The 144179-nt window shown below is 40.8% G+C and overlaps 4 protein-coding genes across 11 annotated transcripts; 2 read left to right on the forward strand and 2 right to left on the reverse strand.

The window, feature by feature from the left end:
- Positions 1 to 19066: 19066 nt before the first annotated feature.
- Positions 19067 to 23518, forward strand: FAM237A (family with sequence similarity 237 member A). Its single transcript, XM_013062275.2, has 2 exons — positions 19067 to 19475; positions 23379 to 23518. Exons 1-2 carry the CDS (start codon positions 19067 to 19069, stop codon positions 23516 to 23518), a joined length of 549 nt encoding a protein of 182 aa, XP_012917729.1.
- A 3240-nt stretch (positions 23519 to 26758) lies between these two features.
- Positions 26759 to 73589, reverse strand: DYTN (dystrotelin). 2 transcript variants are annotated; one of them, XM_004764234.3, is made up of 12 exons: positions 73571 to 73589; positions 69741 to 69815; positions 66918 to 67119; positions 64355 to 64440; positions 63741 to 63841; positions 59209 to 59280; positions 58823 to 58986; positions 54533 to 54644; positions 52929 to 53077; positions 36682 to 36841; positions 33680 to 34199; positions 26759 to 27455 (listed from the first exon to the last, which is right to left on the reverse strand). In XM_004764234.3, the coding sequence occupies exons 1-12, from the start codon at positions 73587 to 73589 to the stop codon at positions 27352 to 27354; spliced, it is 1764 nt and encodes a 587-aa protein (XP_004764291.2). In that variant the 3' UTR covers positions 26759 to 27351. The 2 variants fall into 2 exon arrangements, 1 of the variants encoding a protein (XP_004764291.2); XR_006606388.1 differs by lacking the exons at positions 26759 to 27455; positions 33680 to 34199; positions 52929 to 53077; ... (6 more) ...; positions 69741 to 69815; positions 73571 to 73589 and adding an exon at positions 38785 to 38891 and having other exon boundaries at positions 36709 to 36841.
- Positions 73590 to 81947: 8358 nt separating this feature from the next.
- On the reverse strand, positions 81948 to 108315 carry MDH1B (malate dehydrogenase 1B). 6 transcript variants are annotated; one of them, XM_013062327.2, is made up of 11 exons: positions 108174 to 108315; positions 103808 to 103920; positions 100744 to 100878; positions 100060 to 100202; positions 97586 to 98082; positions 94245 to 94386; positions 92730 to 92893; positions 89614 to 89753; positions 89257 to 89308; positions 83465 to 83530; positions 81948 to 82658 (listed from the first exon to the last, which is right to left on the reverse strand). In XM_013062327.2, exons 1-11 carry the CDS (start codon positions 108193 to 108195, stop codon positions 82618 to 82620), a joined length of 1515 nt encoding a protein of 504 aa, XP_012917781.1. In that variant the 5' UTR covers positions 108196 to 108315; the 3' UTR covers positions 81948 to 82617. The 6 variants fall into 6 exon arrangements, with proteins under 6 accessions (XP_012917781.1, XP_004764295.1, XP_044934586.1 ...); XM_004764238.3 differs by having other exon boundaries at positions 83465 to 83533; XM_045078651.1 differs by lacking the exon at positions 103808 to 103920 and having other exon boundaries at positions 83465 to 83533; positions 108174 to 108279.
- Positions 108316 to 108408: 93 nt separating this feature from the next.
- On the forward strand, positions 108409 to 127130 carry FASTKD2 (FAST kinase domains 2). 2 transcript variants are annotated; one of them, XM_004764236.3, is made up of 13 exons: positions 108414 to 108551; positions 108793 to 108910; positions 109736 to 110556; positions 113672 to 113775; positions 114518 to 114626; positions 115154 to 115277; positions 115550 to 115689; positions 117224 to 117396; positions 121278 to 121441; positions 122423 to 122626; positions 123025 to 123106; positions 124504 to 124618; positions 126858 to 127130. In XM_004764236.3, the coding sequence occupies exons 3-13, from the start codon at positions 109834 to 109836 to the stop codon at positions 126975 to 126977; spliced, it is 2058 nt and encodes a 685-aa protein (XP_004764293.1). In that variant the 5' UTR covers positions 108414 to 108551; positions 108793 to 108910; positions 109736 to 109833; the 3' UTR covers positions 126978 to 127130. The 2 variants fall into 2 exon arrangements, with proteins under 2 accessions (XP_004764292.1, XP_004764293.1); XM_004764235.3 differs by lacking the exon at positions 108793 to 108910 and having other exon boundaries at positions 108409 to 108551.
- The last annotated feature ends 17049 nt before the right edge of the window (positions 127131 to 144179 follow it).

Here is a 144179-nt window from a genome sequence, read left to right on the forward strand (position 1 = left end):
TAATCAGCAAGCTATAGCTCCATCTATATTTTGTTAATTTCTTGAATCTTTCATTTTCTCTCGCTGCTACAGAATCAGCCCACAAAGATAGGCAGCAAGTGGGTCTCTCTGAGGATCTGTGTTTTCATTCTCCTGCTCGTGTGCATGTGTGCATTCGTGTGTGTGTGTGTGTGTGTGTGTGTGTGTGTGTGTGCACGCTTGCATGCTCACTACTACCATGTTTTGTATCCCGTGGGCTCCAGAAAAGGATGAGACAGTCAGATCATTAGGACAAGGTAGTCCTTTCTAATCTCTTGGGCTTAGCCTGTTTCTTCTGCTAAGAAGACTTCTCCTTCCTCCCACAGCCCAATCAAATTCCTATGCACCCCCAAGCATCACCTCAAGTGTCACCTTCTTAATGAAGTCTTTCCTCTTCCTTCCACTGCTTTCAAGGTATGCATGGACATGCACACCTACTGGTGGAGCTGGAATGAAACTTCTAGGCACTCTAAGCTTCAGAGCCCATGGTCTAATCACATTTTATTGTCCCTCTTTTATTCCCATTTTATGGTTAAAAAACCCCTCTATGTTGAAGAGGTTGAACACCTTCGTTAAAGATCACCATTCTATAGTAAATGACAAGGCCAGACTCAGGACACAGGCAGTCCAGTTCTGGATCTTTCCCTGAACCCAAGAAAGCATGGAATAAAGCACTTGTAACACAAGAAAAGGAGGAGGAGGGTGTTAACAGGAGATCCTCAGAGAGAATCACTTGCTGCCTACCTCTGTGGGCTGAGCCAACCAGCAGAGCTGCTGGAACAACTAACTACTCCACTACTCACTCCCACCCCTGGGAGAGAGGGAGTATCCCAGTTCAGAGAACCTGTTTGGTAAAATCTTCTCTTCTCTAAATGTAAATATTAACCTCTTGTTAGAACTAGAGAGAGAGAAGATAGCAGCAGGACTGAGAACGTATTCCTATGGCACTCCACCTAAGAGGGAATATGTAAACCAGCTTGAAGTATGTGTGGGGCATTGAGTGAGAGAAAAAAAATGGGATTCTTTGTTACTTCTGACAAGTGTAACAGCTTTCTGTTACAAAACTGGTGAGTGAAAGATTATAGGAATGCCATGCTCAATCCGATATGAAAAAGAACTCCATTGAGTCCATGAATACTATGAACATCTCCCAGTGAAAGACCTTTGGTTAAAATTATGGTGGATCAGGAATTCCAATGCTCAGATGTTGCTCTGCAGTATATCACAGTTTATAGAGGAGTTGAGAACTAGGGAAAGAATGACTATTTGTGATGACTATGGAAGATCAGCAGAGGAAAATGCTCCTTCCTGCTACAGAGGTGAAGAAAGGAGATCCACACACTTCTCGGGGTAGAGTAGCATTTGAACTGGTTTTGAACAATTGGTGCACTATGGACACATGGAAATGAGGAAGAGAAGTGTCATTGCTTGAACTAGATAGGATGTACAAGTTCAGCTAAAATAACAAAGACTAAAAATACCAGTGGCTTAAGCAAGATGGGAATTTTTTTTTTTTCCCTTCCATGAGCAGTCCGGAGATGGTATGTTAACTCCAAACCCAGTGCATCCTCCCGCGTGCCATCCTTAGTACATAGCTTGTGTCCCATGAAACACGTGCCCTGTGCCACCCGTCCCCCACCTTCCAGGAAGCAGGAAGGAAGATGGAGACATGGACAGAGTACCCGTTCCGGATACCAATCTGGCAGTTGCACAGATCACTTTTTTTCACAGGCACTGGTTAGAACTTAGTCACAGCCCTTTGCAAAGGAGACTGGAGAATGTAATGGGTGGGGCATATTATCCCTAAAGAAACAGGTTGGTGAGTCATGAGAGTGGATGGCAGCCCCTCAGTTGTGTGTGTGTGATGTGTTGCTCACATCCACTTTGAGGAGTAAAGGGAGTAGAAAGGATTTGTTCCTCTAACTGCTGGGAATGCCACCAGAAGATGGGTATCAGCTGTTGGCTGTTTTGGGGTTTGCCTCAACAGAAGAAAACTGCCTTTGCTGAGGTGGGCCATGTCCAGTGGTAGATTAGTGAGGGCTTATCAAGGCCCAGACCTCTAGCCCTAACTCAGGACATCTCTCAGGGCCTGACCACCTCCCAAACCTCCTCCTCCAAGGCCTGCGAGGAAACTCATCTGCCCAACCCTACTTCCTTCCCTCCCTAGTAAACCACTTGTCCCTATTCTTTGCCTCAGAGTCTGCGTCCCAGGAGACTCCATCTGGAACATTCGCCAAGCAGCTTGGTTTTATCAGAGAATAGAGTATACAGAAAGGAAGGAAGTGAGGAATGACCTGTAGCCTTGGGTAAAGCTGTCAATTACAAACTGTGCTGTGTGGGCTCAATTCTTAGGCAACTGCAGGAAGCAGTTTTCTGAGGACCAGAGTAGTGGAAGCAGTCCGGCAGTCTATAAGACGGAGTGTGGGACAGAGAGCCAGGAGGTAGTATCCAAACCAGTTAGGACACCAGGCCCCTACCACAGGTCTAGGATCAGAAGGAATTGAAATAGGGCTCTGGCAAGGCAAAAAAGAATGAAAGGGACAGATTCACACAGGTAGGATCAACAAAAGTGAGCAGCTTGTTGTGGGAAGCAAGAGAGAAGGAAGCGTAAAAAATGAAGGCCAGGTTTGATACCTAGTAGTTGGGAGGATGGGGACAGCCTGAGGAAATCCTGATTTAGGAGGCAAAGAGGTATTCCATTTTGGATCTGTTGAATTTGAGGTGCTTGAAAGAAATCAGGTGAAGATGTCCAGCATGTTATTTGAAACAAAGATATAGAATACCTTGGAGGGTTTAGGATGGAAATATTTACTTCAGAACCATCTATAGATGTAATAATTTAAGCCATGAAGTTCAAGATTCTTGAAGAGGTACCACGGAGAGGGAAAGGGAAAGGGAAAGAGCAGGAGAGAAGAAGACCTGATGAAACTGGGCTGAAATATGGAGTAAATGTAGCAGAGGGAGAAGATTGCTTCTGTGAGTTTGGCACCATGTGCTCGAAGATAATACTGGCAGAGGAACTGAATTCTGTTGGTCCCAAGTCAGAACTTAGCAAGAAAACGTGAATCCAGTCTTCCTGCTGTGGCCATGATCCCAACCCCCAAGAAATCAATAGTGGCTTTCCATAAAGGGCAACATCAACTTCCCCAAATTCTGGGAGCTTCACTAGGATATATTTGAATATATTTAAATTCTTCACTAGGATGTATTTGTTTATTTATTTATTTTTTTTTTAATTTGTCAGGGAGAGAGGGAGAGAGAGCGAGCACGCACAGGCAGACAGAGAGGCAGGCAGAGGCAGAGGGAAAAGCAGGCTCCCTGCCGAGCAAGGAGCCCGATATAGGACTCGATCCCAGGACACTGGGATCATGACCTGAGCCGAAGGTAGCCACTAACCAACTGAGCCACTGAGGCATCCCATTCACTGGGATATATTTAAACTGGGATATCCAAACCTGAAGAAACTTTTGACAATATCTCTGTATAACAAGAGAATGGGTTTAAAAAAAAAAATCCTTTCATTTCCATTACTATAACCGTAATTATACTTTCTTGAGTCCAAAACTGAAATTATAAACATTTGGCATTCCAGGAACAAGAGATGAGCATGACACTCCCCTACTTATTAGAAGCCAGATATTGATTTATCAGCAGAGTAGCTGTTTATTAATAACACCATGGTGACTCTTCACAGGAAAGTATTACTTCTGGGCCACAATGATTTAAGAGCAAGTGGTACAAGATGGAACACAGCAAGGTGGCAATTGTTCTTGACTCCTCAAATTACATTCTCAGTACCACACAGAGGAGAGGTAAGATATTTAGACATTTCATCAGACATTTTGAGAAATGTGATTTGGACAAAGGAAATAAAAGAAGCCAATCTAAGTAGGGAATCATGGTTACAGATCATCAAAATGGCTCTATGTTTCATTGAGTTCTCAGAAAGTTGTACAACCCCTCCTTTCCTGGTGATGTATTGCCCAGAGCCACATTTCATTAGCAATGGTTAGAAATGAAGAAATAAATTTTTCTTTATTAATGTTAAAAAAAAACTCTGAGAAGGCCTTGTACGCAAATATTTATATGAGACCAAACACTCCGATGGATGGAGGAGAATGTGGTCAATTCAGTCCATTTTGGCTTTGTTCTCAGGACATAGATACCGAGTAGGTAGCTGTCCATATAAAATAAAAAGCCTTTCACTTTTTACAGATGAATGAATTACAGATGAATGTCCCTGGAAGAAGTCCTTTGACTATCAAAGTTTGTACAATTTCCAGTTAGTTACCCGGAAAGGCAAACAATTCATATATCCACATTTCACATATCACTTATATTAGTGGACTATTACAAATATTTTATAACATAGATCATCTCTTTGTTTGGCTGACTTTCCCTTTGTTGGGCTATAACATAGATCGTCTCTTTGTTTGGAAAACCTTATTTTGAAGGTTTAGTTAAATAGCTCTGAAATTAGTTTGGTTGGAACACTTTGTGTATATTTACTTTTATTATAGTAAAAGAGAAAGATAAATTTTGAATTCCTTGTACAAAAAGTGATCGATATCTAAAACTGAGTTCCTTGCACAAAATGTGATTGATAGCTAAAAATAACATTGACATCTTGCTTTTGAAACAAGTAATTTTTTCCCATCATAGAAAAACTAAAGCCTGGAAACACTCCTAACAGAATAGTCCCAACCCCTCCTAATACTCTTTTCCCCATCTAGATTTCATGAGAGCCTGAGAATGACTCCATCTCCCTTTTCACTGTGAGGGAGGCTATTATATAGAATGTGTTCTGGGGTTAACGCTTCTCATGGGAACCATTTTAGAAAAAGGTAGAAGTGCGGTGTAAACAATCTACTGGGATCATGGTTCTGGACAGAGTATGGTTGAACTATGGTTATTTAGAAATGAGGGGGGCCATGTTTATAAATAGGACTTTTCAAAAATGTCCAGAGAGACAGGGCATGAGTCTCTTAGCAGATGAGAATGGCTTTAACTTTGTTTGCTGTTTTGATTTCCTCCTCTATTTTACTGGGGTTTTTTGTTTTGTTTGTTTCTTTTTTGATGTCTGAAACATTTACATCTGAGGCAGGTAAAGAACAGGCTCAATAGTTGTTTTATTTTTTATTTTTTTAAGAGAACAGAGGGGCAGAGAAAGAAGGAGAGAATCTTAAGCAGGCTCCACACTGGGCACATATCCCAATGTAGGGATCAATCTCACAACCCTGAGATCATGACCTGAGCCAAAATCAAGAGGCGGACACTTAACTAACTGAGCCACCCAGGCACCCCAGTTCTATAGTCTTTATGACCAGCAGCTCACCACAGTGTTTCAAAAACTGCCAACCAGGGGGCGCCTGGGTGGCTCAGTGGGTTGAGTCTCTGCCTTCAGCTCAGGTCAGGATCCCAGGGTCCTGGGATCGAACCCTGCATCGGGGGGTCTCTGCTCAGTGGGGAGTCTGCTTCCTCCTCTCTCCGCCTGCCTTTCTGCCTACTTGTGATCTCTGTCTGTCAAATAAATAAATAAAATCTTAAAAAAAAAAAAAAGAAAAGAAAAAACAACTGCCAGGTAGTTGATGAAATGTTCAATAGGAATGTTGCTTGTATGTGAGTTGTTGCCTGACATCTTTCTGGTTTTGAAATGGGTCAATGCAATGGTCGTATAACAGATCTTCTAGAAAATTCTCTCACTCCTGTTACCTAGTGAATAACAGATGTTGAATTAAAAGCTCAAGAAATTTGTTCCAAAATCAAAATTTGCAGCTGGGGATGACAAGTTATGTTAGATATCAAATGTAGATGTCATATTTGAGAGCAGAGTTGGTCATTTTTCTGATAGCAACTCTGGGTCAGGTTTACATGTTGAAAACAATCACAAACGTACACATGGGAATTGGTAAACTTTTTGCTAAGATTTAATTGATGTCTTGGCTGATGTCACACTTTCGTTAGAGTCTAGAAGTTTTCTACATGGGTGCTAATTCAAAACCGTGTAGGAATGGGTGTTGGAGGGTGTCAGTTAGGTATGAAACTTCATCTGGATAGGGAATCCCAAGATGAGATGGATATATGTATACATATACACACATATAACCAAGCAACTATATATGCATATATATTTGAATATGTAACATGCTTTTCCAAATCTGTGCCTATATAAATTATGCACAAATTTAAATTCCCTTAGAATAAAAAGATTAGCTATGTCAGAAGCATGGGTCCTGTTAAAAGAAATTTATTCTTCAGGAGCTGCTGGTCATTACAGAAAGGGTGGCTCTCCTCTCATGTGAAAGGTTTTCAAGGAAGAGGTAGGGAAAGGGTTAAACGGAGGCCTGATTGCAGAGTGGCCGACTGGCAAAGAGGCATATGCTCTCCACATATCTTGATAGATTTCAATAGTTTCACGTGTGTTTGCCTAATAACACTTAAATTTGGTTGATTGATACTAGCCAATTTTACAAGCCTAAGGGGCCATGATTTTGTTCTAATGAATACTAACGCAATCTCAAAGTTTCTGTAGATCGAAGACCTAAAAAGGTTAGAAGACTGAAGTCAATTGTGCGTTAAAGCCATGTTTTTCTTCTCAATCTCTATTACAATACATGATTTCATTTCCTTCATTTCACTCTTGTGCTCAAATAATCTTGTTTACGTGTTTACTTTAGTATGGTTAGTGTTCTCCAGTAGAATGGAGTTTCCACAAAAGCAAAGATTCTTCTTATCCTGTTTAGCGATATATAGATATATATATCCCCATGCCCATAACAGTGAATGGCACTGTGTGTGTGTGTGTGTGTTATATTGAACAAATAAATGAATTGCTTGGGTTTGGGTATATGTGTTAGTAAATTTCAATTCCTTGTCCTTTTCCTCATCTACCGTATTCCTCATTAACTTGTGGATTTATGAGTAGTTTAAAGCATATCTTGACAGCCTGATTGCACCCAGTAGAGGACGTGCTTTGAAACAGCAAGTATTCATCTCAACAATCTGCTTTCTGCTCAGGAAGATGCCATGGATGGACCCTCACATTTCATCGTCCTGACTTTCCTCCTGAAGGAGCACAGGGATGAGACTGGTGGTCAAAGAGAATAGAATGTGGTCATCCCAAGAGGGACTAGGGTTCAGGGCAGGTTGTTACGGTACATTTCTGGTTTCCCACCTTGTTTTATTAGCACTGGTTAAATGAGTAGGTGCTCTAGTAGAAGACATTCTAAATAACAAAGAAATTCTATTTTTGGTGAATGAAGTTCTGTATCATTTGTTTTATAGGAGAAAGGAAGAACATAGCTTAATAAGGTCTTTATCTTAAAGACCTCCTATAAGTGGTATGGACTTAAAATTTTTTTTTTTTGCTTGAGGGTTCCTGGGTGACTCAGTTGGTTACTTGATTGTCTTCAGCTCAGGTCGTGATCCTGGAGTCCTGGGATCGAGTCCCACATTGGGCTCCCTGCTTGGCAGGGAGCCTGTTTCTCCTGCTGACCTTTCTCCACTCATGTTCTCTCTCTCTCATTCTCTCTCTCTCTCTCTCAAAAATAAATAAATAAAGTCTTTAAAAAGGAAAAAATTTTTTTACTTGAAATATAAATAATCTGAATCAATTCTTGATATACTTTATCATTAGTCCACTGGACTTTTGTATGCATGTACATATCTATTTACTTACCTACATATTTATTTAAAATCCTATAATAAATATCCATAAATCTACCTTCCAATGTGATAACTAATATTGTTTGTGATAACTCCTCCATCTTGTACATTGAACTCTTCCCTCCTAATGTAATTACTACCTTGATTCCTATAATAATAATTTCATTGCCATTTGAAGCATGTAGTTATATTCTTTTACATAGTCTTAATAATGTGTTGTTTGGTTTTAGTTGTCTTAACTTTATAAATATGGTATTGACATTTTGTATATAAACTTTCAGGACTTATCTTTTCATTCCCAGTATTTTATTTATAAAACCATCCATAGTGTTCCAACTAGACGTACTTCATTCATTGTAACTACTGTGAAGTAGTAATTGAAGTAGCACTACAATTTATTTATTCCCTACTCTTTAGACATTTGAGTTGTTTCTGGGTACTTGCTATATGAACAGTGTGTCTGTGAACATTCTTATACATATTTATTAGTGTACAAGTGCAAGCATTTCTCTGGTGTTTATGTTGAAAAGTATATACTTACTCATGCGGTATAGAAATCTGTAACTCCTTTCTACAATGATTATACCACTTCAAATTTTTTGATTTCAATAATGTTCTAAGCCCCAAGATTTCTAGATACTTATTTAATAAATGGATTATTACCACAAATCATAGGTAATTGATAAAACAGAAAAGAATTTTGGGATTATCTAATTGGACTCATATAATTTTCAGAAAACATTGATGCATAGGACAGCTGAAATGGTTAGCTCAAAAGTCCTAGAAGAAGGGGCTTTCATATACATCCCCAAATAGTTTATATTACCATCACTGCATTCTTACTAACATCTTCTCTTTCTCAAATATGTAATGTTTGGTGAATAATAATAAGAACTCCTTGTTTAAGATAAAGACATTAAGACCTAAGAAAATAAAAAATAAGCAGCCAAAGAGTTATCCCAATGTAGGATTAAGATTGCATGATTTTCCATCAGCTCATGTCGTCTTCTGGGGCTGCCTTTGCTGATTGCTTCCCCCAAAGCCATTCCCAACTCCCTGGACAAAGTACTTTACCCCCTTCCACTGGAGTTCTTTCTCCCAAACTTACCTGCATTCATAAATGACCATATGACCTAGGTGAAGCTCATGAATTGAGGTCTAAGTCTGTTGATAAATGCTTTAGAAATGTTTTCATTTTCATTTTCTTTTTTTTAAAGATTTTATTTATTTATTTGACAGACGGAGATCACAAGTAGGCAGAGAGGCAGGCAGAGAGGGAGGAGGAAGCAGGCTCCCCGCTGAGCAGAGAGCCCGATGCGGGACTCGATCCCAGGACCCTGAGACCATGACCCGAGCCGATAATTTCTTGATTAAAAAGTAGGCTGGAACAATCCTTCTACTGACATCCTACCTTAAATGTAGATGTGATGCCTGGAGCTGTGGTAGCCAACCTGAGAGTCTAAGGGAAGGTTAAGGGAATAAGAAATGTAGGACCCGATATTTTGGGCCACTCTAGGCTTCCTACTGGATAAGAAAAATAAATCCCTATTAATTTAAGCTACTATAGTCAGGCTTTCTGTTACTTGTAGTTAAAGGCATTTCTAGCTAATACAGCATGTTACAAAAATGGTCTCAAACTAGGTTTAATGTTTCTCATTTTCTAATGACTAAAAATTAAAATCTTATGATTGAATGGGAGATGTTTTTTCCTCAGGGAAAATGATTTTGTACTTTCATCCTTAGCATTTACCTTTAGATTATAGTCTTTCAAGCAAAAACTTCATTTCAGAGGATGTATTCATAATCATCTCAAAGTAATAACTCCATTCAGCAAAAGCATGATAAAAAACTTGAGGCTCTGGATAAAGGAAAAAAAAATTGGCTGCTTGACATTTTAATTTCTTTGTCCAGACATAAGAAATTTGACCAGTGCTGGGCACCTTGGTGGCTCAGTCGTTAAGTGTCTGTCTGCCTTTGACTCGGGTCATGATACCAGCATCTTGGGACTGACCCCATGTCGGGCTCCCTGCTTAGTGGGGAGCCTGCTTCTCCCTCTCCACCTCCCCTGTGCTTGTGTTCTCTCTCCTGCTATTTCTCTATCCTAAATACATAAAACCTTAAAAAAAAAAAAAGAAATTTGACCAACCCAAAGTTGATTAATGATACTCGCTGCTGTAGTCTCAGGTTCAAAATGAGACTATTCTCATAAATAAATTAAACCCACATTGATTAAGAAGTTATTATGTGTGAATTGGGCTCTGAAGCGAGAGTAGTTAGACCTGATTCCCATTCTGAAGGAATGGTTAGGGTAGGAGTAGGAAGGTGAGGAGAAACAGATAAGCATGTATGTCAATTAAAAGATGGTAAGTGCATCATCAAGGTATGAAAAAAAATTGTGGCAGAACAAAGTATGAACAAAATCTGGTGCAGAGAAAAGCTAACTTAGAGGCACATGAGTTTAGGAAAAGTTCCTCATCCCAGGAGCCTTGCTCATACCATGAGAGTGAAATATTTTATGCCTTCAACATGTAGGTCTATGTACTTATTTGATCTTTTCACAGAAGTTTTCTTCTTGGCAAAAATGCATGATTGTTACTGGGCCCTTGACTTTCTGGTTGTGAACCCCTCTATTGCCCCTATGTGTGAAGTAGCATTTTTATGTTTTTTTTTGCTACTCTGCCATGATTGAAGCCTTAGAAAAAGAAGCTTACGATCATTAAAACCTTAGACTTTTGTTATTGTTGCTTTGGTGATAAACCAAACTGAAAACTAGTCACTGGTATTGTCGTCTCCTTTGGAAATGAGTTGCCCAAAAGACAGGCCTTGCTATGGTCACTTTTGAATGACTAGGGTTATTGCAAGAGAAGCTCAACTCCTGACAAAGCCATAAGAATCCCTAGGGGCTTTACAACCTAATGGAAAGGATGAGCAAAGGATAGATGTATCTTGAGAGGTACCTTTGGAAAAAACCACCACCATGCCCAGGATCACAACTTGTATCTTTATTTGGACAAGCAGGAAAAACATGAATGAACTATTCCTGCATGCTGAGTAACTTTCCTTTTCTGCACATTTTAGAATCAATGTCCAATATCATCTGACTACTTCACTGCAATGGGTCCTTATGAATCTGATAACACTTAAAGAATGACTCACCCACCCATTTCCTGGGCATTCCAGGAAATGGTCCTTGTTTATGGCCATCTTCAAATTATGGAAAAGCATAAAAGAATGAGAGAAAGTAATTATTTTTACTATCTGATCCTAAATGTTAAAGAAGCATCCAATTCTTAAAGGCTGTCCCCATCATTTGCAAATTAATGTACCGTTGAAGATGCAAACTACCATATAACAGCTCTCGAATTTCATTAAAATTAATCGGAAGTCCCTTTAATGTCTTTGAGAATTGCTTCAAGTGGCAAAAATCAGGAAATCGACCCATGGGGCTCATTCAGCTAATTGCGATTCACGTCTCAAGGAGTCATTCTTTGGCCCTTAGGCGGCAACCGCATCAAACGGAAATAACTCTTTGGATGACAAATGGTAGTCGAACCAATTTTTTTTTTAAATTTTTTGGCATCATGTAATTTTAAATGACCCGTTGGTTTCCTGAATATTTGTAACAAGTTACAATGATGATGTTATAGAATGATTCCAGATGTAAGCTTATTAAAATGATTCTCTACGTTGGACCTGCCATATGCTCCCCCCCAAATTGGTACTGGGGAACAAGTAGGGGAGAAGGATAGACTATCCAATGAAGAGGACGGAGAGTGACAGATAGTGCGTGTGTTTGTGCAAGCGCGCTATGTAAGACAGATAAATGACAATGAATAAGGCTAAGTTTTGGAACAGATCATGTTCTAACTTTTACCGACTATGTCACCCAGAGAAAACCCCTTATCTTAACAGCAAATGGGGAAAGAAGGGGATAAGATATGTTTTCCTTAGGGTCACGTGAAACCAACTATATGAAAATGATGTTTTGTAAAATGTAATTGCTGACAAGAAGTCAGCGTTGTTAGGGAGAGTTTAGTTTATGAAAATGACGCCACAAGGGTAAGATACCCAACGAAACATTTGTACAGGTTAAACAGAGTATAAAGTGTTTAATTCAAATCATTTGGTGGCAGCTTTTGTTTTATCTAAATTCGAGAATTAGTCTGCTGTTTTTCTCCTGCAATTATTGAGCTGATTATAAGGTTCAGATGAAAGACATATGTTTCTTCCCAAGAATCTCTCCAGATTTCTCTGTTAACGAAGGAATACTAAATAGATGTTACAACAAAGTATGTAGTCCTTAGGATCCCTTTCTAAATAAAAGTATTCAATAAGATGACTAATTTTCGAGTGCACGGTGGCAAATTGTGTTTATGAGAAATGTTTCATCAGGGCGATGTTTTCCAGTGTGGTACTGTGAAAGTTTTACTGAAGGTCAAAACATCTAGTCCCAGGTAATTATATCTTTTAAAAAAAAAGTATATGAATAGGCACAAGCTAGACTTCTAAACAATGTATTTTTAAATCGGTTCCTCTCATTGTAAGAGTGGTACAGGCCACCTCATTGGGACAGCAGTGTTGCACACCCTCAGCTTCTCTAAATAGGGGACCGTTTCAGTTCATTATCTTCAGACTGAAGGGAAGGTGGAGCTCCTCTATAGTGTCTCTACTTTTACTCCATTTCAGTCCCTCACTTCAGTGGTTGTGCTCAGAATTCAGAGCTGTTCCACCTCTAAAGTGTGAAACATAAACGTCCCTCTCCCCGACTAGAACCTTCTTTATGCCTCTCACAGCTGCCCTTTTCCCCCTTCTCACCAGACCTCCAGGTTCCTCCACTTTCTAGTGTTTCTTCCGCCGTCCCAGCCTCTGCTCCTCCGCTAACTCGCTTTCAGGACGGTCAGTCCTTTGCATCCTTCTTCATCAGCATTTGCTCCACAAAATTCTGACACTAAATCAATGTGATCATGACCATTCTTTTCTTCTCCGTTCAGCTGGATGAACACAGCAGGAGAAAAAGTATTAACCAGCATTTTTCAATTATTTGCTACATGTGGCCGCATTTTAACTATTTTCCATGTATGATCTAATTTTACTTCCATGAGCCATAAGAGAGATTTTTGCCCATTTACAGGCAGGAAAACTGTTTCACAGGGGTTAAGTTGCCCACAATTTTACATCAAATCAAAGATACAATCAGCTGTAGACATCCCATTATTTTGAAAAAGCAAAAGAAAATGCTGCAATTCTAATTGCAAGATACCATCAGCTGATAGATACATTCTGATTTCAGCAGTGTTAAATGTGAAAAAAAAAAGCATCAATGAAATATGGCAAGTGAGAAAGATACAGTATAAACCCAGGCAATTTGGATACAGAGCATTAAAGTCTTCATTGTTAAGTTATTTCACTTCATAAAAACCAGGGATGCATACAAAATTGTTTGTTACAAATTTATGGTCTCAAACTTTGCCTGAGCTTTTAGTACTTTATTAGTCTCCCTTTCTGTCTTATCTCCTCTCTTCTCTTCAATAATTATTCCGAAGTCTTTTCACTCTTCAATTCACTCCTAAACAGCTCCCCTCATTCATTCTTGTGGATGACTATGCATCTTAGTTAATTAAGAGAATTGAGACCATCTCTCACCATCTCTTTCAACTCCTGCACCTCTCCCCCCCCATACTACCTACAGACATATCCATATCCAGAGATAGCCCCCCCCTTCCTTGTTTATAGAGCAAGTGATGCCCTTTTCCGTTAACCACTTTTTAAAACAAATTTCTTATTCCCCTTGCTTCTTTTTTCCTCTGAGATTTTTAGTTGTCCTTCTCCCCTGAATTTCAATTTCCCTTCTCTCTAATGGTTTATCTCCCTCAGCCTATGAATACAATGAAGATCTAATCCCTAATCTTCCGTTCCAACCCTTCTTTCTCTTCTTTTCTAAACTTCACAGAGCGCTTCATAGGGGCTGTCCGCATTTCTTCATTTCCATTTCTCCTCAGCCCACTGCTCCTCCCTGAACACTCCTTTGAAATTTTCTCCTTAGGAGCAAACTTGGCAGCCTCCTATTTTGCAGATCCAATGGAAGATTCTTGGTCTTCATTTTATTGACCCCTTTTCTGAATCTGTGTGATATGGCTGATGTCTTACTTCTTTGTGAAAAATCTCTATCTCTTCGGCTTGTTAAGGCACCACACATTTCTGGTTTCCTTAACTCTGTTTCTTAATCATTTAAATGTGGGCATATCTCACTTTCGATCCTCTGGCTACTATTTTACCTACTTTACATACTTTTCTGTGAACTTTTAACTATTGCCTACAGGTAAACCTAAATCCCAAGTCTAGACTTTTTTCTTGAATGCTGTATCCCAAGTGTTTATAGTCTCCATATTTGCCCTGCCTATTCAGCATCTCCCTTTGGATGACAGTCGTTTCAAACCTGACATCTTGAAAACCAAATTCTTGATTTTTTCCCCCCAACTTATTCCTTAAAACACTTTTCCTCTCTTGGCTGGGGTAATTGCAAACTTCCAGTTGGTTAGCTCTCAAAAGTTGAAGTCATCTTCAGTTTCTCTTTTTTTCTTGCACTCTGTATCCAGGACATCAATAAGTCCTGTTTTTTGGTTTTTTAAAATCATCAAAATATATTCAGAATCCACTTATTTTCATCAACTCCATTGCTACACTTTTATTGAATTTGCCATATCTGGTCTAAATTTTCGTAGCAGCTCCCAACCGTACTCCCTGCCTCTGCCCTATCCCATATAGTCAATTCTTTATTGAGCAGTCAGAATCAGTTTTTGACCACCTTTCTGGCCTCACTTCCTACCACTATACCCAGAAAACACTCCTCACAACACACTTGTTCCATTCTTCCCCTGTACCTCACGTGGAGCATTTGTTCCTATGTTTATGTATGACTCACTCTTTCACCTTAATAGAATTTATTCAATATTTCCTCACCAGGAAGGGCTTCTCAGCATTCTATATAGAATAGCTCTTCTCCACATCCTTTTCCAATCCTGCTTTAGTTTTTCATGATCTTTTCCTTTTTCTTACCATATCTGACACATTTCACCAAATGTACATTTTGGAGGGCCTCGGAATGATAGACTCTCATTATGGACTCATACGTGGCACTGTTTGTTTATTAAATTAGCTAGTGAAGTGTATTTGACATAGAGCTGTAAATTCAATGTTCGACACAGAAACTGGAAACACAAATCATTATAAATATATGTAATTCTTTAAAAGAGTTATCCACTTATTTTAGAAAGAAAGAGAAGCATGAGCAAGGGAGGGGCAAAGGGAGAGGGAGAGGGAGAGAGAGAGAGAGAAGCAGACTCCCCACTAAGCATTGAGCCCCAAGAGGGGCTCAACCCCAGGACCTGAGACCAGCACCTGAGCTGAAATTAAGAGTCAGATGCTAGGGGAACCTGGGTGGTTCAGGTGGCTAAAGGCTAGACTCTTGGTTTCTGCTCAGATCATAATCCCAGGGTGTTGAGATCAAGCCTGGAGTTGGCCCAGGGTCTGTGCTGAGTTTGGAATCTGTTTGTTCCTCTCCCTCTGCTTCTCCCCCACCCCCAATCTCCAGCTCACTTGCCCTTACTCTCGCTCTCTCTCATAAGTAAATAACATCTTAAAAAAAATAAAGTCAGATGCTCAACCAACTGAGCCATCCAAGTGTGTGTGTGTGTGTTTGTGTAATTTTTAACTTAAAATATAAATGTTCTTTCCCCACTCCTAGAATGTAAACTCCATGAGTGAAGGGACTTTGTTTTGTTCCTTCTGCATACATAGCATCTAGAATAGCACCTGGCACATAGGCACTGGATAAAAAGTAAGCACTGCATATTTATATACCAGTATTTTCAAAGGAAATGTCAACATGCCCCAAACCAGAATTAAATCCTTAAACCTTACTTCTGTTCTTCCTTCTCTCTCCATACTTCTTTCCTTTCCTTTTCTTCCCAGAAACACAGAACTGCTGGATGCTCCCTCCGCGTCTTTGCTCATGCTGATCTCCTTGCCCAGAGGAGACTAGCCCCTCTCCTCTTGGCCCAGGACACCTATATAATTTCTTCTTCAAGAAGTTCATTGGTCACTTCCTCAAAAATAACTGCTCTTCCCTCTCTTTTCCCTTTCCTCTCCACAAGGTTCTCCCTGTGCTCCCACCCCTGCGTTTCTCTCAGGAACTTCTCCAGAAGGCTGAGAGCATGTTGAAGTCCAGGAAGCAAGTTCAAGACCTCACGTATTATCTTCCCCCCATCTTTAGGGTATAATTAGAAGCAGGCGTTAGCATGCTCAGTTCATAGACTGAGAAACTGAAGTACACTCCATCTAGTTTCACAGCAGGAGAAAAACCCAGAACCCCTCAGGAGTCCTTTTTGGAGCTCTGTTTCTATCCCCTGGGTAGCTGGTCAGTTCTTGTCTTTAGTAAACCTTGCCACAAGCCTGTGCTCCTCCCTGTGCCCTTCTGGAAGGTAACCATGGATACTACTGAACAGGCACAAAAGCCTTCAGTTAATGGAGACTACAAGCGGTTTTTAGGACACTTAGAAGGTTTTGAGGTGAGGGGCAAACCCTGGAAACAAACGTAGAAAGCAAACATAGAAAGCAAACGTAGAACTTTTGCTTCAGGCCCCCAGGCTGGGTGTGTTTCAGTTGAATTGGAAACAAATGTTCTACAGGGCCCTGGACTCTTGACAGTGTTTAGCCCCACAGTAAGATCTTAACTGTGAGTGGAACACCAAAACGGAGTCCCAGGCGGAAAGCAGGGACCCGGCTGTGAATCTGGAGGGGTGGACTGACCTAAGTGATGCCCGCAACAACACGGACTCCTGAGGGGATCCAGGCCACAGAGCCTGGAGGTAATGGAGTCTTCTGTCCCCAGACAGGGAGAGCCGCCAGCAAGGCCATGTCCTTTCCTCCCTCCGTCTTTGCCCCAGGTGCGTTTTTCTCCTCCCAGCCGAGGACTCCAGGTAGGCAGGAGAAATTCACACCCAGATGTCTTTAGGAGGCGCCCTATTTCCTCAGAGCCCTTTCGGACCCCATGAGTCCCGGGGTTTCCCTTTTTATTCTCAAACAAGGCACGCCTGAAGCGTGGGGTATGGGGAGCCCCACTTGCGTCTAGACTGTCGCGGAGCTAAGTCCCAACTTTCCAGTTCCTGCCGGGAGCTCCGCGCCTTCCAAGAGCTCCGCGCCTTCCGAGGTAAGACCGGGAAGCCAAACCGCATATAGACTCAGTTCCACTGGGTGGAGGGTAGGTGTGCGTCAGGGTCAGTGCGCCTAAGCCTGCTGGTTACCTGAAGTGAGATCTCCAGGGGAAGGGGGGGGCGGAGGAAGAGGGTTCCGGAGATGGACTTGGGGGCGAGAGGTGGCGGCAGTTCCCGGCGCTTTGACGTAGACTTGGAGAGGCGCCGAACACTCCCACTGCTTAAGAGGCACGGTATCCTTCAGGACGCCGGGGCTGGGGACCGTCACTCGCTCGGGAAGCAGCCTGCGCTTTTCCTCTTCACACACTCCAGGGAATCCGGGGAGGGTTGAGCAGGTAAGTGCGAAGGGGTGCCCTCCTACAACCTGGGAGTTGAGCATCGGTGTAAAGAATATAATGGGGCACAAAAGACACAGCCGGTCCTTGGTATCTCCGCCCTAAAGAGGATTATTAGGCCATTGAACCAGGTGTGGGATCGGGACGCAGGGAGCCCAGCGCGGGGCTGGTAGCGGGACGCACGAAGGACCCCAGGGTTGAGAACTTCCAGGGTCGGGGGAAAAACTGTCCTGAGAAGGGAACCTAAAAGAGCCAGTAAGATGAGTGCTGTGGTGCGAGCAGACAGGGAGTCCCGGACTACACTAACTTCAGCACAGTGGACAGCGTCCCGCGCTCTGTCTTCCAATAACCTCTGACGACTTGGAAGTGTCCCCGAAGGATAAACAGCCTTTGGGGCAACTTGACTTTGATATTTTAGTTCAGAAGAGGACGTATTGGATACAGTTTTGTTCAGGGAGAGATCCTGTGTAAGTGATCTGAAATATTTTTGAATAGCCTTGAATCTCAACTTGTCTTTTCCAAATGGGAAAGAGCATGTTCAAAGGCATTTCTGAAATACTGATTTAAGGGTGCCTCGGTATGTTCTGCTGCTGTGTAGAAGAGAAGGATTCAATCCTACGGTGGTATCCTTAAATGTTCCAGGATAGACGTATTCCTATGAGCTGTGCCTTGCTTGCCTTCGTGATACTCACATCTAAGAGGTTTGGAAATACAAGATAAAACCGAAAGGGAGCTGTGTATGTCCTCCTGTTTTTTCTTTATGTTAGAGTTGTTTAAGTGTGATTTTGTTTGGTCTTAAAGAGTCAGATAAGCTTTTTTCCTCGGAAAAAAGAAAATTTAGATTAGTATTATTTTAAGGACATTATTTCTCATTGCACTTGTTTGAAGTGTAACATCATAATTTCAAAGTGTTATGTAGCTTAATTTTTTAAGGATTTATTTCTTTAATAGAGAGACAGAGTTGGGGTGATGGGGCAGAGGGACAGAATCTTCAAACAGTGGGGGGCAGGGCTTGATCCCACAACCCATGAGATCATGACCTGAGCAGAAATAAAGAGTGGGAGTCCCAACCAACCGACTGAGACTTCCAGGGGCCCCTATATGGTTTAATTTTATTACAGCAGGCTTTGAGAGCCAGAAAAGTTGAATGAGAGGCAAATGTTTTCACTAAAATTCTTGAGATTCATAGGAGGAAGAAAGAAATGATAAAAACATTATCTTTATGAAAATTATATCAGAATCATGGAGCATTTTAGGTGTTGATAAAATGTCAATTGATTCTACTCTAATGGATTGAATATATACCTCTTGGCTTCCCTACTTTTAGCACACTACCTTATGTTCATTTTTATTTATAACATTTTACAATTCTTACGCTTTCTAAAAATTGAAAGTCTTCAAATAGGAAAACCTCTATGGATAAAATAGATTAAAATTCTTAATTGAATGGGGGTCCTGGATTAGAATAGGTAGGCTAAACTATATTATAAAATAATTAAAGCTATGCAGCAAGATTTTAAATTTTTACTTAATATTCTTTTAAATTATGTTCCTCTGTTCTAGGGAAAACAAGTTCACTTACTCATCTCATAAAGGAACATGTCTTAGGAATAAGTACTTCCTATCTAAATATTTTGGTTTTATAGTACATGGCTTGGCAATGTGTCATTTTAGATAGAATGGGACTTAGGGGAGGTATGATAAGACTATTCCTAGGGACAATGGTGTATTTCCTTTGCTGGCACCAAGGTTTTTAAAGGCATAATTATTTTCATTACTGAGTGGAGCTCAAGCAAGGATTTGTAATTTATTTCCATTCTATGCAGTTTCAGTGCCATGGCCGATCCTGGGAACAGAAGAGGGATCTACCGCCCCTTGACTCTTACCTGCTCTTTGCTCATTGTGGGAATGTGCTGTGTGTCTCCTTTCTTCTGCCATAGCCAGACAGACCTGCTGGCTCTTAACCAAGCTGATCCTCAGTGCTGGGAATCTTCTTCAGTGCTCCTCCTGGAAATGCGGAAGCCTCGAATTTCTAACACTGTTTCCGGTTTCTGGGATTTTATGAACTACCTGAAGTCTTCTGAGAACTTGAAGCATGGGGCACTGTTTTGGGATCTGGCCCAACTCTTCTGGGACATCTATGTGGACTGTGTCCTCTCCAGGAATCATGGCTTAGGAAGGAGGCAATTGTCTGGGAAGGAAGAGATTTCAGCAGCGCATCCACAGCACGCAGGGAGAAATCAAGGTGGTCACCTTTAGGTCCCAGGTCTTTCAAAAGGGCCAATCAAGTATGAATGTGCTCAGTTGTGAGGAAGGGGGAAATTGCTTTAGGGGAATTAATTGTGTTCTCAGGAGTGAACCCAAGAGCATACAAGAGCACACAAATGATAGAAGGATAGCACTTCCTTTTATATTTCATGGTAGCTGTTTATATCCACATATTTTCCTCATTCTCATACTTTATGTGAACAGCAGCAAGGAAAAGTAAAAATACAAGTAAGGAAAAGCATGATTCCCAAAGTACAACACAAAACTATAAAGTGATTAGCCTGAATATTAGCAGTCATAACCTGTCTACTTGCTGTGGATTTGGGAAGCTCTCACCCTTTTTAAATAGAAAAAAAAAATGCTCCCTGTAAATGGAGGGTCTCCTTGTGATATATTTAGTTGGTGAAATGAAGGGCAGAAAAATTGGCTGGCTTGCAGATTTACTCCTTGTTGCTTTTTGAACAAATCTCAAATATGTAATTAACTTCCAGCAAGTGGAGTGATTAACTTTTAGTAATTTGGAACTTCCAACAAATTTAGAGATTCTCACTGGTGCAAATATTATATTCAAAAAAGTCTTTTCTGGGGGCAATAAAAAAAATGTCCTTTATGGAATTAGGATTAGAACAAATGAGCTACTGTGAGTAAGCTGAGAAATAGATAACTTAGCCCTACCTATTCAAATTATTTTTTTTTCTGTTTTTAATGTTGTTTCAACCAATGATCTTCCAGTCCTTGCAGCAAAGGCTGTTTGGGTGGTAGGGACTCTTAGAATTACTTATGAACTAGTGCAAAACTGAGGCATAACTAATTTTTGTATATTTTATTGTGAGAATTGTTATATATCCCTATAATTGTTATTTAACCCTATAATTTCTCTATTAGAATAGCACTTAACAGTAATAGTTCTAGGTCAATCCTTTCCAAAGATATTATAGAGCCTTTATATATCTAGTTTGTTTTAACCTCACTAGCTAAATATCCTCATGCTTTGCTGATCCATTAAACCAGATAATCCACTGCTGTTATTTATAGATAAGTTTATTATTTTGGCAAGTGTTATTGTTACTTAAACCAACTTCCATTTTTAGAGGAAATATTCTTTTACCAGCTTAGCTACTAAAGAAACACAAAAATAAGTGTCCTTCAGTGTTTGTTACCAATATTTAGAAACCACTTTAAGCAGAGGCTCTTCAGACGTCAGCATCCATAGAATTGGATATTTTCTTCCTTTGTAGTCTAGGACTCATTTTCCCATTCTTAACATATTTAGTTGTCATACTCAAGTCACCACCAATATTTATTGGGGTTTTTTGGTATTTCGCACTCACTTTAAATTACTAAAATATCTATGGAATAAATGAAAATCGTATTTTAGTTCAGACAAACATGAAAATAATTATATACATACACAAGGTCTTTTTCTAAAAGAGCTTCCAGTTGGTTTCCTGCAATGTCACTATCAGAATCATCTGAAGCTACGTGCAATTTTTTGGAGCATATTTCAACATAGCGTTTCCATCTTTTTTTTTTTTTTTTTTTTTTTAAAGGTAGTAGATTTATCTTCAGCTTCAGGAGCCACTTCTTTTCTCTTGCTACAGAGTTGTTGTTGACTCAGCTGGTCTGCAAATTTTAGCCAGAGTGGCTATGTAGCAAGAAGGAATATTTCACTTTATTGAAGTTATTTTAATGTTGGCCATAAACAATTGTTTGCAGATCAGGAAACAAAACTTTCCATTTCGATTGTATAATCACAGTCAAAGAGGGTCTTGGGTCAAGGAGACACCATGTCTAAAAGTTAAATAGTTGCTGGAACATTGAGATTTCATCTCAAGAGGTTTGATTAAATCTCTAGTGGCTCAACTGGGCTCTGGATGTACCTGCACAGATTCTCCACTAATTTTTTCTATTGTCCTTGGGGGATTAATATACAGGTTAGGATGGGGGTGAGGGTGAAGAGATGTCTGTCTCTACAATTCTTGGGGAAATCAAATCACCAGAACAGAAGGAAAGAATGAATGTGTCTACATAATATGCAAAAAGTTTTCTGTTATTTTGACATCCTCAAATTTAAATAGTTTAAACACACTTGAGAAATGTTATGAATCATGTTTTGTTAAAAACATAAAACTCCTATATAATTTTGTATGTTAATATATCATGTTTGTCAATATTGGGCCAACAAATAGAAAAACAAGAAATCATATATATCTATGTAACCTCAATTAACTTCATTAACTTACTTAGACCTCAGTTTTTTCATCTGAAAAAGAGGGGTGAGGAAAGAATTAGAAGGCCCTCTTTACATTCTCTATTCTAATATTCTGTGATTCTGTAGGAAGGAATTAATGAAAGGCATGTATTTAACTAAGGGTAGAATCTGGAAGAGCTTTACCCCAAAGACAGCTTATTGAACTGGGTGGTGACCTGGATACTGTAGTTGTTTATAACAATGCTTGTCAGGAACAGAGGGTATCCAGAAATGAGAATTCCAAAAATTCTGAGGGCTAGAGATAGCATCACTTGGGGAAAGACTAAAAGATCATCATTATTTAGTCTAGAAAGATACAAGTCAATAACTGAATGTTAAAATGTCCAGAAGGTGTGAAGAAAGTGTACCCAGCTTAACCACTAAATTATGACACATTATGTCAAGGCAGAGAGAAAGAGAGAGTGAAAGAGAGAGTTATAAATTGAGGAAAATTAAAAAAATAAAAATTAAAATTTAAAAAATTACAAAAAAATTTAAAAAAAAATTGAGGAAAAGAGTAGACTGATAACTCCCAAATGGAGAATAACAGAGTTAAAGTTAACTCATGGGTTAATAAGGGCTTCAATGCAAATGAAGGGATTTTGAAGTATATCCCTGTTTGTGTCAAAAAATAATGGCCTTTTCCTTCAACAAACCTCGCTCTGCCAGTGAGAAACAGAAAAACCCGCCTGCCTGAGACTGGCTGTTTAATGTTCTAGAAAAATTGTGAATCTTTGCATTCCTTCATGATGAGAAAATTAAAATTTAGATATATAATTTGATGATGTTTGCAGTTGGCGTGTAACTAGCTGGCAAATGTTATTTTGTTGTTTATTTTTTAAACACCAAGCATTAGAGAAAACAATACTTCAGGAACATGTATGTAATTAGTTCCACAAATGCTTGATTTTTTTACTTTGCTTATTTCAAGAAATTTCCTAGTAACATCTTCAGAAATTACTCATCTAGAAATCGATCCTAAGGAAACGTTCAGAGATGTGGCCAACAATGCAGTACAATGCAGGATTTCACTGAAATACTGTTTATAACAGCAGAAAACTTGGAAATGATTTAAAGTAATGGTTAACTAAATTATGGAATAAAGTACATATATAAAGAACTTTAAAATAAAAATCATACAATGACCATTTTTACTTTTTTAATCAGAAAAAAGTCTTAATACATTAACAAAGAACTGTATTTATTATAACTTACTTTGTTATTTAAATTACAAAGGACACATAAACAGAGTTTTTCATATACATTCTTGCAAAAAATTTATAGAGACATAGAAAGTGACAGAAACAACAGACTTTCTTTTATTTTTAGAGATTTATTATTTGAGAGAGAAAGAAAGAGAGAGAGAGCCTGTAAGAGAGTAGGGGGAGGGGCAGAGAGAGAGAGAGAGAATCTTCAATCAGACTCCCCACTGAGCATGGAGCCTGTAATGGGGCTTAATCCCCAAACCCATGAGATCTTGACCTGAGTCAAAACCATGAGTCAGGTGCTCAATTGAGAGAGCCACCCAGGTGCTCCAACAAACTTTTTTTAAAAACCAAGGTGTTGATATTTAATTAACCTGAGAATAATTTGGTGCTCTAATAATGAGTTCCTTTTCTCTACTTTCAGGTGCATATTCTCAGCAACTAAGAACACCTTTCCTAAAGAAGAAAGAGTTGATTGAAGGTTTGATAAGCATGCACTTGCACAGGAGTGGGTCTAAGTTCTTTGGAAAAGTCACCAGTGGCCTGGAAATAAAGAGAAAATAAATCTCACCTCATAGCTATCTCACATCTTGGAATTAAAAAACAAACAAACAAACAAACAAACATGTTTTTCTTGACTATTGATCATTTGTTTAATTGAAATGGTGGAAATGTCCATAGATAAATCATAAGCTACATTCTCTTAGAGTACTTCCTAATGGTTTCATTCTTTTAGCCTGCTAGCATGTTCCTTCAAATGGTGACTTTACTGTCAGGTCATCCCACTGTCTGAGAGTTAAAATAGCTTCCAAAGAGGACCAGATTATTTGTCAGATTGTTTGTATTCACTCTGACAAATTGTTCTGGGATGCTGGATATTATTAATTAACCAGAGGGCCATACATTTAATTTGAATATACTGCATGACTTCCAAGCTATTAACCACTGCTTATGTATAAGCATACAAAGGACTATACTTATTAATTACCAGTTACTGACTGTAATACCTAATTCTTGTTTGAAATAATATTTTTGAATAAAGCATTCTTCTAATGGAAACAAAATTAATAAAAGCTCTGGACCGCAAGTAACATTATTGGAGTATCTTTATTTAGACATTTGATGTTACCATTACTGATAACCTAAACTCTAATAAAATAGCAGTAAGTATGAGTATTTTATAATTAGTATATTTTCTATTTTTTAAAATTTTATTTATTTATTTGATAGAGAAATCACAAATAGGCAGAAAGGCAGGCAGAGAGAGAGGGGGAAGCAGGCTCCCTGCTGAGCAGAGAGCCCAATGCGGGGCTCGATCCCAGGACCCGAGATCATGACCTGAGCTGAAGGCAGAGGCTTAACCCACTGAGCCACCGATGTGCCCCAGCATATTTTCTGTTTTGATTAGATATTAAAACTCTGTAAGTGGTTAGTTATACTTTGCATCACAAAACAAACTAAAAAGTAAAATGAACAGTATTATGATAAAAGAATTCATAAAAAATTTTTCCCTGAAAAATGAACAGACCTGATGAGGTTCACAGTTCAGAAGTCCAATGAGCAAATGTATTTGAGATCCAGACACAATGTGATTTTTTATCTCTAATTACTTCCTCTTTCCAATTGTTCTTTCACAACCAATCCTGGACAATCAGTTTGAATTTCTGATACGTTAGCAATTTACTTGCTTTTTCCAGATCTAAAGGAAACATGAGTAAATGCTTTTTCATGGAAGATTGAGGGGACTCCTTAAACTAAAAACCTCATCTAAATGTAATGGGAATGTATTTATTTAGATATTCCTTAGATAAAGATGTAAAGGCAATTCCATGGAGAAAGGGTAGTCTTTTCAACAATCAGTGCTTGAAGAAATTTTGGGGAGTGATGAGTATGTTCATGACTTGACTGTGGTGACAGTTTCATAAGTGTGTAATATATCAACACTTTGTGGATCGTAATTATATGGAGTTTATGTCAATATACTTGTCAATTATACTTCAATAAAGATGCTAAAAAAGCAAAAAAAAAAAAAAAAACCCAGAAAAGGATTATCAGAAGATGCAGCTGCAATTGAGAATTAACCAAGTTCTAACAACAGGAAAATGAGTCTGGAGAAGGAAGTGGGGATGGGAACCAGCCTCAGCTTTTCTTGGTTGGGAGAATGAGCACGTTAAAAGCTGCCACATTGTATTTTTACGTGGGCTCATGGTTTTACTTTCCTGCCTCTTTCTCTGATACCTTTTATCACCTTCCTAAAAACCATCATGTAGGGTGCCTGGGTGGCTCAGTGGGTTAAGCCGCTGCCTTCGGCTCAGGTCATGATCTCGGGGTCCTGGGATCGAGTCCCGCATCGGGCTCTCTGCTCAGCGGGGAGCCTGCTTCCTCCTCTCTCTCTCTCTGCCTGCCTCTCCATCTACTTGTGATTTCTCTCTGTCAAATAAATAAATAAAATCTTAAAAAAAAACCATCATGTAAACTTATCATCTCTTATAAATCATGGAAGAAATGCCACGCCTGCTCACAGAAAAGCCTGCCCTTTGCTCTTCCCTCACCTGGGTACTATACAACAGAGGCTGCCGAATTTTTCTGTAAAGGATCAGATAGCAAATATCATGATTGTAGGCTATCTGTCTCTACTGCAACTAATAATCAATTCTGCTTTTGTAGAATATAAGAAACCGTAGACAACATGTGAGTGAGTGAGCATGGTTGTGTTCTAATAAAACTTTGTTTATGGACAATGAAATCTGAATCTGTATCATTTTCACGTGTCCCAATATATTGTTCTTTTGACTCTTCCAACAATTTTTTAAAGATGTAATGACCACTCTTAGCTCATAGTGTGGACAAAACAGGCAGTGGGCAGGATTTGGCTTGTAGGGTATGGCTTGCTGATCAGTGTTTTAGGGGTTGCTTATTAAAATCTTAAGGAATACATTATATGTTAATAAAAAACTCATAAGGAACAAGCTAGGATAAAGTGAGAAGGACAGTGAATAAAGTAAAAATAAAAAATTTGTAATGGGCTGAAAAGCAAATATTATGAGATTGAACAGGGATAACCTAGTCCTAATCCTATTCAATTGGACGTTATTTTCTTCTGGAACAGTAATAGAAATTACAGATCATATAAATAGAAATCCACATAAATAAAAAATGTCCTCTCTAAATGCAGCATGGATTGCACATGAAGATAATATGCAAAACACTAGAATCAGAGCAATAGTTATTGAGAGAAAGTACAGAGCAGAGTACAGACTCAACGTCATTTACTACTGGCCAAGAAACTTTGGAAAACTTACTGACCCTCCTTGTGCCATAGCTCCCTCATAAAATTCGATATCTACTTGCTAGTTTTGTCTTGAGGATTAAATGAGTTAGTGCTTAGAAGGTGCTTAGAAGCTAAGTGCTCTAACAGTCAAACAATTATCAGCTATATCTTTGGACATTATGGAATTAAGCATCTATACTGCAGTCATACATGCAGAGAAGGGAGGCTAACAGTTACTTTAGCCAAACTCACCACATATAGGATTTTATTTTATTATTTTTAAAAAAGATTTTATTTATTTATTTGATAAGCAGAGATCACAAGTAGGCAGAGAGGCAGGCAGGGGTGGGGTGGGGAGCAGGCTTCCCACTGAGCAAAGAGCCAGACTCAGAGCTCGATCCCAGGACCCTGAGATCATGACCTGAGCCAAAGGCAGAGGCTTTAACCCACTGAGCCACCCAGGCGCCCCACATATAGGATTTTAGCAAGAAATATTCATGACTTCAAAATAAATTTATTTTGAGATCATTTGTTGATTCCTATACAGTTATAAGAAACAATACAGAGACATCCTATATACTCTTCATCCAGTTTTCTTCCATGGTAGTGCCCCCTTGCATAATTACAGTAGAGAAATGCAACCAGGAGATTGACATGGGTACAACCCACAGAGTTTATTCAGATTTCACCAGTTTTGCATCCACTCAATGGTGTGTGTGTGTGTGTGTATGTGTTTAGTTCTCTGCCTGTTCTCCGTCAGGAGCATCCAGATAGAAAATTTGGTCATCAATTCAATAATTTAAATGATATTTGAAGAAGACAGTAGCATGAATTCATGTAAATCACACACTTGGACATCCCTACCAAGGTATCTAAATTAAGAAGAGCCCTCTGCTGGAAACTCAGCACACCCAGATTCAACTCGGCCTCTTACTCCCAAAGATTTACTCTGAACTGAAGAACTAAGACACATGAGTAGGGAGATTAAAAAAAAAAAATAAAACTTATTTTCTTCATGTTTCACACCAAATTCTTGAGAGGCAAAACACTTAATTCTTTAGGACAGATTATGGAAAATATGTTTCATCACCATCCTAAGGGGCCTTGGAGCCTGGACTCCTACTAATCACTTCAAGCTGGACAAGGTGATTTGATCAACAAGGGCACAGAAGGCCTTGGACAGCCGCTCAGCTCCACGGTACAGGTCCACGTTTACTGAAGGCTGCAGGCCTGAAATCAACAAATGGGAGAGTCCTTTAGAGAAAGCACCTGTAGGTTTTCAAGCTGATCTTGCTAAAGGTCTAATACAGAGAAGATATGGAAGCCGGCTCTCCCCAGGTCCTGATGACAAGGCCCTCTTTCTACCAACTGACAAATAAGACGGCTATTATTTGCCACGAACGATTCCTAATTGCACTTGGTTGTGGGTTCTTAAAGGGCATTTTTCCATGATTCTGAGCACAAATCTGAGTAACCAGAAAGCCCACTCTCGAGCAGTGGTCTTCAAACTCTGGTGTCTAAATAGATTTAGAGGGTGTAAAGACAGATTGCTGGCTCCTACTCTAAGAGCTCTGATTCAGTACATATGATGGTTAATTTTATGCCTCACCCTGACTGACTACTAAAGCCCAGAGGTTTGGTCAAACGTTATTCTGGGTGTGCTGTGGGGGTGTTTCCGGACAAGATGAATATTTGAATCTGCAGGCTGACTACAGCTAATTGCCCTCCCTGATGTGGCTGGGCTTCATCCCATCAGTCGAAGGCCTGAATTAAGCAGAAAAGCTGAGTAAGAGAATTTCTTCTGCTTGACTGCCTTGTGGCTCCCACATCAGTTTTCCTCTGCCTTTAGCTTCCAATCAAAACAGCAGCTCTTCCTAAGTCTCTAGCCTGCCAGCTTTTGCACTGGTTCTTTTAGTTTTCCAGTTTGCTGACAGTAGATCTTGGGGCTTGTCAGCCTCCATAATCACATGGGCCAATTCCATAAAATAAGTCTCTTTCTGTATCTTCCTATCTCTATCCTATTGGTTCCATTCCTCTGGCAGTCCCTAATTAATATAGGGTATCAGGGAGGGGGCCCAAGAATTTGCATTTCTGGTATGGTCCCAGGTGATTCTGATGCCCTTGATCTAGGAACCACGCTAGTCTAGTCTAGATCAAGTTTAGTCTAGAATTACTGTGCTGCGAAACAGAAATGCGGAGCCTGTGTCTTCCTTACAACAATAACTAATTAAGCAAACCCATATATGTTGAATATCCACTCTGTAGTAAGACTTCTGTGAGCTCCATATTGTACATGTTGATGGACACTCTGATATCCCCCATTTCGATGTCTCTCAGGAAACTGACACTTAATGTGATCCAAACAGAACTACTGATGTGCAGTCCCCCATCTCAGCTCTCCCCATTACAATAAGTGTATCCCCATCCCCCCGGGGCAAACTACCACTTACTGCCTAGATTTCAACAGGTTTTACCCAGACTCTGTGCTCACCCCCTTGCCCTTCTCCAAACCATTCTCCACATAACGCCAGGCTACTATTTTTAAGGCCAGAGTATCTTTTTTTTTAAAGGTAAGCAGGCCATTATATATATATTTTTTCAAGGATTTAATTTATTTATTTGACAGAGAGAAAGATCACAAGTAGGCAGAGAGTCAGGCAGAGAGAGGGGGGAAGCAGGCTCTCTGCTAAGCAGGGATGCTGAGGCAGATGCGGGGCTCGATTCCAGGACCCTGAGACCATGACCCAAGCCAAAGGCAGTGGCTCAATCCACTGAGCCACCCAGGCACCCCAAGGTACATATCTTAACAACGAAATATACTCCTTTCAAAATGAATGCCCAGCGTCTAGCACAGAGTAATGTTGGAGGAATATTTGTTGAATGAATAAATGAGTGAATGTATGATGAATTCATTAGACTTTTTTTTTCTACATTCATGGAGCTTAGTTGCTGGAGGTCTGTATCTTCTCCCATCAACAGTAATTGCTTCTAATTTTACATATATACATACGTACATACATACATATGTACATACATATGTCTGAGAGAGAGAATGAGAGAGACAGAGAAAGATTCAATACGATTTCAGTATGCCCTTCCCCTGACCCGGGATCCCCAGGCAATTATTTGAGAAGACTACCTTCTTAAATGAGTGAGCTCGAGTGCTGCATTTCTCTCTCCTGAGCTTGCCCTGCCTTTATTTTCTTAGAATTTGCTAAAGTTCAAGCCTCATTTTCTGGTTATTTATAATAATAGTGCGGATGATAGTCTCACGTGAAGAAGAAAGGGACAGGAATAAGCCTCCCACACCTATTCCCCGGCCCTCCCTTCTCATCCTTAAAACGTACAGTGGCAGACAGATGACAAAGAGGATGGGAGAGAAGCTTGGAAAAGGGTTTCCGAGATGACACAGGACATTTCACTCACAAATGGAAGGAAAATCATTTAATGAGAAAATAATGTTATGTCTTTTTTTGTCTCACCACCGAAGCAAATAGTGTTAGACGTTTTCAAATTGAATTCCTTTACTGCAAGTGTAAGCTCAATGTTTGCTACTGATTTTCAACCCAACATTTGGCATTTAAAGAGGCTTGGGGAACCTCTTCTACATACTTTCTATTAAACTCTCAGTCTTGTGACATCCAGTTACCCTGTCTTGGTGCTGAATGATTCTATGCAGTAAATGTCTACAACTCCCTGCCAACTGACCATCACGCTTGCTGTTTTAGTCTTATTAAGCTTTTAAGTAACGTATGGTTCATCTTAATTTCCAAAATGTATTGAATCCTTAGCAAAACTCCAGTCTGAAAGGACAGTCAGCTACAGGGAGGCAGGGAAACCGAAGGGACCTGTGAAGGAAAAAGCTGGTTTTTTTCCCGCTTTGCTTCTTTTTCTACTTCTATTCTTGCTACAACATGTCTCTCCAACCTATTCACCCCTTATTGTCTGTCCTCCTTGGAAGGGACAAAGAGGTATGATATTTTGGGGGTTCTTCCAACACAATCGATGGGAGGGCATGACCAGGCAGAGCCATCATGTGCCTATTCCAGATAGACATCTCCATGCCGAGACCTCCTGACTCCAGGAATAAGTGCTTATGATGGACACCTGGACCCTGTCCTTGTTCTGCCTGATTCCTGCAAACCTGAGAAGACACACGCACCACACCACAATTGCCAAGAAGAAGCCCAGACCCCAAGCAAAGACAAGACTCCCTCTTTTCCCTTCTGAGTCTCCTGGACACTCGTTCCTCTCTCTCTCTCTCTATATATATATATCTTCAATAAATTTTGCTTTTGCCTCCTGGTGGGTCGCATTTGATTTCCATTCTAGGACTCCTGCGGAATCACTAGGATGATCACAGCACCGGCTGGAGACAGCACCGGCTGGAGTCGTTGACACTATCTGAGTAAATCTTGGCGTGTTACAAACAGTGGAACTTTCTAATTTTCCAAATAATCCTCAAGTTAAAAAAAAAAAAAAAAAGAACTGAAGCAGTAAGATGACCAAAAGCTTCCTGCTGTCATTGGATGCATCCGAGACAGAGAGAGAAAACAAAGGTTGCCAAGACCCTATTTTCGTTTGTTTGCTTTTCCTCCTCTTCATCAGTGTGGTCATGACACTTCTGGTTCTGATTAGGTTTGGTGTCATTTTGGTAAGCGTGCATAGAATGTGCATAAATTATGGAGTGTACTTTTATAATCCATATTGCCAATGGCTGAGTAGAATTTGCAAAGAGGATCATATTCAAAACCAGACCGAACAAAGATATAAACTTACTTAGAAATATTTGAGTGAGAGGTGACAGTATTTATGAAATGCAAATAGCTATGGAGATTAACATAGATGCTTAAAAGCATTAAGGAGGGGCACCTGGGTGGTTTAGTCATTAAGCATCTGCCTTAGCTCAGGTCATGATCCCAGGGTCCTGGGATCGAGCCCCACATCAGGCTCTCTGCTCAGTGGGGAGCCTGCTTTCCCCTCTCTCTCTCTGCCTGCCTCTCTGCCAACTTGTGATCTCTCTCTGTCAAATAAATAAATAAAAAATCTTAAAAAAATAAAAAAATAAAAAGAGCATTAAGGAAACAAGGCTGATGTAAGAGAAATAAGACTGTCAGTTTAAATCTTATCAATTAGCATTTGCTGAATCATCACAAAATATACACACTATAATAACAAAAGGGAAAATGTGCACTTCTTGCTAACATTGTAAGCACTTTTGTATGATAATGCACACTTCTAACAGAAGCATCTCATTGGTTTTGTTTAAATTTGAAGTGGAAGAAGAGGTCATTTTTTAAGACTCTTTTTTTCATTTCCTACAAGACTGGACAATGCTAATTGCATCTTTATACATTATTGCGTCATCTAAATGTAGAAATAAGCTTTATCCTTTCCTGATTTCCCTTTTAATAATATAATCATGTGTGTATGTATAGGTATATAGATTTTTTTAAATAAATAGACTTGATAAAGTAACTTAAAATACGCATGAATCTTTCAGTTTCAGATATAAAACTGCGTAAGTGTTGGGACAATGTCTTCCCAACGTGTGTAGTCAATGTAGCTTATTAGTATACTGGAATGTGCAACACAGCCACTGGATTTGTGAAGGCTGTGAGGAAGCAGCTCAGCTGGAGAAACCTAATGAAAAATAAAAATGAAGATGTTAAGGACTAAAAGACTTTTATAAAATAAAAGTCAAATTTTTATGTGAAATTTTCCTAAGAAGTTCAAGTAGGTGTTGACTTTGCTTTGAGTGCTCATCATGACCCCAAAGAAGTAAAGATAGAAACACAGTGGGAGGAAACTTCTGTTGGCCTCGGAATTAGGCACAAGGAGTTCCCATTCTGTCTTGGTCTCGGGCAGTCTGAGCATGCGTCTGACATTTTTGTGATCTTGTCTTCTCTAATACAAAGACTGTAACTCCAACTTTTCACAGCACATATTTTTAGAATCACCAAATAATGATTTCATTGATTGGGCTCTGCCAACTTCAATACACAACTGACATTATAATGTCCTGATTCTATAGCTCTCCAACTATTATGGGATGGATTGTGTGTCTCCCTGCCTAAATCATATGTGAAGTCCTCACCCTGGCCCCCGTACCTCAGAATGGGAATATATTTGGAGTAGATTCTTTAAAGAGATAATTAAATCAAAAAAGTTATGTGGGGTGGGTCCTAATCCAATATGAGTGGTGCCTTCATAAAAAGCAAATTTGGATACGGGACCCCCACAGAGGGACACCTTGATCTCAGCCTTCTAGCCTCCAGGACTGTGAGAAAATTAATCTGGGATGTTTAAGTTACCCAGCCTGTGGTAGGTACTTCGTTATGGTAGCTCTAGCAACTCAACCACCAATTCAGAAATATTCTGAGAAGGCCTCCTCCCATTCAGAAACACATGAGAATGTTATCCTTCATTTTATCACAAATCTCTAGATGATCCCTCAAATATAAAAGATCTGAGGCTTTCAAAAAAGACATGGATATATGTACATAGATATATTAAGGTAACAAAACACTATAAATAAGACAGTCGAAAACACAAGAAATAACTATAGTTAAAAAACATTTTTTAAAAGAGCCTTCAGAATTTAGCAATGAGCTATATCTTACGAAGTAGACGGTGATGCTAATGATGGCACTACTTACATGACAGAAACCTAATCAATGATCCTCTGGGAAGAGGGTCCTTATTACCTCCACTTGTAAGTGGGAACATCAGGCTGCTCAGTTACATTTGTTGTAGTATTATTGATAATATTAACTGCAATAATAAAATCATCTAATATTTGTTATTTATTTTATATTTTATAATTTAACATTTTGTAACGTAAATGCTATGGAATTTAAATTTCACATAAAACTTGACTCTTTTTCTAGAAAAGCCTTTTAGTCTTTGACATCTTCATCTCATTTTTTTGGTTTGTTTTTGTTTCTCCAGTTCAGCTTCTGAAAGCTGCTGATTTGTAAAATATTTGTAGTTATTTACTATTATTGAATGCTTGGACTGTGTCAGGTGCTGTGGTAAAGCCTCTTATGGTCTATCAACATTAATGCTCACAAAAACACTGTGAACTGGGCAATACTAGACATCAATTTCACCGATGCTACTGATGTCCAAAAGGTTCCCAACTCTGTTACTCACTTGATAAATTACACTGTTGGGATAATGCTATAAAATCAAGCATTTAGGGACACCTGGGTGGCTCAGTTGGTTAATCACCTAACACTTGATTTCAGCTCAGGTCATGATCTCAGGGTCGTGGGATCGAGCCCCATGTAAGGCTCTTTGCTCACCAGGGAAATCTGCTTGAGGATCCTCTCTCCCTCTCTCTCTCTCTCTCTGTCTCTCTCTGCACCTCCCTGCTGTAACAAAAATTAAGTGTTTAAAAGGCAGCCTCAATCCCTGGCCATCACTATCTCCCTTGATTGTGAAAACCTTACCTGATGGCATTTCTAGAGTGAAGGCATCTGTCAGTTTTGACAACAGTTCTTGCAGTTCCTTTTCCTCGAGCTCATCCTTTCCCTCCTGGATGTTAACTGTCTCTTTCCTTTTTGCCAGTGCCAGAGTAGGACTGTTCATTTCAGTGGGAACAATCTGGGAGTTGTCCCGCAGCAGTCCCTCCTGAGAACTGGTTGGGGAGCTAAAGATTTCCTTTGAGATCTTTTGTGCTTGGCTTTGTGCCCTGGTGCTTTGTGTTGACTTCAGCTGTGAAATGGCCTCTGGTGATTCTGAATTTGGTAGAGCTTGCTCTGCATTTGCTTGACTTTGGTGACTTTTAGTGACTTTGGTGTCAGTTGCGGTTAGGGAGGCAAGAGGTTCCCATTCTGAACAATCCTCATTGGCTTTTGTGACCTGGGAAGAATTTCCTCCCCTGCAAAGCCTTTCAGCCTTTCCATGGTCACCCTTGGAAATCATACTTTGACAGGAAGACGAGGAAGGAGGGAGTGACTGTAACACTGCCTGAATAAAGAAAACTTGATGAAGAAACCAAAATTTATCTTACCGTTTTCATAAATGTGTTTAGTTTTAATCTCATACTAAGATTTTTTTTTTCACAGACCTGTACCCCTAGGGATAAAAATATATGTTTATAAAAAATAAAAAATTATTAAAAAAAAATCTCATACTAAGATATTTAATGCAAGATTTTTCTTTCTCCTTTCCAAATCCATTATTATTGATTTTATTTTATGCTGTCAGTTCAATATCCATCTAAAACTATCCACAAAAGAGACAACAGCTCAGATTTTAAAATATCACAGGGAGTAATCACGAAGCATTTGGGGAAAAAAAAAAATCTAGGTCCTAAATGTTCAGGTTCCAAAAATATCATAAGGAATTTCTAAGAACATCAGCATCTATTGAATTGGTAGCTAAAATGTATTACAATAAAACATGTTCATAAGAATCCACCTGAGAAGCTATGTCAGGGTGGGAGGCAGTCATAATAAGGCACAGGTTTAAAATCTAGGGCACAATTCCCAAAGTGTGGTCCACAGACTCCTGGAAATCCCTAAAACCCTTTCAGAGGTCTGTGAAGTCAAAATTATTTTCACAAGGATACTTAGATGGTCACTATGTTGACATTTGCCCAGATAGTGAAAAGTTAAAAGTAAGTAAGGCTAAAGGAGTTAAAGCACTCTTGTTGTCTTAGTACAAATCAAGGCAACACCAAATAGTGCTAGTGGTCATGGTACTCCTCACCATCACGCTCTCACAGCTAAAAAACAACCAAATAACAACAATGAACAGTTCCACTTAAGAATTCCCCCCCCCTTTTTTTTAAAGATTTTATTTACTTATTTGAGAGAGAGATAAAGCTAGAGACAGAGCACAAAGAGAAGAGGAGGGGCAGAGGGAGAGAGAGAAGCAGACTGCCTGCAAGGCAGGGAGCCCAACATGGGGCTCAACCCCAGGACCCTAGGATCAAGACCTAACCCAAAGGCAGACACCTAACCAACTGAGCCATTCAGGCACCCCAAGAATATCCTTGATGACCTAAAACTCTCGATTTTCTTAATTACAATTTGTCTTTTTAATATTGTATAGGATGAAATGGGAACCGTGTAAAATACCACTAATATTATTGAAACACAGAAGTTGCCTTTGGTGTGAAAGAATGACTTGCAGGCTCTAGTTCAGACTTGGATATTTGGTAAATATTTTCTCAAAAATGAGTGAAGTGAGATTGGCACAGTAAGGAAATAATTAACAACATGTATTGCCAATTTTAAGAGTTGAGTTTGTAAGCAAAAATCAGAATTTCAGAAAACACATTCATTACCATGTGCCTAACAGATTTCCAATTCCTAAAGACTTTCCCAGTGAGGATAATGGTGATATTAATGAATATGATTTCTTTGTCAGGGTGGGGGGTGGATATGTATAATGAGCATTAGGAAGCTTGGCATAGCTCAGTGAACTTCCACATTATATCACACTACAAAATCATGCATAGGTAGAAAATCCATTCAAAGAGCACAACAAAACTTTGTATTTTAATGGAACAGTGTATGAAGTGGATATAGTTTCAGATATAATGCTGCAACTATCCTTTAAGAAACGGACACTTATTATGTGTTGGTGTACTACCAAAGAAAAAGATCTTCAATGATGTGAACAGGCTATTAAAATATTATTCTCTTTTTCGGGGTGCCTGGGTGGCTCAGTGGGTTAAGCCTCTGCCTTTGAGTCAGGTCATGATCTCAGGGACCTGGGATCGAGCCCCACACTGGGCTGTCTTCTCAGCAGGGAGCCTGCTTCTCCCCACTCTCTGCCTACTGGTGGTCTCTGTCAAACAAATAGATAAAACCTTTAAAAAATAAAATATTATTCTCTTTTTCAACAGCAAATCTCTGAGGCCAGATTTCTTCATATACTTCAACTACAACATTTTGCAACAGATTGAATGAAGCAGTTATGAAAATCTGTCTTTCGTTAAGTCAAATATTAAAGAAATGTTTAAAAAGCAATGCCACTCTTCTAAAATTTTTTAAAAATATGTAGTTACTGTTTAAAACTGTTCCATATATAATGGGCTTATTTCATTTTTAAATTAATAAACTTTTAAGCCACTTCTCACTTTTAATTTTGATCAAGGTGAAGAATAGCTATGACTCAAAAAGGCTCTTTGGGATCCTCAAAATGTTTTAAGAATGTAAAAGGGTTGCATAGACCAAGAGGCTAAGCATCAGTGCTGTAAAGGACCGCTTTGCCCTAGATCTATAGTTTCTTAACCGGCACCAGTATACTACCACCAGTTCTCCTAGTGAGTCTGAAGGAGAAGGAGAGAGTCTGAGGGTGAATGTGGGAGGAGGTGAGGGTATGGAGAGAAGAGGGAAAGAGAAGAGGCTGATCACAATGAGGTGAGAAGCTTCAGGCTGAAGTCCTCCCACGGCCAGTGGATTTGAGGTCGGACTTCTGGACGTTCCACACTTCCTACCTGGAGCTCCTGCCCCATCTGCTGTAGCTGGGTCCACAGGCTATCCTGGTTGGCTGTAAGCCTGTGAATCTTGGTTTCAAATCTGCAACTTTTTTCTTCCTGCGAGGCATAGATGGCTTGCAACTTGTCTTTGCATCGTTTTAACTGTTTTTTAAGGAATCTGCAAAGAGGACACCTTTGAGTGTATTGAAAGGGAAAGAGGTCAGCTAACTAACTAGCTCCCTAGCGACATGGGCTGTGAGTCTTCTTTGTGGGAGAAGATGCTGGAGAAGTCCATGCCTCCACTATTATTTCACATTGATCAATGTTGTTTAATGTTGTTCAACCATTCACTACACACCGCTGACCTTCGTGCCTCCTACGTACGTGACTCCACCAAGAACTTCATCGGCATTGGAGATGTTTTAGAAGACTCATCCTGCCTGTTAGGGAGTAATTTTGCCAACACACCTTGACTAGCTACCTAAATTTGAATATTGATTTGTTATCCTTTGGTCACTCTGTTTGGAATGAAAGTATACATGTCCTGGCCAAACACCTCACACCTGACCAGGATAGGGAAGGAACAACGAGACAGGCAGTTCATGGATTGTGAATCTGTTTGGGCTCCTCTTCCTAAGTCTAGTTATTCATTGGTTTAAGAATGAACCAAGCAGTCAGGGCAATTCTTTTAAAGCATTAAAATAAACACACAACCATAAACCAAATAATGATAAATAAAGTAAAACAAAACAAAACAAAACAAAAAGCAGATCATGTTACTCCTCTGCTCAAAACTCTCCAATGGTCCCCCCCCTAGTTTAGAATACGCCAAAGTCTTTCGGAGGCAGACAAGTCCCAACAGTTGGTCGAGACCCGCCCCCTGTCTTCTTTCCCCTGCTCTCTGCCTCCGCTTGCTCCCGCACTGTCTTGCAGCCACACACAGCTCTTGGCTACTCTAACACACCAAGCATGACCTCCCCTGAGAGTCTTCTCTTCGGCCCCTCTGCTTGGAACCCTCCTTCTCCAGGTTCCTGCTCCCCTTACTTCTCGCGTCCTTCGAGTCGTCTCTCACAATTGTACTTTCAATGAGACCCTCCCTGATTGCGCTCCTGGAAACTGCAAACCAGGACTCCGAACCTTGCCTCCCCCACTCCCATCTCCTCCCTACTTTATTTGTCTCCACGTCTAATTGTTACAGACCATGATACGATCTGAGATTTTGGACTTCACCTCCAGTCTTCAAACCTCTGGACAGTCACATTATAGGACACATTTTACTTATTATTTTAGTTATTTATTAATTACTCTATTGTTTAATAATTGCTTATTGCTTCTTTATTCTGGCAACTTTTTTCTTCCTTTTTGCTTGTTGTCAGATATCCCCCAGCCCAGGCCTAAAATAGTCCCTGTTACAGAGTACGTATACAATCAAAATTGGCTGAGTAAAGTACAATCTTACCTTTAATCATTGTGGTGGGCATATTTGTGGAATTTGTAGACATTATCTCACCAGTGCGAAATGCAAACGATTTCTCGATGTTGGAGCCTTTGAAATTCCTAATTACCAATTTCCAAGATCTTAAAGAAGTCTTGGAATCTGGGTTGGGTTTCCACCCATAGGGAGCATGAAGGAGAGCCCTCAAACGTCTAGACAGTCACACTCAGGTAAAATGGGAGTCTGACTCTAAAATCCTTGATCATAATTGGAGTTTCAAATATATCTTTATGATGGATTTTTCAGAAAGAAAAATCAGCCAGGGATTTGATAGCAGATCACAAAGATACATTCTTATAAGTCATCTCTGGCTGGTTTTTTAGGCAGCGTTGTGCTCCTTATGACCACCAGTGATAACAGTTTCTCTCTTTTTCCTAGGATGTTCTCCATCCCCCAATCTAAATATAATTAACCAGATTATGTATGTTATCCTTAATTACTCAAATAGAGCCAAAGCCCTCTTTTACCTTCCTATTGGGCTATTTCTCTTTTTAAGGAATTTCTTCTAAATTAAAAAAAAAAGGCATGGTGATAACTTTGTAGAATTTTTTGCCATAAAAGCAAAAATGAAATGCTTTTGGTTTGTCTCTGCTGTCGGTGTCTGTGCATTCCCACGTGGGTCCTACCTTCTTTCACTGTGGAGTGCATTAATGGATTCATGAGTTCTCCTCAGTTCATTCCTGAGGCTGACCACAGTCTAAAGCAAGAAATACAGAAAATAAATCTTTGGCTTTTGGTTTGAATTTAAACCACATTCCTAAAAATTCACCACAGGCATATGATAATTATATATATAAATTAAATATATAATACATATTAATTACATATATAAAAAAGTGAGTCCTATTTGGGTTTCGATTCAGGTATGATGCAGATGTTCATATACTCACAGAGAAGTTTCATGATCTCATATTTACATGATGCTTTTCTTTAAAGGATTTCAACATAAACAAGATCTTGAGATTTTAAAAATCCATTATAATAGTCCTTTGCCTGAGTTAGTTTCCTGAAAACCTCCTTCCCCCAAAAGCATCTACAAAAAGCAGCTGGATCACTTTCTCCTCCTTGGCTCAAGAAATCTTTCCTTTCAGGGCACCCAGGTGGCTCAGTCAGTTAAGTGTCTGCCTTTGACTCAGTTCCTGATCCCAGGATCCCGGGATCGAGCCCCACATCAGGCTCCCTGCTCAGCAGGGTCTGCTTCTCCCTCTCCCTCTGCCCCGCCTCCTGTTTGTGAGCACTCTGTCTCAGATAAATAAATAAAATCTTAAAAAAAAAAAAAAGAAAAAATCTTTCCCTTCTATCCACCACCTTCTATTTAAACTTTCTCAACTTTCCGTTGCTCTCCGCATGGATGTGTACTGAGAGCCACAGCTTATCTCTTTGAAATCACCAAGGCTCTTTGCGTTAATAGTGATCAGCTCAGCAACTCTCATTTGGGGTTTTCCCACCAAACCTTGTCACTCTTCATACCACGTTCTGCTCCCTGAATGGCACCCAAATGCAAGTCCTGACCTGATCCAGCCTGGCCCAGCTTCTGGGACACCAGGAACTGGCCCTTGGCTCCCACATGTCTGGATGGGAGATTGGATTTCATTACTCTACATTTATAAGCAGCTGTGGCTACACTCAGTGGCCTCATCTGGTTCCTGCAAATTATCTGAAGAGGGATTGGCCACCTTGGGAACACGGGTCTACAGGAACAGCCTGAGAAAGGAAGACGGAAGGGCAGGAAGAAGGAGCTGAACTACAGACACAAAGTCACGCCATCTGGTTGGGGTGTCCTCTGTGGCCCCTCCGCGTGACCTGGGCCCATTTGCCTCTTCATTCAAATGCTCAAGCAGCTTCCAATGCCTCACATAGTCTTTGAACCAGTGAACTTTATATTATTAATATCAATGTTATCCTGTGGCATGGGTCGTTCTGCAGTTGAGAAGCATTTCAGGTTAGCAATAGGTGCTATGCTTTAGGTTGTCATTCTCAACTGACACACATGAGGCTGTTTCCAATCTTTCAAAGTACAGGCAATGCTGCAGTGAACCAAGCTGTACCTGCTTCCTTGAGCAGATATGTGTGGGCAGCTTTCTCAGCTTTCAAGATTAATAGATACCAGACGTTTGCCCACATTGGGCACGCACACGACACATGCCCACGCACGGATATTTGAAAATGCATAAACACACCACAAACAAATGCAAAGATCTACCCCAAACAGATTACCTCTGGGGAAGTAGGAGCCCGCCCTGGGTTGGGAATTAGCGCTGAAAATAACTTTGTCATTATCCGAAATATCTTAACTTTTTATAAGGCAAACAGATTGAGGTCCTATTTGTATAATAAAAACTTTTTTCTTTCTTTCTTTCTTTCTTTCTTTCTTTCTTTCTTTCTTTCTTTCTTTTTCTTTCTTTTTCTTCTTTCTAATTAAAAATGTTCTCCCTTCTTTCTTTCTAGATTTTATTTATTTGACAGAGAGCACAAGCTGAGGGAGAGGCAGACAGTGAGGGAGAAGCTGACTCGTCCCTGAGCAAAGAGCCCAATGCAAGGCTCAGTCCCAGGACTCTGGGATCATGACCTGAGCCCAAGGCTGATGCTGAGCCAACGGAGCCACCCAAGCACCCCTAATTTTTTTTTTTTTAAATCAAAGGAAGAAATGAACTGCCTGAATAAACATGAAGAACGTGAGATAGAATGAAACGAGAGTGAAGTAAAGAAGAGAAATCCAAACACAGAACTTCTGTTAAATTTCCTCCTTCGGAAAGAAGAAACGTTAGTTTATAAAGGGGGGGTGCTGCATTGTGAAAATGGCTCTTATTCAAAGCAGGAGCTAGAGGGCTTTTCAGGGCGACTCCGCCCGTGGAAGCCGGCCGCTCTGCCGGGCGCCCACGAGGGGGCGTGCGAGGTCCGCGGCGCGGCCTGCAGAGGCTCCTCTCGGGCCGCTTAGGGTTAACGCGCGCATGGGCCGCAGGCGGTGCAGCGGGGAGGAGGAAGTGCGCGGGTGGCCCCAGGACCTCTGCACGACTGCGGCGTGGGAACTTTTTTCTTGGGTGATTAAAAAGCATTACAGATACGATTTTGAAGACCTTCCTTAGGGTCAGACTATACAGATTGCACTGATTGGAGGGAACGCCTGCCGGTGCTGTCGCAGAGGGCAGGGCAAATAAACAAGGGACTGAAAACGTGATAAAGTGTTTGCAGACCTAAGAACACACATACACACGCACGCACGCACGCACGCGCGCACGCACACACAGCCCACATGTCATCTCTAATTCCTGTGATGGAAAAATTTCATTGGAATTTTTTTTTTTTTTTTTGTTAAGTTTGTTCTTTCCCTTACGTCTTCTCTTCCAAATTTCCTGACAGTTTCCTTATTTGTGGACGTACTGGTTTTCCTCCCCCGCCCCCCCCAACCCCACTTTTGAATAGCATCACATTGTGTGATAGCGAGTTGCCATAAGACCCTTAAGGGGAGAAGGAATCTTTATCTGTAAGTTATATGGGCACGTTTGGGGGCAGAGACTTCGAATCTATGGACACTGGTGTAATGTAAAGACATCAGAGCCGAGTGCAGCTTACCTGTAGGAGGTAGACTTAGCCACAGTCCCCTCATAGCTGAGCTTGGTCCGCTAAGTGGACAGTCCAGGTGACTGGCTGCAAAGGGGACTTGTACTGTGGGAGTGAGAACTGACCACTTTGGAGAGCAACAGGTAAGAGAAAGTTCATGTTGCTCAGTTACATGTAGATGAGGGTGGGTTTTATGTCTTCTTAAGGGTGTTAATATTGAGTCTTCTAAAACATGCCCAGACAACAATACAAATTATATTTAATTGTGTGGACCACCATAGCCATTAATTCATGGTTTTTAGCTGAAGTACTTTTTTACAATGAACTTCATGCTTGCCAACATCAGATTAACCTTATACATGCTACTCTTCATGAAAAACTATGCAATTGATTATGTGAAATAGGCCAAAGACTGACCAGGAGTTATGTATTTTGAGAATATAGGTTTTCCTAATAGATACTGATTTGATCCTTCTGATACAAATGTGAAGATTTGAAAAATAAAATAGTTTAAAATACTTTAGCTAATTTGAAAATCTTGTGGAAGTAAGTAATTTTCTTAAGAAGATGAAATTACCAAAGTTAACTGAAGAAAGCATTAACAGACGATCAATTTTGAAGAAAGAGAAAAAATTACCTTAATATTATAAAGGCTCCAGTGTCCTAGGGTTTTACTCCTAAATTCTGTCAATTTTTAAAAAAGATTTTATTTATTTATTTGACACAGAGAGACAGTAAGAGAGGGAATACGAGCAGGGAGAGCGGAAGAGGGGAAACAGGCTTCCCGCTGAACAGGGCACATATGTGGGGCTTGATCCCATGATCCTGGGATGATGATCTGAGCCCAAGGCAGACACTGAACGACTGAGCCACCTATGTGCCCCCAATTCTGTCAGTTGTTAAGATACAAATAGTTCTTGGGCTCCTGGGTGGCTCGGATGGTTGTGCAGCTCTTCATTTCAGCTGCAGTCATGATTCCAGGGTCATGGGATCGAGCCCCACATTGGACTCTGCACTCACTGGTGAGTCGGCTCGTGGATTCCCTCTCTCTCTCTCTCTCTCTGCCCTTGCTTACACTGTCTCTTTCAAATAAATAAACAAATCTTTTTAAAAAATAAAATAATTCTTACCTTAGATAAATTGCTTCAGACACAAGAGAAGATGAAAAAAGGAGTAGCTGCTGAAAATGCGCAAAACTAACAAAGACAGTGTTGAGTGACAGAAAGAGAATATTCTGACTCATAAATGTTGCGATTCTAAATGAGAAATAAGCAAAGCAAATTTAAGTCATATTTAAAAAGGATCCACTCTGAACAAATATAGGTGTTGGTTTCAGCAATGCCAGGAACGTTTACTCTCAGGGACTACTGGTGCAATGCTCCCAACAGGCAAAAGCATGAGATCATTTCAATTGAGGCTAAAAAGGAGACTTAAAATAAATAAATTCAAAATCACTTCTGATTGCCTATTTCCACAAAACAAGACAAAACAAAAAACAAAAAAAGTAAAATAGAAAAAGGACTTCCATAAAATTAAAAGGAGTTTCAACCCAGCAACTAACACCATCATATTTAATGGAGAAGCATAAGAGAAGTGCCCTCATTAAATCTCCTCCCATTTAAAGGAAAAGAAGCTGCCCGTCATCTCTTGCATTATTCAGTATTGTTCTGAAAGATCTGGATTCTCTCGGGAATGAAGACATGCAGTTGATATGAGAGGTTTAAATATTGGAGAGAAAGAGACCAAAATATCCCTCCCCCCGCCCCACACACTGCATGATTGTTTAGTTAGAAGCAAGAGAGTCAAACTAGACCAGTATTTGAAATTAAGAGAGTTCAGAAAGGTTTCTCTTTATAAGAAAACCATTTAAAAATCCATAACTTTCCAGTATACCATCATTAATAATTAAGAAAAAGGTACTTTTTCTTTATTCAAAATAAGGGAAAGGTCTTTATTAAAAATAAGAACAATAAGCATAAAAGAGCCAGGTGCCCTCAGTGAGAAACCTAGACTGAGAAGTAAGCCACATACAGCCATTACTGACAGATGTTTGCACCTCAAAATACAGGTATAATGCAAATCAAACCAAAATACTCGTAAGATTAACCTGGCATCTTAGAAATGATTTTAAAGTCCTTCTAGAAGAATAATTGTTTAATAATAGCTAACAATTTAAAAAATCAAAATAGCAATCATGTCAGCAAGACACCAGAAGAGGGAGCCCTAGCCCCTCCTAGCCATCATCCTACCCCAGCCACACCGATTAAACATCACCTCAGTTCTTGTTTCTGCCTGGGGAACTCAGGGAAGGACTAGACCGTATGTTCAAGCCCTGATTTCACTGGGGGTTGCCTGAAGAATGGGCTATTTCAGTAAAAAAGCAGGAGTAGGGGAATATCCTCACCTTCTAACGTGCCATCCACAATAAAAGCCAGGTAGATTTAAACCTTAAATGTCCAAAAAAAAAAAAAAAATCAAGCCACGTTAATACCACCCCCACCCCCAAATCAATCCATGTCACAGCAATACAGCTGAAGGCTCATTTGATTTTTTTAATGCAGAAAAATTTTCCAAGCATAAAATTGTGTGAGAAGTCAGAAAAGGTTAATAATGTTTTCATAGGAATTAAAAATGTCTATATATAGCAAGTCACATTATAAATTAGACTAAAAGGAAACAACCATAAAGAAAGGTTTCCCACAGCTAGAGTTTTAAAAGCTCAAATACATTAATCAAACAAGCTGACGCATCGGTAAAACTGGGCAGAGAACAGTGACAGAAGAGCAAATACAGTCACCTTCTAAGTGAAGAAGAAATGGACATTAAGGCAAATAAAACATATTCTGCTCATAAAAGTACCAAAGTTCAAAATTTGATGATAGTAACAAGTTACAAGTAAGAGTAACAAGGATCAAGAGAAATAGTTATTTGAATTCACTGGGTGCACAGTTTGGTATATCCTTTCTAAACAATAATTTTTCAGTAAGTATTAAGAGTCTAAAAATATTCCCACTTCTCATCCTAGTTATCCCACTTAAAGAAATAAACCCTACTGAACTATCTGGGAAATCATGCACAAAGAATAATGTACAAGGATTTCAATAGTATAATTTCAAGTTTTAGCAAAAATTGGAAGTAATTCAAATATCCAACAAAAGAAGAGGGGTTAAATAATGTTATATCCATTTAAATGAAACCTGCAAAGCAATGTGTCAGAAAATTTGTAATGGCAATGGGAAATGTTCAAAAACACTGATATAGAAATATATCAATAATACATTCTGCAGTATGATATAAACTATATCAGAAGTATTTGCAGGGAAAGAAGCACACTAAAATATTAACATATTAACATTAAAATATTAATATTAGTAAAGAGTACACTTGTCACAATGGGCACTGAGTAATGTACAGAATTGTTGAATCACTATATTGTGATTCAACACCTGAAACTAATATAACTCTGTATTTTAACTATACTGGAATTAAAAGAAAAACCTTAATAAAAATATTGAAATAGTGGTTATATCATGGTTTGTAATTTTAATTTTGTTCTTTGTTGGCTTTTCCAAATTTTCTGTAATAAATATGTAATGCCTTATGATTGGAGATAAAAAATTATTTTAAACAATATTTTCTTTGATCATGTTAACATCTTGAAAATATTCCATACACCACACTGAATCTCACGGCATCCTTACAACGTGGTCCAGATTGTTTGTGCATTGGTTCCTTTACCTTTTGGACTCACCTGAGGATGTGGGTTGCTGTTGTCGGTTTGCTGAGCCCGAAATATCATTGGAGATACTTGTCTGGAAGCCTCTGTGGCTACAGTTTCCACTGGTCTAGTCCATCTTTCATGTATTGGTACTTCAGAGCTACTGTACGGAACCAAGATCCTGTTATAAAGCAGAGTTTTATAAGACATTGTAATGATAATTATCAGGCATGACATGAGGAAAGCCTTTTTAGAAAATGTTAAATCAGATATTAACTCTGATATTCAAAATAGCATTAAAGTAGCATAACTCCCCCCCCCCGCCTTTTCCCATCCAACTACTTAGGTGATAGACAGCAATCGGCCAATAATGGAAATGGGGATTCTATTTACTGCCCTGCTTCTTGATGATCTAGGAATAAGAATGCAAAGAAATTAAGGAATGACTGCATAAAATCCCCCAAGGTCATCCTGTTCAGGTCAGATACTAGGGGTTTTGAGCACAGATGTGTGCATAATTATTGTGTCATACTGGAAAGAACATAGAATAGAGCAGTCAGTTTAAGGGCAGACATATTCCATTTTATGTAGTTCCACTTAGTTTCATTCCTTTTTTCAAAAATGATTTTATTATTTATTTATTTTTTTAAAAGATTTTATTTATTTATTTGACAAAGAGATAGAGAGAGAGAGAGAGAGATCACAAGCAGGCAGGCAGGCAGAGAGAGAGGCAGAAGCAGGCTCCCTGTGGAGCAGAGAGCCCGATGCGGGGCTCGATCCCAGGACCCTGAGATCATGACCCAAGCCAAAGGCAGAGGCTCAACCCACTGAGCCATCCAGGCGCTCCCAAAAATGATTTTAAAGCATCTCATCATCTTGAGTTATTGAAGATAAAAGATGGAAAACAAAAGCAGAGAACTCCTCGCTCACAGAGATTTCATATTTAATGAACAGATGAACATACGATTGTTATTGACATGATGTGACTTTATTTCTACAGAACGTGATGGGCTCACAGGGAGAGAAGTGATTATTGTGTGGTACACTTAATTATGCAGATAAGCCGTGGGGCATTTGGGGATAACCCTGGACTTCCTTGTCACATATCTTTGAGTGACACATTCTCTTTCTACCCTATGTGAGATCATTTTGATTCCTTTGGGTTGTTCCATACTGTTTTCTGTACTCATCCAAACAGCAAATATATATACTGAATTTGTTTTTGGAACAAAAATGACATTTCATGCATACTGTTCTGCCACTTACACTTTTTGTTAATGGAGGATGATGAATGCTCTCTACTGTCATAGATGGGTGCTTAAATTTGTTCATTTAAGTGGATTCATTATATTCTGTCGTCTGCCTGTATCACGGGTGTTCCACCATTTTTCTACCGGTAGACTCTTAGGTTCTTTCTGGTTTATTACTCCACCCCTCCAGTGCTGTTATGTGTGTCCTTATTTAGTATTTAGTGGTACTTTCATTCCTATAGGATCATCCCCTTCAGTATTCAAACATGCTGTTACTTTTCCCATCATAACAAAACATTCTCTTCAAGTCAGGTACCCTACCTACACTATCCCTTTGTTCCCTCTACTGTAACAAATCCTGGAAAGAACTGGATTCGGTATCTTCAATTCCTCAGCTCCCATTCTCTCCTAAACCATCTCTAGTCTGATTTTTTTCTACGACCACCGTCCTACCCTGCTCTTTTGGAGGTCATCAATGATAGCCAAAGGCCAATTCTTACTTGCCCTCGCACAGCATTTGACAGAGTAGACCACGCCCTCCTCCTTAAAACACTTTATATACCTGCCTTCCACGATTCCTCATTTCCTTGGTTTTCTCCTGGATCTTTCATCTTTTTTGTCTCCCCTAATGGCTCATCTTCTGCTCTCCAGGTGTGTAGTGTGGACTGTTGTAGGGCTCAATCTTCTATTCTCCTCTTTCCTGTCTATACTCTCCTTGGTGATCTCATACAATCTCACAGCTTGAAGAGCCATCATGCCAACAACTCCCAAATTTGTACCTCTGGGAGGCTTTCCTCCAAATTCCAGCCATGAATGGGGAATGGCCTATTCAACATTTCCATGTGATGTCTGAGATATCTCAATCTTAACATAGCCCAAACAGAACTTCTTATCGTTCCTCCCAAATCTGCTCTACCTACAGCCTCGCCATGTCAGATCACAGCTGCTTTCTCCTTCTACCTACTATGGAATACTATACTATACAATAGATTAGAGTAGATACAAGATACAAGAATTGACCCATAGATCTGAGGATGAGAATATAAGTTATCTTAATTGATCCAAGTATATAAGGAAATCTGATATGTGAGAAAATTGGCATTTTAATTAACTGGGGAAATGTTAGCCTAATTGGCTATGCATCTGAAAGAAAGCAAAGCCAGACCCTTGCTGAAATAAATTCCAAATGGATTGAAATTCAAACTCAACATTAAAAAATGAAACACTAGAAGAACATTTAGAAAGTTACGTGACCTTGCTTCTACCCTTGCCTCCACCCTGCCTTCCCTCTAGACTATTCTCAGCATCTCCACTTTCTGCACTCTGCCACACTGGCTTCCTTGCTGTTCTTTGGACCTGCCAAGCACACTCCCAGATGGATAGCCAATTATGCTTTTGTGTGTGTGTGTGTGAATGAAAACACCACATTTATCATATGTTGGGTTTCCATTTAGGCTTATATCAATCATTAAATTTTGTATTCTTGTCCTCAGATCTATATGTCTATTCCATTTTCTTAGAGAGAGAGAGCAAGCATGGAGGGGCAGAGAGAGAGGAAGAGGGAGAATATCAAGCAGGATCCATGCTCAGACCAGAGCCAGACAGAGGGCTCGATCCCATGACCCCAAGATCATGAACTGAACTGTAATCAAAAGCCATATGCTTAACCAACTGAGCCACTCAGGTGCCCCCCATTCTTTTTTTATATAATGCTATTTGGTCTTGGTTGTTTATAGTAAATTTTAACATCGGTTGAAGAACATCCTTTCCCATTAGTCTTCAGTTTCATAATTTTAAATATTCTTGTTTAATTTATTATTCCAAAAATGTCTTCAAAATAATTTTTTCCTATTTAAAAAACATCGTGATTCTATTTGGAAATGCACTTAGTTTAAATACAGTTGATTCTCATTACTGATGGCCATTATACTCTACACAGTCACTGTTAACAATATTAGGGAAAATTGACCCACTGCTTCAAGGGGAAATAAAAGGTTAGGTTCTTGCTAGTCTCTGGTTAGATTATTTTTGTCATCCAAGCAACATATAACTTTGTTTTATACATGTCTTGTATATGGACACCTTATTTAATACATACTGACAATTCATTTCACATAGAACCTATGGTCAACAGCACTATAGCTCATGCTTGAATGAAGGTTGTTTAAGATACATATTTTCTTCTTAAGGTGCTTCATAACCTTTCTGTGCTTGTGAAGAGCAGACAACATTTCAGCACGGTGTTTGGGGGCAATTTGCACTAATGAAATCACCATTAAAAAGCACAAAAATGTGAAAAGGATGTGTTTATGATATGAGATCTGAAACAAGAAGACAGAATGATTCTCAGTTCGACCTCAGGGGTGCATCAACAGTTCAAATATTTTGCCACTCTGTGCCTGTCTGCAGATGACCAGGGAAACATCACAAGTATTGATTTTAGGGTTATACATAAATTTTCATGAGTAAGTGCATTCATAAATACAGAATCTGTGAATAATGAGAATCAATTGTATTAATTTTTGGAGCATGTACAATTCTTATGCCAGAGTCTTCTCTTCCAGGAATTTGATATGTTTCTCCTTTCATTCAGGTCTTATTTGCTGTATTCTGAAATATTATAGTTTTTTAAAAGGTGGTTTTTGTATCCTTTTTGCTAAGCTTTTTTCCCCTAAGTTTCTCTTTAAAATAATTTTTACAGGTACTGTAAAGGGGATTTTAATAAAATCTCTAGCTGACGACTACTATCATAATGAAGTAGTCATATCATATGACTATCATAATGAAGACCTACTAATCTGTGTGTATGCATTTTATTTCCCACTACTCCAAGCCTATTTATTCTAGTTATTTTTACTAGAGCTACCTGAGCTTTCTTGGGAACTTAAAATCATATTACCTGCAAATGAAAGTAATTTTGTCTGTTTCACTGTTTTAATTTTCTTTTTTATTATATTTGCAAGAACTTCCAAAACTATTTAATAACAGTGTTGATATTTGGCACCTAACTTTCAGTTATGTTTTTTGCAAATGAAAGTGTTCTCAGTGTAAACTATTATATGTAAAGTAAGTGAAACCACATGAAAAGGAGGTTTATTACCTTGCAGGATATTTGCTAAATCAATGAATGAATTTAGTATCATCACTTGGCAAAATCACAAATCTCTTAGAAGATGGACAGTAGTAATGTGTCAACTTAATAGATATTAAGGATGTGTTTTGCTTCTTACCACATTGTTAAATAATAATGTCCCACATTCCTTTCTCCTAAATAAGACACTAATCAGAATTTCTGAACTCATTAATATCTAGGTGAGGCTGAAAATTATTACATAAGAATTTTACTTTGGGGAACACTGTTGTACTCAGGTGGACAGAGTAGAACACACTGACATTCTAAAACCCTTTAGCTTTGCATAGCGATTGAATTTCCCTTTCCTCCTCTTATCTCTACTGATGCCACTCTGGGAGTAGGACAGGTCATCTCTACTATCAGGTGAATTCACTGAGTCACAAAAACATGAAGCCACTTCCCGAAGGCTACACATCTGAATGAGGACAAAGCTCAATCGAATTTCAACACTTTGTAATCACTCTTGTTTCACGTTCCCATGCTCCATTCTATAAGAGTTCATGTCCTACCTTATTACCCCCATCAATCTCTTCACCACACATCCTTCATTGTATTATTCAGGCCATTGACCCATCATTCAATAAACATTTATTGAGCATTTGTCAAATTTAGACATTAGTTATAGATTCTGGAAATATATCTGGAAACAATAAAAATTTCTCCAGCCCTGCCCCTGAGCTTACATGATACCAAACAAACAAAAAATAAAAGTAAAATATATAGGGTGTAAGGTACTGATGAAATGCTCTGAAGAAAAATAAAGCAAGGGAGAGGATTGTGAGTGCCAGAGGGGGACAGGGGCTGAAAGGTTAAGTAGTCACGGATGGACTTAAGGATGAGATAGCATTTGAACAAAGACCTCTACGGGTCTTTATTACTATAATAATAATTATTATTATTTCTATTATTTTTGAGAGAGAGAGAGAGAGCATGTACATGTGTGCAAAGTGGGGGAGGCGGCAAAAAGAGAGGAAGAGAGAGAATCTTAAACAATCCCCATGCCCAGTCTGGAGCCTAACTCAGGCCTCTGTCCCATGACCCTGAGATCATGACCTGAGTCAAAACCACGTGTCGGAAGCTTAAACAACTGAGCCTCCCAGGTGTTCCCCCTCTAGGTCTTTAGGAGGGAGGCTCAAGCCATGCAGGTTGGTGGGCTTGGGATACTTCCTTGAGGTAAGGGTTTACGTCATTAGAGGGGCCGATCTGGCTTAGTCTTGTGGGGCAGGGGAAGGAATGAGGCCTGGAGCACAGATAATGTGGGGCTGGGGAGATGAAACTGGAGAGGTTTGGGGGGGGGGATATGCAGAACTTTTCTAAGCCATTATGACTTCTAGTTTTTAGCTTTAAAACAATGGGAGGAGAATGGAGGAATTTGAGGCTAGGAGTTTGGGGGAGGCGGGCACATGAGGGATGCATCATATTTTTACTTCCAAAACATCAGTCTGGCTTCAGTGGCCAAAAGAAATCAAATTAAGAGTCTGAATCTTTGTGTTCTAAGTATGAGAATGTAGGAATTTAGACAAGATCTCAAGTATTCAATAAATCCAGATGACTAATCGACACATTGTATTGTTTCTATGCTAGGGAAAGATGAAACCTGCCTTGAAGAAGACAGATGAATTGGTGCCTGATATCTTTGTTCTTATTTTTAAATTCCTTGTACTATATTAAAGATACACATCAAATGATAAATTCCCTAACTTTGAAGATATATTGATAACAACCTGCTAAGTAAATGTGATATGGGTATAATAAATGGCATCTAATTGGAATGTCAACATATACTTTTTCCTTAAAGAGCTATAAAAACTTGTTTAGATTGGAAAGTGACAAAAGGACCCTAAAAATTAGGTCTGGGATTGAGACAGAAATATGCTGGTGGGTGTCTGAGAAGAGATTAGGAATTATAAAAGGAATTAGTAAATGAATACCATTCTGATTTAAATCTATCTGTTCTACTCTCACTAGATAAAATGGTAGTGAATTAATATTTCTGGGGTTTTTTTCCTCCCCGATGTTTGATGATCATAAGCCCACAGAAACATTATCTTTTTGCTTTATTTTCTACAATTTTTAATTTTGAAGAAGTGGTTACTTCTAAAATTAACATCACAAAGACTTTTGTAAAAAAAAAAAAAAGATTTAATTTTAAGTAATCTCTGCACCCAGGGTGGGGCTTGACCTCACAATCCACAAGATCAAGAGTTGTATGCTCTACCTACGGAGCCAGCCAAGTGGCCTTATCACAAAGACTTTTTAAAGTCCTCTTTAGGCTGGCAATCTTTTGGTAAGTGATGGGTGACCTCATTCACCAGTCATGTTGGGTATGTTTTGGCTTAACCCTCTGGAGCACAATTTGGTGTTCTGAATTTTGAGAGTTAACAGAGTTAACAACTTTTGATCCAATGGTTTTACTGGAGTAAATTTATCTTAGTAAAATATTAAAACTATAGGAAGATGCATGAATAGGGATGTTGACTACAGAGTTTCAGGGGGCAAATTCTAAAAATAACCAAAATGTCCAATGATATAAGGGGTTCCTTGTATGTTATGATACTTCCTTATAAGGATGAGAGCGAGGTGATTAAAAATAATACTTTGGAAACTAATGACATGGGAAATACTGTCCATACGGAAAAGAAAAGAAGAATGTAATATTGTATCTACTGCATAATTCCTGTTTTGGTAATACTAACACGTGACTAGCATTCGTCTGTGAGTGATAGGATTCTGAGTGTCTTTCCTTTCCCTTTTTAATAAAAATTCAGTATTCATTCTAAGTTAGGCTTTCAAAAGCAAACCAATAGAAACTAAAGATATAAAAACAAAAAACAAACAACCCAGGGATATAAAGCAGTCATTCAAATACTTTAATATTAAGTGTCTTCCGTGTTTGATGCTTTAGTTGGAATAATTCTAAAAGATGGGATGGGCCATTTAGAAGTATTTTTTGCCTTTTGTTCTGTTTGAAAATTAAGGATCATTTCTGGAGGGGAAGTGCATCTTCAGCCCCCAGCCAGCCCAGCCTCCTGCCTTCTTTCTGACCAGCATTAGGAAACCAGGCCTCAGGGCTGCCACTCTGCAGGACGGTCACTCACAGACACTCACCCGGCCTGTGTGTCATTAGCCAGCTTCCCTGGAGTCGCCTGGTCCAGCAGCCACCGCCTTCTCGAAGTTTCTTTTCTCCTACTGCGTCCTCGGAGCAGGTTGCTTCTGAGGGTCCTGACCAGGCATTTCGTATTCTCCTTTGGCGACATCTGCCGGAACGGCCACCCGTAAAAAGGAGAGTCCTATCAGAGTACCTGGGTCTTTTTTCCTCATTTGGGCAAACTGGCCACCATGAAAATTTTTGGAACTACTTCACTCACTTTTATGTCCTCAGAAAAATCATCTTCCTTCCGTACTACCTGCATATCTTGCCACTCTCTCTGCTTGTCCACAGAGTGTAAGTTTCCAAATTAAATACCACTCGCTTACAATTAACCCCTCTTCCTGAAAGTGATCCAGGAACGTGGAATTCTAAAGCAAGAAGGGGTACGGAGCAGGGCTAAATCCAGGGCTGCCAATAGTTGGGGTGTGGATTCTCTTCAGAACTGCATGATCACTGGTGGAGTTATCTCCAGAAAAATGCTATACATATAATTCTGTATAAAATTTCAGTGGATTCACAGACCCTCTGAGGTCCACCCGTCAACCCCACGTTAAGAACCTTTGTCAAAAGAACAAAGGAATGAGGTATCTTACGAAAAATTTTCAGCCCTGGAAATCTGAAGTGTAGTAACAAAATGACCACACGGTGTCAGTCTAACATCGATAAGTCCGATTCCTCCCCTGAGTTTTAGGAAAAGGGAGCTGATGGGCCAATGAACTTGAGCATCTGGGTTATCCACGTTCCGCAAAACAATGCCCACTGGGAACTCTTTAATACCTCCAAGCACTTGACTTTAGCGGACCATTCATGTTCAAGAAAAGGAGGTGAATTTGTCTTTGGTAGGGATAGCTAACCAACACCCTTCACTACTGCCCTGTTTGAGGGTGATACCTCTGTACAGAGAAACTGAGTAATGGGAACTTAGTGAAGAGAAGAAAGTGTTCTTTGGGGAAAATGAAAATGCTCTTCATTTAAAATTGACTTTGCCATTTCTCTTTTTTCTTCAAAAGGTCTAAATTCTCTTGCTGAGTATTTAGAATTTTCTTAAAGAACATTTAAAAGGCAACTATGAAGTCTTAGTTTTCTATTCCTTCCATCCAAATGCAGATAGTAATTTTTCCCTTTCATTTTTCCTAAAGAAAAAATACTGGAATTTCGGGAAGAGACATGTGAAAAGAGAAAAGTTTCCCCAAAAGATAGTAATAATTGGAAATCTGATTTTCTCATTTTTACCAAACCAAGCCTTTTCTTTGAACCCGTACTCACTTCCAATGTTTCTCCCCTTTTATTCCTCAGATATTTTCTGCCATATATTGTGGGACCAGTCCCGTGAGATTGAACTCTGTTTGGCCTTTTCATGTCCCCAAAGGTTCTATTAGAATCTATGATGTAGAGAAAGCATATGGATATTGAGAGGTATTTTCAGTAAAGTTTGTTTCTTCCTTGTTACTTCCTTGAATATTATCGCGAATGAAAGGAACAGAGAAAGTCCTTTAGTTGCTGTAGCTGGCAGCCCTGACTGGATTCATAAATCATTGGTGTGCAGTGGGTTAGAGGTTACCTGGACGCAGACCTCCATCACAGGATGGACCTTCTGGGGAGATCCTCTGTGAAGCCCAGCAAAGAAGCACGCTTGGCAGAGGTCAAAGTTGAGACACTTCAGACAGCGGTATCTGCCAATAACAGTGGAAGCGCGGATAATGTCACAACCAGCCCGTGAGCAGATCAGGTGTACAATGAGCACCCCAAAACATACAGGACACATCTACGCTATCAAGGAAGTGCAAAACTTCCCCCAAACTTTGTAGGGATGTTAAGTGACTCTAACATGTTTATTTACTCAAAGAATTAATCTTTTGGTGGTACTTTTTTTATAATATGGCATTATATTAACATAGTTTCGCCTAGCAGACTACAGTCTGGAAGTCTGATTCATGCCCCCCGTGAATATGCCAAGCACGTTGCCTACGCAGGGTACTGTGTGCCACAAATCTTGGGATAGACCCCTAAGTCTGGGGCCACCTCTTCTGTGGCTGCACAACGCATTCATATATTTTGAATTTAGTTGCCCACTTAAAAAATAAAATAAACCAGGAGATGTTTCAGTATATTCTGACCTTTGACTCCTTTTGAAAATTGTCAACATCTGATAACACTGGACCTGCATTTCCTGCATGGTACTGGGGAAGATAAAATTGTGGACAAAGAATCTGAAATAAAATGTGCGATTTTCTAGAAGTCCAGCTGTAGGAAAGAAACGGGGTGGAGGAGGGGCTAGTTCCTCTAGCCAGTGTGTGGGGGAGAGGGTCGGGGAGAGACCCCTGCATCCAAGTTTCTTAACACATCAACCCTGAAGTCCTTCCCATACGAACAGTGGCATCCTTAAGTCTCCGGTGGTAACGGGGGCGGGGGGGAGAGTATCTTGAGACACGGTGGGAAGGAGGGGTGTCTCATAACACTCAGGGAAAATAGGGTGATACCACACCTCTGTGCTCTTCAAATTTCATGTCTTGCTGCAGAAAGAGGTTAGGGAAGCTTGCAGTACTAACTGGCAAAGTTAAGCAATATGTGATTATACGCCACGTGTGAGGCATTGGAAGGCAAGTGCTATAGGACGGAGAGAGGCAGAGACACCTGGGGGTGGGTGAGACGTTTTCATGGAGGAAGAGCGCCTTTGGGCTGGAGACCCGGGAGGAGGAAATCACAAGGAGAAAGAGTGAGGGAAGGGGGCTGGAGCCACGAAGGAGGTTTGGGGCACCGCACACCTGTCGGACCTGAATTTCAGACATTTGGATTATTCTAAAGAACAGAGGAATCCAAACTTGGAATGCCCCTGAGGCTGGATGGCAGAACAAGAGAATGTAAGGTCTGTGCAGCCAACCGTCAGCTGCCCTTGTTCAAGGCTGTACCCCAACACCTAGTTCCATGGTAAGGTATAGTGTCCAGCGGCTAGAATAGGAGGTAATGTTTTGGAACACTTACTGAAGGGCAGGCAGTATACATGTGTTGACCATGGGTCATCACCATGAAAGCTCTTTAAGGGAAGGTGTTCTTATGATTATCGTTTTTCCAGATGAAGAAACTGAATCAATCAGATTTTAAGCGACGGACACCAAGTTACACAACTTCTTGGTCCGCGGTAGAAGTAGGCTTTGAGCCCAGGGATACTACCCGAATGGAGAAATAGCTATTTTAGCAACTAGCATGGGCCACCAGTGCCAGAGGCTTGAGGCAGAGGCACACACCACCATTCCTAGTGACCATGAAGTGGGAACGTCAGCTCGGCTGTTCAGAGGATACCTAGTTAATGCTGCAGACTTTTCAATGACCATTAGTTGAATGAAGTTAAGGGAGTGACTTAGCTTATGCACAAGGAAAATGGGACTAGTAAACTCTGCCTTCTTGGCTGCCCTTGACTTGTCTGGGACAATACACTGACCCCAACCTTGCATTAATTCCTTTATGCTCAGAAACTACCCACAGGTATACAAGGAAAGGTATGGTATGAATAATGAGATTGGTCTGTTGATGTCTTTACCAGGAAAAATCAAGTTGGTTTTTTTTTTTTTTCCCAATGTCATCTCAACTTACATCTCAACTTAGCATAAATGGGATGTGTCCAGCTAAAATATAACACTGGCTTAGCACCGATCTCTGGTCTTTGCACTTTTTCTTATTTTAGAAGGTTAAGCCTTTGCCTTCTTCCTGTTACCTCCAGGTCTGCAAACACTTCGGCTCTAAAATGACTTTATTAATCTCACTAAAACATAAAGCCTTGAGGTTATCGCTGGAGTTTGGGAGAGCCAAAAACAAGAGTTTAAGGTTAGGACTGTCATAAATTCCAATAATTTCTAATAGACGCAGAAGGTTACAGCTAAAAGAAGCCTAGCACTCCAATGGGCCCAGCCCTCCTTATTTTACTTATTTTACTTAAAGAAACTGAGGTCCAGAGAGGTTAATGGCCTTGTGCAGGTATCCAGGTGTCTGCATGTACGAGAACTTTACATTGACTTGGATGTCTAGGACGAAGGATGGTTTGCAGAGGCATTTCTAAGAAGAAGTGAATTTCATTCTCAATAGAAAGGGAACTGAACTGAACTTTAAAAAATTGCACTTCTTGCCCTCTGCCTTGGCATGACCTTTGTCATTCAAGCTCTTTGAGACTCCTTTATAAAATAGGAGCAATAGGGGTGCCTGGGTGGCTCAGTAGGTTAAATCGTCTGCCTTCAGCTCAGGTCATGATCCCAGGGTCCTCAGATCGAGCCCCGCATAGGGGTCTCTGTTTAGCAGGGAGCCTGTTTCCTCCACTCTCTCTGGCTGCCTCTCTGCCTACTTGTGATCTCTGTCTGTCAAATAAATAAATAAAAATCTTAAAAAAAATAGGAGCAATAATATCTGCTTTATGTTACACATAATACTTTTGAAAAAATATTTCAGTGTAAAAGTTGTATTTTATATAATTGCAAAGTGAATCCTGTACCTGGTCCAGGGCAGTGCTTGCAGTAAATACTCAATTAGTGTTTGTTTGTTGGTTAAATGATCGCAACGTGCATATAACATGATAAATCCTATTCACGTTCCTCCACGGTCCAATATAAAGAGAGTTTATCTTTCATTGTGGTGTGGAGATTTCTTTGGTTCGGTTTGCTCAGTTTCCAAAGGTCCTTTCCATTTATGTTTTATTGCTTAAAGGATAGTTATTTGCAGAGAGGTTTTCCTGAGTGAAATGTCACCATGTCCTCAGAATTCTCTGCAAACCCTCTTCGTTTTCTCGGCAAAGCTAGAATCTTCCAGCTTCCTAGCGGATCCAGCAGATGGATTTTATACCCACGGGGGGCATGTTTACCATCTGGGTTAGTTAAGATCTGAAAGTATAAGATGAGAAGAACAGAGTCTCCAAGTCCTCACTCCTGCCCCTTCTGGACACCCCGTTCTTTGACTTGTTTTTAGCAACCCAGCAGTCCCAGCGAGTCAGTCCTACTAGACCTTCAGCTCCTGCCGGGATTCATTCACCAGGATAATGGCATCCCTGGGCCTGGTGTTGACCTGCTAGTTTCCTTCTTTCCTCCCCAAGTCTATCTGACGTTAATTTCACTTCCTTACTGTTTTATTTATGAGAGACCAACAACACCCTTTTCCTAAGGGAGGGTTTGACTGTCTTCAAAGATATGGAAAGATCTCCCCTAGCTTCCCAGTCCGCCCTTTCCTCTAAGCAGAGTGAGGATCTGGTGTAAGCTGTGCCCCTCCCTGCAAACCTGATTTTTCCTTTGGTTCCTGAGACCCTGTTCCCAGTTGTCTACACTGGGAGGCAGCATGGCATCATGATTGCAAAGCGGTGCCTGGGGATTCAGTCTGCCAGTAATTACTTGCCACCATGTGCAAGTTATTTAGCTTCTCGGCAAACTGGGGATAGTAATATCACCTTTTATAGAGGTTTTAGCAAGTCCTTAAATGATATGATCCATGTGAACCACTCAACTTAACACTTAATAAACTATTATTAGTACTATAATTCTTATGCATGATTCCAAAGTATTTGGAAGTGGGTTTTTTTTTTTTTTTTTTTTTTTTTTTTTTTTGGTAACAGAAGAAAAAATATTTTTCTCTTAGAGGAATAAAAACGTTTATTGATCAGACCACGTGCCAATGGAAGAATTTAATATTCTATTAGCTGTAGAAGATAAAATATAATTTATTGTTAACCAAGATGCCCCATGCAGAAAATTATTGACCCCGAACTAACAGCTGAGTTTCAGATGTGTGAGGACCACGGAAGAATCTGGAGGGATGTAGCTCCACCCCTAGACCCCGTTGGAGCATGACTGTGTGAAATATTGATGAGTGACTGTACCTCAGTCCTGTGATTGGAAAGTTCCTGCAGATTCTACACCGGGCAGGGTGAGTGACCATTTCTGTAGCAGATAACCGGTAGCAGGTTGGGAGCCTCAGGAGGATGGGAGGCTCAGACTGCAACCAAGACAGGAATTTTTCTTCTTTGATTGTTGGGCTCAACACCTGAAAAACAGCGTCTCACTCAAATAGGTTGCCAGGCATGACTCTGGTCTCTCCTGCAGAGGAAAATGTAGTTTTATCTTCTTTTCTGGCTGTTTCTGCCAAAGAAGTCTGTATCTTATACTAGGTTGTCTGGGATGCTGTGCCCAGCCACCGATCTGTCATTTGAACCAGTTAGCACACAAGTCTGCCCCCAACTCCGGGGGACATTTGCATGGTACTCACCCCTTGGAAACAGCTGCGGGTAGCACTTTCCACAGAGCACAGAGTGCGACTCTCCCCTACGACCGCTGGGATCTACAAGAGGCAGGAAACTCCGAGTCAGCTGTGAGAAGCTGGAGAAATACATGACCCCTGGAATCAGCATGCCTGAGTCCTGGTGCTTCCAGCCACGGACTCACAAGTACTTGGTGTATGACACTGGATGAACTGCCCTCATTCAAGCAGACAAGAAATGTGTGGGTTTTGTGCAATGTCCGAATGGGGAGAGTGAATGAACACGGGAGAGGAGGCAGCCAGGAGGAAGGGGGAGACTGCGAAGAGTGTCCAGCCATTGGGGTAGTACTTACTGGGGGATGGCTTCCATTGTTTCACTTCTTATGCTCCCAGGGATGTTATTTTCACCCTCCTTCACTTGTGAATTAGTATATGTGCTGCCGAAGCGAGCACTACTTGTGAATTAATTATATGTAACAATGATACTGTATTCATGTTCAGAGCTGTTTTAAGAAAAATCTTTCCAAACACTTTCATAGCATCCCATTTTAACAAACACCAATTTCGGAGCGAGGGCAGTAGTCATTATCCTTGTTCAAAGCAAGTGGCACTTGAGATTTAATATTTTGCTCCGGATAAAAACAGAACAAGATTTAGCTGCAGAATTGAGATCTCACTTCATGACTCCTTACTCTGTTGATGGGTAGGAGGGAGTCACAGAGCTTTGTCCTTTGGACTCACATTGTAGGGGTTCCAAAGGTTCCATCTGTGCTGGTTTCCACCTTTCAATCAAGGTGACCAAAGGAGTTTCACTTAGGGACTAAGGATCCCTTGTGACTGCCAGGAGGGCCAGGGACTTGGCTCTGACATATCTAGAGGCACAGATGCGTGTCCCTGTCACCTCCATCTATGCCCATGTGGTCAGGAGTCCTCATTTCACGTCTGATGTCTTCTCCAGCACAGGCTGTCAAGAGGCATCGCCTGCAAGCTCAAAAGTAATTTCGAAGACCCCCCTGCTGAGTCCATCAACTCGAATAAACATTCTTCTAATCAGGAAAGTGGCACTTAGAACCACTTTGCTGACAATTAGCCAGGCAGGAGTCAACAAACATTTGCGTAATAGTGACAAGATGGCTGTACTTTAAATTGATAATAACCCCATCACCAGCTGAACAGAAGTAACTACTCCCTACGTCACTTGGCCTTTGTCTGAAAAACTAACTCATTATCCATACTGTGGCCTGTGAGTGTGGAGGAACTAGCTGGACACTTATTAAGAGGGTGTTTCTGAGCCCTTGGAAAGGGGGGTTAACTTCTTGTAAAATAAGGGAAGGGGATCAGGATTCAATTGAATCAATGAATCAATCAAGATTCATTGCCAGCTCTGCGATGCTGACATCAATCAAAAGAAAACTCACTTCTGTAGTGGATTTTAGCCTCCATATTTGGCTTTAAGTATGTGCACAAAGATTTTGTGGATTAATTGCCCATTTGACTAATTTCTTGCAGGTGTGCTATAGAAGACTGCATGTGGCTTAGATGGCATGCTACCCCAGGCAGAACGCCACTTGAAATGATAATTAGGATTCTTGGGGGAGTGGTTTGAATCACATGGTGAGGCCTGGAATTTTCTATGGGAATCCATCTCTGAGTTCTTAATGGAAGTCAATGGGAGGATAATTTGCTATGCAAATTTCCACCTTCCTAAGAGTTTTCTCAGGAGCGTCCTAATGTGGGAGACAGAGCCCTGCTGGAGCTGCCATTTCAGTGGCTCATTGACCTCAGTTGAGCCTGGAACAAGAGCACATTTTTAGGGCTTGTTGGGTAGGGTGCTGGTCTGGGGCTACAGTAGTTACAAAGTGAGAACAAGGATTTCTCCAGGAAAAGGAAAATGCCCCTCAGAACACCTACTTTCATAATATTCACCTAAGCTCCCCGCCCTCGCCTTTTAAGTCCTACTGCATAAATAGGTGGACAGACTTTGCCACTCTCTCTGACTCTCCACCAGCTTAAGTCCTGAGGCATGAGGATGGTTGGGTAGTACCTCTGCCTGGCAGATATGCCTGAGAGTCAGCAGAAAGCTGGTAATGGGATCTATGTGCCACCACCACCACCAGAACAGCTCTGAAATAACTATGCCTGATGTTTAGCTTTCTAAATTTAAAAAAAAAATCATCACTCCATTTGAAAAAATATGAACATGTTGAATATTATTGGGAATTTCTAGAACTAATGAAATATTAATTATTATGATCAATACAAACATGAGATGTTAAGACCAAATCAAAGCACAGGTAACTTTGGATAGGTTTTTCTTTCTCTCTCTCTCTTTTTTAAAGATTTATTTATTTATTTATTTGAGAGAGAGAGAGAAAGGGAGCAAGTGTAGGAGAAAGAGACAGAGGGAGAGGGAGAGAGAAAGAATCTCAAGCAGACTCTCCACTAAGCTTGGAGCCTGACATGGGGATCAATTTCATAACCCTGAGATCATGACTTGAGCTGAAATCAAGAGTCAAATGCTCACCCAGGTGCCCCCAGGATTGGTTTTTCTAAACCATACCCCCTGTCCTAAAGTTCTAATAATCTTTCTCTTTACCCACCTCCTTCATGACTATTCCTAGTTCAGAATTCTTGGTCCTGAAGAGTACCAGAAGAATAGAGTACCTGAAGTACCTGAAGAGTACCTGAAGGTCCTGAAGAATATGCCACCCCCTTTGGCATATGGATTATTTTGAGCTAAAGGCCAATGAAAACCAGCAGATGCAGGAGAAGCTCTAAAAGCAGGAAAGAAAATGTATACTTGTCAACAAAATGTCTACTTATGAGGGAAATTTCAATTTGCCAAAGATCTCTCCTTCTTCCTACTAGCAAGAAGAGGACACTAAACAACTCTTATCAATGGAGAAGGGACCAACCTAAATCCTCACAACAAACTTTACTAAACAACCCTTGCTCATCATACTTTTCCTGGTAACCTTTTCATCACTTTCCTTCCCCACTGGGAAGCCCAGAACCCATTTGCCTTTGTTTAGCTCAAGATTGTATGTAAGCCTGAGTTCTAGTCATCCCTTTGAGTTACTCATCACTGGGCACTCCCATGTGTACGTGCCATATACATGCTAATAAACTTCTGTTTGTTCTCCTCTTGTTCATCTGTCCTTTGTCAGTCTAATTGACAGGGCTCCAGCCAGAGAACCTTATAAAGTATTCTTTCTTACAGCCTAGATACAGGAGAAAAATGACAGAAAGTTATTATTGCTTCACAGTGCAGAAAACTCACTGTGAGGACTTTATAGGAGCTGGAAGAACAGCAGAGGCATCTTTGAAGCAGGGGTAAAAGGCACACTCAGACAGAAACCACTTCCACACAGCACTGCATTTCATTTATGCTTTCATTAATCTTTGGTCGAAGGCCTTACAACCAGGCACTTTGTAAACCGTTGGAGACATAAACATGAGTGCAATACAGTCCTTCCCCTTGAGAAGCACTCTAGTGTAGAAGGCATACATCTGATAATAATGGCAACAAAATTCAATGAGTGCTATAACAAAGTTATGCACAGGAAGTTAAAGAGCTTTCAGTGAGGAGGTGACTAACGATTTGAATGACTTGAAAGATGAACAGTGTTTTCCAAGTGATAGGCAAAGATATTGCCGATAGATGGAGCTGCACAAGTCAGGGAGGAGAACTCGGCACATGATGGGCAGAGCAAGGATTTTGATATATGGAAGTGAAATTGGCATAAAAAATGCAAGGAAAAATTAAAGTCTGTGGAATAAGCAGAAGAAACCACTGGCGATCTTTTCAGGGGTGATACCTGAATGTATAGAGATATGCATCATTTTTTTTAGCTAGGCTATTTTACAACTCTGCAAGAGAATCAAAGTTAACGTGCAGAAAACAGATTGAATTGTAAATAATTCTCATCTATAGACATGCAAATAAATTCTGGCCTGGTTAGGGACTCACTCCCAACTTCCCCCAAAAGCCAGTCTTGCATCCACCTGCAAGTTCATTTTAATATTCCTTATCTATCAGTTTGTCCATTCTTTGGTTATTTCTTTCAACTAGTTTCAACACCTTACTGATACCCTTTTTTAATTCATAAATTAAATACATTTTTGGACTGGTGTTCATTTTTATAGTCCTATAAAATCATGATTTTACCTCTTTTGAAAAGAAAAGGATTGGGTCAAATCATGAAAGCTTTTCATATGATGCATAAATTCTTTAACTTAGGCTTTGTTCTACAGACAAGCATGGGCAGTGAAGAATTTTAAGCATGAGGGTGACATTTGCATTTTGGAAAAGTCACTGACTGCAGTGTGGGGGCAGAGTTGGAGAGAGGAGAAGCTTGAGTTAGGAAGTGATTATAATGGTCACATCTATGCTCAGGTAACAGCAGTGGCTGTAGAGAGGAAGATTGGCATGGAGAACTGTATTAAGAGAGAACTGACACTGTAAAAATCAGGTTCTTTGATAATAAAGGTGACTAATATAACTGGAGCGAATTTAGAATTCTTAAGTATCAGAGATTTACCTGCTGTAGATCTGTTAGTAGGTTTCTCAAAATGCTTCGAGTCATGCGTGCCCCAGAATCATAAGCTCCCCTGGTATTTTCTGCATAGAGCTGAAAAAGAGCTAGACATACAAAGGGGGAAAGAAATCTTTAAAAGGAACACTTGCCATACGTCTTGGAAGACTAAGTGCCTTGAATTCTAAGCAGTTTATTTGTAGGTATGAAGGGAAAAGGAAAGGAAAGCCATATTTCTCGATTGTTTGCTTGCTAGTTTGAAGACTTCCCAAATGAGGTAATTTGACAACTAATGGAAACCAATTCACATTTCAACCTCCTGATAGTTCAGCACATCAGCGATGAAGACCACGAGGTTGGTAAATGGCATTGTGAGGAGAGTCCCGGTCTTTAAAGGAATAATAACTACTTCTGTGCCTGAAAAATCCCCACACAAATAAATAGCGAGGACGACCAGGTTATGAATAATTAGAAAGAATAGATCGACACCTTGAAAACTTTCTTCATGCTGACTGCGTATCGAAGAAAAGCCACATGGCAGGGGAATAGGAATGGGTGAAGAAGATAGTGCTTTGGAGATTTGGAGGTCACTACACTTGATAAACAACTCGGTGAGTTACCTCTGTATTTTGTAAGAGGGCTGTCCCCGGACAAAGCAATCAGGACAGCAGCTGCAGGCACAAGCTTGAGCAAACCCGTTCCTGTGCTACATGGCAACAAAACACAGAGACAAGAATGGGAAAGGCACGGTGATTCTGGGTGAAGTTACCTTATAAAGACTTTAACTATTAACAGAGACTTCTGACATTATTTTCCAAGTTCACACTTTCTTTTTTTTTTCTTTATTTTCTTTCTTTTTTTTTTTTTAAGTTCATATTTTGGTCTGTTTTCCTATATCTAGGTTTTGGCAGACTAAAAATTGAATTAAATTTTTTCATCATTCATTCACTCATTCATTCATGTGCCCAACGCATATTTATTGGATGTTTTCTTGGTGCTAAGCAGTGCACTGGGCCCTGGGGAAACAGGGAGGCACCCTGTCTTCAGGGAGCAGGCAATGTCACTTCCTTAGGATGCACATACCTAGAAACCAAACAAAGATACAAGCACAGAAACATGTACATAAAAGCTCACAGACCCTCACTTAGAGCCTAATCATCTGTTGGTCACTGACTGTGCAGATCCAAGCCCTCAAAACAATGCCTCAAAGGGGATGCCTGGGTGGCTCAGTGGGTTTAGCCGCTGCCTTCGGCTCAGGTCATGATCTCAGGGTCCTGGGATCGAGTCCCGCATCGGGCTCTCTGCTCAGCAGGGAGCCTGCTTCCTTCTCTCTCTCTCTGCCTGCCTCTCAGTGTACTTGTAATTTCTCTCTGTCAAATAAATAAATAAAATCTTTAAAAAAAAAAAAAACAACAAAAAAAAAAAAAAAAACAATGCCTCAAAGGCAAGAAGATTGTTAGAAGCAGGGGTTGAAATTAGAAATGATGGTCAAAAGCTTAATGTTGGAGGTGTTTTTTTCTCGCAAAAAAAAAGTTGTTTTTTGTTTTTGTTTTTGTTTTGGTGCGGGGAGGGGCAGATGGGGAGTGAGTGAGAGAATCTTAAGCAAGCTCCAAGCTCAAAGTGCAACCCAAAGAGGGGCTCGATCTCACGATCCTGAGATTATGACCTAAGCTGAGATCAAGACTCAGGTGCTTCCTCAAAAGCTTAATGCTTAGCTAAGGGCACCTGGGTGGCTCAGACAGCTAAGCATCTGCCTTTGGCTTAGGTCATGATTCCAGGGTCCTGGGATCGAGTCTCTCATTGAGCTCCTTGTGCAACAGGAAGCCTGCTTCTCCCTCTGTCTGCCACTCCCCCTGTTTGCAGTCTCTCTCTCTATCTCTCTATGACAAATAACTAAATACAATCTTTTTTAAAAAGCTTAATGCTTAAGGAGTCTGAAATAATGAAAAAATAGCTTAAGAACATGTTTATATATTATTTGTGTGGTTAAAAAAAATAATAAACTAGAAAAGGAAACACTAGGAATTTGCCAGATGGCTAAACTGTGCTTGCCTCTGAGAGGCAGGATTTGGGGTAACATTTCTTCTTCTTTACTCTTTTCTGCACTTTCCAAATGTTTTATATTTACTATGATTTTTAAAAATGCATTCTAAAAGATGAGCCCTCCTCGGTCAAGACCACCCTAGGAAAAAGAATGAAGTGCGGCAGAAGAAGGGTAGACCCAAGAGCCACGGGAACACACAGTCACAGACACACACACACACACACACACACACACACACCATTTACTTTGGGGCATGCATAATTAAGCCTTTGATATGGTCTAAATTGGCTTACAGGTGCAGAAGACTGAGTGTTTGGATCCCTCTGAAATTCACATGTTAAAATTCTCACCTCCAATGTGATGGAATTTGGAGGTGGGACTTTGGGGTGATTAGGTCATGAGATTGGAACCCTCAAGAACTGGGTTAGTGCTCTTCTTATAAAAGAGAACTCAGAAAAAAAAATTAAGTAAAAGAGAACTCAGAGAACTCCCTCACCCCTTCCACCACAGGAGGACACAGCAAGAAGATAGTTCTCTGTGAATCAGGAAGTTGGTCCTCATCAAACACTGAAAAAGGCCGGCACCTTGACCTCGAACTTCCCAGCCTCCGGAACGATGAGAAATAAATGTTTGTTGTTTGAGCCACCCGGGCTACAGTATTTTTGTTGCAGCAGCCCAAACAGACTAAGACAACGGTTAGCCACGCATGCATAGGTTAATCAACCTTATTGTACCTGAGAAACAAAACAAAAACCAGTAACTGGTTATAAGAAATAAGCTACCAGGGACCCAAGAAAAGTTTTCTTAGTAGTTTTCTTAGTAGTTTTTTGTATGCATAGCTAGATAACCACCTTCACAAAAGGTGGGCATGCCTCCGGAGTGGAAACGAGTTTGTGTGAGACAGAAGTCATGTGGATTTGTTTTTCCCTTTTTTGCTATTCACGGGTCATTTGTATTAGTGAAGCTGATAAACATGTACTTCTTCATCCCCCTCCTGAATGAATAATACATTTGTGGAAAACAAAGAAGCTTTCTTATGTAACAAACCTCGAGCAGACCTTAGATGACACTAGGCGGGCCAATGACCAGCGGTGACTAAACACTGTCTTGAGGCCACAGGGTGACCTTCACACTCTCACCTGTCATACATCGTTGTGAGAAGGCTCAGAGTGAGTTCTGAAGCTCTGGGATGCACCTGTCCTGGTTTGTCCACCCCGACTCTACGAAAAAGCTCCTGAAGAGCCCGAGAGAGCTGCTGCACAGGGAGCGGGGTCTCTCTCGCTTCCCAGAGGCTGCCACGGAGGAGGACTTGCTGAATCAAAGAGCTGTCCATCAAGTCCACTGTGGAAAGCAAACAGGAAATTATCTTATTTTCCAATAGGAACACAGGCTTCAAATAAAGGCTTCAAATAAAGCAAATGTCTTCTAGTGTTTAATTAAGACTTTTTAAATAGCAACTGTTTTCTTTAAAGGGAATTAGAATATGACCACTATTTGGATGAATATCTCTTGTGTAGAATTCAGACCTTTTTAGGGGGATAGCAGATTTGATTTCGGAAAAGCGCATCTGTTGGGAAAGCCTAGTTATAACATTATTCCCAATGTAATCTCTAGGATATTGCTTTGCAGGATGACATTGAAAAGGGGAAAAAAGTGAGAAAACTGAAAAGCAGCCTTCTAAGGAAGTTAGGGCACTGTGCTGAGAAGTGGTGAAAACAGTTCTTCGACTCTTGATTAACTGAATTGAGCAAATTTACCTTTTGTGTTCAAATATAGTTTTCCCTGTCCACAGCCTTGCTTCAGAAGGAATATTGTGTTAAAATGCAATTGCCCAAGTTAAAAAACAAGTGATCTTTATAAAAGTGCAGTTGCTGAATTATCGGGTCCGCCCTTGGCTCAGTGATATTTCTTTTTGTTGATCTTGGTTCCATCGGTATTTTTATCTAGGAAAGGCACTTAATAAAGCGAACGTTGCTTACAAAAAATAATGGTTTATTTCTTATGTTTTTTTTTTTTTTTTTACCACCTCCTAAAAATTTTACAAGGCAATGAATACAAGGAAGAATGAAATAGAGCTAACCCTATGGTTTCTTGCAGACAGAGGATAACAGACCCGATTAATAAACACCCACTTGCACCATCTGAGAGATGAGGATGTCAGTGGCGCCCAGAGCTGCTGGCCTTGAAAATGCTTCAGTCTGTGGAATGATAAAACCCGGCGCTTTTCTCTACTTCGTAAATCAGCCTCACAGATAAGAAATCTAGCAAGTATAATAAAATTTTTTATTTGTTCTCTGATCCTGCTTTCAAAGGGAGAGCGTGCAGAAGCGAGGAGTAGGTTTTAGGTTGTGACTTTAATAAAAACCTGGCTGCAGGTGGTGGAAAGTGCAAACTGTTTTATCGTTATTCAGTCACAAAACTCATCACCTTGGCCGGTGCGCTGTACGCAAGGCGCTCTTGTCCTCCGCGGCGAGATCTGTATTACAGAGAAGCAGATAATGGTGGTGTGCGTGCGTCTGCCCGCAAGATTTATGCGGTGCCCTGGGATCCTGCCGCCTGGAGCTCACCGTGTGCTTTATCTCAGCCATTGGGACTTTCTTGTTTTCCGATCACTGTTTGGATCTCTCTTCTGGGGAGAGCTGTGAACTACTGGTTTTGTGTATTGTTAATATTCCCCCCGAGTATTATCCAAGTTCTAATGCCAGGGGTGATAAAAAGTTCAAAAAGGTATATCCTCAAATTTTACCGTTAGTCCACACCCCAGGCACTCAGGAGGGAGGCTTACAAGAGCATTTGCCACTAACTTTCTTCGATGGGAGAAATTCCCCAGGAAAATGGCAGAATCGAGGGTAAATTTTTGGTGAGCGTATTCCACCTTTTATTGGTCTCTGGAATAATAAGTAAGAGTTATATATGAATTTGTAAAAAAAAAATGTTTTTTTTTTTAAAAGCTGGGGGTCTGTTCTTCAAAGGGCCCTTTTGCAGTAGGGAAATAGAGAAAACGAGTTGCGTTGGTGGAAGAGATGGTCCTTTGTCTCCCCTCAGTTGTCTCTCCTTCTTTTCCTGCTGTACTCTTACCCTTGGGCACTTTGTGAAGCACAATTTGAAAATCACTGGTCTAAAGAACTTATTAGGCAGAAGGCAAACTATGACAAAAATTGCAATCTTCACGACAAATGTCATAGGTGTAACACTTCTTTAAGGTCTGATCTGATCAATGTCATAAATCACTTCACATGAAATTTTTTTTTTTTAATGCAACTCAGCACTTACTAGAAATCAATAACTTTAGGTCGAATCCCTGTTGTTTTTCATACATAGAACCCAATTTATTTCATTTTGAAGAATTTTTACTAAATAAACACTTTAACTGTATTTTATCTTATTTTGCCCATGATAATAATATAGGAAAAGAAAATCATGGCATTCAACCAGATATAAATTTAATGCAAAAAAGCAGTTCTCAGAGAATTCTTGAGATCGTTTTAAGATTTGTGGCCCAAGGGTGATTCATCTGAATGTATTTTTGCATGTTCAAATAGAGGGGCATGGCTTCAAAATGCAAATCTTACATGGTAGAAGGAATTTTTAATTTTCATGCTTAAATCTGCATGTGTAGATTCTAAACTAATTTTATAATTTTATTTTGTGTTAATACTGGTATCCTGAAAAGGAAACAAACAAAAATGTCCAGAAACCAAGTAGGAAAAATAAAAAAATAATTAAAACCTCTTCCACAAGTTATTTTCTCTTGTCGGACAGTGAAGCTACCCGTGGGTAGCGCACAAAGGCTGTACCCTCCGCATTCTATCATCTCTGCTACTAATAGGGTAAATGCATAGACCCAGCCTTCTGGAGCTAGCAGTCACTCGCATGGGGGGGAGTCCTTGTTTTCTCTGTGAATTTTACATCATACATCAGGATCAGATTATTTCAAGTTTTTAAAGAGATTCTGTACTTACACTGGCACAGAGTTTGCACTGATCGTAATTTGAAGGCTGTTCTGTAAATGGAATTCTCAATACTGTTAAGGGCATCTGGAAAGAAAACATGAAATATCATGGATAAAGGACCATCTCATTAGATAAATCCCACATTAGAGAAGGGAATCCTAGAGATCATGTATGTAGCCATGTTGTTATTTCTGCAGGTGAGGAAATCAACGTCTAGAGCTTTCTTTCCTACCTGGGAACAAAAAATAGTGGTTGCAGTGTCCTAGGCTGCAAGTGACCCTACAGGACATCCTTTGAGTCTACTAAACTTTTTATATAAAAAGGAAACAGCCTTGGGGCACCTGGGTGGCTCAGTCAGTTAAACCTCTGCCTTTGGGTCAGGTCATGATCTCATGGTCCTGGGATTGGCCCTGCATCGGGGCTCTCTGCTCAGCAAGGAGTCTGCTTTTCTTTCTCTCTCTGCCTGCCCCTCCCCCAGAACTCATGCATGCTCTCTCTTTCAGATAAACAAAGAAAATATTTTTTAAAACTGGGAACAGCCTTGTGAGTCAAACAGGATTAAAAAAAAAAAAACTCTGTAGAATATGAAGTCAATTTTGTAAATAAATTCTAGTCAGATGTACAGACAAAAATTTATGCATATAGGAAAATGACACAAAAGCTCTCCATCCATTCATTCCTTCAGCAAATATTTATTGAGCTCTTACTATGTGGTCCCAGCATGATTCCAGGCCCTTGAAATACAGCAGTTAACAAAACAGATACAAATCCTTGCCACGTGGAGCTTAATTTCTCAGGGCAATTATCAAATGGTTCATAGAGGTTATCTCTGGTTGTTTGAATTCTTTGTAGAGTTATTTTCATTCTACTTGTTGATATCACCTCAATGTGTTTATGGAGAGTGTCTGTTATTTTTACGATCAGAAAAGAATTATTATTATACCTTCTTTTGAGAGTTACCACCACCAAGAACACTACAACAATGGTTAACATTTCTGAGCCCTTACCGGGTCCTGAGTATTTACCCATCCCTTTCACAGTGTGGTGGAGAAGAGAAAGCTCTGGAGTCATAACTAGTTCCTTTTCTTTTTGGGGAAATTAGTTTACTATTTGCTCTTCACTTTCTTCATCAGATAAGTAGATATGTGTGCTGGAGACATGTTTGTGAGTAGAAACACAGGCAGCCCTTTAGCTCCTGCTAAGCAAGCCCTACAGCAAAACACATACAAGGGGACTGCCCAGTGGCTTTCACCCATTCACATCCATGTGGCAGGATAATTTATATTGATTTTAATTTCTTATTCTTGCAGAGAATTTAGAGGATGAAGAGGCAATTTTTCCGTGTCCCTTCCTGTGTGTGTTCCAAGGTCTAAACTCTTCATTCCTTTGGAAGATTGAACAGCTTCTTTGTGTTTAAGGGGCCTCTGTAGAGTCAGCCCACCCAGACCTTTGTATGAAAGGCCCATCAAGGAACTAAAGCTATTCATGGAAATGGGGGTTTGACTCAATACTAATAGAGTTTCAAGGACCAAGATCAAGGGCAAGTTGTTCTTCCAAAGCAGAACAGGTGCACTGGTTCAACAGAAGAAGGCTGAATGGGGGCTGGGTGGACTGAGGAAGAGGTTTTTGACATAAATACCACTGTGATCCCCCACTTTCTGTGTCCACAACCTTATCCCCTCTCCTAGTTCCTCCTCCTTGCCCCATACACGCCGTCTGGACTTCCCTTGCTTGGAAAACCAATCTTGATTTCAGGGTCACTCTAGCTATGGCTGTCTCTTTCCTGAAGCAGGAGAGGGGCTGATGCCTGGACAGGAAGTCCTGAATAGTTCAGATCAGATGTTCCGTGGAGGAACCTGAAAAGGTTTTTATCATGTGTTTAAGGAATGGCTCCTTCCCAAACTTAACGGAGTCTGAATTTCATACCAAGCTACAAAGACTTGGTTTTGGTTTAGAAAATAATGTTTCTTTCCCTGAAGTGTTGAGGCGGAAAAGTCCTAGCTGTTATATATGTGGGGATTGAGTACCAGGCACTGTGCTAACCCACTGAGGGGCTTATGGCGTCAAACCAGTTCAGATCCACACCTGGGGAGTTAGAGCACAGCAAAAGCTTCTCCCGGAACATACCCTAATTCAATGATTGGTATGTGACCATGACTGGAAGACACTTACTTCAGGTGAATGTGCCTAAAAATGTCATTAAATAAGCAATCTTAAGAACACTTTACATCTTAGTTTCTCTCTCTCTCTCTCTCTCTTTTTTTTTTTTTTTTTTGAACAGAAGCAACTATATCAAAGAAGCTACAATCTGCTCTTAATCTTTTATTATTTAACATTTCCTTATGTTTTGGAAATACTTTTCAGTTTTCAGCTTGCCAACATTAGACTATGGAGAAGTTAGAAGAAACACCTCTGCCCTCTATCTGGAGAAGGGAAAACACATCGAGAGTAGCCAGAATGGTGCAAAAATAGTTTTACAGAACTGCAATGCCCAACATTTTCTTTCCTTCTGGAAATTGGCCAGTTTTTGTGCCCTGGTTCCTCTCAGATGCACCAAATGAATCCAGAGAGTCAGCAAACTCGGGCTCTGCAGGTTTTCCCCGATGCTGCCGCTGGTTCTGTACCTGCCGTACCATCTGGCCACGGCACTCCTGTCAAATTACGTTTTGCAGTGTCACCTGACGCAGTTATGCAGCGTAACACGGCAAGCTGTGATCGAGTACAATGTGGAAAATGAATGAGCATCCCAGGTGATTCACTACCAGCTTTGCTTCCTAAGGGCTTTTTTTTTTTTCCTTTTCTGCTGGTGGGGGAAAACTCAAGAAAGGAAGAAGTCGTTTGATGTATGAAGCCCACAACTAGGCAGAAAGCAGTTTTAGATGCTTAAAGAAATAATAATCCAAGCTACATATGGTCTTGTTCATGAAGGCAATTTGACTGGGAAACATGTTTTGCTTTAAATGATTCTTATTTTGTCACTTTCTACAGATTCTACAGATTCTGAGACTCTAAGGAACAGGCTATCATCTCTGGTGGGATGATCCAAAAATAGATTTTTGGCCAGTGATTCTCAAAGTGGTTCTGGGTGAGGAGCGTCAGCATCGCCTGGGAACTTGTTAGAAATGCATGTTCTTGGACACCTGGGTGGCCCAGTCAGTTAAGTGTCTGCTTTGGCTCAGGTCACGATGCCGGCATCCTGGGATCCAGGCACCCTCCACACTGCATTGGGCTCCCTGCTCAGCAGGCGAGTCTGCTTCTCCCTCTCCCTCCCCCTAGTTCATGTTCTCTTTCTTGTTCTCTCTCTCTCAAATGAATAAATAAAATCTGTAAAAAAAAAAAATTACAAGCCACTCCTGGGCTTACCCTGGCATTCAGAGGTATTGGTAGAAAGGAGAATTAGTGCCTTCATACCCAGTTATCAAATATTTATACAGTGACAGCTGTGAGACCTTTCACCCAACTTTGGGCCTGCATAGTACTGTGAACCTACCCTTGATGTTAAAATATCTGCAGTGATGTCATTTTAACAGTAAACCATGAAGATATACAAAAATTAGGTAAGCTACTTTTTGTGTATTTGGGTAGTAATTTAATGTGTAATTGTATCGAGAACAAGTCTTTTGCTAAGTACCTGTTGGTGCTTTCGGGACAACAGACCAAATGCTCTTCCATATATTACAAATTTCTGTTTAGAAAAGAAAGAAAATCTTCTTAATAACCCACTAGTTTCTTTTTCTGCCAGATTCCCTGTTTTGCACCTCAGAAGTCTGAAAATAGAACATCTGGGCCTCAATTTTTTGTTTATAAACTATGCTCAGAAACTTGAGAATGATACTCACCTTGTTTACCTGGGTCCATTTCAGGAATTTCTTGGAAGGGCAGATGGCAAGAGGGTCCCTGCAACAGAAAATAAACCAATATTTGAAGCAAAAGGTTTTGCAGTTGGAAGGGGGAAGATGGGGAGAACCAAATGACAACGAGGCAAAGTCATTTCACCTGCGGAACGATGAATAAAAGGGGTTCCGGGAGCCTGTGTAATCTCTTGGGAGGATAAAAATAAGGAATGTGGGGCTAGATGCCTCTTACACTTATATCCTCCAGGGCATTGGGAGCTGTATCTCTGAAACTGCGAGCAGCTCCTGAAACTAATATAGTGAATAGTTGGAACTGCTGAGGCATTGTAATTTTAATCTCACTTCAAAAAAATGTAAACTTACTTGAATCTTTAAGCACAAAATTTGAAGCTCTCAATGTTTAAATTTCTAACAGCACTATGCTAAATAATCTACTAAATAATCTATTAAATTCCTGACAGATACTATCCATTTGAACACCTTATCACATATATATATATATATATATATATATATATATATATATGTGTGTGTGTGTGTGTACACAGATTTCTATCAATGTTTTATTTTAAGAAGAGTAGTCAAGGACGCCTGGGTGGCCCCGTCGGTTAAGGGTCTGCCTTTGACTTAGGTCGTGATCTCAGGGTCTTGGGATCCAGCCCCGTGTTGGTCCCCTTGCTCAGTGGGGAGTCTGTTTCTTCCTTTCCCTCTACATCTCCCCCTCCCTCTGTGCTGTCTCTCAAATAAATAAATAAATAAATAAATCTTTAAAAAAAAAGTAGTCAGTCACCTGTTGTTTCATCTTGTAACTATTATTCAAATTACCCGTGTGTATGCATATGTATGTATATATATATATTTTTACTGACAACAAAAAGATTGGATTAATGGGTTATGCTATGAGAAAACTTCCACAGTTCTAAGAAATAACATTTTTTCACATAAGCAGTTGAAAACTGTTTTGAAAAGTCACATGATAATTAAATTTCAATAATACTTTCCTCCTCTTCCACTGAAGGGATGAATTAATGGTAATTTTACAAACAAAAACTGACTACACTCTTTCATTAATTAAAAAATGGCAGCTAAAGTGATAATCCCAGACTTGCCCCAAACTAGGAAGGTTCCAAATATATCCAAGTAAGATTTGTTTTGAAAAGTTATAGCAAGGACAATCAGATCAGAACTCTTTTTGGTGTAGAAACTTCTCCCCTGAGCTCTCCCCAAAGCCCCCAGGTGGGTGCAGGAGGGTCCAGCCTCCTGCTCCATCCACAGTGCAGCCAGAGATGAAATTGATTTGCCTCTTCGCCAGCTCCTTACCTTTTTTACTTTACTGGGAAGCAGGTTAGCCAAACAGCCTATATAGGTTACTCGGCAGTTTTGGAAGAGGGAAAAGTTGAGTAATAACAGATTTCCAGATGTGGCACTCCTATGGAGAGTTGATGACTTATTCTGACTGCCCAGCAATTTCATGCAGAGCAGTGACATTGAGGCTACAACCCTTTTTAAGGCCTCACAAAAGTGCATTCATTAGTAATAAAGATCTTGAATAATTTAAAGCCACTCCTACATCTCTGTTTCAACGGGCTATTTCTGTATTACTCTCATGTGTAGGAGAGGCAAGTAAAGCATCTTCTGGGTGTTGTGGAGAGTAGGGGTTGCCATAGAGATCAGGATATGGTAAAAAGGGCTCCATTTCCCAGGTAATGGCCATCTTACTAACCATCCCAGATAAGAGTGACCTAGAAATGGAATCTAATTTATTTGATTAATTCTCTCATAAATACAGAGGTACTGCTACACATTTTTAAAGGGCACAAAATATAAAGCAAATGTTCAAAATGGTAATGATTTGTGCATATTTCCTCTGAAGTTTTTAGTATCTTCTGAAAATGTCTCTATTTTTGAGAAATTCAGATTAAAAATAAACCTTTTGGAATCCTAGTATTTTATAAATAAAAAATGGTGCCTAATGAGCCAAATGTATTAAAACTTTACCACTAGTGTTTTCAGAGTGCTGGAGAAGTAAAGAGCTGATTTTAATGTCTCTCAAAAGCGTTAGAACCCAAAGCACAAGTATATTACTTCATAAATATACTACTTCTCTGTGCCCTGGAAAGCCAGAATGTCTGGGAGTCCATGGTCCCAACTGAAGCATTTAAAACAATTATGACAATTGGTCACTAATCCACTCCAGAATGTCTCATAATAAAAATCAGTTTTCAAAAGTCAGTATGATATCCAAAGACAGCCAATGTATTCCTTTCTTTAAGAGAAGTTTTAGTATCATACTATCGGTTTCTTAAAAAACAAACTTGGGACATTTTAAAGAATGAAAAATGGATTAACAGTGGGATTAGAATGGATCAAGAAGAGGGGAGAAAATGACCCGTCACGTGCCTTCTCCTATATAAATTATATTGATTTTCTGGAACCAGATAAGACAGTGTGGGAAGAGAGTAAGTTTATCTCACATGAAATCTATGTCTTTGAGTGTTGGAGACTTAAAGTTGAAATCATATTTGTAAGTTTTATGTTCCATTATATCTTGGCAATAGAGGGCATTGGGATGTTTTAGTGAATGCTGCCCTGTTGAGATTTGTGCAACCCTCTGGTGCTGATTAATTATGTGTCTCAAGAATCTTAGCAGGAAAAAAAAAGTTGTCCGAAGTTTCAGTCAAAATGACATAATTACATAGATAAATATTTAAGTACATACCAATGAACTAAGGTTTGTTGGAAAGTAACTTAAGCAAATGGGCAATTGATCATCTGAGCTTTGTGCCCTTTCCCCATACCCTGCCCTATGCACCTCTTCCATCTAGCTGCTGAGTTATATCGATTTGTTTCAAACTGGTAATCTGGTAGGTAAAATATTTCTCTGAATTCTGTGAACCCCTCTAGCAAATTAATTGAATCCAAGGAGATCGTTGTTGTGACCTTTGATCTGTAAGTGGGTGGGTCAGAAGCACAGGGGACAACTTGGTCTTTGAATTGGTATCTGAAGTGGGATGGGGGGGGGGCAGTTTTCTAGGACTGAGCTCTTAACCTGTGGGGTCTGATCTTCTCTCCAGATAGATAGTTTCAGAATTGAGTTGATCTGTAGTATACCCAGATGGTGTTGGAGTCTTGCTTGGTGGTGAGGAAACATATCTCAGAACTGTGAGCAGAATTGTGCTTTGTATCCTCAGGGTTCACTTCCCACACTGTATGACCTATCATAGGCACTCAAGAAATGTGTTGAAAAAATGAATCAGGAGAAACTGATTGGCATTAAGCAGGAAGAGAGTGCCCTGCCCATCTCAACCAGTCTCTGTTGTATATGGCTTAGAGTCTAAGGTCATCAGATTTCCAAATCATCTAAATAATTTTCCTTGTTCTAAGCCTTCTGATAGTAATTTTGTCTTGCACATGAAGTGAATTCACTGTTAGGCCTGTGGACATGTGGTATCCTCAGTAGTTCTATTTTAAATCTCAGATTTATAAATTGGCATTCTTGTTCTACCATTAGTCTTGTTGTCTTGGTTGTGTGAGGATCACTAATGGTGCCCACTAACTACACTCCTAATACTGCAAAGATGAAAAACAGGTTTTGGTGGTGGTTTCTACCAAGTAGTGTCACCCTAATAGTAACCTTTCTGCTTCCTTGAGGGACTCACTGGTTTTTCCTTTTCTTCTATACTTCAAAAGTAATAATGGATATTGTCAGAATTTAGAAGAGAGGGATCAAAAACATATAATGATCAGAGTTGTATGTCAGACATTGTTGTAGATGTTTAGAAAACATCAGAATAGATGAGTATCATTCATTCTAGTGTGGGAGTTGGACAATATAAGTATAACAGAACAAACAACATAATTTTAGACTATTTAAGTGCTATGGAATAAAACAAAGTATAGGCTTGAGATTGCTAATAAGGGCTGATTACAGTATTAAGTAGCATGGTACAGGTAGGCTTCATTAAGAAAGAATAATTTGAGTGAAGACTTGAAGTGAAGATGCTTGTTAAATACCACTTGGGGAAATAGTATTCCAGGTAGAGGCTCTCAGGTGGAGGGGTGTCTGGCAGATGTAAGATACAGCCAAGAGGCCAGTGTGGCCAGAGCAGAGTGTGATGAGAATGGGTCTCTCTGTAGTAGAGAGATGCAAAGGTGGGGGTAGAAACATTTTATAAGGCCTTTGGGGCCATTGTAAGGACTTTGGCTTTTACTCTGAAGTAAATGGAGAGCTTCAACAGGCTTTTAACACAAAGACGGTAGGATATGATTCATATTTTAAAAGAAAGCACCACTTTGGCCACCATCCTAGAATAGTGTATAGAAGGTCAAAGATAGAAGGGGGTGATAATGGTGGAGATTGGCTTCTGGAGAATCCAGAATATTTTGAAAGTAGAGCTAACAGAATTTTCTAAGAGACTAAGTGCAGAATGTGAGAGTAAGAAAAGTCATGGATGACTCTGAGGGATTTGGCTTGAACAAGTGGAAGGATAAAGTTTCTCTTTAATGAGATTTTGTGGGAAGAGTAGTTTTGGGGTGGGAGATGTTGGAATTAAAAGGCAAATCTGGGACTTGTTGATTTCCTTGCCTATTAGCCATTTGACTGGGAATATTAAGTAGCATAGATGGGTCTCAGGTTTGGAATAGACGAATGCCTGGTGATAGAAATTTGGGAGTTACTTACATATAGATAGCATGTAAAGTCATGGGACAAGTTGGGATCATGAAAAGATGAATGTAAATGGAGAAGCTAACCAAGGACAGATCATTGGGGTCTCTTCAGCATTATGAGGGGAGTAGAGGAGGAACTAGTAGGGGATACTGGAAAGAATGGGGGGACTTCATGGACATTCAGTAAGAAGAAAAAGCACGAGAGTTTCATGCCCTGGAAGGCAAGAGAAGTGTATCAGAGAGCATCAATGATCAACCATGTCAAATACTGATGGTAGGTGAAGTCAGCATGGGGACTGAGAGCTCATAATGGGATTTTTCAAACATCGAGGTAGCTCTTGGGGAATGAAGATGAAAACTTGCTTGGTGGACTTAATTGATTGTGATCATTGTATATTGTTCTTGAGCAAGACACACTCCAGTTTGTGGCCGCTGTCCCAGAGACAGGTAGCATACCTATCAAAAGGAGGAGACTATATATTCTGCAACATCCCTGCTTATGACCCCTTTGTATAGAAATTGTGCTTCTTCGTACCAGTGAAGTGAGAAAGTTGTGATTAGATGTCCCTGTGGACTCATAATTTCTGCCCCCCAAAAATTAATGTGAGGGACAGAGCAGTTGCTTACTCTTGGGAGGGTTACTAGTTTTGCTTCTAGCAGCTCAGCTATAAGCTTATATAACCTTTCTGTATCCTCTGCAGAATGAGTGAGCACTCAGCTTCGGGACAAGGCAATTTTAGGGTTAAAGATGTTTTGATTTTGTTTTGTTTTGTTTTTAGAATTAAAGTTTTTTGTGTTAAGGCCAGCAAATGTGCAAATGACAATTATATAGGACATCATCCCCCACTTGTACCTGGTAGCGAGTAGAGGGAGGAAAAAAGATTCTTGAACCTATTTTTATATGTTGGAGTCCCATGATTTTCATTTTTCTGAGATAAAAAGAAAGAAATAATGATTTGGCCAAGAGAGGGAAAGCCACCTGCTGTGTCAGACCTAAAGAGGCTTCAATGAGAAAAGGTTTGGGGACACTCTAGGCAGAGCAGACGATATGTATAAAAGCAAGGCAGGCTGCAAACCTAAGGTTCATAGGATTGTGGTGGATCAGTTTGGATAACATTAAAGAAGCCCAGAACTGGTTACTGGTAAGGATGGAGAGGAATCCTGTGGTCAGAAAGTGAAATTCAGACTAAACTATCTGGGGTATAGGTGTAAGTAGAAGGCACTGGGATGTGACTGACTTAGGGCGTGACTGCCCATAGGCTAGACAGTGTTGTTCAAACTATGGTCCCCAGATCAGCGACATCAGCACCACCTGAGAACTTGTTAAAAAATGCAAATTCGCAGGCTCTACCTGAGACCTACTGAGTAAGAAACTCTGGAGATGGGCCCAGCAATCTGTTTTAACAGGTGATTCTGATTCATGCTAATGTTGAAAAACATTGGTCTAGGACTGAACTAGGTGTTTACTAACTGGAATTGGGGAGAATATTACAAATATAGGAGTCAATAAAGGTTTTGAGCCTGGCTGAGTGGAAGAAGTCAGTTGTTTAAATTATCTAAATGTATTTCTTATTTGTTTTTTTTTTTTTTTAGAAACAAGTAATAACAAATTGAAAGATATTTCTCTATCAAGTTATATAGCTGTTGGCTGTAAGTGTATACGGTTTTATATGACTGTCATAATCATATAAATATAGTCATATACATATATGACTATCTCTACTGGCTAACAACTAACAGGGGCCTAAACCATAGTTGTTTATTTTTTATTTGACAGAAATTCTGAAGTTGGTCCCAAGTGGGTTAGAGGCACTTTTAATTCATCAAGGTCTCAGTCCCAGGTGCCAGGTTTTTCCCAAGTGGCAGGCTTTTAGTCTTTCCAAACTGCCAGCCTCCTGGTGGAACCATACTGGTGATGTATCTCTTTAGATCCACAAAATGGCTGCCCGAGCTGCAAGCATTATATCCTTGTAGAAGAGCATTTTACACGGGAGGGAAGTTGGTAGAAGCCAGAGTGCTTTCTTTTCCTATGCCATTCATTCATCTCCAACCCCACTTGCCCCCCAATCCAGAAGACTTCTTATGTATCACCGTACAAAACAGTGATATGCCCCCCAGACCACCCACCAGCACATGGGATTAGATTAGATCTAGCAAGATCCATGCCCTGGGTTTGGGCCTATTGTACATCCTAATAAAATCAGAGTTCTGTTAGTCAGGGTAATGGGACAGCGCTATCGGGAGAGCAAGTAACAGTGCTTGCTATAGTTATAAGGACATAGACACTTAACCTATATTTCTGTGATCAGTAATTACTTTATTCGCATACTGCTTCTATCTGAGTAATCTAAATTTTCTATGAATATTTTGCCCTCATGCCTTTATCATGACAGTTGCAATAATAGAGAGAAATTATTTTTAATAACCTCAAATTAAAGTTATTTCTAATAGGAAGACTGGACTTGAAATTTCCCAGTTTGGTCTGTTATTCACACCTGGCTGTTTTGACAACTAGTGCATTAGCTGAAACAAAACAAAACTCTCTGATAGATGTTTCTGAAATGGTACCAGCATTATTTTTAAACAAATAGCAATCACTAATACTTTCCTTTTGGTGTAATTCCATATTTTATATTGAGACAAGTGTGTGATACTATGTGTAATGATTAATATCAATTTGTTGTGTGCTCCTATGGGAATTTATCCTAGAGTATCCTGGTCATCCTGTAGGGTTCAAACATACAATAGCTCATATTCATGCTGGAAAAAAAGCCTGCTGGGGCTGAATGTTTCCTACAATGTCTCTACAAAGGAGAAACTGCCCCTCTCTCTAGCCCCTTCTAGATGTCTACTTAGAGAAGCTGCTAACTATCTGAATGGTCAGGGCTCCCCCCACTGGAAAGTAGATCACTAAAGGGTAGGGCCACTGCCTCGAAAGGTGGTGGATCTTCATAGTTATATTCTCTATTCTGGCTTTGCCATCTGGTTTCTGCTGGTACATGATTGGCATACTGGATTCAAGGGGGAAGAAACAAGAAGCTTTGCTTGGGTTTCTTGGTCTGAGTCACATTTTCTAATCTAGCTCAGTTTTACCATAGAGAAGCCCTATATGTGGAGGAGTGACCACCACCTGCCCAGCGATGTGTAGAGCACCACTGACTTCCATCCAGTTAGTGCTCTCTGTGGCCATACTCCCTTGAGGATACCACAAGCAGAGGCAGGGGAAATGGTAGGATCAGGTCACAAAACCTTACCCAAAGTCCTTAACTCCGACAGATACTAAGTTTTCTTTACAATAACATCAAATGGGGTCCTGACTTTGGAAACAAGCAAGTTAGTCACAGTTTTGAACCATAATGGTGCAGAAGCAAGGAAGGAGCATCTGAAAATTTCCTGAATTTTCAGAAAGTAATTTGTACTGTGAAAGCTATTTAAACTACAGAGAAAGCACAGAGATCAGCAGTTTTTAAAGCAACTCCTGGGCTCTCAAAAGTTCCTAATTGGCATTTGTAAAACATTCTATTAGCTTGAAAATATATGAACATATTGGTTTGACTACTACTACTTTAATAAACACTATAATTTTTACTTAAACTATATAATTATATGGTAAAAATATTATGCTTTCCTTTGAAAAATCCATTTATTCAGGCCACATCTGGTGTCAAGAAACAGAAACCTATTCCATCTGAGCTAAAGTAAAAGAATGATTTATTATAAAGATAATTATCCTAAGTAAATCCTAGAAGAAATAATACACAGCCAGACTTTATGAAACTGGTGAATCTGACCAGCTCTGAAGACCTCACAGCAGAACTGTGTGGCTCTTTCTAAGTCACTGCCTTTACCATGATCCAGATACCAACTTACTCAGCCATTTTTCTCAGTGCCAGTTGTTTGACACCATGAGAGAAATCTAAATCTAAATCTGAATGGTCCCCCTCGAGTAAGGTGTGTTCATTCTAGCCCAATCAGTTGAAACCAAGGGGGTGAGAACAGCTGAGCAAAGATGGCCATTCTTGTCCCTGCCTTAGGCATGGCCTCTGGGGGGGAAGGAGGCTCTCTTAGAAGCATGTACAGGCAAGGATGCATTGACTGACCATTGTTTTTAATGTAGTTTAAAAAAAAAAAAAGACAATTGACACCAAACTATATGAGAAAATAGGACAATAAGCAAAACTGTGAGTGGATTCAGGTAACCCAAAATGATTGAACTCACTTTTTTGTGTGTGCACTGTCACTATTATTGTCTAGCATAACATTATCTAAGGTGGAAGCCAATCTTTTAAACTATTCTTCCCTAGATACAGGCACTCATGGGTCTTTCCATATGTACTACAACACCAAATATCTTTATGGTTGGTCTAATTTATTTGTTGCTCTTCCACACTTTTGTCTTCAGAATCTGTAAAAGGAGAAGAATGAAAAGGTGTAACTATTTAAAAATCCATTAGTAACCTGTGTTTTTTTTTTTAAACTAGATTTACATTTTCTCTCCTCTTTCTCCTATTTCCTGGTTTCCTGCATTCAATCTCATTCAGCTGAGGGAGTGTGTGTGTGTGAGGGAGTGTGTGTCTATGAGGGACATCAAACCACAAGACTATCAAATCTTTTACATAAAGCAAATCTTAATTCTGGCCTCTCTCCTGACCTTAATCTATTTCTACATGAAGTGTTGTTTGGTTCCTTTGTTTCCATTCTGAATCTTGTAGCTACATATTTCCATTTCTGCTCTTGGCCCTGCTTCTTGTCTATGTACCAATTCTAATTCCCCAAAGTTAACCCCACTCCAAAGCCCATCATTCTATACATTTTCAGAATGGAAGGTGCCATGGATTTGTTCATTTTATTGGATATTCAAATAAGAGTGTTGGAGCCGTGAGTGAATATCCTGAATGGCCAATCCCAAAGAAGTCTGTATCAGCCTGATTTTCAAAATATACCATGACAACTAAGTTATAGACTTTGAAAATCTAGAGTTGCAGATATATGTTTCCATTTCCTTACTTATTCATTCTGAAGGATTCAGTTGCCATTGACATAGCCCTGATTATAAATGTAGAAAGGGAGGTTCCAAAAATGTCAGCAAGCAAAGCTGGGGATGTGGGTGGGGGGAGGGTTTGATTATATCTGGGGGCCATTTGATCTCTTCTACACAGTTCTATTAATAGAATAAGAAAAGACTAGTTAATGTTTTGTTTCCCCACCTACCATTTATGGCTTCTTGACCAAAAGGCTTTTCAGAAGTGGGTTGAGGAGTCAGATCTAAAAGATTCACTGCTGGAAATAGAGAAAGGGCAGAACAGAGATTTTAGGATCTAAAGTACATTGATTTTTGAAGTTAGTGTCATTTTCTCCTATCCTGTTCCTTCCACGCCAAGTTCTTCTGAATGTCTTGTTCTTGGGGAGCTGCAAGATGCCCGATCACCTGTATATGGAGTTTTGAGAACTGGACTATGTTCATTTGACGACAACATTATTCTCTAAGACTGAACAACATGAGTCATGACCATTAGCACTACCGAGATGGTTTGTGATTCGATTGACTTAGTGTCTGACATAACCAGGATCTTTTTCGTCATCTTTGATTAGATCAGAACACATTCTATCTTTATATTCTGAAATCAAAATAAGCTAAAACATACTGGATTTAGAATATAACTAACAACGATGAAATGTTCTAGGTCAGTATTTTTCAAACTTTATTGACCATAACTCACAGTAAAAAGTGCATTTTATAGGGGCACCTGGGTGGCTTAGTTGATTAAGCATCTGCCTTTAGCTCAGGTCGTGATCCCAGGGTCCTGGGATTGAGACCCACATTGTGCTCCCTGCTCAGTGGGGAGTCTCCTTCTCCTTTTCGTTCTCCCTCTGTTCTCTCCCTCTCTCAAGTGAATAAAAAGATCTTTTAAAACATGCATTTTACATTATAGTCCAGTATGTGCACTTGTGTGCTTACAATAAAACAGAAGAAGTTACATGAAATAGAACTTACCCTTTTCTTGTTTTTTCTACTCATCTTTGGTTTTCTATTGTATGCTAGTGCATTGGGGAAAAAAAAATCTGGTCTTCTCACTTACTCTTTTCTTATCACTTTTATTCCAGTTCAAGGAAAAAATGCCAGTTGTTAAACTGGTTTCATCACGTACAATTTTTTTTCTTTTGTCTTAATAGGCTCCATAAGTAGAATAGAGCCCAGCATGGGTCTTGAATTCACAACCCTGAGATCAAGGCCTGAGCTGAGATCAAAAGTGAGATGCTCAACTGAGCCGTCAGCTGCCCCACCCACAACATTTTTTTATGACCCACTGAGCCCAGTGTGGAAAGCACTATCAAGTGATATTTGAGTCTAATGCTCATTCAACATGCAGCCTCTCAAACAACCTGAAATCAGCCCCATTTTCTCTACTTTATTACCACTAATGTTCATTTGTCTGTGTAAGATTATGTCTTAGTAGAGGGTCTAAGAATCTAACGTTTTAACTAACAACATGGATCATTCTGATGCCTGAACTTTGGAATACATACTCTACTTGGCTCTTTTTCAACCATGCTGGAAAGATGCCCGTCACCTTGGTCATGACAGATCTGACAGTTTTTGCTCAGTTCTCTTACCAGGGCCTTGGAGCCCTCAGTTGTTTCCTTGAGTATTGCTCAATACCAGCTGGGCCAACTGGAACAACAGTGCGGCCACCCAGATACCTAGAGATACTGTCTGACTGGACCTCTTTGAATACCTATTCTGTCTGGGACTGAGCTCAACACAGTCCTCCAGGCAGTGATTTGGGCGACTCCATCATCCTCTAGGGGGCCAACGAGAAAGCAAGATTAGTTCTCTAAGCCTGACGGCATCCATTTCATGCTTGTCTCACCACCTACCAGCCATGTTGCTGAGCTCTCAAGCAACCAAACTGGATGACCTCCCCATGCCTCTTCCAGTCCTACTCATCCTTTCAGGATCCTCCGTTCTATCCAAGTGACTCCATTTATTGTCTTCTCAATACAGCTTTAGATTGCCTCAAGTTCACACCTCTGGTCACCTGAAATGCTTCCTCTGCCCATGTGTCTCCTCCTGGTGGGGCACATTTCACAGCTTCTCTTACTCCACCTGCGGGTTTCTTTTCCACTATGACGTGAGTAATTCCTACTCATCCTTCCAGACTCAGCTCCCATGTCCCTTGTACTTGAAAGCCTTTCCTAACCTTGTTGTCCCTGTCAGGAGAGCCCCAATGTGGTTCAGTTATACCTGGACCTCTCTCTACATACTACTTCTTTCTCAACAGGGTAGGGTTTTTGTTTGTTTGTTTGTTTTTAAAGATTTTATTTATTTATTTGACAGACAGAGATCACATGTAGGCAGAGAGGCAGGCAGAGATAGAGGAAGGGAAGCAGGCTCCCTACCGAGCAGAGAACCCAACGTGAGGCTCCATCCTAGGACTCTGAGATCAGGACCTGAGCCTAAGGCAGAGGCTTTAACCCACTGAGCCACCCAGGTGCCCCTGTTTGTTTTTAAAGATTTTATTTATTTATTTGTCAGAGAGAATGAGAGACAGAGAGAGAGAGGGGCAGGCAGAGGAAGAAGCAGGCTTCCTACTGAGCAAGAAGCCCTATGCGGAGCTCCACCCCAGCTCCCTGGGATCATGACCTAAGCTGAAGGCAGACACTGAACTGACTGAGCCAACCAGGCGTCCCTTTAAGGGAAAAAAAAAATTTACTTATTTATTTGAAAGAGAGAGTGAGTGAGCCAGCATGAGCAGGGGGAGAAGAGGGGGGGGGGAAGGGGGTAGAGTGAGAAGCAGACTCCCTGCTAAGCAGGGCTCCTGATGTGGGCTTGATCCAGGACCTTGGGATCATGACCTGAGCCATAGGCAGATGCTTAACCAACTGAGCCACCCAGGCACCCCTAAACAGGGTAGTTTTTGATTGGCTTTGCTGTTTCCTATGCTAGATGGTGAGCACCTTGAGAGCAAGAACAATGTTTGATTTCCATTCATGTCCCTAGGACCTAATGCTGTTTCTTTCTTTCTTTCCATTGTGCTAAAACATGTAACATGAAATCTACCTTTTAAACATGGTTTTTCAGTGTACAGCACAATAAATTGTACTGTATATGTATGTATACATTGTTGTACAATAGATCTCTAGAATATTTTCACCTTCTGTGTAAGAACCAGTAGTTTCTTCTATTTTTTTTTTTTAAAGATTTTATTTATTTATTTGACAGAAAGGAAGATCACAAGTAGGCAGAGAGAGAGGGGGAAGCAGGCTCCATGCTGAGTAGAGAGCCTGATTCGGGGCTTGATCCCAGGAACCTGAGATCATGACCTGAGCTGAAGGCAGAGGCTTAACCCATTGAGCCACCCAGGCGACCCAGAACCACTAGTTTCTGGATAAATCAATGATCATTTGATTACTTTTAGCCATCTTAAGTCCCAACTAGATCTGAAGATATGACTAAGTCTTCTCCTTTGTATATTACAACTCTCTTTTCCTTATGCATTTCTGTATTATTTATTATATATTCTCTTTCCTTTTGATCTGTCTTGCTTTGTTTTATTGACATTTTTAATTCATTGTATATCCTGGCATTTACTTCTTTGTATTCTCAGGGCTCCTTTCTCCAGACATGTCTTGGGGCTATAACTCTGTCATTTTGTCCCCAGTGTCTGTCACAGTGATCAGCATACAGAAAGTACTCAATGAATATCTGGTAATTTCCTCCAAGATTTTTTTTTTTAAGATTTTATTTATTTATTTGACAGAGAGAGATCACAAGTAGGCAGAGGGAGGCAGAGAGAGAGAGAAGAGGAAGCAGGCTCCCTGCTGAGCAGAGAGCCCAATGTGGGGCTCAATCCCAGGACCCTGGGATCATGACCTGAGCTGAAGGCAGAGGCTTTAACCCACTGAGCCACCCAGGCGCCCCTTCCTCCAAGATTTTAATAGATTTTAAATATGACCTGGTTGTTTAATATAGGATGAGAGTTACAAAAGACTTAATTCCTACCTTGCGGCTAATAGATGGTCAAATTCCTTTCTTTGAAATTTAGTGTTAAGCTTTGGATTATAAAGGACATTTTTTTTTTTCAACTGATATACCTACCATCTGAGACTCTTTGATTTTCCTGGTCATTGTATGAGGTAGGTAAGGTGGTCTTTTCCTAGCTTTTGGCTAAGTCAGTCTCTTAAAGTCAAGAAATTAAGTATTAAATTAAGCAAAAAGATTAAACAAACCTCATGCATGAATCATCTCATTGATATGCTAATAAGTAGAGATCTCCAAACTGTGCAAAATTCTGATTATTTTCAATGCTCTGATCTTGGAATCTCTGGAACAGTGCTTTGGGCAAGGTCTGAAGATAACAGAATCAAGATTGATCGATCTATCTATCTAGCTAGCTAGCTATTTAGGTATCTATAACTTGAACTTTGTTAATGAAAATGGCATAAAATCAGGTTATTCTTTTTCATCAGACCCTCTATAATGCAAGATTATGGAAAATTTAGGATTAACTACCAGTCAAAGGAGTCAAATTTAGACTGACTGCTTTAGAGCCCATTCTCAGAAAAGGAATTTGCAGCTCTCCTCTGCAAAAGCAGGAAGCCGCACAGAGGGCTTCTAAACTCTGGAGATAAAAGAGTTCCAGTGAAAACCAACTGCTCTTCAGACTTCTGTGTCTGTGCCCTTGGATTCCATGCTGCTTTGGCCTTTATTTCCTTTGGCCCATTCCCAGTGAGTTGACCACTAGGCAGAACAAGATCTGAATTCCCAAAGCCCATCCTCTGCCTTAAACATCTTTTCCTCTAGGTCTGGTCTCTCTGTCCTTTCCACACTGCCATATTTGACCTCACTTAAACCCTCTCTGGTCCTGACCAAGGTCAGTCTGCTGTCTCCTACCAGGTTCTTTTTACCAGTTAATTCATTCTGAGAGGCAGCAACTATTTTGATTGAGTGGAATCTATAACATACTTGTTAAATATTTTCAATATTTAGAGATTAAAGAAAGATGATAGAACTTCCTTATGAGTTTAGGATTAAAGAAGGTGCCAGTGAGAAAAATAAGCTTATTAAAATGTATTTTTTAAGTGAACTAAAAGTAAATGGAATGTTATGGGTTGCATTGTGTTCCCAGAAAGATGTGTTGGGAATCCCAATCCTTGATACCTATGAATTTGACCTTATTTGAAAATAGGGTTTTAGTAGATTTAACCAAGTTATGATGGGGTCGTACTGGATTGCGATGACTGGTGTCCTTTTAAGGAGAAGAAACAAGACACCCACAGAGAGAAGACCAGCACATGAAGACAGAGGCAGAGACTGGCGTGATGCAGCCATAGCCCAGGACACCAAACACTACCAGCAGAAGAGGCAGGGAAGGGTGCTTCCCTAGAGCCATCTGAGAGACCATGTCCCGGCCAACACTTGGATTTAGGTCTGCTAATCTCACCTGTTCGCTAGAGATTAAGTTTCTATTGTTGAAGCTACCCAGCTGGTCGTCATTTGTTACAGCAGGTCTGGGACATGAATACATACGTTACACATACATTTATAAGGTCATTGTGTTTTTAAGAAGGGATTTCTTCAGCATTCTTATGAGATGTTTTATTTTGAAGGACACATTGACCTTGGCAGTTTATTTTGTCAGAAATTTCGTTTAAAAGTGATAAAACGTGGATTATAATGATCAATATTCAATAGCAATTCAGTTTTTTTTTTAATAGCAATTCAGTTTTAACAATTTTTTTAATTTTTGAAAATATTTTATTTACTTATTTGAGGGAGACAAGATCTTAAGAGCGAGAGGGAGCACAGCATCAGGGTGGGGCGAGAGGGAGAGGGAGAAGCAGTCTCCTTGTCAGAGGAAGCTTGACATGAATCCCAGTACCTGGGATCATGACATGAGCCAAAGGCAGGTGCTAATCAACTGAGCCACCCAAGTGCCCCAACAAATATTTTAATAGTCTTTTAGTAGCAGCTCAATAAAATATCACATTGAAAAGGTTACCTGATTGATAGGGCTGAAAACTGATCAAATCTCCAAGTGCAACAAGTTTCTCCTGTTGAAAAATTTTAGAATCAGAGAAGTAAATGACCACAATTGCTAACTTAATCCATCTTCAATAGAAAAATATTCTGAGTCTTGATTTTTAAGTAACCAACAAATATTTTTAACATGCCACACATTATGTAATGTAATGAGTAGGGTCTTCTGTTGATTTCTTCAAGCTCCTATTGCCTCCTGATTGTTTTTAGGAAGAGGATATAAATTGAACCTACAGAAATTCAGTGTATGCCTTAGCCCAGAGGAATCAGTTTATGGTCATTATCAAAGTCATCACTCTTGTATCTATTTGGACATTACCTGAATGAGATCACTTGTCATTCTGGTCATTATTGGTTCACTGATTTCAATATCTTTGAGATCTGTAAGAGCTACCCAAGTTCCATTCTCAAATTTTACAGGCATAGAAAAGACGATCCCTTCAGGAATACCAAACTGGCCTGTAGTAAGCAAATAGAAAGCAAGGCAAAACAGAAGCGCTCAAAACAGTAAACCCATCATGTAAAACATTGTAGAAAAGGACAGAGATCGTACATGATTTTTACTGGTAATGGTGAACTAAATTTTTGAGAATTCCTTTCCCAGGAGGATTCAAACATTTAACCTAGAAATATTGCCTGAGCATCTCTCCCAGTTCGGACAGCTCTCTCCTTCGTTACCCTCTGAAAGAAGAACTACAGTTCCCTCTCGTTACCCCTCTGTTCCCCCTCATTTGGTTCAGACCCCCTGCCTCTAACTCGGGGGCTCATGCAGTCTTTCTCTTCCATTTCCTCTGGACTCCTTTTGTCTGCTCCCTAGGGCCTTCCCTTTCCCCCTCAGTAGCCTAAGACCCCAAGACATTTGTCCAGCTGGCCCTGCGCTCTTCTAGCCTGCTGTGGTGGTCCCATAGCTACAGTGTGAGGCTGGGGTGGGAGGGAGAAGGGGTTGGGGAAGCTGATGATTGCCCAGCAGCTTCCAGGGCCCAGTTTGGATGTGTTCCAAATAAAAAGATGGACAATACTTACTACTAACTAAGCAGCATTCAGATGCAGTTGCCCCCCACTGCCTTTTGTGCCTCAATCAAACAAGAAAATTATTCTTGCCATTTTAGTCATCTAAAATGCTGTCTGTAGAACAAAAATGTGAAGATAATGAACAAACCAGGACCTAAAAGGCCTTTCCTTAAAGGGCTTCTGTGGTTCTCTGCTCACTCTCTTTTTTATCTATAAAGAACCAACCTTATGGGTGGACAACATAGAGAGTATAACTACACGGTTTCAGGGAGCCAGGGATTACCTGCTCTTTGCCTCCAATACTGCACTGTTTATTGGTAAACTACTACAGAGATTAATTAAACTGTTAGCAAATAAAGATAAGGTTTTAAATGCCTATTACACTAAAAAGGTAACATACTGATTTGATTCACCTTATTCATTAAAAGCATGCCCATATACCTTGCTGCAACTGAAACAAGATTTGCTGAGTGTCTAACTGTGAAGGAAGACCCAGCCAGAGCCCTGCCCCCAGGGTGTATGCACTCTAATGGAGGGACTTACACAATGAACCACACCACCAATAAGGGGGCTGGAATGTGCTCCCTGACAGAGGAACAAAATGCTGTTCATGTACAGAGGAGAGATAGATGACTTCTGACTTGGGGGATTTGGAGAGATTTCCTTGATCTGCATGGTTAGCCCTGGAATAAAAGGCAGGATGGTGGCTCCACTAATAACATAAGGAACACAAGAGGCGGATTGAATGGAGAGGAAAGATAATGAGTTTGGTTTGATATATGTCTGTCTGAGGTGACCACATGATGTTCAGGTGGCAGTGTGAAGAGAGGCTGAGGCAGGAAGCTTCAGCGGTGAATGAGTTTACACAGGGAGAAAGTAAACACAATGGAAGAGATGTTTTAGATGGAGCCCAGAACCCAGAACATCATCTCTTCTCACATTCCTGCACTTCAAAAACGGTTAAAGTCCCCTGAAATAGTTTTTAGCAGATGAAAGCAGGGAGGCTGTAAAAATACATCTTCAATGAAGACATGCAAATGGCTATCAGACACATGAAAACATGTTCATCATCACTAGCCATCAGGGAGATTCAAATTAAAACCACATTGAGATATCACCTTACACCAGTTAGAATGACCAAAATTAGCAAGACAGGAAACAACGTGTGTTGGAGAGGATGTGGAGAAAGGGGAACTCTCTTACACTGTTGGTGGGAATGCAAGTTGGTCCAGCCACTTTGGAGAACAGTGTGGAGATTCCTTAAGAAGTTAAAAATAGAGCTACCCTATGGCCCTGCAATTGCACTACTGGGTATTTACCCCAAAGATACAGGTGTAGTGACAAGAAGGGCCATCTGTACCCCAGTGTTTATAGCAGCAATGGCCACGGTCGCCAAACTGTGGAAAGAACCAAGATGCCCTTCAACGGACAAATGGATAAGGAAGATGTGGTCCATATACACTATGGAGTATTATGCCTCCATCAGAAAGGATGAATACCCAACTTTTGTAGCAACATGGACGGGATGGAAGAGATTATGCTGAGTGAAATAAGTCAAGCAGGGAGAGTCAATTATCATATGGTTTCACTTATTTGTGGAGCAAAAGAAATAACATGGAGGACATGGGGAGATGGAGAGGAGAAGGGAGTTGAGGGAAATTGGAAGGGGAGGTGAACCATGAGAGACTATGGACTCTGAAAAACAATCTGAGGGTTTTGAAGGGGTGGGGAGTGGGAGGTTGGGGAGCCTGGTGGTGGGTATTATGGAAAGCACATACTGCATGTGCACATAGAGCACTGGGTGTGGTGCATAAACAATGAATTCTGTTACACTGAAAAGAAATTAAATTAAAAAAAATATATACAGTATTTGCAGCTAGAGAGCAAGCTTTCCATGCTCCCACTGGTGCCCTAAGGTCTGCATCCTGATGTGCCCTTCATATCCTGACCCCACACCTTAGCCACTGTGGCCCCTGCGGGATGTTCTTCCCACACTAGTCTGTCAGGTCAACACTACTCAGACTGAAGGCTTCCTGGGGGGCCACCACTTTATTGAAGTCTGTGCTGACTCTTCCTGCTGTCTCCCTAAAACCGACCTTGCTTTCCCTTCCTCAGCTGGGATACAGTGAGAACAGCTCAGTGGAACTTGGGTTTTCGTAGCTGGCTCTTCTTCCCTCTGCTCTAGGTCTCCTGAAGGCAGCAGCGCTGTGCCTGTTCCCTGTGCACTCACACAAAACATCACAGAATTTCTGAATGGATGAGTGAGTGAATGAATGAATACGTACATGAATATGAAACTGTGGAAATCCAACAGCTTACAGACCAGGTAAGGCAGAAGGTGGGGACACAGAAGCAGGAGCACAGGTATACACGGAGGTCTGAAAGTAATACCAGATAAAAACCAACCAACCAACCCAGATTTACCTTCACTTAGTACTCCTAAAGACACGATCTCCCCAGGCGGCGAGCCATGGTACCAGTATTTCAATGTAGTAGCTATACTGTGCGCAGCTAAGATGGCTCCAAATTGTTTTCCTGTGGCTGTCAGCTTTTTAAGAGTTTCTACGTATTGTCTGTTTACCCACTCACTGTAAAGAAAGAAAGAAATGAATTTACGAGGGAGGGAGGAATGGGAATGAAGCAATGCTCCTTGGGTCAATGGATCTCAGTAGAAGAAATCATCTCCATAAAGGAGAAATATGACGTCCTGTGCACCTTCCTTCTTCAACATTCTTCAATCCTATAAAAGGTCAATCGAAAAGTAATGAAATATCACAGAAAGGAATCCTGAAGTGTCAAGTGAAAAACAAATGAAATATCGGAACACAGAAAAAGTAGTCAGACTCCAAGAACAGTTACTCCCGTTACAAAGAATTTATTTTATGCAGATGTTATCTTGGAACCAGTGGTATCCTTTATCCTAAAGAAAATGATATCCTAACACATTGAATTATGCACAGTGAGAACTGGGGAAATAACCAAGTCGTTGTTATCATCTCAAGTTCAAATTCAGGGAGTCGTCCAGCTGATAAAGGGCTGTTCCTCCTGAGCCAGCGCCTACAGCTCCAGGAGACACTGCCTTTACCCAAAGGAAACAGGTACCAGGGGGGTGGGCTTGGCGGCACACCATTTCTGAGCATGGAAAAAGTATCCCTGGCCTGAGGAAGGGGCAATGGACAGGAAGTGTTACAGCTGGAAAGGGGCTGCAAAGCTTAGAAAGAGGCTTCAGAGCTGCTCCTTCCCTTCTCTCCTCCCCTGCCCTGTCATAAAGATGGTGCTGACTGCGGTCGGGGGAGGGGCCTTGGGGCTGTACCAAGCCATTTCATCTCCCTAACGACCCTGTAAGACCCAGACTATGAGACCATTTCCATTTTGCAGATGAAAAACCTGAGGCACAGAGAGGTTACATAACATCTCTAAAGTCACACAGCTAAGAAGTAGCTGCTTGAGAATCCCAACCCAAGCGGCTTGGTTCTAGAGATCGTGCTCTTTCCCCGGTCCTCAGTCCTGCCTCTCCTGGAGCAGAATGTCCAGCATGGCCAGGGCCCGCTCACTGTCTTAATTCCTTATTCTCGAAAATGTTTCCACCAATTTCAATTTGGATACATGTCTCTCTCTCTCTGTGTTAAATAAGACTCATTTTGCATATGCTTGCTTTAGAGATAAATTTAAAGGACTATGTGAGCTACTTTAGGGATACTCTGAAATATAAAAATTCATAATAGTAAAATCAAATAAATTGGATGTGGGGATTGGCCAGTTGTGATTCTGTGAAATTTTCTGTATCTTCAATAGAGCACATAAACAAAGGTGATTATGAACAATGCCAGTGTCACATCATTGTGGTACAAAGACTTCTAAGATGATTTAAAGAATTATAACAATCATTCTATATGTCTCCAGCATTGTTAGTATACCTCACTTAAAAATATACCTTACCTATCAAAAATCAAGCTCAAAACAGGGCGTGAATAGTTAGGAGGTCCCCAAATAGCACTCTCATATCTGTAAATCCTGGCTTTTCTCAGATCGATGTAGTTGTTTCCACTAATATTACCCCAAACTATCACATTTTTGATGCCTGCGAAGAAAAAGAAATTTAAAATTAACATAATAATGTGCATGCATAGAAAAAAATGACCTGTACTCTATTTTTTGTTTTAGGGTTGATCTTTTTGCTGTAAAATGATCTACGTTTATGCTTCCCCCGAACGTACAAATGACATGGATGATTTCTTGGATCATCAGGGATTGGCAATTCCTAATCATGGTCATGTGTAGACCATATAAGTGAGTTCAAGAAATACTGAAATGCTCCCTGGAAGACATTGCTACTGAAAATTATACTACTGGTGTGGTCCTAATGTAAACCCTCTGCTTAGAGTGTTTAGAACTTTTTATCTGCTTTGGTTCTGACGAAGAGTTCTTGATTCTAGCCTGGAATAGAGATTTGGTCAAATCCCTTAAGACCTGGATGGGTTTCATTTCCTTGCAGAAGGAAGGCGTTATAACGAGAGGACCCCAGGAACATTCTAATCAATAAGTAATTGAATTAGATTCTGTGTGTGAGGCATTTTGAGTGGAAGGTTTAGAAGGAAACACATCACCCCAACTCCTTGCAGCATTCTGGGGGTGGAGGGAAGCAGGTAAGAAAGCAACTACTGTACAAAGTGATATGTACTGTGAAGGAAAATAAGAGAATAGGGGTTAGAAAGAAATAGGGATTAAAATCTCTATGATTCTAAAGCTGTGGATCTTCTAGGAATGGTGTAACTGCAGTGATAATAAGTCATTTTATTGGTTTGTTAACTTATTTATTTGCTTGAAGACTATCCAAAGTCTAACCACTTCCTACGGTGGAGATTAAATTCTCTACTGCTATGCATGAGGTAAGATTGCTGTGTGGTTTCAAGTAATGAAATATCCTTTCTGACTTGGCTTATCTAGGAGTTCACTTTTCTCAGACAATAACAAGTTGAGGTAGGCAGTAACACTGGTGGTTGCTCAGCAGCTCAAAGATGCTATTCTCTTGGCCTGCCCCTCATGGTCCTAAAACAGCTGCAGCAGCTCCAAGTATCACATTCGCACACAGTTGTGTTCAAAGGCAGGCAGTAGGGAAAAGAATTTTTCTTGTCAGACTTCAGGCTCTATATAGCTCTGCTAGAGAAAATCATAGTGGACATCTGCTGTTTTTCCTCCTAACATTGCTTCCTACTGCTTTTCTTTAACAGCATCCCGGTTTTCCTTTAAATAACTACCCTTTCTCAATTTCAGTCCATATGGCTTGGGGTGGGGCTGTCCTTATCCCTCAGGTCTATCAATAGGCATGAGTCCCAGATTCCAGACTCCTGGCCATGACGATTGATTTGGAGATGGGCAAATGGCCCAAGCCTGGCCAATGAGATATTATTTTGCTACTTTTGTGCACTCGAGAGAGCAAGCCCTCTTTCTCCAGAGGTAAGCTCAAGCTCAGCCATGAATGCATGAGTCTGGAAACACCAGTGGCCAATTTGCCGCTTCATACAGAGAGCCTGACTGAGAATCAAACCAGTGCTGAGGAAAGTAGAACAGAGTAATAGATCAAGAGAGAGCACAAGTCAGTCCTGCTGTCGTCAGTGGAGCCTCAGCATCCACCTATGCCTGAAGAAAAGCTCTCTCTCTGACTAACCTCTTTGAGTGGACTTGTTGTCACTCGCAACAGAGTTTCAACCAACCCAGTGCACATGGTCTGATGTCACACATAACAGGGTTATATGTGAACAAAACTCAAGGGATATCCTGGAAAGATCTGTTACCTTCTTGGGATCTGGGCTCTTCCCTGAATGACTCTCCTTGACGTCAAGGAGACATCATTGGTGTTAGTTCCCCTTGCTCCACTGGCGTTGTTGGCTGTGCTCTGCAGACCATTCCCATTGACTGCTGTCCCTCCAAAGCCTCTCTTTCCTTTACCCAACATTTTTCCATTTCTCTTTCTTCTGCTTCTCATATGCTTATTGGCTTTGGGTACAGGAGAGCATACAATTTATGGCACCACCAGGCCCATATGAGAGCAGCTTTCTGGTTGAAAGTCCCCACCTTGTTTTAAATTTTGTAACACTGCCTCTTCTTGGTACTTTGATGTCATATCAGACATATCAGAAATCTTTTGTGATAAAGCAGTGTCTACATACCTGTATGTAAGGTTGGCACAGAGATAAAATGATTAGAAAATGTTTCTTTTTTTCCTACTGAAAAATTTTATAGTAATTTGGCTAGGGTAATCACTGGTCCTGGGGGTGAGGCACTGAAGATCTGTATGCGAGAATACCAGCAGAGATGGTTCTTGGGCCTCACTGTAAAGCAATGGGTGAAACAGTTCTTGCTATAATGTGTTAGGGGCTCCCCAAAGCCCTTTATAGCCCTGAATTAGAGCATGCCAGGCTCACATTTCATTGTCTCCCCATTGTCTTGAGGGAATGCCTTGTACCTCCCTGCGTTCTCAATGGGCTTTTTTGCACCTGCTCCATCTCAAGGCACCGACACCTAACATCTTTGTTGAAGATGATAAATGTTTTCCAATACAGCACTCCCCTTTTAAATACAATAATCCATTTTCTGATCTAGTCTCATCCTCATGAGGTTCTGATGTCTACCAGTTCCAAGACTAATTGGGGCCAGAGGCTGATCAGATAGCAGGACCCCGCGAACAAGTTTAATAACCTTGCATTGTTACATGGGTGGGGAGTGGGGTGAGGCCACTTAAACACATCCCTGACGATTTTTTTTAAAGATTTTTTTAAAACATGGATTACCTTAGTTGATTATTATTATGAAAAATTGAAATATTAGGTTTCAAATTATAACATGAAAAATGGAAATCTTATTATAGTAAACATTGGTTTAATTTTTTAAATGATGGACAAAGTCAGCCTATCAGGAAAAACTGTAAGAAAAAAATGTTCGCACTGCAGGCAAATCACACAGTAGGGAGATCTTTGTATCTGCTTCATACTTTCTATTCCAAATATCTAGAATGTCTAGAATAATCCTAAGGGGCATGTTCCTAGCAGATTTGAAATCACATTGTTGAAAAATAGAAACAGGGGGCACCTAGGTGGCTCAGTGGATTAAAGCCTCTGTCTTCGGCTGAGGTCATAATCCCAGGGTACTGGGATCCAGCCCCGCATCGGGCTCTCTTCTCAGCAGGGAGCCTGCTCTCTCTGCCTACTTGTATTCTGTCTGTCAAATAAATAAATATAATCTTAAAAAAAAAATAGAATCAGAAACAGAAGATCACTCACACGAGGGGGTTGTTCTTAGTTTTCTGGCCAGTGCAGCTCTAGCTTGGCCTTCCACACCCAGCGCCACGGCGATGATGTTGTGGGCCACATTTGGGGCGTATCTCATAAGCAGAAATGTTTTAAGATTCACAAATGTTTTTCCTCCCACAATAACTCTGACAGAATCGTGAGCATTTTTCTCGATCAGGTATCCATAGAGCCTACACGGAGGAAGCCGGCTTCGAATGCAGTCCTCTAGACTGTACACCTCCCCGTCAGTGTTCTCATCCAGGATGATGATCACGTGGGCTTGGCGGAAGGCGTCCTCCACTTGGGTGCAGATGGAGATGCTCCGGAGCAAGGGGGCCACCAGGTCCCGCATCTCTGTCATGATAATGTGGAGATCTTCTTCTGCCTGCTTATTGCCAAGTAGATTCAGGCTAATTTCCGTGTGCATTCCAAATACTTCGCCACTTGTCAAGATGGGAATTAGGTTGTAGCAGACACGACCAGATGCGCTAATAAAAACGCAAAGCCGGATTATGAACAGTTAAATCTTTTGTTCCTGCTAAGCCTTTATTCTTAATAGATATTTCTGCAGGTCCATTAATAGGGTGGTTTACTATCTTAAATAGACATAGACTTTTTAAGGCAAGAAAGCAAAAGTTGAGCAAAAAAGTGCTTGCTACTAATCCCTTGCTCTGGCCATCTGAAAACAATCCCCAAATAAGAAATGTACTTGCTTAAAAAGACTTCAAATAAAATAGAATATGGAGAAAGCAACATTTAAAAGAATGGTTTCATAGTACTTTAATTACATATTTACATTTTCTTATAAAAAGTCAAGGAAATAACAAGTTTTATTTAACCATAGCTCTTTCCTACTTTATACTTTCATCTATAAAGTCATGACATTTTTTTGGGAGAGGACTGTCTTTTCTAAATCCTTGTAAAGAAGCCTAGGATCAGCCTAGGCTAGGTATCATGTATCTGTACCCACAACTCAGGAAGTATCTGGGTACTCTATAGCTTGGCTACCAATCGACAGGTGTAATCAGCCTGATGGGAGTTTGGAAATGCATCTGGGCATTTTTGAATTTCACAGTGGGTTTAGGGAAGGGTTCAATGAAGGTGTCATCTGTATCTGTACCATTTTAATCATTTAAAAATATCTAAAGGAGATGTAATATTTATTAAATCTGGGTGTGAGGTTCATGTTGTACAATGAGGTACATCATTCCTAATTCTTTTCTGTATTGAACTATTTCATAACAAATAATTTCCCAAAGAAGCATTATGTTAGGATACATGCAGGTGTAGTAAGAAAGAAGGGCAGTGTGTGAGAGACACAGTGAGGGCTGGGGAGGGAGAGAGAGAGCAAAAGGACAGCAAAGGACACCGAGAGAGAGAGAGAGGGAGTGCAGAGACAGAAGGTGCTAATGGAGGTGTGCCCAAGACTGAATGCGTGAGAAACAAGAGATAAGAAAAAGGAAGAAGGAGCAAAACTGAGGTGTAGTAATAAACCCTGACAGGTTTGCTTTCTGTTTTTTATAAGTTTTGATTGCTGAGGAGGTATCCGCTTCAAAGATGTCTACGTGTAATAAATGCACTGCCAGCCACACCACTATGGCGCTAGGGGTCCTCCCACTCTGAGGCTCCATTGTTTTAGACATCTCCGATGTCAATAACCAGCCAGCTGGACCACCTGTTTTTTTCTCTTTCCAAGCTGTAAGTTTCCACTCCTAAGTTTTAAATTCAGCAATATACAGTGAGCCCACCAAACCTAAGTCCCCCACTCTCAACCCCAATAAAAGCAAAGCCCCAGGCCCACGTGGGCTCACATGTTCTCTCTCTCTGTCTGTCTGTCTGTCTCTCCCCACCAGTGACTTCACTGTGTGGCTTCAGGGGTGCCATGTCATTTCCAGGATGTATAGGTAACAAACCCCCTTTCCCCATGTTTCCTGATGGTTATTGCTAAGGGGGTCTTGCAAACGTAGTAAGAACCACGGGCTGGTCCCGCCACACACTGGTTACTGAGGCCGGCACTCAACAGGAGGATAGCCCTAGCAAGTGGGAAAGAGTGGGAGGGCAGCAGGCAGTGCGACCAGAGTGGGGCGAGGAGAAAGAGAGCGAGGGAATGGGAGGGAGGGGGGCACGGCGAAGAGCAAGAAGGCCAGCAGCGGATAGCATGAGACACACAGAATGAGGGGACAAGAGATAAGGACAGGGTTATCAACGGAATGATCTTTGCTATACGGTTGCTCCTAGATTTCATACGTGTGTGTATATACACATACCTATAACCTAAAACTTAAATATGCAGCTATATTGGGGGATATACATGTAGATACTCACATATCTATACATGCACATATCTACACATATGGATCTCAAACTTGAGATTCAGGTGTTCTTCCACCATGGATTGAATCCCTTATTATTGTCCTTTCTAAATAACACCCAATCTCATGAGTCCTGGAGTTCGACTGTCCCACCTGGTGATCCAAACCTGCAAAGGCTGGATGAGGTCTTTCCTGGTTTCTTCCTCCAGTTCTTTCTCCTTATGTGTCTCCAGGTTCTCTTGGGCAATTAACTTCATCAGCTCAGTGGTCATGCTAGAGGTGACACCATAGTAAAGCTAAATATTAGGAAAGAAAATGTCAAGACTGACAATGATCATGATGGAAAGTTCTTGTTGAAAGCCAGAACAGAATAGAGAGAGCACTAGAGGGTACTATGTTAAGCAAAACAAATCAGCCAGAGAAAGACAATTATCATATGATCTCTCTGATATGAGGACTTTGAGAGGTGGGGTGGGAGGGTCCTGAGGGATAGGGAGGGAAACAATGAAACAATATGGGGCCAGGGAGGGAGACAAACCATGAGAGACTCTTAATGTCGGGAAACAAACTGAGGGTTGCTGGGGGGTGGGGAGAAGGATAGGGTGGCGGGGTTATGGGCATTGGGGAGGGTATGTGCTATGGTGAGTGCTGTGAAGGGTGTAAGAGGGATGATTCACAGACCTGTACCCCTGAAGCAAATAATACATTATATGTTAATTAAAAATATGAAAAAAAAAGAGAAGAGAACAGAGAGAATACTTTGGAAAGCAAGACATTTGAGGAAGACATGAGAGGATGGTAAAGTTTTGAGCAGACAAACAAAATTAATCCATATACCTGGGCATATTCCAGGAATTCATTATATCCTCCCAAAAGCAACCCCTTTCCTCCACGATCCAACAGCTCTCTCCAAATGATGGGGGACTTTTTGTGATTCCACTTATTCTTTTCACACAGATCTTTTAACCACTCCTATTGAATGATATTCCAAGAGAAGTCATCCATTGAATCTGTCTCAGAATTCAGTTCCATACTGCAAATTCAGACACAAACTACCTTGTCCCCCCCCACCACCACCACTGAATATACATAATAAAATTTAGATATCTTTACACTATAAAATATAAATAGAGAAATGAGTGGTGAATGAAATAACTAATTAATCAAATACAAAATACTTCTTCAAATTTGTTGACCAAGTAAAGGTACTTAAAGTTGCTTTCTTTGCTGAGGAGACCGGGAATGCAAGTGGTTGGACAAAGTGATGGTTCATGTTAAGTGAAACAGAAATGCCAGACCACCACAGAAGACAGTGCGAGAAGGAATCAGAAAGCTTAGAAAAATAGGCATGCTGGAGTGGATATGCTACTATGGAAGACTAGAAACCTACTAGTCCATTACGTTCTCCAGAAGAGCCTGAAGAATGACCACATTCATCAAAATGAATGTGGTCAAAAGGACATTAAAAGGACTGCTGTCTATCCTAGGCCAGAGCTATTGAGGAACATGCTCAACATGGACTCCCCAGCGGAATCAAGGAGGCTGAAATAAAAGAGGCTGGGCCAGTGCCCACCAGAGGACATCTATTGTGAAAAAACACAGGAAAATCCAGCAGATAAAATCTCTTTGCTAAGGCACAATGGGCTCACAAAAGAGACAGAGGTTATACCACAGCCCTAGAGAACAAGCCACCACTCACCAAAGCTGATCGAGCCACTGTTGCAGTTAAGTGTCCAATGTGCTGGCAACAGAGACCAACACTGACTCCCTGATAATGACACTACCCTTCAAAGACACTAACCAGCCTCTTAGTGGCAAGCTGATTGCATTTCACCCCTTCCATCCTAGAAAGGGCAGTGATTCATCTTGACTGGAATCAACATAGATTCTGGGCAAAGACCTACTTTTTATGTTTATAGGGTTTGACTAGCACCCTGCCCAAGAGCTTATAAAATGTTCAACCTAGCAACATGGGATTCTGTATAACATCACTTTGAACCACTTTGGAGTAAAGCACGTGTGGGATTGGGCATGTAACCATGGGATGCACTGGCCCTATCATATTTTACATCACCCTGTGGCCTGAGAGAGGGATAGGACTGTCCACTGCAGGTGCTCAGAGGCTGCTGCCTTATAAGGATAAAGCACTGTCTTTTGGGATGCAATATACACCACGATTCAGTATAGTGCTTTCCCCACGAGGTGAAACACATGAATCCAGGAACTGAGGGATGGAATTAAGAGTGATCCTGTTTGGGATGCCTGGGTGGCTCAGTTGGTTGGACGACTGCCTTCGGCTCAGGTCATGATCTCGGAGTTTCGGGATCGAGTCCCGCATCAGGCTCCCAGCTCCATGGGGAGTCTGCTTCGCTCTCTGACCTTCTCCTCACTCATGCTCTCTCTCACTGTCTCTCTCTCAAATAAATAAATAAAATCTTTTTTAAAAAAAAAAAAAAAAAAAAGAGTGATCCTGTTTACTCCCAGTGACCCACTTGGGGAATTTGTGCTTCCCCAAACCCACTTAACTCTAGCTTCTATGGATCTGGAGATTTTAAATTCCAGAGGTGCAAGGGTATTTCTATCAGGAAGAGTTCCTTCCATTAAACGTTAAGCTATGGCTACCGTTTGGTCACTTTGAGCTCCTACACCAAGAGACAACAGTCAAGGAAAGGGAGTTACCATCTTGGAAGGAGTACTTGGCCCTGCTGATCAGGGACATGTGGGCAGGCATCTAGGTGAGCCACTGGGGCATCCCTAGTACTGCCTTGCTCAATTTTGACAGCAAGTGTACACTTGCTGCAGTCACATCCAATCACAGCCTGGGAAACTAGGACTCAGACCCCTGAAGATACAGGGGTACCTATACCTAGACCAGAAGAGGGGGAGGGGGATTGACACTGGATCATAGATAAGAACAGTGATGAGTGTCAGTTACAGCCCTAAAATGATATGCAGTAGAGACTATGGTTCGTTCCTTTCACTGACTATCCTCTTGTCAAGTGTCCCCAGGGAAAGACACCAACCAGAAACCCAGAAGAGCTGTTCCCAGATGGTGTGAACTTATATGGAGCATGTAGATCCAAAAGACACAACAACTGGTGAGCTATAGCAGATCCTGTCATATGTCATTCAGATTCCCCCTTTATGACTGAGACACTCATTCCCTGGGTCACACGATGGCTCAGTGCTGAGTCTCTTTCCAGGAAATGACCTCAGAGAGCTTCCCTGGCCTAGTGTTAAGTCCCCTGCCCAGAAGCAGCCTGCATCCAAGGACTGTTAGTTGTGTCAGTACAAAAGCTCTGCTTCTTGTCTGTATTTGAGGTATCTCTGAAGGGCCACCCCAGCTTCAGAGGTCCGGGCTGGCGGAGCCCTCTGCCACAGCACCACAGTGGTTCAACCTCTCCCACTGTACAGCTCTGCTGTCCTCATTCCTTCCCACGGCATGGTTCCCAAGGGTATCCACCCCACCCCCCGTAAAGGAAACTCCTTCCCCCAAATCTCTGTCTGTTTGTGGGGAAACACAGTCCCAAAGAAGGGTATTTCAAATAAGCAAGTGCTTCATGTAAGAAATCAAATGGAGAATGAAATGTTAACCTATTAATATAATTAACTAATTATATTAACCTATTAATATAGGTTACCTAGATTCTTGGGAGAAAAAAACAGCTAAATTTATTCTACTGATTGGTTAGGGCCTCATTTGTTTTACTAGGTGTGAGGAAAAAAAAACACATAATGTTCTGAGACTGCTAAGTAGGAATTAATTTTATTAGTGTTAAAATATCAGTGGAACATGATATCCATTATTGGAGGTCCATCTGATACACTGGCTAATATTTCATTAAATCAAAACACATTTTTGTAGAGTGTGTGAGTTTAACAAACAACAAAGGCTTCTTACCTCCCAAACCTGAGGATGCTGTGTAATTTTATGTACCCGAAAATCAGGAAGATTCTTTTGTAAGTAGTCTGCTAGGAGTTCTGCTTTAGCATAATATGGGCAATCTGCTCTACCTAAAAGAGTTCAAATTTGCAACATTTCCTTATATCACACAGAAACCATCATGTAGTTATAAGTATTTGTCAAATAATTATAGAACTAATCATACAGTTATGATACATTTTATAACATAGAATTATAATATAAACTGCCACCATATAAACTTCTGGTTTTTATAACAGTAGTAAAAATAAAATTATCTCATAGGAGGTCAAAATCTTAAGTAATAAAATGTGGAAAGAAGAAAAGGCTACTGGATATTTACTCTCCTCCAGTAGTATGCTAGACCTCATATTCTCTAAGGGGCTGCCATGCTACTAACTAAGCATGAACTACGAATAATGACCTACTCATTAGTAGCCACTAAAAGGCAAGGGGTGAGGGGAGGAGTGGTGGTTAAATCACATGTAGATTTGATATGCGTTGTGGGGAGTGGTACAGCGGGGCCGGGGAAGAGAAGCTGAGGGAGAGAAAAAAGTCTGGGCTAATTCCTAATTTCTGGCTTGGGTAGATGATCCTGCACTTACTGGACAGAAGTCACAGGTAAGACGTTTAATTACAGACAAGTGCAGCTGGAGGTGTGTGCAGTCTATCTAAGTGGATATGCTCAGCAGGTAGCTGTACCTATCAGTCTGAAGTGCAGGACCCATGCAAGGGCCTCAGAGACATATTTTGCAGCCATCAACACGCAGGAAGATAAAGCCACCAGAGCAGATGGATTGGATATCTGATGGGAGTCGGGGGGACAGAACCCCTCTGCAACAGTCTTCCCCAGTTACTCCCAGTCATGAGTTCTTCCACTTCATAGCGACTTCTAAATCATCAGCCCTCTCAACCACTCCCTGTCTGTTGGCCTCCCTGTTTAGTTCAAATCCATGGTTCATGAATTCAAACCACACTCTGGCTCCTGTTTTAAATTATCTTGCCCCACTATGTTTCTGGCAAATCAGCTTGGTAAAAGCCTCTCTCCCCAGATGAACACAGTTACCTGCCCTTTCTGTGTCTCGGCACCCCTGGAGAAACATGGTAGAAGCCAGCAGAGAGGTGCCATTATGAATTCATGGTCACCAGCCTCAACTGGCCTTCAACTCTGCCTGGAGAGCCTTCTGTTTTCCTCATCAGCCCTCTCTTCTGTTCTCCACAATTTCCATTCCAAACGTGGCCCCCTTCTTGCAAACCTCCTCCTTCTCTCCATTTTCCCACACTGTCAGAGGAGATAAACTTGCTTTCTGCTTTATAAAACCAAAACCAAATCAGGGACGCCTGGGTGGCTCAGTGGTTTAAGTGTCTGCCTTCGGCTTAGGTCATGACACCAGGGTTCTGGGATCAAGTCCCGCATTGCGCTCCTTGCTAAGTGGGGAGCCTGCTTCTCCCCTGCCCGCTGCTCTCCTGGCGTGTGCTCTCTTCCTCCCTCTAACATAATAAATAAATAAAAATCTTGGAAAAAAAGAGTGATCTAAAAACAAAACCAAGTCATACAAAATGTCATCATTTGGGGAATCCCCTAACCTCCTGCTATCCTACCTTCAAGGCTTTCTGCATCTGGACTCATCCTTTCCTTCCTTCTCCTATTCTTAGAAGGCAGCTTCTACCTCCTGTTCAGCTCTAACCTCACCACGTAGGCACTAAACCCCACCCTCTTCCTCCCTCAGAACTGCCGCCAACTCTGCTTAATTGGTTAATAACTCTTTTACCATCTTATCCCTATTCCTTTTTTTTTTTTTAAAGATTTATTTGTTTGTTTGACAGAGCTAGAGATCACAAGTAGGCAGAGAGGCAGGCAGAGAGAGAGGGGGGGGAAGCAGGCTCCCTGCTGAGCAGTGAGCCCCATGAGGGGCTTGATCCCAGTACCTGAGATCATGACCTGAGCCGAAGGCAGAAGCTTAACCCACTGAGCCACCCAGGTGCCCCCATCTTATCCCTATTCTTAATGGTCCTTTGCCATCCTATTGAATACAGTCAAGTGACATTTATATTTCTCCTGTCTTAAGAAACAAAAAGTGTGTGTCCCTCTCTAGCTATTGTGTTCCACCTGTCTTCTTGTATTAAAACTTCTCGAGAAATTTCTCTAAACTCGCCATGCCCAGTTCGCAATGTTCATTTACCTCCCATCCCCCTGCAACCTGGCTTTCGCCACAGTGAGGACCTCCACGTCACTCCATCCAATGGATCCATTTTGATCCTTTTCTTGCAGACGTTTGCTTGTTGGCATTTGCCTTCTTCCACCTTTCTGACACACCCACAATGTTGGGTTCATTCTTCAGGTTTTCATCCTACTTTTCTGCTCATTCTCACTATACTTTGTAGGTTCTTGTTCCTTTATCGATCTACTAAAAGGTTAGCATTCCTCAAAGAATCTGCATACTCTCTGCCTTCTTCCTGGCTGACCTCCATTTCCTGGGTTCAAGTGGCAATCTGCACACCCAGTTTTGAGCTCTCGCCTTACTTAGATGTTTATACCTCCCTGTATTTTTCTATCTCCCTCTGAATGTCTCATAGGCCCTCAGCATATCTAGGGTAGATTTTGCCACAGCTCCCCCACTAAATTTGTTCCTTCTCTTATGTTCTTTATGTTCAGTTATTTAAGAGAATTAGGGATATCCAGAGTATTAAGCCTACTTTTCCACTTTTTTTTTTTTTTTAATGACTCATCAGCCCATTTTCCCAAACCACTGATTGGAAATAATTTTAATTCTTTCTTTTCCCTTGCCTTCCTCCAGCCAATCAGACATTTAGTTCTATGAATTCAGCCTCCCTAATATCTCTCCAGTCCACTCAATTCCTTCCATTTTCATTGCCTACCATTCTAGGCCAGGCCACCACTATCTCCTTTCTGGACTATTGCAACTAACTGGGGTCTTGGCATCTGATCTTTGTTTTTCCATAGAGAACAACATTCAAATAAAATGCAAATTTGATTATGTCCTCTCCTTCCAAAAACACCTTCTATGTACCTTGGATAAAGTCTGGAACACTGAACATGGCTCATAAGAATCTATATCTAATTCTGGCTTCAGCCTATGATACTCTCTTTCTTGTACCCTTTGCTACAATCCTACTAAATCTATTTCCATTTTCTAGCTTTTCTCATTCCAACCCCAGTCCCTGCCACGTATCCGTTAATCACTCTCTTCTTCCCTACCTCCTTTCCAGTAGGTAACTCTGCTTGAAGATCTACTCTTAAAAAACCACTCCCTCTGGGAAGGCTTTGCCTGACTAAAGGCCCCTGCTACTGCTCCTATAGAAACCTCTGCCACTGGCCCATATACAACATTCTTTGTATGTGCCTGTATCGCTGCCTTCCCAACATATAGTCAGTCAGGGCTCAAAAATATTCTTCTGAATGAATAAAGATGCAAAGGAAATAGATTTCTAGGCAGAAGGGAGATGTCAATTGCGTTAATGCATCAGAAAGTTCCAGTTAGGACCGGACAGCTTCTGTAAAAGCCATTGGTGGCTCTGGTGAAGGTCATTTCTGACAGGAGGCAGAAGTAGAAGCCAGATTCAGTGGAAGAAGTACTTGAAGATATTAAAGCAGTCTACTCTTTCAGGAAACTTGCTGAGAAGGAACGGAGGCAGGTACAATAGCCTGTTGTTTTTACTAAAACCCTTTAGTGGTTTTCGGGATGCCAGTGACATTTTCCATCCTTTTCCTCCATTTGCTGACAAAGATGGGCTTTCTAAAATGCAAACCCAATAAAGATATACTCTTGCTTAAGGAATTTTTAAGACTCGTCATTGCTTTCAGTTGAAACACTTTTGTTTGGTGCACTTTAAGTGCAAGGATCTGCCTGCTTCTCCCATTCTGGCCCTAGATCCAGTCACTTCCTCCATATCTAGTTCCTCCATTAGGCTATGAGACTTATAGCCTCTGTGCCTTTCTCTGGAATGGTCTCCCCATCCCAAACCTTCAAAAATCAGCTCCTGAAACACCTCCCAGAGCCCTGTGCACATCAGCCTCATTTCGTTAATTACAGTAAATCAAAATTACTTGTTTACATGTTTCTGTAATCCGTGAGACTGAAAGTTCCTCGAGGGCCCGGGTATATCTTCCCCTCACTGTGTCCCCAGTGTCCGGGAGTGCTTTGCACAGGACCCTGCCCAATAAGCATCTTTAAATAAATGCATAAGAAGCCTGGGGTGGTCCATATAGAGGTTGGAGTTGCAAAACAAAAGGCAGTTAAGAAGATCACTGCCCAGAGACCACAGGGGGTGAGTAGTTGTCGATGTTTTGAGCGAACCACGGGCGGACGTGGGGACCACTCACCCGCAAGCACGAATTTGGCCATTTTAAATCCACGACCCACCGGCAACAACCGCGGCTCGGCGGTTTCCTGGCAACCACGGCGTGGCGCAGGCGCACTCTGAAGCTGAGCGCAGGGTCTGGGACCCTGCCAGAGAGGCTAGGTGTTGGGGCACGCGATCATACATTGTCTTTAAAAGCTTCATGCTTTTCCCTATCCCTGAACCCAAGGAAACTAGTCGCTCTCTTCGGTAAACTTTCTTCTCTCTGAGCAAACCTCTCCGACTACCGCGAACGTAAGCTTTTTGACCTATAAAGGATCCGTAAAATCTCGCGATACGCCCCTCTCGCAGGAAAGCTGTCATGGCTGCGCCTATATAGACCACGGGGTTCTGACCTCAGGTGAGTGGGCAACGAGAATAGGCGCAGCACTTTGCTGTGCTACACCTTAGACTTCTTGCCTTTGGAGAAGAGTCTCAGGAGTTGCTTGGGCCTTAACTTTAGGGAGGTGGGTTAATACTGGGTGGCCCACCTTGGGAAGTATTATCTCCTAACAGATCTGGCGATACTGGCCGATTGTGTCACCCTCCCAATCGCAGGCCGCGTGCAAGCATCACTTTGGTTTGTTGCTTCCTCTCTTCAGCGGTTCACTTGTCCCAGTCCATATTCTTAAAGTCCGGGTTTGCTGTTGCTAAATCTTCATGATAAAAAGGATTCGTCAACGTTAAAACTTTTTCATTGAAGGCATCTCCAAAGCAATGGTAACATAAAATTCCTTTCTTTCTTTTTAAATTATTTTTACTAACACATAATGCATTATTTTCTCTGGGGTACAGGTCTGTGAATCATCAGGCTTACACATTTCACAGCACTCACCATAGCACATACCCTCCCCGGTGTCAAACCCAACCACCCTCTCCCTACCCCCGTCACCCCCCAGCAACCCTCAGTTTGTTTCAGGAGATTAAGAGTCTGTTAAGGTGTTTCTCCCTCCCCATCCCACCTTGTTTCATTTTTTTCCCTTCCCTACCCTCCACAACCTAACCCCCCTCTCAAATTCTTCATATCAAAGAGATCATATATAAAATCCCTTTCTTAAGAAACTTTGTGGGAACACTTTTCACCAGTAATTTCACTTTATTTATTTTTTAAACTCATTTATACAACGACTACTTCCAAGGTAACCTGGCTTCTCCCAGAGAAGTGGAGGAAGCCCATATTGGTAAAGTAGTTTTACTGTTATTATTATTATTATTTTTTGTCTGTTCGTTTTTTAAGATTTTATTTATTTATTTGACAGAGAGAGCACAAGTAAGCTGAGCGGCAGGCAGAGGGAGAGAGAGAAGCAGGCTCTCTGCTGAGCAGGGAGCCCTATGCAGGACTCTATGCAGGAGCCTGGAATCATGACCTGAGCCAAAGGCAGTGCTTAACCGACTGAGCCACCCTGGTGCCCCTTAGTAGTTTTACCGTTTTAATTTTTAAAGTCTCCATAGGTTCCTACTTCGGTGTCTATTAAGTTCATTTCATTTCATTAAGTAAAAATTTCTCTTTAATTTTTATTCCTTTTATAACTCCTTTCCCTACAGGAAAACAACGGCATTTCTTCTCTTTCACTCCTCCTTGAAGTGATATTGCATCAGAGACTACTTTAAAGTGATTTGAAAGTGTTTGAGTGGATAGCGCAATGAATAACAGAGCAGGTGCCATTTTTTGGAACCTCAGACAATTCAGTATTTTAGTTCCTCCAAGCAGAACAATAAGGCTGTATCCTTTGGGATTTTCCAGACCAAAAGTTGTTTATTCAAACTGGAACCCAAGAAACCTTCTTTTAAGTGACTTTGGTAATGGAGTGCAGTCATCTGCTAGACATCTGTTTCAGGATGCCTTAATTTTTAAATCAGGAGGTAATTTTCAAACGAAGGGGATAGGCACTGAAACAGTCCTTACAGTCAACAGACCGCTTTGTCCTAGAAGACTGTCATTTGATTCAAAACACTCTCTTGACTCTGATAATGCACTGAAGAAGGCAGCATTTCATCATAAGGCCTCCAGTGAAGATGTGCTCACCAAGGAAACAAAACCAACCCCTGTCAACAATAAAAAGCTATCTGAGGAGTGTAGTTCTTTGAGTGATGTGTTAGATAAGTTTTCAGAACAACCTACATTTCCCAGTAGTAACTATTTTTCAGCAATGTGGATAATTGCTAAACGGATGTCTGATGACCAGAAGCGTGTTGAAAAGCAACTAATGTTTAACCACCCTGCATTTAATCAGCTGTGTGAACAAATGATGAGAGAATCCAAGATCCTGCACTATGACCACCTGCTGTTCAGTCTTCATGCTATGGTGAAGCTTGGAATTCCTCAGAACACTCTGCTGATACAGACTTTGCTGAGGGTGGTCCAGGTAAAATCAAAAAGAGGTGTAAATATCACTTTACACGGCTGGCACATCTTAAAAGAATGAGGGGGAAATAGAGATGTATCCTCCTTGGAAGAAATTATTAGTGGAATAGGTAGTTTATATTTATTTCTGCATATATATGATTTAGAGACCATAAGTTAACCAGGTCTTTCCTTCCTTTTGCTATGGAAATTTATGAAAGCTTGCACCATTTTTCTTTGCCAGAGGTGACTAATAGTAATAAACTAAAATGAGGAGAGATATCAAATATACAAGAAAAGGTTGGTTAGTTGAAGGTAAGAGACAAGAGGGGAGAACTAGTATTTATTGAGTACCTACGCTTTTTACTTATTTAATCCTTTCAGTAGCCCTGCCAGGTCAATGTTTACCTCAGTTTTGCAGATAAGGAAACAGATTTAGTGATGTTAAGCAACTTGGCTAAAGTCAAACAGCTAGTGAATTCATTTATTTATATGGTAAACATTTATTTCGTGTCAATTATGTATCAATTTACTACACTTGTCACTAGAGAGATTTAGGATACGTGATTCTTGTCCTTATAACATAAAGGAGAAGACATATTTTGTAGGCAATTGCAAAACTAACCAATGTCATTTAGTAAGTCTGACATTTGCTAGATTATAGGAACTGACCTGAGCTCAAGGGAATATAATTATGGACAATATAATGGCCACAAGAGAGCTTCTAGCACAGTGAAAGAAAATACTATCTTGTAGAAGTGTATAACCGACTTCTAACTTAGGAGAAGTTAGAAGTCCTCTTCCCCTTTATGGTGGGAAGAGGAGACAGGAGGAGGATACAGGATTAGAGTTTGAGGCAGAGATATATGTATATAGTTCGAAAACAGAATTGCCTCATGTAATCCTCAGTGTACCTTTTCAAACAGTTGCTTTCATTTTACTAGTGATTAGGAAATTTAGGCTTAGGTTAAATAACCTGCCCAAGTTTACCTTTCTGTTAATGTATTTGTAGGTCTTAATTTGCTGGGTGAATTAACAAACCCCTAGTTCATGGTAGAACAAGGATTTAAGCTCAGTAGGAGATAATATCCAAGTTGAATCCAAAGCATGAGCAGCGGTTTGTGAGTGAAAAATGGATAGTGAAGGGGGTAGTATTGCAGAAGAGGATTGCCTCTCCATCCGGAAGAAAAGTTCAGCAGGTTTGGGAAGCTGAGAGTAGTTTAGTGGTGCTGAAGTATAGACTTCTGGGGTTATGTGTTTGAGGGAGTAGGGGACAAATTGTGTGATTCTGACTGGGGAGGAGCAGTTCCTGGCGTAGAAGCAAGATCTGAGGCTAGAAATGGGAGGAGGGGGATTAAATCATAAAGAGCCTTTTATGCCCTCATAAGGAGTTTGGAATTATCATATGGGCATTGGGGGATCCATTGAAGTATTTTACGCAGAGTGTTTACATGTTCAACTTTATATTTTAGAAATGGACTGGAGGAAGGGTGAAATTGGTTAAAAGAGCCACTTTTAGATTCGAGCAAGGGAGTCCGTGTCCTCTTTGTTCTCACTGAAGCACCAGATGTGCTGAAGAAATGATAGTCCGTTGAAGTAATAATTTACCTTTTAAGGGTGGACATCTCAGATTTCTAGACTCAGTGATCAGAATTAAATGATTTTTAAATTTCTTGAGGATAATCTCATCTATAGTCCTATCCTTTTTCCCTCCCACAAGATTTTATTTATTTATTTACAGTCAGAGATCACAGGTAGGCAGAGAGGCAGGTGGGGAGGGGTAAGTAGGCTCCCCGGTGAGCAGAGAGCCTGATATGGGGCTCGATCCCAGGACCCTAAGATCATGACCTGAGCTGGAGGCAGAGGCTTTAACCCACTGAGCCACCCAGGCACCCCTATAGTCCTGTCCTATTATAAAATTAAGTTTTTAAGGATATGAGTTTTTAACTTTAGCTTTTTACGTTACTGTGATTTCTATATGTCCTTCATAAGAATGAATTTTTATGTGTGTGCGTTTAAACCACACAATATATCCATGTTTATTTGGTAGACTGTATTCCCTATGTAGTTATTTAGAAGTGATTATAATAAGTCACTATCTGGTTGATAATGCTTTTACTAGATCCTGGACAGGTATCCAAATCAGCATAGCATCTTGCATTGGTCCGGTATGAGTGAATATTTGGAATCAGAATATATATATATATATGTATGATTGTGTCTCATTGACCTGTTGGAATGTTGTAAAGACATTTTAGCTAAAGGTGAAAGGTCAGTAAGTCATTAGTGAATTTGCCTTTTAGCCAAACAGTCTTTCTTGCACAGCAGATGTTGATGGGATGTTGTGAATTGCTATGGAAACCCTCTTTTCTTTTTCTTTCAGCCTTTTCCATTTCTACTTAGTACCTGATTTTGACCTGAGACTTTGTGCCTTGTTAGTCACGCCATTTTAGCAAAAGAGCATACCTCTTTCAGCCCAAATTTCCCACCTGTGATGACAACTACTCTTGTGAGGTGTATGAATTGGTTGTGATTAAACTGTAGAGCACTAAGTAAGCTGTGTTATTACTATTCACTTTCTGAATTATGTATGCCCTTTGCCATTTCTAGAATCTAGATAAGTGCCTCAACCCAAGAGATCCGAAAGAAATCGGAGCCTGGGCTCCCCTTGATACCCAGATAGTGGTGGTAAAATGGATAGCAGATGTGGATCAGAAGATTCACAACTGAAGTTACAGTTTGATGCCAGGAAAGCATATAGAGAAGTTATGAGGACAGCTGTCTAAGGTTCTTAGGAATGGACAAATTACCCCTTGTCTTCATGCTGAGCTTGAGTCCTAAGAAGAAGTAAAAATTGTGTTTGATAAAAGTTATTTCAGAAGCAGAGGAATGCAATCCATATCAAGTGGGTATTCAGTGGTAATGGTAAATGTAAAAAATGTGTGGATAGGTAAAAGTGTGTATTGGTTATTTGGAAAATTCACTACATATGAAATTTTTTTCTCAAAGATGTTTATTATGGGCTATGAATTATTGGTTTGATACTTAATCATTTAATTGAAAGCTTCAGTGCTTTTGCTTAGGTGAGGTAGTCTACAATAGGCTTATCTGCAGTGTTTTTGTAATTTTTTCAATAGGAACGTATCAATGAGTGTGATGAGAAATGTCTTTCAGTCTTGTCAGCTATTTTAGAGGCAATGGAGCCATGTAAGAATGTGGACGTTCTTCGAGCAGGTTTGTGGTAAGCACTCTCCTGTGCTTTCTTCATGTGGCTTTCTCTACTCTGTGTATATCTCAAATAAAAAACTACAATGAAAGTTGACTTGCCTTATTTGGGTGGGGAGAGTCTTTAATACCTTATTAAACTTAAAATCCTGATTCTGGATCACTAGAAATAATGCTTCTTTTAGGGTCCACCATAAAAAAAGTATGAGTGGTGTTGAATTCTAAATTGATCTTATAACTGATGTGGGCTGGGAGCACATGGACATGTATTCAGCTCATAACAGTTACTTGGGTACTTTGTGGGATTACATGATAAGGACCTGGCCCAAAAAGAGCTTGAGTTCTATAATTTATAAAATTAATGCAACTGATCTAATGTCATAGGTCAGTGAGAATAAGACTTAATTTCCTTTGTCTTTGCGGATGCATTGGGATATCTTACTATAATCTCCTGATGTAGAGTATCTTGGATTTTACATTCAAAGCTGTGTGGTAATTTTTGTTTGTTTATTTAACTCATTTTTAAAGGTAATATCCATGGGTGTCCTTTTAAAGTACTCATCATGATAGTAGAATAATGTGAGAGGAAATAGTTGGTCTTCAATCTTTAACTACTTAACATTTCCTTGGGCAGGTAGATTATTTTTGTAGGGTCCATCTTCCTCGCCTAGAGGTAGGAGCTCGACCATATAACTTCTAAAATAATTCTTCTGGTTTTCAGAATTTAGGATTGTGGTATTTATTGTGTTTAATTACAGGATACTAGCTGATCAGCGAGTCTGGAAAATAGAACGTGTCTTTACATTACAAGCTCTGATAAGATGTGTTGGAAAAGATGCACCAATTGCTCTTAAAAGGAAACTGGAGGTAAACACATTTTGAATTTTCTTAAAGTGGGTAAGATTTGAAAAAAAATTTTTTTTCTTATTATCTGCTCTTAGTTCCTAGACTTTGTTGTGCTTTCAGGTTCAATTTTGCTAGAGTGAAGTAATAGAAGTAGATTTGTATTTATTTGTATATATGAATAGGTACATATTTTTAAAGATTTATTTTTTTATTTGAGAGAGAGAGACAGAGAGAATACATGTGGGAGTAAGAGGAGGGCAGAGGGAGACAGTCTTCAAGCAGACTCCTCGTTGAGTGTCAAGCCCCAACACCAGGCCCACTCTCACCACCCATGAGATCATGACCTGACCTGAAAGCAAGAGTTGGATGCTTAACCCACTGAGCCTCCCAGGTGCCCCTGTATATATAAATGTGTATATTTGACCTGTATATTTCTTTGTATATTTCATTGTATATTTCACTTTGCTCAAACTTTATCCTTTTTACTTAAAAATAAAAGTTTAATTTACTTTGCCAGAGATTATAAATTGAAGTTTGTTTTTCTTTAGATGAAAGCCTTGAGAGAATTAGACAAATTTTCTGATTTGAATAGCCAGCACATGTTTGAGGCATTAGCTGCCATGAATCACCGCTCTGTTGTTCTCCTGGATGAATGCAGTAAGATGGTCCTAGGTAAGGGGAATTTTTCTTTCATGATTTTTAGCATCTGACCTACTGTTTTGGACTGTATTTGTTTTAAAAACTTTACTGTTATACAGACAATAACTGATGATATGATTAGATCTAAATTTAATTTTGACTTTAGTTTTTTTTGTGTTTGTCTTTTACAAAATGCAGTGCTATATTTTTCTAAAGAAACAAACATTTTGAGTGTAGAGTATCTTGGATTTTACATTCAAAGCTGTGTGGTAATTTTTGTTTGTTTATTTAACTCATTTTTAAAGGTAATATCCATGGGTGTCCTTTGAAAGTACTCATCAACATATTGCAGTCTTGCAGAGACCTCCGTTACCATAATTTAGATCTTTTTAAGGGAATAGCAGATTATGTGGCTACGACTATTGACATCTGGAAGTTAAAGCAAGTAAGTTTGTTAACAGTTTAGAATAAGCCTCAGAAACTTCCAAGAAGCAGATCAATTCATTTAACATTCTGGGTATTTCTGTATCAGCTTTATAGCAGTTAAGAGACCAAAATATTCCAATGTTGAAATGACTTTTGAAAGAATAGCTCCTTATCATTTCTGTCTAGGAGTTTCCTGTTAATATATTATTTAATCTTTTAACCATCTTTCTGAAAGAGAAACTATGTTGTCCAAAGTTTGTTCTTATGTTTGTTTTTTAAAAGATAGCATGATAATTTGGATAATTAGGATTATTTCTATCTTTCTATTTTTCTTTTTTTAAAAACAGATGATGTGATAGGCTTATGCATTTTGAAGTGTAAAATGTCATTACTTAGTGACCATGTCTATCTTTTATTTATGGAAAGTTGTTTTGTTTCTTCCAGAGTAAGAACCTTTAAATTTGGGGGCTGTATTAGTATTAGAAACATATAATGAAGCAGCTGGTAAAAGCTTCTTTTTGTACTGAAACAGTGGTAATTGTGTTCAGTCCCTAGGTTCACTTTACTTTGGAGGGTAAGGTGCATATTGAGTTTACCATGGAAATCAGTTTTGGAAAGAGAAATACTAATAGTGAGAGTCTCCAAGAGGGAAATGAGAAGTGAACTGGAAATTTTAATTTAATCACAGTATATTTAATCTCTGTTCTCATTTGTACAACTCAATATTGAATATAGAAATTTTTGAATTACCTCTTACATGTTTTGAATGTAGAATAGTTCAAAGTTGAGTTGGTCATTTTGAAAAACCTTAGAAAAGGTATATGTAAGGTATTTTTAATTATGATATGTTAGTCACCATACAGTATATCATTAGTTTTTGATGTAGTGTTCCAAGGTCCATTGTTTGTGTATAGCACCCAGTGCTCCCTGCAATCCATGCCCTCCTTAATACCCACCACTGGGCTAACCCATCCCCCGCCCCTCGCTGCTAAAACCTTCAGTTTGTTTCTTGTAGTCCATAGTCTGTCATGGTTCATCCCCCCCTTGGATTTTCCTCCCTTCATTTTCCCCTTCCTTCTCCCAATGTCCTCCATGCTATTTCTTATGCTCCACATATAAGTGAAACCATATGGTAATTGACTTTCTCTGCTTGACTGATTTCACTCAGCATCATCTCCTCCAGTCCCATCCATGTTGATGCAAAAGCTGGGTATTCATCCTTTCTGATGGCTGAGTAATATTCCATTGTATATTAAGGTAGTTTTTAGATCTGATGTTGTAAGAAAGGATTTATTTTTAAATGAGATGGAATTATGGAAACCGTTGTATGCCCTGGTTCTCATTTATAAAAAGGGGTTGCTTATTAACTTAATATCTAATTCAGGAATTGCTGGAATGGATTTTGTGAGGAAAAGAGAATTTTTCTTTTTAGGGAATATTCTCTTCATCCAGACAGTTCTATTGCTGTTTTAATTTTTTGAGCTCTAAAAAAAATTACTGGTAGCATTCTATAATTGTTAAAATGTTTTCCCTCAATTCATTCTTTTTTAAAGGTTATCTTTCTCCTCATTTTATTTGAAAACCTTGGCTTTCGACATACTGATCTGATGGACGTGTTCATGAAGAAAGTGATAGCTGATCCTGCCTCTCTAAACATGAAAAGCATTATCTGTATTCTTCATGTGTATTCTTCTCTCAATCACTTCTACAAATGCCAGACCTCAGAGTATGTATTTGTTCTTTAAAAAATTTTTTTTATTGCTGCATAACATACTTCAAGGAAAGGTTACATATTATCATAAGCTTAATACATTGTTACAAGTGAGCACATCCATGGCTGCCACCTGTATCAAGAAACAAGGCTTGGTAGTCTTTATTTGTGGAGGTTTTTTTTGCTGGGTTTTTTTTTGTTTGTTTGTTTGTTTGTTTGTTTTTGTTTTTTTGTTTTCTTTTTGGTCGTCTTGCTTGTTTCTTTGTTCTTTATGGTTTTATTTGTTAATTCAGCCTAGGTCTTCATTTGAAACTCTCCTACCTTATTCCCTCAGTTCCTAAGTTCATAGTTAGTTTTGACTTTGACTATCCATTTGGTCCCAAATTACTGCTTTCTATAATTTTCATTTTTAACCATAACCTTGCATTTCTACTACTAAATACAGCAGTTCCTCAGACATGCTGGGCTCTTTCCTACCTCTGCTTTCCACCCAGAACATCTTTTCTACCTCTCTGGATCAGTTTGAGTTCACTAAAAATGAAAGAAAATATATGTAAGATGCCATTTTTGTAGAAGCGCAGACCTTGGAGATGTATTACTCAGGTTTGAAGCCCGGCTCTGCCATTCATAAGCTACTTAACTTTTGGCAAGCCACTGATCTGTGCTTGGGTTTCTTCATTTGTTAAAATGGGGAGAAGACATAAGAGTTACTCCTAATCACATTGAGTCTTTAAGAGGATTAAGTGGGTGAATCTGTGTAAAAGAGTTGCGGGGTAGCCACAGGATGACAGGAATAAACTAGACCAGTTCCGAGGGTCTCAGTGGCAGGAGTCACAGACCGTCTCCGTCATCCGTTGAGTGACTTGACTTCAGTTGCATTCTGTCCTTGGGGTTTCCATCAGGATTTGGATTTCTAAAAGAGGAGATCCGATTGAGTTTGGGTCCCACACCCTCCCTTTGGAGTATGTACCCAAAGAAGTGCTGGCCTCCAGCTGCCCACCGTAGCCTGCACTGTATTGAAGAACTTGGTTTGTGCCGCATTTCCTGTGCTTTGCCTGCTTGTTGCCTCCAGAGCCCCTGTGCTTGTCACACCTTATATGAATCTCTGGTTGAACCTTGACACAGAGCTGGGATTATTTGTCAGAAAGCCTGTGTCTGCTTCTCAGCTGGAAAGCTCTCCAGAGTCAGACCCAGATTCTTGTTATTCTGAACTTAGCACAAGACCTGGCACAGAATAGGCATCTAATGAAGGTTTCCAAGTATCCCCCAAATTCCGTCACTTTCTGTTCTCCTTGATTGGTTTTCTTCTGAGGCTGGCTCCCATGTACCTTTAGTACTTTCTTGACAGTGTCAAGTTGAGTGGTAAGTAGAACTCCAGGAACAGCCACATGGATTCCATGGTATTAGGAGAACAAACACTGGGTGGTTAACGAGTTTTTCAACTCACTGTGGCCATCCCAAGACACAGTGTGGTCCACATTGTCGCATCATGTTCCTTGTTCTTCCAGACTACTTAAGGAGTCAAGCCTTGGATTTCCAGAGGAAGGCAGTAAATGGAGGTACCAAAGGAATACTTCAGGGGAGAGAGAGAGGATGATGGTGTCTTCGGCTGCAGTGGTGGATTTTTAGAAGCAGGCTAACTCAGAGCACTTGAGAAGTTGATTAGCAGAGAGTGGTAGAAAATTTGGCTTACTTAGCACATTGTATATCCACATGTGGCACATTAATAATTTTGTTTATGTGGTGGCTCCTGGGAGAGAGGGTCTGTTAAATCCAGAGTGTGTTCCTGGGTTTGAAACCCAAGAAAGAAAACATTTTAGCTTTTCAACTGTCACTACTTCAGTTCTTTTTTTCTTCATGATCTGTACTTACCACCCCGTAGATAATCCCAGATTTGCATCTCTGGGCCTCATTGTGCTCCTGAACTCCAGAACGTCTGTGGCTTACTTGTGGTCACCATAGATCTTCTTCTTCTTCTTTCTCTTTTCCTGCGTCCTCTTCCCTCTCCTCTTCCTCCATCAGTTATTTACTAAAAACTGTATGAAATGATTTTTAAAACCACTTTTATTTATTCATCTCATGATTAACGTGTAAAAAGCTGTACATATTTAATGGATACAACTTGTTGTACATCCTTACTCTTGCTTCATCTTTTTCTACAGACATTCTCTCCTTTGTGTCTTCCTCATCTAAATTGGTTTATTTAGCCAGAAAACCTATACCAAGTACTTGGGTACTCAGGATGAAGATGAGTAAGACACAATCCTTTTTTTTTTTTTTTAAGATATTTAAGTAATCTGTACACCCAGCATGAAACTTGAACTCACAACCCCGAGATCACGAGTCACATGCCCCACCAACCGAGCCAGCCAGGCTTCCCATGACATAGTCCTTTTTGCCAGGATTCTGTGTAATGGGTGAGGTTGGCACAGATTTTGGTAGTTAAAGACAGCATGAAAATTGGAGTGATAGATTTTATGCAGAATATATGACAGTAGAGGAAGGATGCTCCAGGACGCTAGCCTGGTGATGTGGGGCTACCTCCAAGCAGTGCTGCCTGGAGGAGGTGGTACCTGAGCAGATCCTCAAAGGTGGGGAGATAGGAGGCAACCATAGACAGATAAGCAGGAAAGAAGATTCTGAGCAGAAGCGACACCATATTCAAGTCAGGGAGGAAAGAAGAGCAGAGCATGTGCAGGGAAGGATGTAAAGTTGAGTGTTAACTAAAGCAGGAGATACAGAAGTGGGATGAGAAGATCCGAGAGGTGATTACCCCCCCAGTCTCCAAAGACGGTCCTCTGCCGCCCACCCTTTCTCGCCTCACTGCTGTCTCTGGGGCCTGTTCCCTTCTTCCCATAGTAACTCCCACAGTCCTGCTCTAGCCTATCACGGCCTCCCACTCCGTCCCTCAGCCATCCGCTGCTGCCCATGGGACCTCCCAGCTGACCTGAGGCCATTTCCTGTACAGCCTCGTCGTGCACAAGGGCTCACTGCATCTTTTCCACGTCCTGAAATTCTCCTTATCTGCAAAGCTGCTCTGTCTCCTTCCTTTCCTGTGTGCCATCACTGTCCTTTGCATGTCGTTCGTTTTTTTCTTCCAGAACTGTAGATAGCTTATGTCCTAAGCTCAAGTACCACCTCCTCCAGGCAACACTGCTTGGAGGTAGCCGCACATCACCAGGCTAGCGTCCTGGAGCATCCTTCCTCTACTGTCATATATTCTGCATAAAATCTATCACTCAGAGCCTGTCTGTGCCATTTATTATCATGTCACCCTGAGCAAGAGACCCCGCGTAATTGGATCTTCGCTCTCTTCATCCATGCTTAACTGCCGTGCCATACTGTAGAGCATTAGTTCTGCATGGTAGGATTAAGCTGGAAGTTCTTTTAACTCAGAATATTGATAGCTACAGAATTTTAATTGCTGGTAAAACTGGGAGTGTTCCAGACCTTACAGACATACTCATGGTAAAAATTCAGGAGAATGATTAGAAGGCTCTGGAGCCTGACAACTTGCATTCCAATGCTGTCTCTGCTTCTTCCTGCTGGTTGTTCTTGGACAAGTTCCTCAGCCTCTCTGAACCTGTTTACTCATCTTTATTATGAGAAGAATACCTACCCATAAAGTGTTAATAGTAATTAAATGGGTCACAGCCTATGAAGTATTTACTCTGTACAAGACATGTAGCAGTAGCCAACTAAGATTTATTGAGAACCTGTATTTATTGTGAGATAGGCACCTGACCTCAAGGACATGCGGATACTACCAGTCTGATTTTCTCACTTCCTTTCTTTGGACTCCTTAAAGCCATGGGTTCTCTGACACCCCACTTTCCCTACCATAACCTGGTTTTCTATTTATATTTGAAAGCTGACTTTTCTTTGTTCCCTCGAAGGTTCCAAGAAGTTATGGTTAATTCTCTGACCGGTTATCTTCACAACATCTCTTCTGAAAATCTACTGAATGCTGTGTGTTCATTTTGCTTGATGAACCATTTCCCCATGGCCCTTATTAATCCACTTCTCCAAAAGGATGTCATCAAGGAGCTGCTGATACCAGGTATGATGTCAGCATACGGTCGTGACCGAAATAAGGCAGTCCCACTAGCTAGCTTCCTTGTGATTCTGAATGGGGTCATTGTTAGAGCAGAGTTAGTTAAAACATGCAGATACTACTGAGGAAAGGACCCAAAATGGTGAAGTCAGAGGTCGGTGCTTCAAGCCAGCAAACCTATGCAGCCTCCTTTAATGACCGACTCTTAGGTATAGAAGGCAAGGATCAGAAACACATCCCCATTGTTCCTTTTATTTGTACCGTCTGCACCTGTGCAAAGGCCGCGTGTTCACCATGTTCTTTATGCCTCGATCGGAGGCGTTTGTATTTCCTAATCCTTACATACCACCTTTGGAGCTGAGTTCAAGTCAGTTTTTGCAGCCCTAATCACTTTGTCACTCCTGGCCTGTAATGAGGACACAAGCTTTTAGATCAAGCATTCAGATAGTTTCCACAGTAGTGAACTTAACTTACTCTTAGAACGAAATTAATTGTTGACTTTGGGTCTTTACAAAGAAAAGCAATATCTGGCTGGATGTACAAAATTCAGTAATGGGTCTGAGAATAGAGACGTTTAAATTCTTTTACAAACAATGTTAGGAAATTCCAGAGTCAACTTGTGAAGCAGGAATAGCACGTGCTGATTTTTTAAGGCAGTGACAGTGGGGGAAACAGCTCTAAAACCCAGGAAACATGGATTTGAGTCCCAGCTTGGCCTTTGGTTAATCATAAGGCATTTGAACCTTCCTGGGCATTGCTCATCATTCAGTGAAGAGTTTACACTAAGTCACCTACAAAGAGCTTCTAAACTTTAAAGCATTATCAAATACCGGGCACCGGTGTAGGCTCTGTGGGGACTAGGGAGACACACAGGTTCCTCCTGAGAAGAATCATCATTAGCAATATAGGTACATTAATGCAATGTCTTAAGCTTAACATTAATATTTCTTCTTAACTGTATATTTTTCTTTCTCCCTTTTTTTTAAGGTGACGAGAGCAATGCTCACAAGCTTCGTATTTTGGCTGCTTGCCTAAAACTGGATATTCCATGTCAGAAGGCCATAGACTTCGACCTGCCACCACGGTCATCCACGACATATCAAAATGTGAAGGTGGCAGACGCGCTAAGTAGCCTTCTGGGACAAGGATACTTCTCAAAAGACATACAGTTGCCACATAATTATCATATCGGTATGGGGGTCTCTGTGATTTTCCTCTATTGTATTTTACTTCTTTTCCTTTATTTCGGGCAAAGATGAAGAGTCTTCCATGGCAGGTTAGTGGAGTGTTGGCTCCGGAGTTGGACTGCCAGGTTGGGAGGCTTGCTCTGTACGTGCCAGTGATGTGTTCGCGAGGTGCTTACCTCCTTCCCTTGTCCATAAACTGGCAGTAAGCGTCGTGGAACCTCATACAGTTCCCGTGATGAATAAATGAGATGATGCGTGTAAACTCCAGGCTGGAGTTTGGCACATCGTAAGCTCATCATATGTTGTGTCTGATGCCATTATCATTATTGGTAGCGTTAGTATATATTTTGAAACTGAATATCACTTTGAGCAATGTTTGAAAAGTTAATTGTTTTCTTTCAGATTTTGAAGTCAGAATGGATATTAACAGGAGTCAAGTGCTTCCGTTTTCCGACGCAGTAACTTCTGCTGCAGATATTCAAAGGTTGCTGACATACATTCATTTGCTGAGCTTTCTGAATTTAATTCTCAAAGACTTCATATTAAGTAGCAGTAACAATACTAAGACCTGTTTCTGCAGAGCTTGTGATATACCAAGAGACTTCTCCTCCATTAATCTACTGCATAGGTGTAAATGCAGACGTTCCTTAAAGACAGTGGACTGGAGTTGAGCCATGTAATGAACTAGGCAGTTTTTACAGATTGGGTTTTAAAGCCGAGTACCACAGTAAAACAACGTTTACATGCTTGAAACTATGGGTGCGGATGCTTCAGGTCCTGTTGCACACACCGCGTGTTCAGTCTTTGTGGAAAGGCACTAGTAGGCCCTGCGGGGCACACAAAGATGAGTCAGACATGGATTGTGACCCCAAGGAACTTCTGTCCTCATTGCTTCGTAGGATGTGCACATAACTACAGTAGAGAGAGGCAGAAAACGCTGGAAACCTGTAAGGCTTCACACTCTGTCCGCTCATGCCTTTCCATTCTCTTCCAACTCTGTGACCTTTACCCCTTTTCTGAATTCATCTAGCTTGTTCCTCGGCCATCTTTTTCACTGTGACCCTCCCTATGCACGTTACCCCTCTCCCCCTGCAAGAAAGGCTTTCTCCCAGACCTCTATGAAAGATTATTTTTCGTTTTCAGGTACTGGGCCTAATAATACAGTAGCTCTCGGCCTAAAGTACTGAGGCGAAGTGAGGAAATAATGAGCATTCCTTTAAAAAATGACATTTCTTTTATGCTTTCTCAGATAACAGCCAAAGTCTAACAGAAGACAGTAGCGATACAAAGGTCTTGTTTTCCCTCCGACCAACTTAATCTTTCCAAAAGGCCAAGAACAATGAAAAAACAAATTACACCTTCCACGTTTCGTTAACATACAGATTTTATCATTTTAACAGTCTCGCCTTTCTCTTAGTGTTTTCTTCTTTGTATTTGCTCTCTCCTTTCTGGTTTTTAAATGCTTCTCTCTCGGGGAGACAATATGTACCACAAGAGCATTTGCCATTTGGTTTATTTACATCAGTACTTCTAGTAGCATAAATAATTATATTTAGATCAGAGATTAACGCTACACAGGAAGGCCATAAAATGCTTTCTTATTTGGATATTTTGCTCATCAAGAATATAGCCATTCTTAAAGATGGTTGAGAGATAATCATGTAAAGCATTATTAAAAGCTTTTGGTTTCTGTAGCCTTCATATACTGGAGTATTTGCAGAGGCCAAGTAACAAGGAGGTGGAGATAGTTGGGTAGGAGGGAACAGTGACAACTGTGGTCAGCAGAGAACTCAACTTTGAAATCTCCAAAGAGGAATGCAGCTCGATTGTAGATGTAATCTCATTAGTAATGGGTCTCCTTTTGTGCATTTTCATTTTCAGAGTAGCTGTACTGTGTGTTCCTAGATCTGCTTACTGTTTGGATTTAGCCCATCCCAGAGGATTCCTTGCTATGAAATTGCGACATTTGAAAATAATGGGTTTTCACGTAATCTTGGTAAGAAAAAAATGCAAACGAAATACTTTTCTGTTACTGATGTCCATTCTGCTGGGGATTTTGTGGTTGAGCTTGGTTATGAGGACTCTAGAGGAATTGTCGGCAGCGTTGGAGTAAGTACCTTAGTTATTTTTTCTTTGGTAAAGAAGATTTCTGTGCATGAGTGGTTCCTGCTCAGCGGATAACTATTATTTACTAGGAGTTTTATAAGTGCAACGTTTGGTAAATTTTATTCCTTTTTGTTAAGAGGAAAATGTAAATAATTTGTTTTCTTATTTAACTTAAGACCCATGACATGATACTCAATTTCCAGAGTTTCTTGAGCAAGGGAAGTAAAGATGTGAATTAAAGCTTTGTGTGATCAGGGGCTGGTGTGAGGCTGTTGTCAGGTGGTTGTCACTGGAAAAAGTTAGATGGGCGTGAGAAGAGAGTTCTTTCTCCTCCTTCTCACACCTCATTTTGATTCTGAGCTCTGCAGCTTTGCTAGGCCAGCCTTTCCAGATGTCTCTGTATGGAGCAAGAACCTTATGAATGAATCTATCTACATATATATTTCTATTTCTCTGTCTGTGTGTCTGTCTAAAGGCCACTCACTTGGTCTTGCACATAAGGTGAAGTGTGAAATTCTCATCTTCATTATGGTACTTCTGTATCCAAACGTGGATTACGTGCAAATTATTGAGGTTACGATGGCATGTTTCTCTTAATGGGCTACTATTTAAGACTTTTTCCCTTAATGGATATTATATGGATTCTCAGGAAGATTATCCCAAGAAAAGAGTTTTTGCACCCTTTAGAGGGCCTTTAAAGTTTTTAGAATTTTCACTGGTAGAGCTTTCTTCAATCCTAGCACATAGTCATACTAAACCTTTAAAATATGAATAATTTATAAGATAACACTTGTTTTTTAAGTTTTTTATTTTTTATTATTATTTTTAAAAAATTTATTTGTATGTTTGTTGGGAGGAGAGAGAGAGAGCACAAGTAGGGAGAGCAGCAGGCAGAGGAAGAAGCAGGTCCCCGGCAGAGCAAGGAGCCTGATGAGGGACTTGACCCCAGGACCCTGGGATCATGACCTGAGCCAAAGGCAGATGCTTAACTGACTGAGCTACACAGGTGTCCCGACACTTGTTTTTTTAAATTAACATATAATGTATTACTTGTTTCAGGGGTACAGGTCTGTGAATCATCAGTCTTACACACTTCACAGCACTGACCATAGCACATGCCCCCACCCAGTGTCCATCATCCAGCCACCCAGCCGTCTACCACCCCAACCCTCCCACTCCCCTCCCCTCCAGCAACCCTCAGTTTGTTTCCCGAGATTGAGAGTCTCTTATGGTCTGTCTCCCTCTCTGGTTTCATCTTGTTTCATTTTCCCCTCCCTTCCCCTATGATCCCCTGTCTTGTTTCCTAAATTCCTCATATCAGTGAGGTCATATGATAATTGTCTTTCTCTGATTGACTGACTTTGCTTAGCATAATATCTTCTAGTTCCATTCACATCATTGTAAATGGCAAGATTTTAGATTTTTCTTTGATGGCTGCATAGTATTCCATTTTATATATATTCCACATATTCTTTATCCATTCATGTGTTGATAGACATCTAGGCTCTTTCCATAGTTTGCCTATCATGGACATTGCTGCTGTAAACATGCGGGTGCACGTAACATATCCGATAAAGGGCTTGTAACCAAAATCTATAAAGAACTTACCACCCAAATTTAACACCCAAAGAACAAATAATCCAATCAAAAAATGGGCAGAGGACATGAACAGACATTTCTGCAAAAAAAACATCGAAATGGCCAACAGACACATGAAAATTTGCTCCGCATCACTCGGCATCGGGGAAATACAAATCAAAACCACAATGAGATACCACCTCACACCAGTCAGAATGGCTAAAATTAATCAGTCAGGAGAGGACAGGCGTTGGCGAGGATGAAGAGAAAGGGCAACCCTCCTATACTGTTGGTGGGAAGTAGGCTGATGCAGCCACTCTGGAAAAGAGTGTGGAGGCTCCTCAAAAAGTTGAAGATAGAATTACTCTACAACCCAGCAGTTGTACTACTGGGTATTTACCCTGAAGATACAAATGTAGTGATAACACTTTTTTTTTTTTTTTTAAAGTTGGCTTGATGTTACTTTGATATGCTTGGATCTCAAAACTAGTTTTTATTTTACATGTCATTGTCTTCTTGCAAACTGATGATTTTCCCCTTTCTTTGGTAAGGTCTATAATTGGGAGGTGGAAAGGCTGGAGAAGAAGGATGTAATCACATTTTTGAAGACCAAACTCTACTCAACTGAAGCTTTTCTTACTGCTGATGTAAATCTGCAAAGCACGTGTTAAAGTCAAAGCAGCCTTTTCATATTAGCAGACATAAGTTTGTAAAAGAATTTTAATAAAGACTACAGTTCAGTTGTCAATGGAATTCACCTGACTGCTCAACATAGCAGAACGTGATGCTTCAGTTCACCATTAAAATCAGCTTTAAGAGTGGAAGAAATGTTCTTGGCATTTTTGAAGGTGACTCCAGAAGGGTCACTTTTCCAATCATACCTATTCTTTCTAGGTCCCAGATAGTTGACAGATTCGTGGGCTGTAGGTTTTACTTTTGCTTTTTAGCTTTCATGCATTAAACACTGGTTCCTTAGTTGTGATGGGCTGCGGCTGAGGTGTTCAAGACCTTGGGCAGGTCTTGTGTTCAAAATCTGTACATCTGCACTCTTACCATAAGCTGTTCTGGGACTCGGGCATTGACCACATTTTTCAGTGTTGACCATGTGGGCAGTTTAGCCAAGTGCTTGAACTGCAGCGTGTGTTAAGAAGAAATGGAAGTAGCATGTGCAGAATGGGTGTGGGTCAGGCGTCTGCATAGGCAACAGGCACTTGAGATGGAAGTGGTTCGTGGGCCACGCTGAGAGATGCACAGAAGAGACCGTGCAGAGATGTCAGGGAGTCCAACTTTATTAGGCTTCGGATTGCTAACATCACTTTGGCCATTGCTGAGATCATTCCTTTGCCCTTTCCATTTCCCACCATTTCATGAAGTCTTTTAGATTAAATATATAGCTGAACTATGTTGTGAGTCAGGCCTGAGGACTGTTTTTCAATTGTTTATTAATTCTTTTATTGAAATATTAGTTCATATCTTCGGTATAGCTGTCTACCTAGCGTTTGACTCACTGTGGACACAGTGAGTTTCGCTTATGAATCCTGAGTGCCATATTAAGTTGGTATGATTTTACGTCCTTGCAAGAGACTGGATGTGTATGTCCCCACCTCTGAATTCATATGTTGAAACCTAAGCCCCAGGTGACGGTATTTGAGGTAGAGCATTGGGAGGTGATTAGTCCACGAAGGTGGAGCCCTCATGAAATGTAGTACTCCTCTTATAAAAGACCCCAGGGAGCTCCCTTGTTGCTTCTACCATGTGAGGACACAGTGAGATGACCACCTGCGAGTCAGGAAGAGGGCCTCCACCAGACACTGAGTCTGCCAGAGCCTTGATCTTGGACTTCCCAGAGTCCAGAACTGTGAGAAATAAATTATTGTTGATAAGCCACTGAATTGATGGGATTCTGTTAACATCAGCCCAGATGAACTAAGATACCCCAAATACACAGACCTCGACACTTTGCTCTCCGCCAAACCCAGCGAAGTACTCACCTGTGCTCTCTTCGTTACCTTAATTAACTATGGAGGTGTAGCTGCGAGTAGGATCCTCTGGGGGGCCTCATTTCCTTATCTCTAATAGGATAAATTATTTGCCACGACTATGCAGGTAATAGGGCAGGGCTGGAGCGTGAACCCGAGCTGAATCAGGCTTAAGAGAGACTTGAACCCTGGGTCAGTCATAAAAAACCTCCAGCATAGGACTATTCAACTGTCAGAGATTTTACCCGTTTATCCAACCTGCATTTAGAAAAGGTTGGGGCCCGTATCATTCCATCCTCTACTGCCCTTTGGCTTGGGTCTCAGGAAATCTGGATTCTGGTTCCGTATTGGACAGCACTGAGCTTTGTGTCTTTGGTCAAATGATTCAATCCTTAGAAGCTTCAGAATGAGAATTAAAAATATTAAAGAAATGAAGATTCATTCTTTGAATATCATGTATCTGTTGCTTCTAGTGGCTAATTATGGCTCATGGTCAAAAGGTTGGACAGTTTCTGGAAGACTTGTAACTAGCTTTTGGGGAAGTACTTTCTTTGCATTTGTATCAGTTGGCATGGCAGATAAAAAAACACATTCCTCTTTTACACTAGTATTACTAGAATCAGTATTCTTTATTGTGAGACTCCAGGTACAACAAAGGGAAACAGCTTAATAATATATGTCTTATCAGAATAGAGAAATTTAGGGCACCTGGGTGGCTCAGTGGGTTAAGCCGCTGCCTTCAGCTCAGGTCATGATCTCACGGTCCTGGGATCGAGTCCCGCATCAGGCTCTCTGCTCAGCAGGGAGCCTGCTTCCCTCTCTCTCTGCCTGCCTCTCCATCTACTTGTGATTTCTCTCTGTCAAATAAATAAATAAAATCTTTAAAAAAAAAAAAAGAATAGAGAAATTTATTCCTCCAGGAGACTATTCATATATTTTCCTTTTCTGGTATTCATTCAATTGACTTAAACAAAACAAAACCAAACCCAAGCACACAGCCCCAGTTTGATTTCTCAGACCTATTTCTCATTCAGTGAGAGAGGATCAATGAAATGGGAGTTTATAAATCCAAATTCTGACAACTCTTGATCAAGTCACAACATACTTGGTATCTTAGTACCACTATCTCCACGCTGTAGAAATGATGAAACTAGCCCATTTTACTGTATCAACCAAAGAAGAGACCGAATGTGAAAGATGGAAGTTGATGGGTTTAGATACACAGCTTGCTTCTGATGCGGTCTGTGGCAAGAAGTGAGCCACCTTGTGAAAGAAATTAGGTGTCGGGAAAAGACTTCAACTTCATTTCTGTCTAAATCTGTGTTCTGAGTCATGTGTGTGTGGAGCAGTGTTAAGATTATTATTTTTTTTTTTAGTCTTGAACTTCTTTAAAATGTCTACATAGGTTATAATCACATCAAGTATACACAAAGGTAAACATCAAGTCAAGGGGAAAGATAGATTTTTTAAAGATATTTATTTATTTGACACAGGAGAGAGACAGGGAGAGAGGGAACACAAGCAGGAGGTGTGGGAGAGGGAGAAGCAGGCTTCCCACTGAGCAGGGAGCCTAATGTCATGTGAGGCTCCATCCCAGGACCCTGAGATCATAACCTGAGCTGAAGGCAGACGCTTAACCTACTGAACCACTCAAGCGCCCCAAGATGGTATATTTTTGACAAATATTTAAAGAGATCCTGTAAGTTGATAAGAAACACTAATGTAACAAAAGAAAAATGAGTAAAGAACTGATCAACACAAACTTCAGTCTACTACTAATGAAAACCATGCACATTCAAAAAAATGAGATATGTTTGTCTTTTAAAATAGCAGTGGTTTTTTTTCCCCTTCCTTTTAAGAATTCCAGTACTGCCGAAGAAGGTGTAATGAGGTAGGCACTTGCATATGCAGCTGGTAGAACTTGAACACCTTTCTGGAATACGTTTTCCCCTCCCCTCCCCCCATATTAAAAAAAAAAATCTTTATTGTATAACTGACAATGAACTGCATATATTTAAAGTGTAGTTTGATACATTCTAACATTTTACATATAAAGTATCCATGAAAACATCCCCACAATCAAGATAATGAAACTCCCCACCACCCCTAAAAGTTACCTCCCTCTTTGCCTTTCCCTTTGTTCCCTGGAAACCACTGGTCTGTTTTTTTGTCACTCTGGAATGTTCTTTGGCTGTATGCATCCAGAGTCTTGGAAATATTGATATCTATTGATATTGACCAGTAATTAGATTTTTAATGATCTTGTGCCTATATGCATACATAGTACATACTTGATAAATATTTGTATTACTCCTGCATTGTAAGGATCCTTATCACTCCATTGGTGGGGTATTTCACTGCATAGGAGCCAGACATTGAAAATTACGTGTGTTCATCATTACTGGAATATATATATTTTCTATGCCTTTGCTACTCTGAGTACGGTCCAAGACCAGGAGTGTCAGATCATCTGGGAGGTTGTTAGAAATGTAGAATCTTGGGGCCCATCTCAAGACCCTTTAACCAGAACCTGTACTGTAACAATCCCAGGTGATTTGTATGCTCATTAAAATCTGAGAAACACTGTCCTAAGACATCATTTTAATATTTGTAAAATTTCTGGATGTGCCATAATGTACTTGATGTGGGGAAAACCCTACAATTATATTAAATGGAAAAACAAATACCAACTCCATATACTAGGATTTAAATTTTATTTAAAAAAATACAGCTTAGGGCGCCTGGGTGGCTCAGTGGGTTAAGCCGCTGCCTTCGGCTCAGGTCATGATCTCAGAGTCCTGAGATCGAGTCCCACATCGGGCTCCCTGCTCAGTGGGGAGCCTGCTTCCCTCTCTCTCTCTCTCTGCCTGCCTCTCCATCTACTTGTGATTTCTCTCTGTCAAATAAATAAATAAAATCTTTAAAAAAAAAATACAGCTTATTTAATGCATAGATGTGCATAAAACGACAGGAAAGAAAAGGATAAAGATGGAGAGAGTGATGTTTCTGAATAGAATTGTGATTTTTATCCACATTTTTAATATTTTCAGAAATGAATAATTAGAAAACAAATCATTAATTGATCTCAATTCATTCCTAACGCTTGATTCTCCAAACAGCATTGTAGTAATTAGTGATAACCATGAAGAGCTTACTTAATGTATTCCCAGAATCATGGGTGATATGAAGAAGTTAAGACAGCGATCCTCTCAAGTTGCTTAACAAGATAAGATGCCATTATTGTTTGCCAAAAGATAACCTGATATGTGAAAAGGCTCCAAGCAAAAGGGAAGAGGAAGTCTGAGGGGTCACGGGGTTGGGTTTTCAGAGCTGACTGTACAGAGGAGAGTGAGTATGATTTGGTTACATACACAGGGAGACCATAGATAATCTGAACATTTCTTGCAGGTATTTTATGAGATGGAACAGCAGCGGTGGTGGTACATGTGATAAATTCTGAGAACTAAATTTTAAAAGGGAAAGGAGCCAAGAAATTATCCTCTGCTTAGAATGTTAATGTAGTAAGTAAATAAATTTACTTTACTGTGAAATTTTGTTCTCCATGTGATAATGTGGCTCTCGCTACTCCATTCCAAGCCCGACCTTTACGTCATGGTGCACATAGAAAATGAAGTGTTTTCATAACACTAAACTAAAGAGTATTTTGAGTGTTTATTTGGCACTTAGTAGAACAAAATATTGTCTTCATATGCTATAATAAGGATGACAGTCAGTAAAACCCAAAGTATTACAGAAGATTTTAAATATTGATATTGTGTAAAATTCCCAAATATTTTAAAAATACTTTAATGAGAAACTTGATCTTGCTTTCTAGACGTAACTGTTAAATATTAAATTGCATGCTTGAAATGGCTATATCCAGTTCCCGATCAAGGTATTTTAATGATGAGGTCTTCGAATTCTTGGTCGTCACCATTGACAAGAAACTTTGTTTACATAAGTAGCTGATGAAACAATTTTAAACCATTTTTGAAACCATTCAAAAATTGAAGATTTCGTTTAGGGCCTAACAGCTCTTCTTGTTCTGTCATTGACAAATGCGATGTAGATTTTTTTGTGTGATAATACAAATGGGTTTGAAATGCAATGGAATTTTTTCATCTCAAGTATTTCTAAATATTTGAGGTACATGTAAAACCAGGGGGCAGTGTACATGGATAGCCTTAGTGGGTCTTACTAACATGATGTATGTCTCTAATTTTGAGTGGAAGTCTTTAGAGCAAAATTCAGAAAGTGTTTTAAAAAGGTATCCTGGGGTGCCTGGGTGGCTCAGTGGGTTAAAGCCTCTGCCTTCAGCTCAGGTCATGATCCCGGGATCCTCGGATGGAGCCCACATCGGGCTCTCTGCTCAGCAGGGCCTGCTTCCTCCTCTCTCTCTGCCTGCCTCTCTGCCTACTTGTGATCTCTGTCTGTCAAATAAATAAATAAATAATCCTTTAAAAAATAAATAAAAAGGTATCCTATTTTTGGCTCCACGATAGTGAAGTTCTGATTGTGTGTGTGTGTGTGTTGTTACAGCAGTCACCCTGCAACTTGTTTGGATGTCTCTAAGCAAACAGAGATAAGTCAACAGAAGAGATTTTAGGGCATATACCTCGAGCTGTTCTTGTGAGGATGTGGCCATCCCCAAATCCAGCTGTCTGCACCTCACCATTGAAACTATCCAGCAGCTGGAGTGTCCCTGGTCCATATGGTCAGCAGCTCAGCCAGCAGCAGTCTTCTTAAGTAGCTGTCTGGGTAACTGGACACATTCTTGGCTTCACACAATACATCCCAGCACAACAGGGAAAGCCAATGCTTTTCATCTTTATTCTTGGGAACTGAGGGGTGAGCTATCAGGTCCCACTCTGTCTAGACTGCCCCTTCAAGGGAGCGCTAGGTGACGTGGCCAAAAGTTGCTTTGGCTGCCCAGGCCTTTGTGACTACCCAAAAGGCTTGGAGGACAGAATCTCTTGATACACTTTTAACCCCTTTGTGGTGCATGGGTGTGCTGTGGCTCACTGATGGACGCAGGGGACTGAAGTCTATACATTTCCCAACGTTCCTTACATCCTTGAGTTCCAGATGTGACCTGGCTTCCTCCAAGCAGATGTACCTGCTTGAGATTAAGAAGGCCAGATGAGGAGCAAACCATTCTTTCTGCCAACAACTGAGGAGCATTTGATTTTTCTGGAATAGCAATAGCAGAGGTCCCAGGGTGTGGTGCGGCAGGATATGGGGCGCTCTTTTGCTGGTGGGAGTTGTGACGAAGATGCTGGGTCTCCAGAACTAAGAACCAGGCAGCATCTTCATGATTTTCCAGCCTCTGTGCGGTCTGCAGAGATAGGCGCTCTTCTGCACAGCCCGTTTTGTGCTGGTGGTCTGAGTCTCACGCCTGGAAGTGAGGCTGGAGGTGCTCTTCTAGTTCTCCCTGTCACCTTGTAGGAGGAAGCAGGCTTCTCTGAATGGCCAGAAGTTAACATCTAAGCACATCGTGTTTAAGCTGGATAGAGTGGTTTTTGGTAAAGATACTGGAACGTTATCTATCTATCTATGTGTTTATCTATCTATCGTGGAGCCGAAAATAGGATACCTTTTTAAAACACTTTCTGAAATTTGCTCTAAAGACTTCCACTCAAAATTAGAGACATCCATCATGTTGGTAAGACCCACTAAGGCTATCCGTGTACACTGCCAGCTCGTTCTACATGGTTCTTACCCTCAGGAGAGCCTTCCAGGCAGCGATAAATGTTCCCTGGCAGATGAAAGGCAAGACCTCTTCTCTTTATTTTCTACTTGTACACCCAGTTTTCACCATACTTCTCCAGTTTTCAACTCTGGAAATCTGTCAGTTCCATCTCAGGCAATCTCTGTACACTAGGACCCGCATCATCCCGAAGAGGGAGAAAATATCATCTAATTTTTGCCGAATTGTTTTAGGAAATCCATTCCTATTTTTGAAAAAAAAAAAAAAAGGCAACGAATAGGGAAAGACGTAGAATTTGTCAAATACATAAAACTTTCATCTTGTCATAACTTTTAAGTTAAATTAGACAAAAAAGCCAATGCTATCCTATTTCAGAAACTTTGAAGTGCTTTGATGTCACTTAGACTCATCAGAAAATCTCCTGTCTTACCTTATTAAATGCTAGCCTCAAAGAAAATCAAAGATGAAGGAAACCGGGCAATGGCATCTTCATCAGCTCGCGGTTCACATCAAGTTAGCAGCCTCCGCTAGTGCCTCTGCAGCCGCTGCAGGTTGTAGGCAAGAGGGAGGCCCACACAGTGCAACCCACGGAGCTGTGCCTTCGAAGTGCCCACTCTCTACCCAGCCATGCCCCACCCCCAGCAGGACCCACCTCAGCCACAGGGCTGGGGTTGTAAGAGGGCTCCTCTGCTCTCTAGCTCCTTCAAGTCCTCCTCAGGGAGCATCCGCCTCCACAGCCATTTTCCTCAAAGCCCCACCTCAGGCCAGGGCAGGGAGATCAGAACAGGGCTCAGCCTCCTACCTTGCCCAGAAATATTTCTTGGCTGGCGTGGGTAAACACGCAGCCGCAAAGAAAACCAGAAGCAAGCGAGACAGTGCTGGTCACAATGTTGAGGATGTGGATGTTAGAGTACTTGTGAATGGACGTGCTCACTTTTGGAAAAGGACAGACTCTCTGCATTTCTCACCAGGTGCTTTAAGAAACACAAACCCACCAAGACTTGTCTGATGCGAATTTCATTTTGATTTTGAGAGCCATATGGGCTTTTTTTTTTTTCCATTTAAAATATTCTCAATTGTAAATACACATCTTCTGGAACTGTTTGTAGGGGTGCAGTTCAGCGGCACTGAGCGCACTCCCACTGAGGCACGGCCATCACCACCCTCCCTCTGCTGGATTCTATTCTGCCTGCAGAATGGACACTGGTACCCCCTGAACAGTAACTCCGCATCACTCTTCCTGCCAGCCCTTGGCAACCACCACTTTTTCTCCATCTGTATGAATGTGATCACCGTAGGTACCTCATATGAGTGGAATCATACAGTATTTGTCCTTTTGTGTGATGGCTTATTTCACTCAATGTAGGGTCCCCTGGGTCCATCCCTGTGAGAGCAGGTGTGAGCATTTCCTTCTCTTCTAAGGCTGAGTAATGCCCTATTGTGTGTATATGCCACATTGTATTAATTCATCCATCTATCCATGGACACTCGGGCTCTTTCCATCTCTAGCATCAGTGTGTTGTGGGTTTTATTCCCCCCCAGAAACACGTTATTCTCTTGAGTGTCAAACTGTTTTAAATATCGGTTTCTCATTTCCAGAGCATTTTCTTACTCTATGGATGATGTATTTCTGTCTCTATTTGTTATCTATCATCTCCTCTCCGTAGAGTCTTTAGTTGTTTATTTTTTTTTTATTTAAGCACATGTTACAGTAGGACATTTTATGTGTACTGATATCCCTTCACTGTGGATTTAATATTTGAAAATAGCAAAAAGTCACATAGGGAAAATTTGATGAACCGAGAGGCTGATGACATTGCAAGAGCAATGACCATTTACGAGGTGACTCCTATAAGCCGGGCACTCACTGTGCGAGCCCTTCATCGGTAATCTCATCCAGTCCATACCACAACCCTGTCTGGTGGCTATGAACACATGTTAATATCATTTTATAGAACAGAACTTGATACTCAAGGGCTTTCAATGACTTTTTTAGGGGTGCACAATTAGAAAAAAGAGTGGGATACCTGGGTGGCTCAGTCGATTAAGTGTCTGCCTTCAGCTCAGGTCATGATCCCAGTGATCATGGGACATGATCCCATGATTACTGGGAACAAGTCCCACATCAGGCTCCTTGCACAGCAGGGAGGCTTCTTCTCCTTCTGCCTACTGCTTCCACTGCTTGTGCTCTCTCTATTAAACAAACAAACAAACAAACAAATAGACAGAGCTAGATCCATAACCCAAGTCCTCCTGACCCCAAGGCACATGCATGTATCATTATGCCGGTATTTCTGGAACTTTCCTGATGATTACATTTACTTGCATACTTGATGAAAATACAAATTGCTGCTCTCTTTCCCAGATACACTGAATCAAAATCTACAGAGAATGGGCCTGGAAAAGTTACATTGCTTGACATCATGGTATCTCCACCATATTTTGGTTAAACATGTAACATAATGTAACAGGAGATTGTGTTGTGCAGCTCAGGGCTCTGCAGGCAGTTCCCCAAACAGACACTCAAGAAATGTTAGGAGCATTCATCAGTGGTATGACAGTAGCGGCTTCAAAGTGACTTCTTTGGAAGACAAGACTTATTTGAATGTTCTGCTGTAGAGTCATTAAAATGAGCAGCCTCACAGCCATGTCAGCACCACTCACATTTGCATTTTATAGTGGAAAGAGTAAGACAGCCCTGGTCTGGGATGCTGGGGAAGTTTCTTCGTCTGGCTGAGCCTTGATTTCTTCATATGTAAAATGGGGATGCAATGCCCAATTCGAAAGACTACTGTATATATTAGAAACAAACATATATACCTTATCATGTGGTAGGTGCTTAATCATTATTCGTTCTGATAATAATAAAGCAAATTGTCCATGGCAGTTGTAAATGTGAGCCACAATCCTTCGCAGTGATCATCGTGTAATCAATTAGTCCACTGGGGTTTCCAGTTGACATAAATCTGTAGATGCATCTAGAAAAATGTGTGCAGAGAAGCTTCTGTGGCTTTCTCATGTAGATAAGGGAGGGGTGGCTGCAATATTTTAAAAGGAATTTTATAGTGCATGAGCAAGAAATGAATGGCACTCTCCCCTAGGTGGTGCTGCATCATCGCGAAAAGGCAAGGGGGAAAATTGGTGTTTTTAGAGGTGACTTCCTTGTGGTTTGAATTTCAAATAAGAGCAGGACAGCTCCCTGGGACATCTGGGAAAAAATGACCAGGAAGAAAGAGTCTTTTTAGTAGGACTGAGTGTACAATACTCTGGCCTGTGAGGCCCCATTAGGTCCTGAGTTTGCTGTAGTTGGAAACAGGAAGCGTGGTCAGGCCAACTTCTATTCATTCCCTGTTGGAGCCGTGACTGATTTTGACAGATCGAAAACCATTTATAACACTGCTGTGGGGGATAGGTTAGCCTGGGATGTTAGGGCTGGCCCCTGCAGGGACCAAGTGTGGGATTGGAGGGATATGAAGATCCCTGGAATATTCCAAATATATATGCTAATGAATTTTCACAAGAATAGCCCTTTATTGTACTGTGTGTATCACTGTGCATTCCTCAGATACCCTTGTCCTTTCCAACCTCAATTTCTGGGCAACCTATTTTTTATTCGGCATCAGAAGCGATAGCATCTGGGAAGTGAATCTGATGAATTCTGTCTGGCAACCAACATCCTTCAGACTGCCAGATCCTGGGGGAGAAAACCGAGATGCTCAGGAGTTGGTTTGGGGCCAGATATACCTGTCCTTGAGGTCCTGGTGTTGGGGGAAGGAGGCTGGCCAAATGCAGAACTTCTGAAACTCCACTTCCTGAGTTCATTTCCATTTTGGCAAAATGTGACTTTGGTTTCCAAGAGAAAGACTTCACATGTATTAAAATGTCTCAGTTGCTGAAGTTGCTTTGTGTCCTCTACTAAAGCCTTCTGCCATCAATCCCTATCTCCCAACACGTTTTCAAATGTGGTGTCTTTGGAAGGTAACCATAGCAACAGAGCTTATTCAGAAACGACTGAATCTAGGCAATAAAGAGAGAGGCAACCCCATGGTATTCTTCCCTGGAAATTCACAGGACACTGTTGATTCTAATAGCTGCCTAGGCTGAGTATTATTAGCTACGTTCTAGGCACTGTGCTACTTTAAGACGTTTGATTCTTACCCCTGCTCTCTGGGGTAGTCATCATTATCCTTTTAAACAGCTGAGAGAACTGTAGCACAGAGATTTTGGTGGCTGGTCCGTGGTTGTACAGCTAGTGAGATCTCCTGGGGCCTGAAATCAAAGGGCCTCCTATACGCCCTGGGTGTGCTGCCTTGCAGGGAAAGCGGGAGAGAAGCCTTTCAGTGTCTATTTTGCAGGTAGTAAAAGTGAGTCACAGAACCATGGAAATTGTTCGAGGCAGAACTTCTGCCTCCATCTCACTAACATCCTTCTGTTAGCTCCCAGGATTCTCTTATCTGATGCTCAGAGCAAGGCTTTGTGATGACCGTGTTTGTATCTATTTACAGACGAGGACATTGAGACGTGCAGAGGTTAAATGACATTTCCCAAGGTCACAGATATCATGCTGAAGAATAAGAAACCAAATCCATCTCTAATTTCATGTTGACTTCCTAGATTTGGTGCGTTAAAAAGATTTCATCTCTCCATCTAGCCACCTATTCATCCCTTTCATAAGGACTTCTGAAAGAATTAAGTACCTGATATTTTGTATGTTTGACAAGGGTTTCAGGATTAACTTTAATTGAGCAGAGATGAACTTCAGTACAAGCATGAGACCATCCTTGACCTGAGTATTGTGGAAACACTGTTTATGAATATGAACTTTTGTATCTTGGAATTATATATCCTAATTAATCTAAAAATCCATACATCATGTGTTATAGCTATGAGGTCACATTTATCTCTGTAAGTTGACTAGAACGATAACATAGAAGGATATTATGCTTAAAATATTTGGTTAAGTCGAAAAGCTGAGATATATTCTCAGAAACGTGATCTGTAATCCTAGCTAGAGCCACTTGCCATCCGGGGTGTATGGAAAGGAAGGATGGTTTTCATCCTGGAGGGCGTGTTGGTGCCTTGGACTCGCTGTTCACTCAGAGAGGTACAGCCATGACTCATGGAATGACATTCCAGAGACCCTGACTCAGAATTCTTCTGAGATCTTGTTGTGAGTCCTTTGAGGATTGGGGGGCCTGGAGATAGGATCCTGACTCTAGCCTGCAAAAGCCTAAAGGGAGGTGACTGCCTGGATCTGCTTCTGTTGGCAGGGCCAATGGAGGGGGGCCGTGTGACAGGGCTCTAGGCTTCCAGGCTGGGTTGGGGAGGGGCATGGCCTGGATGCGTAATATCTGCTTGAGTCATCCTGAAAGACATCGCCCTAGAGGACTTCCTGCCAGGGCACAGGAAGCCCAGCAAAGAGAGTGCGTATGGTGTATTCACTGTCAGCCTGAGAGAGCGCTTTGGGGGTCAGGGGAGGGACACTGTGGTGTCAGAGGGCAGCAGCCAGCAGAAAGGGGGGTGATCATGTCTCTTAAGAACCCCGCAACACTCCCCCCCGCCATGTGAGAAGAAGCCAGCATCTATGCAGCCGACACACAAAAGACATCTTCACAGAATACAAGGTCATCGGTTAATAGACCCTTTATCCCTTGTCCCTGGTCTCCATCCTGACCCTGTGGGAGCCACAGATTGCACAGCGGGTGGGGCAGGGGAACTGGGAGAAAGAGCCGGATGGGCAGACAGCAGAAGCAGAGACTTGCTCACTACTGAGCAGGGAAAAGGAACCTTAAGTGGATGAGAGATTAGAAGGCTTTGAGAATAGGTCAGTGATGAAATTCTAATAGCTGTACGTGAGGCTATTCTCCTATCCCGGGGTGGCTGAAACCACTGCAGGGTATGCCTGAGCTGCTGGCGTCCTTGCTGGGCGAGGTCGGAGAGCGGGAGAGCGGGCGGACGGAGAGCGGGAGAGCGGGCCGAGCAGCAGTGGCGGGCCGGGGAGGCAGGGAAATGGAGGCGCTTCCAGCCCCATCTGGCTGGCACAAGGGGCTGGTTTCACGTCCCACTAGCCTTTCAGGGGCATGATAGATTTTCAGAGGAAAAGCTGCATTTCCTTTCCTTGCTCCTTCCTTCCCAGCAGCTCGGCCTTCTCTAGAATCCATACCCTGTGTGTTTTTTTCTTTTAACTTCTGGCCAAAGAAGGAGCTCCAGCCCTCTTCGGCTTGGCTTCATGTTTCCCCCCTGAGGATTCTTTCCAGAAAGAAAGGGTCCTTCTTCCATCGCCTGCAGGCCAGAGCTGCAAACTCCCTCGCGGGGAACTTTGTAGGTAGGGCCTTCAGGATGAGGCTGGAATCTGAAGGGAGTAAACGCAACAGTTAGAAAAAACGATCCCTTGCCATAAAGCCGCCTCTGATACTGCTCATCACGGCATAGAGCGTTACGTGGTGTGGAGCCCAAACACGAGGTCTTCATCTGCAATTATTTATGCTCACCAGGGAGGGAACGGATTTTTTTTCTCTGTTTATTGTTTTATTCATGATTAACCAGCAGCATAATGATAGGGTTATAATGATAATAACACGAAGAATGAAAATGTTCGAGGTGCAATTTCCAAGCAAGATGCTAACCCTAGAATCCCCGAGAGTTTCAGAGGCGGGGAGTCTGTAATCGTGTGTGTGTGTGCACGCGTGCTTGCACGCTCTGTCTGTCCTAGTGGAGAGGAGAGGGGATAAGTTTATTCTGAATAGGGAGGAGGTAGGTGCAGCCCGGGTGCTTTCCATGCCTTCCTCAGGCTGCTTTGCTTTCAAAGTCGGGAGTGGCCCTCCAGTCCTTCTCTTTCCTTCTATCCCTCACACAGAATGAGAAATAATCATTCCCGGAGCTAGAAGGATCTTTCCTGCTTGTGAAAATCCGCATGTAATTGTTTCTGAGAGGCAAGAGTTCTACTTCAGAAGTTCCAGAAAATTCTAGTGTCCCAAGGGCCGAACTTGAGTCCCCAATACCCTCTTTCCCACCTTCTCAACTCTGGAACGGGGTTTGGTTCTGTGACTTGTGGCTTTCCCAAGGTTCCTGGGCCTGGTCCAGGAAATACAAATACAAAAATCTATCCCTTCTATCTGAGGAAGCAAATTCTTTTGAGTATCCTCAGTCAGGGCAAATCTTCATCTTTTGCATTTGGCTGTAGTTTTCACAAATGGTTAAAACTCCCTCACAGCTAACATTGGTGAATGAAGTTGATAAAACTGAGTAAAACTCTTCTTGGCCAAAATGTAGGCTCAGAGGGATAATTTTCTCCTAAGATGTAAAAGCTAGCTCTGGCAGCAGTTCCAAAGGAAAAATGTACCAAATATTTTGAACAATGACAGCATCATGGGAATGAATATATGGTGAGTTCCCAGGGAAACTATTTTAAGCTCAAACCCACATATATAATATGAAAATCACAATACTAGCCACTGTCTTTTAAGCTCTTTTCTCAAAGGTTAATTAGATAAAACAATACAACTTTGATGTATATGTTATCATGCCCATTTTACAGATGAAAAAACCCGGTCTTAGACTCTCCAGCCACGTGATTTAGCGCTTAGTGTTTCAGATTTGATCCAAGAGCCATACATCACCTATTCCATAACTTTATGCCAGTCAAACAGAGGGCAAGTCATTTTCAAAGAAATCTCATCAATTTTCTCTCATTTTTATATTATGATATGAATGTGCAGTACATTATCCATAGGTGATTTTTTTCATGTTTGAATTTCATCATAGATGAGACTCTTCTTTCCTTTCCCTTCTTCTCCCCCTCCCCCCCCCCCCGCACCTCCTCCTTTTTCTTCCTCTCCTCCTTCTCCTCCTTCTCGTCCTTTCTCCTCTACGTATTCTTCTGTATTTTGAGCTGTAGAGAGGCAGTGGAAAGACCGCTGGACCGCGAATCAAAAGACCTACGTCCCAGCCTCTACCTCTGTCATTGAACTTCTTCAGGTATTGACTTCTTTGCCTGTATAATAAGGAGGTCACGTAGAACTTCTCTAAGACCTTGGGGCGCCTGGGTGGCTCAGTGAGTTCAAGCCTCTGCCTTCGGCTCGGGTCATGATCCCAGAGTCCTGGGATCGAGCCCCGCATCAGGCTCTCTGCTCAGCAGGGAGCCTGCTTCCTCCTCTCTCTCTGCCTGCCTCTCTGCCTACTTGTGATCTCTGTCTGTCAAATAAATACATAAATAAAATAAAAAAAAAGAACTTCTCTAAGAACTGAAGCTCTCCGTTCTTGACAAACGACTAGCATAAGCCCAGATTTCCAGTTCCAGCTCTTGGCTAAAAGTCCTTCCCATTGCCCCCAAACACGATTTCAGCTCCTAGGTGAGCAAGCTGTCCTCCCAGAAGGAATAATACACAGTGCTGCATAGATCAAATTCAACATTCAATGGCACAGCGAATAAAAAGTTTTACACAGTTAAAATGCTGGCGTGTGGGATCTAATGAGCTCCAGATGCCTGACCTCTGGAAAGAAATGATTTCGGGAACTGTAGCTGTGGAAGAGTCTAAGGGCATCAGCATCTGGTGTGAGTTACTTGGAGTGAAGGGAATAGACCGCATTTTTGTCTTCTTTCCAAGCTGGGGAAGGCAGGCAGAGATACTATGGAATCTGTGTTCTCACCTTCTGAGATAATGCTGACACTCTTCCAAACTCTCTCTCATTCTTCAGGAAGTTGTGGAGTCCACTGGATCCCGACTTCCTGTCCTCAGTTTTCCCTGGCTTTTCATGCCCTCGAGACCACTGGGTTTTAGGTCTGTTCTGATGAAGGCAGGCTCTCTTGTTGCACATGGCAGTGACTTTGACCACTTGTACTTGTTTTGGTCAACTCTGCTACTCCTAAAGAGTCCTGCCCAAACCCCAGACCTGACAGCGTCATTCCCTTTCCTTATTTGAAGTATTCACACTCCCTGTTGCTTCTGCACATACTGCATGCTGACGAGTTGGACCTGAACCTGCTCCTGGAGGTTCCTCTCTCATTATTCTCCCTCCTTGGCATCCTGTGCTCTAGCCTCGGGGACCTTCAACATTTCAATCTCATTTTCCCAAGCATTTCCGCATGCCTTCTACTCTCCAGAATCTCTCCCACAATTTCTCCACCTGGAAAACTCCTAAATCCATGCAGCTCAAACACACATTCCCTGGGACGTCTCTCCTCACTTGTTCCTGCCCCATTCATGCTAGTCTCGCCATTTCTCTGTTCTCATGGCCTTTTGATGCAGTTAGGGCTAGAGAAAAAATATCGCGTACTCCTCCCCCCTCCCCCAATAAATCAGAGAACTCTTCGTGAGTGCAGAAATGTGTTTGATTCTTCCCTTTATTTTCTGGAATAGAGTAGAATTGGCTTTCAGGCAATGTTTAAGTGAACAAATGAAGGAATGAACAGAAAGTTCAAGAAACCAGTATCTCAGTCTTTTAAAGCTTCTCCACCACGTTTCTCTGATTGTCTTGTATACAATAATTTATCTCTAACAGGGGTTCTGTCATACTTACATCCTTTTTGAAGGCTACTGTTCAAGGATAGGGAAACAACTAGCATTCTTCCAACTTTAGGAAGTTGCTACAAAACAGCACAGAGAGGAACAAACAGTAGACTCACTTGGCTTCACAAAATGCTGCTGCTCCTTGAGCTCAGTCAGCACATGGATGTACACTTGTCTTAGAGATATGCTTTGCATGCAATCATTCTCTGCGTGTAGTCTTGCAAACAAATAGGTCTCACAACTCTGAAACTGATCAGAGGCAAAAGTGTAGGTCTTCCTTCATAAAACAGGATTTCATTCTGATCTTTTTGTTTTTACCTTTATTTCAATTTATTTTCGAAACCCCAAGACACCCAAGATATGAAGCTACATTTATTTTCTTGACACCAGATTCTGAAAAAAAAATCATATTTTAAAGATTCTTAGTACTGGTTATCTGAAATAAAAATTGAAAAGTATTGAGAGTAATATTTTAATAGGACATGGTGGCTTTCAAATACACGATCTCATGTGATCCTTACACAGTCTTGTGCAAGGGACAGGGCAAAAATTAAAATCTTTGCTTTAGAGGTGAGGAAGCTAAAGCTCGCAGAGCAGAAGTGATTTGTCCACAGCCATATAGCTAGGAATTGGCAGTGTGAACACTGGACAATTATGATTATATGGGCACCCCCCCCA

Source organism: Mustela putorius, unplaced genomic scaffold (assembly GCF_011764305.1).
Source record: "Mustela putorius furo isolate JIRA1106 unplaced genomic scaffold, ASM1176430v1.1 tig00000275_pilon_pilon_pilon, whole genome shotgun sequence".
NCBI lineage: Eukaryota > Metazoa > Chordata > Mammalia > Carnivora > Mustelidae > Mustela > Mustela putorius.

What these genes read in the sequence shown, in the direction of transcription:
- FAM237A (XM_013062275.2), top strand. Translation starts at nt 19,067, where the DNA reads ATGGCCGATCCTGGGAACAGAAGAGGGATCTACCGCCCCTTGACTCTT. An exon ending in GCACGCAGGGAGAAATCAAG is followed by an intron (nt 19,476 to 23,378) that starts GTGGTCACCTTT and finishes CTCTACTTTCAG; the next exon opens with GTGCATATTCTCAGCAACTA.
- DYTN (XM_004764234.3), bottom strand. An exon ending in TGATGGAGGTCTGCGTCCAG is followed by an intron (nt 53,078 to 54,532) that starts GTAACCTCTAAC and finishes CCGTTCCGGCAG; the next exon opens with ATGTCGCCAAAGGAGAATAC. An exon ending in CACTCTAGAAATGCCATCAG is followed by an intron (nt 27,456 to 33,679) that starts GTAAGGTTTTCA and finishes TGTTGATTTCAG; the next exon opens with GCCTGCAGCCTTCAGTAAAC.
- MDH1B (XM_004764238.3), bottom strand. Translation starts at nt 108,195, where the DNA reads ATGGCCAAATTCGTGCTTGCGG. An exon ending in TGACAAGTGATCTCATTCAG is followed by an intron (nt 89,309 to 89,613) that starts GTAATGTCCAAA and finishes ATTTTTCAACAG; the next exon opens with GAGAAACTTGTTGCACTTGG. An exon ending in TTTTCAGCCCTATCAATCAG is followed by an intron (nt 83,534 to 89,256) that starts GTAACCTTTTCA and finishes CTCTATTTCCAG; the next exon opens with CAGTGAATCTTTTAGATCTG.
- FASTKD2 (XM_004764235.3), top strand. Translation starts at nt 109,834, where the DNA reads ATGAATAACAGAGCAGGTGCCATTTTTTGGAACCTCAGACAATTCAGT. An exon ending in ATGCAGTAAGATGGTCCTAG is followed by an intron (nt 115,278 to 115,549) that starts GTAAGGGGAATT and finishes TCATTTTTAAAG; the next exon opens with GTAATATCCATGGGTGTCCT. An exon ending in TACAAATGCCAGACCTCAGA is followed by an intron (nt 117,397 to 121,277) that starts GTATGTATTTGT and finishes GTTCCCTCGAAG; the next exon opens with GTTCCAAGAAGTTATGGTTA.